Source organism: Pelmatolapia mariae, linkage group LG18 (assembly GCF_036321145.2).
Source record: "Pelmatolapia mariae isolate MD_Pm_ZW linkage group LG18, Pm_UMD_F_2, whole genome shotgun sequence".
NCBI classification, from domain to species: Eukaryota; Metazoa; Chordata; class Actinopteri; order Cichliformes; family Cichlidae; genus Pelmatolapia; species Pelmatolapia mariae.
Window position 1 is genome coordinate 33,577,928 of NC_086243.1, and position 144,179 is coordinate 33,722,106.

Consider the following 144,179-nt stretch of genomic DNA (forward strand, 5'->3'; position numbering starts at 1 on the left):
TAAGCTAAGCTAGCGAAACAGTACAGAGACAGTGAGTGAATACTTTGGCTATAAATTAGGTAGTGAGTACACAGAAAGGGTGCTTCAGATGAAGCACGTGAAGATTATACTATGAAAAAAGAATGTATTTAAAAGTTTTTAATTAAATTGTTAAGCAGATAAGCTACTCAGAAACACCACCGTGTTTGAGCAGGAACAGGAAGTGATACTCTACCACAGAGTGAGCGAACACCAGTACATTTGTCTCTCAGAAACAGTTCATAACTTCCCTTCAACTCATTCATGTCACCTAAAAGGTAAACCCGTTTCTCCATCACCTGTTGAGCTCTGATGATTTAGTAAGGACATCTCCTGGTTTCATCTCCATGGTTCCTTCTCACCAGATAACCAAACCGATATCATGACCAGCAGCGCTTACGGCTGTGGCTCCAACAAACATCAGCTGATACTAGAAATTAATTTTTGATAAATTCTAACAACAGCTGATCAAGCTTAAACGTGCTGCTGTTGTTTAGTGTGACATCTGCTGGTTTCCTCTTTCTGGCACAAAGTGGGGATAAACAAACAAGAGAGAAAAGCCGATCAGCTGATCATTGATCAGTTTCATGATTGAAGTAGCAAAAGGAGAGGGAGGGGGGGAGGATGAGAGAAGAAGAGGCAGCTGCAGCGTAAACACACAGAATAACTCCAGCTAGAGCTGGGTGATATAAGATTTTTTCATATCACAATATGTTTTTTTCATTTCTGGCAATAACGTATATATCACGATATAAGCCAAATAACTACATTTGTAAGATTTAAATGTGCAGTTGCTCACAAGTAAAATGTGAAATAATTAGCAGCTTGTTTTAATTTAAATATTTATTTCCCACAATAAGTTCAACAGGGTAGATGTACTTAAGGAACATGAGACTTCAGTTTCAGATAAATAAAGGCAAATATTGCAAACTACACAAAAGGCAGCCGCTAAAGCGTTTAAGTTTCAAAATAGAACAAACAAAACAGACTACTAAATTGTCAATTCCACTTAGAAACAAAATTTTAATTCTAAAAATAAATCTTGTTTATAAAGTTTGTTTTACAGAAGAACAGACAAAATTGACTAACTTTTGTCAATATCAAATAAACTGAGAACTAAAAGGAAATTCTCAATCTCTGCTTGTTGTAAAGCTTAGCTTTTCAAACAGTTTTAACAGTTACTTTAGTCTGACAAAAGCCGAATGACGAATTAGCGCTTTCAGCCAGAGATTGAGCATGCACCGGTTTATTGTATTTCCAGACTTGCTTTGGGCACAATTTACAGTGCGCGCTACTCTGTTTTTTGTCAAACTTGAAATAGCCGAGATACCTTCACACTACGGAGCTTCTATGGCCCTTCCATTCGACAATCTCTTCTGCATTGGAACCATCATCGGTTTTTTCTTCGGTAACCTTTGCTCACGCTCTCGGTTGATTTTTCTCTAGTCGGCAAACTCATTTCCTCCATTACCTGGGCAGCCCGGCTCGCTGCTTCCCAAACAAATACACATGTGCGCCTTGGCACTTGTGCTGCACGTGACAAGTCACGTGACGTGACGCTGCGGCTGTGATTGGTTTGGCTCTGCGCTACTTAATTTGGATTGGCTGTTCTTTTTTTTTAAGAGGACAAGAAAGATGCAGCCTATCGCAATAGTTTGATTTTTCTATCGAGAAAAAGTTATTTCGCAATACATATCGTTATCGTTCTATCGCCCAGCTCTAACTCCAGCTTTGTGTCTTTTTCATTGTAGCTCAAGTCCGGGACAAACTGTGTTCTTTCTCACCTCAATACGAAACGCGTAATATTTTCTCTGAATACGGGACCATTCCATTTTTTAAGGAGCAGTTGGCAACTCTACTAACTAACCTTATGAATAAAGTAAAGTTCACTATCAGTAACATCAAAGCACCCACCCAGCTGTATAGAAACCCCGTCATGCTAGCTAGTACGCAGTACGAGTTATTGTAACCGACTGTAAAAAGTCAGCACAACTAAAGTAAACTCCACCTAAACTTTGTTTTTTATCCCACCCAGATAGACTGCAGGTCATAACTTCTTACCTGAAGTTCAGTTCACCTGACATTTGGACCGGTGGCCGCCTCCGGTCTCTCCTCCTCCTGCCTCCCCTTCCCTCATCCACCTGCTGGCGAGTTATTTTTACACATCGGCCAGCATCTGACTAATCCGCCGAATCATTTTCGGGGTCAAAACAAAGCGCAAGTGAAAAAGGAACGAAGGCACACACAACAGCCATGGTTCGTTCTTGCTGTGTGGTCGGCTGCAATGTTCGATCGCACGACCTGCAAGAGAATAAGCTTAAAAAGGGTTTGTCTTTTCATTCTTTCCCAAGCTGGAAGCAACATGAGGCAGCTTGTGTATCGGATGTTACTAAACGAAGGCGCCTAGCCCGGATAGTAGCGGTGAGACGAGCTGATATCCAGTTCTCTACCATTCCCAGATATCTGTTGGTGTGCTCCAGACATTTTCATTCCGGTAAGTTCTAAATATGTTCATATCACTCTTTATAGCCTATTAGTTTTATTTTCGATGCACTCTGAGATCATAGCAAATTAGAACAAACACCCTACTGAGTGATTTTGTAGAACTACTTTCTATTTATAGAGTTGCTAATTATTTGGCATTATTGCAGGCAAACCAGCCTATGAAATGGATGAAACACATCGTGACTGGGTTCCAGCGCTACACAAGGGACCTGCTTCAAACATACCACCATGCCAATCAGACTACTTCTTCCATGTGAGGGTGAAGAGGTGACCCTTCTGGATAAGATGGTTAGGGTTAGGGTTTGGTGCGTTTTGGTGAGCAGTGTGGTAGTAAAACCAGGAAAAAATGAAACTCGCTCCTGTTAAATATTCTTAAGTCTTTTGCTGTTAGCACTATTTTTTCAAAAGATACAGTAAGTAAAGTAATGTTAGTAGTGGGTGAGATCATGTAAACCAGGGGTGTCCAAACTTTTTTCACTGAGGGCCACATACATAAAAATATAGGAGGGGCTTGGCCACTTACTAGAAATTAGGTATATAACCTTGACTTTAGTGTATTAAAGTTAGAAAAATCACTTAAAAGTGGTCAAATATGTTATATTGTTGAATATAATTAAACTGCCTTCATCACAGCTTTCCATAAATGGATCTTTATTGATTTATTCAGAAAAAGCTTTGATAGCTCATTCTCAGAACAGCAGCCTCAGATTTCATCTTGGACAGAAGATTTACAGCACAGAGAAAAAAACAATAAAGTGGAAAATAGGACGGGTAAATTTCAAGTTTGTTATTTAAGTTATTAGGCTTAGCAACACACCTATTAATGTTCATTTGAAACCGTTATCAACATTAACAGACTGAACTGGACTTAATAACAGGAGTGCGTATAATTTTAGTAAATTATTCTGGTGAGTATCAGCTGCGCTGGGTATGTAAATCGGGCCATCCAGCTGCGGTGCTGATCGTACGCCACTAGTGCCAAAAATCCGGACAAATGTCACTTGATCAAGGAGCAGATCTGCATCAGATGAGATCAGCTGACTTTACGTGTGCGTGTGCTGTGCACAGCGGTGTGTACTCTGTGTGTTAACAAGAAAAACGCATATAAGAAAGTGGTGCACAAAAGCAGGGTAGTGACAGAAGTGATGCACATTATTGATATTTTAAGCATGTGTACCTGCTCATTAACACACGGGTACTGTGGAATATATTTTTTACTCACTCATAGTGCTCTCGTCCACTCCCCGCAAAACAATTAGCAGCTGTGCGGCGTCTGTGGCATCGGTGCTCTCATCGCATGCAATGGAGTAAAAATCAAAAGCACAGCTTTATCAGACAGCTGCAGTTTAATGTTGGCTGACGAGTCTTCAATGCTGGTGTTAAAACTAAGAAGTGCAATACACTCAAGCAAAAGTTGAAGTGCGGGCCATATTCTATTCTATTTATAAAATTACTTGCGGGCCAATTAAAAATGGACCGCGGGCCGCAGTTGGCCCGCAGGCCGGAGTTTGGACACCCCTGATGTAAACACTGTCATGATTTGGTGTGAACATTTTGTCATTTGTAAACTATAAATGACATTGATTCTACATTTTAACTGATGTGATGTTCTATTTTTTTACTCAGTTGTATATAGCATTTGTATTCTATTTTTATCTTATTGTATATTTTATTCTATTTTATTCTACTGTATATAGTATTCTATTTTATTCTATTCTGTACAGTTGTGTACTGTATTTATTCTTATTTTTATTTTATTTTATTCTAATTTTTCCTTCATAACTTTTGCACTGTCCACTTCCTGCTGTGACAAAACAAATTTCCCACGTGTGGGACTAATAAAGGTTATCTTATCTTATCTTATCTTATCTTATAAAGTGGTTTTAATAAAAAAAAAAAAAAAAAGAGGCAAAAATTAGTTTGTTTCTTTATTCAATTTTTGAACAGTGGTACTCAGTCAGTACATATTCAGTAAACGCAAATTGTTTACATGGCAGTGCACTACAGGCATAAATCTAGACACCTAGATAAAACATTATGGGTCATTCCCACGACCCACAGCTTTACTGTGTTCCAGCAAAGTATCCAATAGCAGTGACAACTCCTCCACAGCAGCAGGTGGGATTTTTCTTTTTTGAGGACGGCTCCTTTTACCTTTCAATACGGATGGTCTGTTTATGTTTTGATCAAGAGCCTTTTTTTTGGGCAGCTGAAGAGGAGAAGTCCATCTTATGGCCAACCTCTGGCTGTATCTTGGTCATATTACCAGGCAAAACCCAGTATGCAGGTTCATGTGTAACAGTCCTTGTGCCACAGATCTGCACTGTTGCTTCTACATTAAACAGAAGAGCAGCGACATGGCTGCAGGTCTCCGCGACTCCGGCCATACAGGTGCAGTGGGCGCTTCAACCTTCCCTGTGATGCTCACAGTGACCCATGGCTGCAATGCTGGTTCATTCAGTCTTTGAGAGTGCAGTACCTGAAACACACACAGATAAAGTTAATTCAAAGACAAGAACTATGAGCCAAGGCCGAAATAAATGTGTTTTATCTACTTTATCATAAATGTAACAAAGTGTTTAGAAAGTTAGCACATACATGTAATTTTTTATCTTTTTATGTATCCATCTATAGAACGCTGCATTTTATATTCTAAATCTGCCTGTTCTCTGTCAGAAACACTGCAAACCACATTATTTGATTAAAAATACTCCAAAGACACGACTAAGGCTCACAATTGTTAGTCTAGCGATCGTGGCTCAAGAGTTGGGCGTTCGCCTTGTAATCGGAAGGTTGCCGGTTCGAGCCCCAGCTTGGACAGTCTCGGTCGTTGTGTCCTTGGGCAAGACACTTCACCCGTTGCCTACTGGTGGTGGTCAGAGGGCCCGGTGGCGCCAGTGTTCGGCAGCCTCGCCTCTGTCAGTGCGCCCCGGGGTGGCTGTGGCTACAATGTAGCTTGCCATTACCAGTGTGTGAATGTGTGTGTGAATGGGTGGATGACTGGATATGTAAAGTGCTTTGGGGTCCTTAGGGACCAGTAAAGCGCTATATAAATACAGGCCATTTACCATTTAATTTCCCCTCATGAATGAATTTATGCTGCACTAATCTGAATGTTCGGAGGGAAATCAAACGCATTTCACACGCAGTACTCGAGCTGACTTACCTTTGTTTGAATGACGAATGGAAGCGCAGGCTACGTCAATAGCGGTTGGTCTTCAGGGTTTCTACTCCACGGCCGTATTTCATACGGGTCCACATTTCCAATGCACGCAATTTTTTGAAGGTACCGCTGCTTCGCCTCTGAACGCAATCGGTCTCTATACAGTCAATTCTTTTTTAAGCATCTTTCTTGTAGTCGTCGTTCCAACACAGTGTGTTTGTTTTGATTCGTAGACCCCGAAAATGGTGCCGCGCTCCCACAATGCATTGTGGTGTGACGTCAACTCCAAAGCCCTATTACATAAGAAATTGAGGTGTTGGGTTATTTTTTAACCACAATACTCATATTGAATCCAAATCTTCTGCATGGATGTGACTTTTCTATACAAACATTCATGTACTGTATATTTATTTGGTATTTTAAAGTATTCAGATATGAATCCTGACAGGTACTTCTCACCTCTTTAAACGGACTTCCTGAAAATCCTCTGATTTGACATTATTAAAGCAGTAAATTCACCAGTAATTATAAAAACACAGAGAAAATTGTAAAAATGCAATTAATTTAAATCAGTTGTAATTTTCATGGGATGTCTTTTGTACTAGTTTTGCTTCTGCTTGTGTTCTTTTTTTCATTGCTTTCTCGTCTCTTTTGTTGCTGATTTTGCCTTTTGTGCTTCTTAAATGTGATTTTAATCATTTCGAAAATAAACGATCCAACAGAAAACAAAATGACATGCAGTTAAAGGTGCAATTTGTTTAAAATTGTATATTACTGTTTGAGTTAAATGATGCTTACAGCAGTGTTACATGTAGCTTCTCCGCCAGCTGGTTAATGAAGTCCTAATGTTGAAGCCAAACTTTGTGTTTATTAAAGCAGACATTGTTAATGAGGTTGCCTGTAATGAAGAAACTAATGGACACTAATAAGATGGCGGCTCTTAACCCAATAACATCCTGGAGTGCATTAAATTTGGACTTTGGATTGCATTGTGAAAGTTTTGCAGCTTCTCCTTCTGTTAAAGATCTCCACCATGACCATTCATATAGCCCGAAGTAATTAAGTCATAAATAAACAATTAAATGTCAGAAAAGTTCCTGTTTTTTATCATCGTCTGTATAAGTGTTTTTGTTTTTACCGTTGGTCTACACTAAAAAACAACAAGAATTTTTTCTCATATATAGACACATCCAAGGTGTTCCTGTTTTTATATTTACATTTGTAGATCCTGGAGGGTCTTCCAGATTAAACCTGTCGAGGTACCTGTCAGTACAAGAGGAGCCGTCATTAAACTGAGCTGCTAAAGTTTCCTTTGTGTTTTTGTTTTTACCGTTGGTCTACACTAAGAAACAACAAGAATTTTTTGTGAATTAACTTTTGTGAAACTTTCTCCTTTCCTGTAATTTTACACATTTTTACAGTTTAAATCATGCTCACACGTCTTTGATTCACTACAGCAGCATTTCTTTATCAGATAGAAAAACCGTACCTTCACCGCTACGGTGAAGCTTGTTATATCCAGCCCACATTTTACACTAGACAATGTTACGTCTTGATGCATGTTCAATCAGACTCAGATTATGTGTGTGTGTGTTTGTGCTTTTTTCTATTTCTGGTTGTATTGTGTCTTTTGATTATTTTGAGTTTCTCTGTGGCGCAGTTCCTTGTAGCAGTTTGAGACCTGACCCTTTGTGCCAGAGGCTTACATCATCAATATACCTGTAATTATTATATATAACTCACTGCATACATAAAGAAATATTTTGTCTGGAATAACTTCTAAAGTATTTCAAATCTGCATATGAACGCAAAATAAGTGTGTGTGTGTGTGTGTGTGTGTGTGTACGGGTTCGTACTATCCTGGTGGGGACCAAAATCTGACTTTTACTATCCTGGTGGGGACTTTCTGCACCGTGGGGACCAAAATCCAGGTCCCCTCGGGGTTGAAAGCAATTTTCACACTCAAAATGCGGTTTTACTGTCAGGGTTACAATTAGGTTATGGTTAGGTTTATGGTAAGGGTTAGGGTTAGGCATTCATTTTTAATGGTTAGGGTTAGGGTAAGGGGCTAGGGAAAGCATTATGTCAATGGGATGTCCCCACGAGGATAGCAAACCAGACATGTGTGTGTGTGTGTGTGTGTGTGTGTGTGTTCACAGGTCTATATATAGGCAGAGTGATGCTGCTGAGCTTTAATCCACTGTTCTGCCTGTCAGCAGGTAAACAGACAGGTGGATTACTGCAGCACTTTCATCATCATTATTACACCGGAGATTACAGCACACACACACAAACACACACACGCACACACACACACACACACACACACACACACACACACACACACACAGCCCCTATCAAAAGTCTGAACGTGTTTCCCTTTTTCTTTTAGTTTCACACTCAAAACCAAAGACTGTGAAATATAATAATTTGTCTCTGATGAAGGAGTGTAAAGTAAACCCAACCTAAAATGTAGCGAGACAGATTAAAAGATATCTATTTAGATTGTGTTACAAAAAGTGTTACAAAAGTGGAAGAATTTGATGAATTTGAACTGGAAAGCACTTTATACACATTAGTTTATTGATAAAGTAAATAAATGAATGGCCTATTTTAAAAAGCTTGTTCTGTTGTCCTTGTGTGAATGATATATACCATGTGTTAAACACAGATTTGAGTTTTTGCCTCATTTCTGTCCTCCATAAATCACATGGTTAAAGGAGCATTGGCTTTATTAAAATGTAAACGTTAACCACTATCTGCTTATTATATGTCTGATGTCAACACTCATTTCTGGCTCCGAACACTGAGAGTTAAAAAAGCTCCAATAATATGAAAATGTAGCTTTAAAAACTAGTGAACAAAATAAGATGCTGACCACCATGATGCTGAAACTGGAGCCACCTTGGCTGAGTCCATCTTTTAGATACAGTCTATGCCTTTATGCATGGCATTTTTTTTACTCAGAAAAAAATCAAGCAAAAAGTTTAAGTTTAAGTGAAATAAATATGTACAATTAAACTCCAAAGTAATCAATTAAAACTTATAATAAAGGATGTTTATAATAAATCTTATGATAAAGATTATTTTTTATTATCAGTCATTAACTTATTTTGTTAATGCTTATCCTTATTTTACATCACTTTCAATACCTTCCACTGCATGAACTGAACTGCATAAATACATTTGCCCTGACAGAAATAATTCAGCACCTTAAATGTGTAAACCTGATGAAAGCTGAATGGGTTAAAAGAGATAATGTGAGATAAAACACAGGCTGAAGCATGTTTTGTTCCCCACGCCCTCCTCACTCTCTGTCACGTCTGTCTGTCTAATCCAGCCTCGTTGTGCTGACTGAGGATAACCAGCTTCAATCCTCTCAGTCAGCTCATTCACTGAAGTCTGTCTCTGTCTGTCCATCTGTCTGCGCGTGGAGGTTTGTAGGTGAAGAAGGTGGGAAGGAGGCCCTGAAGGCTGGTCAAAGTTCACCGCTGGGTCACCTGATTGGCTGAGAGAAGGTGTGAAGGACAGCAGGCATTTACATATAGAGCCTCGGGGACAGACTCCTGTCTCCTCCTCTGATCCAGCCTCGGCACACCCTCTGCACACCTGCGCACCACAGGTGAGTCTCTCTGACACATCCAAGGTGTTCCTGTTTTTATATTTACATTTGTAGATACTGGAGGGTCTTTCAGATTAAACCTGTCGAGGTACCTGTCAGTACAAGAGGAGCCGTCATTAAACTGAGCTGCTAAAGTTTCCTCCAGGAACCATGAAAGGGAGCAAAAGCCTTCCAACAAAGACAGAGTGAGAGAGACAGAGAGAGCTCTGAAATGACCACAGAAACTTTAAAGACTAAACCAAAACAACAAAAAGTGACACTTTATTTAATATCCTCAAAAAAACAATTTTTTTTCTTCTGCCTCTGTTTTATTGTTCAGTTTCAAACTAAAATAGACACAATTATCTTCAAAGTTCAGGATCAAAGGTTTCATGTTCAAGCTTAGAAATAAATGTGAAAATATTAAAATACATAATTAAAACTCACTCACTTTATCTGATTATTTGGGTGAAGTTTGTCACTTGTTTTTTGGTCACTTAATTTAAGACAAATGTGATTTTCAGGACTCTAATTAAAAAAAGATTTGTCCCTGAGTTTAAAAAGTAAATGTTTATTGTTCATATTGTAGGATAAATATTGAATTCTGCCCTACAAAACTAACTGGGCTACACATGTGACATGTTTCATTTCTAAGCAAAAAATGATTTCTGGGACTTCAGACACATTTGTGACCGAGCTTAAGAAACTACAGATTTCTCACTTTGTGGATGTTTTTTTGTTTTTTGCTGATTAGTTTTGATGTCATGAGAAATTATTTTGCATTAAAAAAAAACATCTTATTTCAGTCAGACTTTGGAATACAAATGAGTAGCACTGGCACGTGGTCTTTATTCAGTTGTTGTTATTATTGGAAGTACGAGGTTTCTTTGTGGATGCAGACTTTCTCACGTCGTCCTGGAGAGATTTTGAAGATGTTAGCAGGTGTTGCTTTCACTGAGACGAGGTGACAGACATCTGAGAAGGTTTTAACAGGATTAACTGAGTTAAGTCTGATCAAACCTCTCGGTTATCTCAGGGTAATTAAATCAGCAAGGAGAAATCGTTTATCCATGTGAATGGACAAACAAACAAAGAAATAGAAAAATAACACATCATTAGTGAAAATGTGTCTTTTTGTACATAGAATTCCATCCACCCATCCAATCATCCACCCATCCATCCATCCATCCATCCATCCATCCATCCATCCATCCATCCAATCATCCATTCTCTTCCACTTTCCAGTTCAGAGTCACGGGGGGTCTGGAGCCTATCCCAGCTGGGCTATAGGTGGGGTACACCCTGTGTGTTGTATAAGAATAAATAAGCACCTGAATGAACTTACAGTCCACATGTACATCGTGACAAACTGACTCATATTTCTCCCTGATTAACTTCCTGTTTTCTTCATCTTTGGTGTCCAAATCTCTCTCCTGGCTACTTTGAATCATCAGCAAAACAAGTTTCTAGCAGTTTCACAGGAACTACTTTCTGTAGTAAAATTAGTGAAAATGTTTATCACTGGCGAGTTTTTTTGGAAACTGGCTTTTTTTAGTGAAAGATATAACTGAGGTGTGTTTGTAGCCCACACGTGGAGGACAAAGACAATATTTGGTTGGCAAGAAAAGGTTTTAATCCTCAGTCCATATTTTTAGTTCACCATCAACTTGAAATGTTATTTTGTTGAGTAAATCAAGAATTAGGCAGAATGGAGGTGAAATTATGGAATTTATTTTCAAACATTTTGAGTTTTTATAAGTTGCTGTGATGTTGCACGCTTTGTCAGTCAAGTTATTCCTTTCTTTCTGTCAGGCACCGCGGACCAGCCTCCTTCAGTCTGAACCAAGATGAGCCCCAAAAATGTGATTTTCAAGAAGGTTTGCAAGGACAAGTCGGTGAGCTGACAAATCCTGGTTGAGTTTTCTCAGTAAAATTAGAACCGTGAATGTTTTCCTGAAAGGTTTTTCCAGACTGAAAGGAGCTGACAGTCATGTTTATTCTTGACTGTCAGCTCTAATGTTGTCATAAAACTAAACTGCATTCTCTGATATTTATCAATGAAAAGCTTCATTTTCAAGGCTTCTTCTTTTCTTCTTTCTTTTGCTTCTTCCTCGTCCTTTTCTTTTCAACTCTGTACATCTACACTTTTGTTTTTGTTTTAGTCACATGACAAAGAGACACATTTACAGAAGCCAGAATCGTCTCATATGATTATTTTTTGCCATTATAGAATTTCTGTTAACAGATTTTTAATTTGGGAATTCCAAACAGGTGGAGGTGAACCTGAATAATTTAAAGCTTGCCTTGTTATTTCTGTGAGATCTATCATCAAAGGTTCTCTGAGCCTGTCTGAATGTGTCGTATTGTCAGTGTTAGGCTCGTCACTGGTGACGACCTCAGGGCATTAATCCAAACCACGATGTTGCAATAAGCCCAACCCTAATAGCTGAGATTCCTAAATCTAACAAAGCAAACAGTTAAAACGAAACTTCAAATGTATAAATAGTAACAAGTCTCAGCTTTGAGGTGAGTGATGGAAGTGGCGAGCAAAGAATTCTTTTTATTGGCTGAAGCCTGGAACCAATCATCAGCAACAAAAGACAAGTGATGTCATTTGTATGTAGTCACGGCTTTACGGTTAAATTGTGGTACAGCCCTAAATCTAACTGCCACAGTGACATTCTACCACCAGCAGTAATATCCTGTGTAATCACACTACACTGACCGGCACAATGATGATGTCCCAGTGAAGAAACAGGCTGTGGTTGGAGTGTAATTATAACTCTTAATGCTGCTGCTTCTGTATCAGAAGACATCATTTCCGACGCCCTTCTCTCTCTCCAGCGCTTCAATGAAAGTAACTTTAATTCTGTGAAGCAGCTCAGCTCACTGATCCTCTGAAGGTCGACACGACAACGTGAGCTGATTTATGATGGCTTTATTACAGCCGGCAGCTTCGCTCTGCTGCTGAGCGCTCTGTTTACAGCACATGTCTCACCTCAGTACAGTCTGTGCTGAGCTCTGTCAGTATAACACGAGGCCTTCTCCCACAGGTTGGGAACACCTGGATAATTTGAAGCAAAAAAAAAAATCATACCTGTAGGAAATGCTCAGGTGTGACACTGCTGGAGAGCGCTTTGTCTATTATGAATTATTAGAAAAGATATGAATCTGAATAATTAATAACAAAGAATGAATTATTCATTATATGTTAACTTCATGTTTACCAAAACGCTTCCATCGCTTAAGCTTTTGCAGTTTGTCTGTTTCACATCAGAGTCTAAATATTATTGAGTTTTTAATGTAAACATTTTTTTCTAAATTTCTTTCATTATTTTCATTTTTAAAACAATATTCTTGTTCAGTTATTCTAAATAAACAACAACAAAACAACAGAAACAATGAATATCTCATCAGCTGGTCAGTCTCATCACACAGTTTCTGCTGAAAGGCTGAATTCACTTTAGAATTATCAGGTGAAAATTTCTTGACTGATATTTTTCCTCTGACCTGACCTCTAACTTCTATAGAGTGTGTGGGAGTCCCTCCAACCAGCCCACGTGTACTTTCTGCATTAGTTTGTTCTTCAGGAGGATCAGATATCAGACCTGTTGTTTTGCCGACTCTGATTTATTAAGTGACCTATGTCCTACCTTCACCTGAGCTGCAGGTGTCTGGACTCAGACCTCGGTCATTAAAGAAATTAGAGCAGACAAACTGCACCTCCACAGCCGTAGGAACCAGCTGAGCTGCGTTGAGCGTCAGTGGGTGATGCCTCCTGGATGTGGTGTTTCAAGACTTTTTTTCCTCCTTCAGGTTGGAGTCTACATGGGGAAAAGAGACTTTGTGGACCGTGTTGATTCTGTGGACCCAGTGGGTGAGTCTGTTGTTTAAAGGGGGAAAAAACTTCAACATCACCATCAGGACAGAGCATCCTGTGATGGTGCAGAGCCTTTGGCTTGTTTGGGTTTTTTTTTGGTTCAGTTGAATTTTCTGTGTAATTTACTGAACTCAAAGTTGAGAACAGAAACATGACAGCTGGACTTCTGGTAAATCAAACTAATAATAAAACTAAATAACCAGTACAAATTAAAATAAATGGCATTTATAATGTCCAGCTATATTACCGTATGGATTTAAACTTTATTGCATCTATTTATGTCTTTACGTTGCTGTTTGAAATATTTTGATCATTCTTTTACATGAAAGTGTAAAATTTTTTTATTGAAAATCTCATTTTTACCACTTTTGACTGTTTTTATTGCCACTAGATGGCGTCATCCTCGTTGACCCGGAGGCCCTGCAGGGGAGGAAAGGTCAGTACAAAATACCAGAGCTCATTTTATTGGACATTTTCTTTTGCAAATATGTCCATGGCCACAGCCACACTGGATTAAAAGAGTTACATTTAGATTCATTATTTCAGCTGCAGTTTCCTAATACTCAGCCTGACGGGTCTTTGAAAAGTTGCTTCTCATTGTTTTTTGGTTAAATATGAAAATAACTAAATCGCTGCTTACCTGACTGTTTGAACTCATATTCAAAGAGCTTCCAGTTTATATAAATATAAAGAAGATTTTTGAACTGAGTTTTTCTCTTCTGCCCTCTAGTGTTTGTCACGCTGTCGTGCACCTTCCGCTACGGCAGAGATGACATGGATGTGATGGGAATCGCCTTCCGCAGGGAGCTGTACCTGTCCACCCGGCAGCTGTACCCACCCCTGCAGGACCGCGAGAAGGGTATCCACACCAGAGTCCAGGCCAAGCTCCTGCGCAAGCTAGGAAACAACTCATACCCGTTCTTCTTCGAGGTGACACTTCAGCGGCACTGCAGACAGGCAGAAACTTCAAATAGAAATAAACTGAAAACAGCCAAAGTCATGAGTTTAAATCTGCTGAAGTAAGCAGGGAAAAGTACTCAGAAATGGATGAGATGAAGAAAAAAAATCATTTTAAGCACACAGTGCAACACAGACAGGAAATACAGCCTCAGGAGAAAATCATATAGACATTCAGGTGTATGCATGTTGGGTTAAATTCATGTTTTTGCCAAATCTCAGGTGTGTGGTGAGATTTTGTGGCAGAAAGAATAAGAATAACTGAGACAGCTCGACGTTCTGCTACCTGAGCTGGTCTGAACGTTAAGGCCCAGTTTGGTGACATCATCACTGTAACCGTTAAGGACAAGTGACTGGTTCATGGATCACAGACAGACGTTCACATGCTGGCACATAGGAGGAAATGAATGGTTCTGTCTCAGTCTCCATACAGTCGTAACTTTTGTAGAACAAGCTGTTTGTGAAGGAGTTTCATTTCACTTTATTTGATCTGAGAACTGTCTGCATTCAGTGGATGACATTTGTTTTTCTTCTTTGCAGTTCCCCGATAACCTGCCGTGCTCAGTGGCCCTCCAGCCAGCACCCAGTGATGTCGGAAAGGTAAGATTCAAACTCATGAGTCAGCAGTGATGACACGAATGCCTCACAGGCTGGTGAAGCATTCTCGTCTCTCCTCTTCTGCAGCAATGTGCTGTGGAGTTTGAGATTAAGGCGTTCAGCGCTGAGAGCCAGGACGCCAAAGTACGCAAACGGTGAGTGTCAGCGGGTCTGATCGGACGGCAGGAGGCGGGAACACAGCTGGAAGTGAATGAAATTAGTCTAATGTGGATGCTTTTGTCCTCTTTGGTACAACAGGAGCACAGTGAAGCTGATGCTCAGGAAGGTGCAGTACGCTCCGGAGGGCGAGGGGATAGCGCCCTCTGTCGAGACCACCAGGGACTTTGTCATGTCGGACAAACCGCTGCACGTCAAGGCCAGTTTGAACAAAGAGGTGGGAGGAGTCACAGTTTCACAGATGTAGACAACAAAGGGGCAGCATCCAAAGTCTGAAGCTTCAGTTGATCAGATACCTCATAGCTCTGGCGTGTTACTTTATGCTTTATGACTATTTTATCTGCTACTCGAACATGAAGGATTTGGCAGGTTTTCATTGTTGGTTTCTGTGACTTTTTTTCCCTTTTCATCTAGTTTTTGATCAGTTTCAGGGAATAATCCTGACACATGCTCACTTCCTCCGACCCGTGTCCTGTTTTCAGGTTTACTATCATGGTGAGCCCATCAAAGTTCACGTTAGCGTCACAAACAACTCCAGCAAGAACATCAAGAACATCATCCTCTCCGGTAAACGCGACACTTAAGAGCTCATTTTATTTCGGAGAGGTTCACGTGGAAACGCATAAGACTTGATGTCTTAAATATCATGTTTTTTTGTGACTTGTCTTTCTCAGTTGACCAGATTGCCAACGTGGTTTTGTACTCCAATGACAGCTATGCCAAATGTGTGGATATCGAGGATTCTGGGTAAAAGTCAGGACACACTGAACTCATCATCTTATCTGTATCGTGCAGTTTATCTTTTTCGTTTCTCCCAAAAAGAAAAACTGACTTCCACACGAGCAGGTTAATCATTAGATACTGAAATATTACTTTTATCCTTTTATCCTTTTTAGGATCTATAAATTTGAACAGAGTAGACAGAAAATACAGACGCTTCCTTCAGTTGTTTGATCTGAACCATTCCAATCCACTTTTAATCAGAATCGATTAGAATCAACAAGGATCAAATTATTTATTGTGCTTTTCATCATTTCAATTCAATTCAATTGCTTTTCATCATATTGTTAGACACCTTCAGGTTCATTTATAGTTCTGATGTTTTAAAGTAAATTAACAGGACTTCTCAGAATTTTGTAAAAAAAAAAGTAACATTAAATTTTGCTGATATTTTACCTTTTTGACTATTTTGTGTGTTTCATTTGAAGCTTATCTGTTCTTTCTTGTCAGGGACTCGGTGTCTCCTGGAGCGACGCTGCAGAAAGTCTACACGATGCTGCCTCTGCTGGCCAACAACAGGGAGAGGAGGGGCATCGCTCTGGATGGCAAACTGAAGCATGAAGACACCAACCTGGCCTCCTCGAGCATGTGAGCAGACAGAGTTCCAAACGTTGCTGCTCAGTTAGAATTTTTAAAAAAGAAGCTTTAAATCATTTTTTCCGTTTCAGTATCAAAGATGGCGTGCTGAAGGAGGTTCTGGGGATCATGGTCTCGTACAGAGTCATGGTGAAGCTCATCGTTGGAGGGTCAGTCTCTCCTCTTTGTGTGTGTTCAAGTTCATCACATGTTTGAAATGTGGATTCATTTCTTTCATTATCCTGAAAACGTTTTTTGCATTTCTTTCTGAGGATGAGATAAAAAGCAGGCAGATGATGAGCGGGCAGAGCCAGTGTTGCTCTCATCGTGTCTTTGCTTTGATTTTCTTTGATTTGTTGTGGTGCTCACTGCTGCTTAAGAGCTCCAATTTTCTTCATGTTATTCTCATAAACCTGAGCCAACATGTGACCTGAGTATCCTAAAAACGTGCAGAGAGGAATGAAAAGCACTGAAACTGAATGTACTCGTGTTCACACATCCTTCAACAGTGATTGTTGTTACTGCATGTAAACATGTTTCTACTTGTTCTGATTCCCATCTTTGTCTCCAACACGCTCACAGGATGATGGGGTCGAGGTGAGTTCATGTGTCCTTGTTTTTACTGATAATTACTACGATGTTCGGTTTCTAGGATCAGCAGTATTGCTCAACATGAGCAGAAGAAACTCAGCAAACTGCTTCAGGATGAATCAGACATTAAATGATGGAATTGAGACAGAAATGTTTGTTCTGGTTTTACTCTGCAGCGAGGTCGGTCTGGAAGTTCCCTTCAAACTGATGCATCCCAAACCAGATGCAGGTAAAACTGCAAATGTCCTTATGTTTACAGCAGCTGTGCACATCTGTACCACTGCAGGTTCTTTACTTCAAAAGTCAAACCAGATTATTATATAGAGAATATTATATCAGTATAACACATATGCTTATATACAGTTTTATATATGTATTAAACGAAATTAAGTTGCTAAAAACCAGTTAAAGAAATGTAAAATTTTCCAGAGTAACTCTGCATGAAAATCAATCAGAAAAGATTTCCTGAATCCTCTCAGTGGTTCTCAAAGTGGGAGTTTACGCCCTCTGTTGGGTCTTAAAAGAACTGCAGTTTATTTTCATAGTAAACCGATTTTAAGTGAAAACAGATCAAATAAATTAGTCAAGTCTTAAATGTCAACATTAAAGGTTTGACTAAGGTGGCTATCAGATGACAAAGGGGTTTAAATTTAAGGTTTGGTTGGGCCAGAGAAGATCTGAAATTGGTATGAGGACAGTGTGAAGTTTAGGAGAGACGGCTCAGAGAAAACAAAACTGTGTTAATTTTGTAGAAATTTGTTCAAACTTTTTGTTTGTTTTTTCTTTATTGCTGCCATCAGTGAAGGAGAGGTAAATATGCAAAATAATTTCAGTTTATTTGGTCTTGTGTGACTTTAAAACATATTTTCCATCGACACAGCACTGGTGCACGATCCACAACATGTCGATAGCTCTGCTAGAAACACTTGCATGAGTACCTACTGCAAGAATATTAACAACTGAAAATAAAATTTTAAAAAAAAGAATATAAACAACGATTTTATCCCCGTGGAAGAGACCCTGAATTCTTCTAGTGATTATGCACAAAAGGTGTTGAGACAGAACAGCTCTGCAGCAGTGCTGTGTTGGTCGGAAGAGACTGAAGCAGTGAACATGATCGAGTCAGAGGCAGCAGATTAGCTGAGGATGAACATCGTTGTGTTTATTGTGCTCGATGTTGCTTTTGTTCCTTTTATCCAGGGACAGGATTGACTTTCAGGATCTTTTATCTCTTCATCAGCATTTTTAAGGGCTTCATTCCTCTCTGCCAGCTCCTGTCCTCATCAGCAGTATCAGCTTCCCTTTGTTTGTTCCTCAGTGTTCGGTGTCTTTGTGTCCTCTTTCCTCCGCAGTGTGAGGAATGGCCGAGAGGTCAATCCAGTCTTTTTATTTCCATTTTTTCCTTCACATCAATCGATCAGAGTACCAGAGCTACAGAGCAGATTAAAACCGAAGAAAAGTCCAGCTAAGAAAAGTTCATCAGATTAGAAACAAAAATGGAAAATAATGAGGACTCCTCTCGAAGACAGCTAACTAAACATCCTCTCTGAGAGCATCTTTTCGATAGCTTGAATCACATAATGAGGCAGTCACATCATTTAAGAGAAACGGGGCCTCGTTTATCTTCAGTCACGTGATGTTCTGAAGCACGACACGGGCCTCGACACAGGCTTCATTTGGACACGCACCTTTGCTTGACAACGGCCTCGGAGCTTCAGTGTCAGACGTAACATCACACTTGGAAACAAAAGGCTAACACAGCTGGTTGGAAGCTGTGTGTGCAGAGTTCATGTGGCCTCCCTGTGACAAGTTTTCTGGTTTATTTATAGCAGAAAATGTGAAGCAACTGAAAATACCACCTTAAAGCTCTGTCAGGATGGCAGCAATCTAATACTTTTTACAGTATGTGGTTGGAGATGGACAATAAACGCCAAAAAACACTAAAAAGTATTTTGTTTTACTGTTAATGTGAAAAAAAGATTTATGGTTTTTAAGTTTCCTCCATTGTCACAGCAAACCAGTGATAAAATGTGGACAAGTTTAAAACTGAAAACAAGACGAAAGTCAGAAAGTTGTACCTACCGAAAGTAACCAATCACACCCTTCACATTCAAGTTCCCCAAGCTTTTTAACTTTTTTCCTGAAATAATTTCTAATCCTTCTGATTCACTCAGTGCTGAAGAGCTGAAGAATCAGGAAAAAATGACATACTGCTAAAAAACATCTGTTTCTCCTTTTTAGGATGAATCTCAGCATGTTTCGTTATTGTGGATGAATGGGTCACATCGTAAAGTGGGAGAAAAATCTCCTTCACACTGTCCTAAATTTGTGACTTGATGGTAAAGACAGTGAAAGTTTCGTGCTGATGTGGTCTGAGGTCAGACACATCTGGGCTGCGTCAGTTCAGTTGCAGCACTAGCAGATGTTGTGTTGGCTGTTTGTGGGTCAGATGCCACCTCATACCTGACATCTGGCTATTGTGAGGTGGACCTGGGCTCCATCGGTTAACACAAGGCCAAATGTGACAAAGAAGAAACGTGAAATACGTCAAAGTGTTGCTCTGTGGATGCTCAGCTGAAGTCTTTGGCTGTTCACACTGCAGGCGAAAGCGCATCAAATCCGACTTTTTTGACCCTGTGCGACCCATATCCGATCATGCTATGACAGTGTGAACAGCACAAATCCAATGTTTTCAAATCCGATCTGGGTCACTTTCGTATGTGGTGCTGAATCCGATACATACCTGATGTTTTAGAAAGCAACTGCTGTTTGAACGGTCAGGTCGCATTAAATTCATCTTTTACATCACTGACACAAGACAGACGCCAATTATCAGCCCCGGAGTAGACAAACGAGAAAGCATGGCGGCGTGTTTGTCTTGAGATCCTGAAATTTTGGATGAACTCCGTGTCAGTGAAGCCTCTCACATCCCAATCCCACCACTCCTGGTTCCGACTCCATGTCCATATATACCTCTGCACTCTGCACGGAGGTAGCAGCCACTGCTCCAAACAAGGCCATTGTTAAAGCGCAAGCTCTCTTTTTTCTCAGTGTCCTTCTTTCTCTAATTACTTTGTCAAAATTCTGTCGGTTACGATTGTGCAGAAATTGATAGACTGCAACAACACCTACTAGCTCTGTAGCCGCCATTTTTACTTCTGTAAACAGAGCGCGTTGTGTGTGATGTCTTCTTTTGTGCATGCGGGCCGCTTTGAGGGCCACGAACCGTTCACACTAGAGCGCGTTTGCTGACACATTTTATTTGTAGTGTGAACAACCAGACAAAAAAATTGGATTTGATCAAAAAATCAGACTTGAGCATTAAGATCTGCAGTGTGAACAAAGTCTGTAGTTTGTGCTGTCTCGGCTTTCCCAGCTTTTCCCATCCTGCTCTGTGTCCCTGCATGTGATAACTGTAGGGCTGATGTGCTGCTTTAAACACTAACACTTTCTCTGAAACGCTGCTGCTGTCTGTAGTGAGCAGGAGGAGGAGATTGTGTTCGAGGAATTCAAGCGCTCCTACCTGAAGGGGATCATCGGCGATGATGAAGACGAGGAAGGGAACGTTTCGGGTGGTGACGACATGGCGCCCAAAGAGAAATAGAGGAGAGAGAGTGAAAGAGGGTGAAACAAAGAATGCTGGGAGTTTGAGTTTGTGCTAGAAAAAGATTTAATTAAAGGAGCATACCTGTGGTTGTGCATGTTTAACCTTCAGGTGTATTTTACATCACTGCAGGATGTTTTCATCCATGCCTATTTAATCTTCTGCTTGGTCACCTTCAGCTCCTGAGGAAACAAATATCTGTTTAGGTTCCAGATTTTGTACTTTTATTCATCATGGGCATTGCTGAAAAAATCAAATGGTGACCTAAAGCGAGATAAATGCTGCACAAACCTGCAGTGGTGCAGAATCACTTTGAGTTATTACCTTTGTAACTGCTTGTAAACACAACGTTTCAGTCAGATTCAGAAATAAATAAATCCAACTTCTAAACCAATAGTCAGACTTTTTCGACACCAGTGGACTTCTGATGTTAACATCAGATCTGAGAATGAAGACAGAGTAAAGACTTGGTGACAAATAATTTGAAGCTAGCATCCTGTTAAAATGCAAAACCACAGAAATGATCCTTAAATTGAAGTAAAAAAAAAATCCCTTTAACATTATTTAAAGATTTGTTGTGTAGTGCTTTTGTTTTTTGGCTCCACTCTTCATGTTCAGATTTAAAGTAATTTAATGTGTCTTTTGAAAACTGCTGCGAACAGTTTCTGTTTTAATGAGGCTGAAACTGATTATAAAGGTGTTTCTGACTTTGAGTGCTGATGAGTTCAGATTTACTGTAGAGACACTGATGTAGAAGGATCAATTTAATTTGGCCCTCAAATAAGACGTGTTTGTGCGACAGTGCACTTTTAAATCTGACAATAAAGCTGATTTATTAATTTCTTTGCTTCTTTGCTCATTTTCTGGTTTAAAGCAATTCCTTTCTGAATGACTGAACTGTGGGCGGAGCAGGAGCCAAGGACTGGATCCAGTTACACATGTTGTATTACTGAGTCTTTATCCTACAATATAAAGTGCTGTGAGGCGACTGTTGTTGTGATTTGGTGCTATAAATAATAAAACTAAACTGAATGAAATGTTAAATAGATGCAGGATGTGGGAAAACATGGATTCAGTCTCAGTCCTTCTCACAACTGTACAATAAATAACAAATATCAATCCTGTTTATTTGTTAGTGTATTTAATCAATGTGTATTTACCTTCATATTAATTTAGCTCAATTATTCAGCTTTTGGACTTTTACTTCCTGATTCTTATGTGTGATGGTCATGTGAGCTACAGAGGACTAATGTGGCATTTCTTTAAAAAGGTACTTTAATATTTTTATTCTGCAGTTTAATATAAATTGTTTTTTAAAGCCTTGGAGAAATCCTGTTTTGGACACAGACTCTTTGTTTATTGTGGCGTTCTCCAAGCCCCTCGATTCCTGCTGAAGACGTGTCTTTGCAGATGCATGTAACAACAAATCCTGGTCATCAAATTGAACTAGTGCAGCATTAATTATTACACAATAAAATTCAAAATGGACATTTCACACCCCTGCTGATCCAGTTACACAGGCTCCAAATTAACATTAAAATATTAGAAATTAAAACTCTTAATCTTTGCCCTCAGCGATTTCCTTCCAGCTCAGACTCTTCATCAGCAGATCTACATCAGCTCACACCATGCACTGGACTCTTAACAGCATTCAAAACAAAACTTTTGTTATTGTGTGAGGTGAGTTTGAGTGTCATGAAATGCACAGTTAAACAAAATGTTGTATTCTTTTTTTAACAATCCATATTTAACAATCACTTTAAGTGAAAAATTATCATCTTTAAGGATTTTTTATTAGCAGATGAATTTGCAGTAAGTGCTGAATCAGAATAAACTACAGTGTGTTAAAGTTTATAGTTTGTTGGGAACAGCCGGGCTCAGTGTCCGGTTTTGCTCTGCACACGAGATTTATTGGAATGATCTTCATGTCACAAGTTAATATTTGTTGGACTTTCATATGAACCAGGGGACCCAGAAAATGTGCTGCTGCTGAAAACAACTCAAACACAAAGTTTAGGTGAAAGTTTTTAATTTCAAACAAAACCCACGATGCACAGATCGCAACAACCTGAAGCACAAACAGGCGACACAGTGTGGTCGCTGAAAACACCTCAGAGAAGGTGGATGATGTTTTAACCTGTTACACATGCAACACACTCTGTTTACTGTCTGAATCCAAACACACGTCCAACATCACCTGATGGTGTCTCAGGTTTTACAGATTATACATTTTATAAAGTGAAAGTCTAACATTGCGAGACATCTGGCAGTGATAGTTTCATAGGTAGCTTCATTGTACAACCATATATTCGCTTTGTTTTAAATCATATAATAAAAAAATAAAACCTTAAAAATATCGAGAAAAGCCTTTAATCAGTTATCCTACATTCAAAATTAGATTTTCTTCAAAATTAAGAAAACATTAAGAAAATAATGGCACTTGTTCTCATTCTTTAGATCTTTTAACATATTTATGTGCCTGGTGTACTGTAGTGTAAAGTGCTTTGGGGTCCTTAGGGACTGAGTAAAGCGCTATACAAATGCAGGCCATTTACCATTTAGAGATCTGTGGAGATTATAATTCTTTTACTTGATGAACCTGAAGAGAATTTAACTGATTTTGTGGAGAATTTGCCGGCACATGTCTCATTGGCATGTCTTCAGCCTTCTTCATTTCTCAACTTCTTGTTTGCGTCACAGCTCTGTTCCCGCTCCTTCACTGTAAACTTTTTAAACCTCCGTCTCAACAGACCTGTGGTGATGTTATCCCATCACCTGCAGCTGATTCACGTATTTACATTTTCTATCAAAAATATTAAAAACCTCTGCTGCTAAATGAGCTTTCTGATAAAAGGGCGCTCTAACAGTTGATTAGTGCATGATCAAATGCTGGCATATACAAGCCCTTCATATGAGTGTTGAATCATAACAGTGTACTCATAGCCACATTTAAAAGGAGGGTATCACGGCTGTTCTATATAAATTTTCTTCCTCTCTTCCAGTTCCGTGTCAGCTTATCCCAGCGGTCACTGGGTGTGAGGGAGGGTACATCCTGGACAGGTCTCCAGTCTGTCACAGGGAATCCTGTCTTTAAACTGTTGCAAGAAGACAGATAACTGAGAGGTTCATCAAAGTCAGTAAGCACGAATCATTCAAATAGTGATTGAAGATATTTCAGTCGGAACCAGTACTTGAAGCCACTAGCATTACCAGTAAACCAGGACTTGATTTTAGGGGGAGTTTATTTTTGTCTCATCTAAGTGCGACATAAGAGACATGAGAGATTTTTGCAGTCATGTGAATGTTTGTTAGACATATGACTTCCAGGTGAAAAAGTTTTTAAATTAGTATTCTGCAACATTGTAACGCTTTTTTATTTCATTTGATTTGCCAGTTTTTATTGTCCCAGGAACAGTTGGAATTAAGGTTAATTTAGACAACGTTTGACAATAACTGCCTGAATATGCTAACATGCTAAGTGTTAACAAATACTTCAAGAAGGATTTTGGTGATGGCGTGTTTATTGTTTGGGGTTTTTTGCTGGCCTTTCCTTTTATGTGTTACCAACTTCAACAACCAAGCAGACTTAGATTTAACCCAAGAAATAAAACCTGATTTTTTTTAAAAAATTGAGTAGTAACTACAGTGTGGTACAATGGTCCTACAGTATAACTTGTATTCAGCATAACTCTGGTAGAAAAGCCTATTTTAACAATTGTCATTGCTTCATTGCTAGAATACCCCTCCTTTAAAACTTGCAGTTATAAAATCACTGAGAATTTGATTGGATGCTTGTTGTGCCTCATCTATAACTGTGCAACTGAAAAGAAACTAATTTGGTGGAGGGGTGGTGGGTTCGGGACCATCCCAGGTGTAGTGTCCATGATGTGGCTGTGGGAAATAGTGATTTCTGCCCAAAGGAAATTCGCAGGAGTCGGGGTGCAGCAGATACCCAGAGAATGTGCTGGTGCTTTCATTATCAGTGTACATGCCATTGGTGGTGGGGTCCTTCACCTGCAGCCAAACCTGGTCTCCCATGTAGAGGTGGAGGACCACCGTCTGGCTTGTGGTGGATGGGACAGTTCCTTCTGTTATTTTAGCTACAGGGTAGAAATTGCGGAACAGGCCGACTTTAAGCGGTTTCACAGCAACTGCCAGGTGAAAGGAGAAGACATAGGTGCCGTTGACGGGGGCTGTGTAGATGCCGTTTCGGTTAAGGTGGTTTTGCTGGTTGGTAAGGATGTGTGGGAAAGGAATGGGAAAATTGTGAGCTGGAAATGACTCGTTGATACAGGCGGAGAATGCTGACTGGATGGCTGGAGAGCAGGGCCCAGGTGGCCCCATGAGACCCATATCACCCTGGTTGCCTTTTAACCCCATGGTGCCCTGTATACCCTGGGAACCAGTATCACCCTTGTCCCCTTTATCTCCCTTTTGCCCTGGTTTGCCATCAGCACCATTTGTTCCATTTGTGCACTTACACACCCCCTGGTCACCTCGATCACCCTTCTCACCATCGCGGCCAGGGTTTCCAGGCAAACCCATGTCACCCCTATCACCTTTTATGCCCTTGGGTCCATCAGGACCCTGCACCCCTGGCAGGCCACGGGCTCCAGCTGGTCCAGGTGGTCCTTGGGTACCAGGCGCACCTGGCACACTCTCGCAGGTGGCAGGGCATATACCAGATTCCCCCTGAGGGCCTGGTGCACCAGGGGGTCCCATTGATCCTTGGTCCCCTTTGTCCCCTGGAAACAGCCACAGCATACATCAAGAATACGATCAAGTTTAACACTTTATTTTGCTGACCAATTTCCAACAGTATTTACTCAGGTGGGTTAAATCCTAAAGAATCCCCACATTTCTCTCCATTTTCTGTATGTAGACTGATGAAGCTGGCCAATTTGCCCAGACTCCATCTGGATCTTTCCAGGATGTACTTTGGAATTACAATCTTCCACTCAAATCATCTCATTTTTATGCCTGAACCCAAACCTTACCCACCCTGTACTAATGTTAAATCATTAAACCATGATAAAATTACATTCACACAAAGCACTGACAGGTATTATTTCCTGCTTTAATAATATCCATGTATTATCAATCACCCTTTAAATAGGGTGACCTTCTCCATAATGCCATCTAGACCCACCTTTAAATCCTCGATCTCCCTTTGTGCCAGTGAAACCTGCTACACCTTGCATTCCTTTTTCCCCCATTTCTCCCTTCTGGCCTGTAACCAGAGAAGACAACAGAAACAAAAATGGTGGGGAGGCGATATTATATTGAGTGAAAAACCAACAATTCTAAGTTTAAGCTTATTAGCTTTTTTGAAAGATACATTTAAAGATGACAACAGGTTAGAGTAACGAAAAAGGAAAAAATGAGAATCGGTTCGTGGTGTTTTAAGGTGGATTTCATTCAGTATCGATAGAAAAATACGTGAGGAGAAGAAGCATAAATTCAATTCACAGGAAGCCAGTGTCTCATTTTCTTCCTCCCTTAATTTCAGCGTTGCTTTGTGTTGCAACTCGATTTGATTAGTTCAGTTTGGAAAGTAAAAGAACCACTTTTATGTTAACAACCCTGACCCAAAATAAAGTTGATAACAATCAATTTTAGCAATAGCTATTGTCTCTGAATGGAAAGACCCTGACTATTGTAAATGTGCTTCTTCACACACCCCTCTGGTGTGTAACTCACCTTTTATCCCCTGAGAGCCTGTAAACCCTCTGGAACCTGGAAACCCCATCAATCCTCTTCTTCCAGCGCTCCCGGGAGGACCTGATCAAAAGTTAAAGACAGGTTACTTTCAATATAATCAGATATTTGAATTTGAATTAAATCACTAAAGAGGAATCATCCTCCAAACCTTGCTGTCTGCCTTGCTTCAAACTTTAAATCCTTGACATTTGTTCAGACATTAATGACTTTCAAGCTTTACATTTTAATCATTGTTTTTAGTTTGAGGTGCTTTAAGTGATCAAGTTACCTGGAAGACCTCGGTCTCCGCGGTCTCCTTTGGGTCCTACAGTTCCTTTGCAGTATTTACAGATGCAAAAAAATGGGATCTGGTCGGCGGGCGGGGGTACCGGTGCATTTAGCAGCATGTCACAGATTGTTGTGTCAGGCATGGGTGGAATAGGTGGGCTACTGACCCCAAACATCCTGGGCATGTTGGGACCTTCAGAGTTGTTGCCGTAGTGTGGAAATGGGGATCCTGTTGGAGGCATCATAAGAGGCCCACTGCGTGCCTCGGGTGGCCACGATGGGATTCCCTTTGGGTGATCAGTCTTCTCAGAAGTCTCATTAAACTGCCTGTCAACTGATTCAGGCCAGTGGTGGGTGTTGGGATCATATGTGGAGCCTTCCTCTTCACTAATGTATTGTCTGGTGTAGTTTTGCACCCACATGGCTGAGCAGAGGGAGGACAGGACAAGCAGTCCGAGCAACCTCGTCAGCATCTGGAGAAGGAAGAAGATGACAGAGCCCCGGAGGAAAGAAGTTAACTCAACTCCATCTGAATGTCTGTAACATTTGTAAAATGTCTTTTCTTTTTTACTCCCCAACTTGCATAAGATACTTCTTGAAATGATAATTGATGATAGTTACATTATAATATTCAAATGATGCAATACTCAAAGACACGTAGAAAAGTTCTGACTCAGCAAAGGTGATGCATGGGCAACTCTGCCCTGGAACATACAAAAGACCTCTGCCCAAAGAAATCCATGTCTGTGTGATGCATTTGGGACTTAGAGGTCAGAAATGTGAAATCTGTTGTCAAACATCCTGGAAGTGTAAAGATACTAAAACAGGACTGATGGGATCAGATCTCTCGAGTTCTGTACTGTGTTCAGTGGATTTCATGTTCAGTAGTAAACAGGCCGTTAAAGTAATTCAGACCCGATGAGATAAAAGTGCACAAAATAGTCTTGTTTTCAAAAAAATATTAAATAAGATTTGTTTCTGAAACTATTTAAACACGACTGCATTAGATTTGGGCTGTGCTGTTCAAAATGGAAGAAATAAATATTCAAGAAATGGAAAACTCTTTGGAAAAGACTTGATATGAAAGGAACCAGCTGATGGAATAACGTTTTCACAATCGATGACAGATTTCTGTTTTTTAGATTAACTAAAAAAATGATGCTGTTGTAAAAAGGCAGCTATTAAGAGAAGTCAGCATTCCAGTGTTGGAGTGTTTAGGTACATGCATGTGTCATCAGCACAGAAAAGCTAAGAGACGCTGTGTCCGTGACTTTTATACCCCGAGTGGAGACGAGAAGAGCATGAAATCGATCCCAGAGCTGGCCCCTGTGGCACATCACACAGATATAAAATCATTTACTAAATAAGCATCCTAACGCTAACAAAAAACTGTGGACACTCTACTGTTTCCTCAACACGATGCCCTCACGGACACATCCTGGTCTGTTTCATAAAATCAATTTTAAATAATCATTCAAGTCCGACAAAAGATTTGTGAGCTAAAAAAGTTACAATGTTTTAAAAACACAATTTTTACTCTCACTTGTATAAAAAGTTTTCAGTCTGGATGAAACATGCAGTTGGATTTTGAAACAGTTTTAGTCTTTTTTGATGCATGCATTTAAAAAATAACCTAAATTGCTCTCAGACTTGAAAATAAAATCCTCTGAGATGCTTTGGAGAAACTCACCGCCACATCCGAGCTGTGCTGCATCTTCTGGAGAAGCAGATTTGGGAAGATGAGCTAGCTGGAAGAGGCTTTGATGCATTTATAAGCCTCGGCCAAAACAAAACATCTTTCAGGTTCTGTCTCACCTGCAGACAAAGGCTGAGAACACGGGGAGGAGGGGAGCTACAGCAGGTATGTCTATTGTGAAGAAGAACTGGGCGTTCTGCCTGCGACATGATACAGAAAGAAGAGATGTTTCTCTGTTTATCGTGCCATCTTTCTCCACCCTCCTTTTTCTCTCATCCTTTAAAAAATACATGTAATATTTAATATTTCCTTTCCACACCTCTAGCTGAAGCCTAGCAATCACACCACTAGTGACATAGAAAAACTAAACAACATGAAAGATTAAAGAAAATGAGTATGTCACTGATTCTGTTTAGTTTCATTGATGTGTATCTGTGCAACTCATTTTTGACTAGATTAGTCGTTCATGCTTCAATGCAGCCACTGAATTGTTGCTGGGCAGGCACACACCTCCAGGTTCAGGTTTATGGAAGCAGGAGGTCTGGCCACTGTTGTTCCTTTGGATTTTATATAATTTTCTATTATATCCACTAAGGTTTTCTCATTTTTCTGATTTCTCAGAACACCCATTGTCTAGTTTTTGCCACTTCTTTAAAAAAGAATCCTGTAAAACATCCAACTTTGTTTGTGATTGTAAACCAAAAGCTGTGCGGCACAAATGAATTATGTATCTATTATTTCTAACTAACCTCTATTTTATCATTAGGTTCAAATGATTAAGTACAAACAAGTACTGCAGTCACCACATAATGATGAAGTAATAATTTATTCAGCATGATGTTTAACAATGCGGTAATCTAAGACTGATAAGGCAGCCAGGCTTCACAAAGGGCAGCCTACTTTTTATTAGCACATTTTACAGCACAACAATGATTTTATTCTATGAAAACATCTCATGAGACTGTCTCGATACACAATATAAAAAAAACTAATTATACGCCTGGGAAGAAAAACAACTTGTAGCTGAAATTTAAAACTGGCCTAATTTTAAGAGCAATGACACAATGAACATAAAGTTTAAGCTGCAGATATTTATTTAAGTATTGAGTCTGTACTTTTACTTGAATTGAACCCCAGATGCTCAGGTTTATTGCTGCACTGAAGTATTTGAGTACTCTCTGTCCCTCTCTGTCCTTTTTACCACGCTCTCATTGTTTCTTTCTTTTTTTGGCATCGAAGTTCAGATCGCCATGATTTTCTCAGACTTCTCAGTAAAATGCTTTTTATTCTATGGTATTAACACTCAGACAAGTCCATCAGGGCAATTTGAGGTTGAGTATTTTGACCACGGACACTTAGACATGTGGAAGACAACAGGTCAAATCACTCAATTTCCTGTTGGTGGAGAACCCTTACAACATGTGGCTTTTTATTTATTTTAGTAAAAACAAACTTTTATTTGATTTGGGTTTTTTTACAGGCAGACATTGGGCCAAGCTCTCTCTATCCCCAGTCATTTTGATGGCAGCTTCAAAAGGGCAATATAGCTGTCAAATGGGGTGCTGCGTCCCTGCAACTACTTATTTTGAAGTAATGTATAAATAAAATACTAAAATTTTGTATATTTAGTAAAGTATTACCTCCAGGCCTGGTGGGTATCCACCCCAAACATTACAGTTCAGCAGAACTGGATTAGTCGAGTTCGCTAAAAACTCGCCTACTTGGGTAAAATTAGCTATAGAGACCAAAACCATCTTCAGTAGTCTGTAAACATGTTTATTTCTGCTCTGAACTGGAGCTTTTTAACATGTGAGTTTACTGGGACTGAGTCACTTTGGAGCCAGCCTCAAGTGGCCACTATAGGAACTGCAGTTTCTGGTTGGCAGTTCTGTACTGGTTTTACTGGGGGTAGGTAAACCTCCAGGGTTAAACCAGTGTTGCTAAAATCAGAGTCTTTAGTCTTTTGCTAATCATTCTTTGCTTCTGACAATATATACTTAAAGTAATTAATAGATTTACCATCAATGATAAACTATGTGCACTCTGATCATAAAGTGAAGATAGCACAATGCAGCAGGGAGCAAGCCAGGTCTCTCACCAGCGCAGGAAGGCCACACCCACCCACATCACTTTCAAAATCACTTCATCACTAAAATCGCCTGTGGAACCAGAGATGGCTCCTTTATGTCCCGAGGGCAGCTTTTATTCAGAAAAAATAAAAACAGCTGAGGACACACGAGTAAACCAAGCTGAGGGAATGAGGCTGAGGCACAAAGGAGGACATGGAGATGAATGGTTAACCTTAATAAGTGTCCTGGTTTCCACAGCAGGTGGTGCTCAGAGACACTGTGGAGGCTGGCCTGGGTTCACGCCTGTAACTGCTCGCTCTCTGGGTGTTCCCGGCAGCTGACAACGAGACCGGCTCTTTACTTCGGAAGGTTTTATAGATTTCTCCTCTGAAAAACAAACACAAAAACTATTTTAACTCAGACATGTCATGTTTTTAGAGGGTCATGTGACGGCTTCTTTTCATGGAGTGTCTCATCCAATTATGGTCATTTCTGGCTTGAGAAAACAAAAATGAACAAAAACTAATGTCAAGGCTGAGGGTTCAGAAAAGTGCTCACAAAGTCATCTAATACCAAAATCTTAAAGCTTTCCTTTCAGGTACTCTGTCCTGATATATGTTCATTCTTGTGGTTTTAATTAAAACAGTGTCAAATACTTGAACTGTTTCCTGGGGGAAACATGAGCCCCTAAAACCTTTCGGTTTTGGCTCAGCTCATTACCTTCAGCTGATTCCTGTTAGGTGCTGGGTCTGCTTGGAAACCAGCATTTAGGGATAAGATTTAAGTTCTATGACCAGAATAAAGTTCGTCCTGGACACTGGATCTCCAGGAAATAACTGTCAGTCAGTGCTCTGTCCTCTTTCAGAGACAAAAAAAAAAGCTTTTCTTTTTTATTCTTTCTTGTTAGAAACTGTTCTCCTCCTTCTGTTTGGATTTTAATATCTTTCCAGTCAGAGGATTATTAGTTATATGATGCCACTCTCTTTATACTCTTTCTGTGCTTGTTACATAATTTTAATTGAAAAAGGTCTGCTAAAGTCCTGCTTTTCCTGCTAACCAAGCCAATGCGTCAGATTTATGTAAAACAGGACTCACATGCCTTCTTCCTTGTCTGGATTTTTCTTAACAATATTCTATGTTAAAAAATATTAAAGATCAATAAAATATTTTTCACAGACTATGTTTAAATGTCCAGCTACGCAGCAGAAACATGCTTACAGCGTCAGCCTCTGAATCTGATACTGAAGTGTAAAACTGCAGCCACAGTTCTGCTTGTGAGTCAGTGAGAAGGACCTCTCCACCATGTTTGTGCTGTTGGTGTCTGTTGGAGCATCCAGGAGGTCTGTGCTCCAACTTTTTGTGTGTGTGACTCAGTGATGTGGTGGTTAATGCTGCCTGTTGGACCTTCCTGTGTTCTCTCATCTCCAGAGTCCAAAGACACAAATGTTGGTTAATCAGTGATTGCAAATCGGCTCCAGGTGTGAGTGTGTCCTGCCGCTCACACTGTGGCAGCTGGGAAAGGCTCCAGCCTGGTTCCTCTGCAGGGACTTTACATTACCCATGCATGGTTTCTTCCTGTTAAAAGGGGAGTTTTTCCTTCCCACTTGTTGTGATTTGGCCTTGTATAAATAAAATTGAACTGAATTGAAAACCAGATGGTGAACTTTAAAGGAAAGGATACCAGGCTGAAAACGCTACGCCCAGGTGAACAGAATCAACTTTTTGGGATTTCCTTACCTGGATGATTGAGCATGCACCTAGGCATACTTGGCTGTGGTGTCTCCAGCTGTTTGTGCCCACAACCAAGTTTAATGAAGGTTATAACCAACATGTCTGTCTCTCAATGCATCTCTCTAACAGAGCTTGCTAGTGTTAGATGATAACTTAGCACTCCAAACAGCCAACATCATCTTTTGCTTTTAGTCATACCAAGGTCTAGTCTGGTTCACAGGCTTTGGGCTTTAGGCTTTGTTCAGTATCTTTACAGATATCTTGTAGGTTCATAGGTGTTCAAAGACAGTGATTTAAATGATAGAGACATGAAGACTTTATCCATGTCCATGTTTGTGGTGAATAAACACAGATCTATTGTGTGGTGGGCACACAGTGAAAAGTCCCACACTATCGTCGTCCTGCTAGTGTCTGAAGGTTTGTAACATTTTGTGAAAATGAGCTCTGATGTGTAGCAGAGTGGGTGGAGGTTAAAGGGGAGGTTTGTGTTGACAGTGTTGGTGGACAGCGATCAGCAGCAGACTGTGGACTCTCAGTAAACACTGGTAGTTAGTTATTAACGCAGCAGAAACAGCGAAGCATCGTCTCTGTCCACGGCTTCCATTCTTCACATGTAAGTACCAAAACTCTCCTGAAAGCCTCTCGTTTCTCCGTGACTCTGTTTCATGTCCTGTGAACGTTTTAGGATGTTGTCTCTGTGGCCCTGTTGTTAGCTCACAAGGTCAAAGGTCGTAGAGGTTCACATGGTGATCGTGTCCTGCTGTGCGCCTCTGACTGGAAGCCTCTGTGTTCCCTGCTGATCAATATTGTAGAAATATTCCACTGAGGGAGTTTTTTTAACTCACAGTGAGGACGTGATTTTGTCTCGTCTGCAGCTCCTCCAGAACTCAACTTTTCATCCCCGTAAATCTGTAAGTCTCATTATGCTGGATATTAATGCTAACTGGATAAACACAAGCAGTAAAGACATAACTGCTTCGTCTAATTTCCAGCAGGATTGATCGAGGTCATGTCCCGCCTCGCCCTCTGTCTGTGTGTCGTCGTTGCTCTGTGGTCGGCGTCAGTCATCAGTCTGTCAGGTGGGTGTGATCAAAGAGGAACGGGATAAGTAAACATTAATACGTCTGTAAAAGAAAGAAGAGACACGAAGGTTAGGTAGCCACAGATTTTATGTTACACGGGTGTCTTGGAGTCTCATTGAATTACATGAACCTGACAAACTTTTCCAGATTTGTGGGGAAATAATGTGAGAGCTTCTTCACTGTCAGCAGGTCAGCCGTGGAATACGTTTTAGCAACAAAGCATTCATCTGTCAAGAAAGTGAACCTATTGTGCCTTTACCTGTTCCTCTGCTGGGCACTCATATTAAACATGGACAAAGTTTCAGGTAATGAGGTCAGCGTGCACACCTACCTGATCCTCTCCTGTTTGCAAGGGGCAGCCAATCAGAAGAAAGCTGGCTCTAGTGGAGGGTGACCTTAAAGGGAGCCAAAACAGCTTCACACAAAACATGAAGTGAGGGGACCCAAAGCCAGTATAAGACAAAAATATAGTTTAGAAATATGAATCACACAAACTGGTGTAGAAAAGTCCAAGTCTTAAGAAAATCTAACTGGAAACGAGCAAAATAGAATCATTTTGAATTGATTACAGTTTCAGAATAAATGCCTGTTCAGTTCTTACAGTTTGCAGACTGTATAATATAATATAATATAATATAATATAATATAATATAATATAATATAATATAATATAATATAATATAATATAATATAATATAATACAATATAATATAATATAATATCAATGAAGTATGGTTTCTCCAAACAAAGAGAAACAGACTTTGTGATCCTGTGGGTCCTGTACTCTGCTCATAGTCGTGGGCTTCGATTGGCATTTGCCGTAGAATACCAGAACTGGCAGGTCCACTGCTGGTGCCCTGTGCTTACACAGATTTCAATTCAATTCATTTCAATTTATTTGTTTCACACCAAATCATAACAGCAGTCACATAAAGGCGCTTTGTGCTATATGATGGAGACCCTACAATAAATGAGATGAGCAGGTTTGGCTGCCTCTCACGCTCCTCTGAACAAAACCCAATAAAACACCTCTGGGAGATTATGCTCGAGTCTATCGAACACCTCAGACTGTCCAGATGCTCGGTGATGTCCTGGTCCAGATCTCTTCATTTGTCGTCTCATTAGGAGTATTCTCCAATGTTGTCAGGCATGCATACAACACACGGGAATCATATGAATTACTGAGCACTACTCTGCATTGCTGGAAAGAAATTTCAACAAAAAGGACTGGTTTGCCACATCACTCCTTCACTTAGATTTTTGACATGTCTTTACATTCTGCCCTCTCTAGATTGATGATTTCATTCCTAACACATTACCCAGTACATATCAGAGTTATTTTTTCTATTAAGATCAGATGAGTTTTTAAAGTGTTCCTTTAAAATTCTGAGTGGATTGAATGAGAGTGAATTCACAGAATCCCAAAGATTTAAGTCCAAATGACAACAAAGTGCTTTCCAAAAACGTGATGTTTGGGGAAAAAACAGTTAAAGAAGCCATTGTCTTAGCATTGGTCTGCATCACTGTTTCACTCTTTCTGTGTGTTCAGTATTCTCGGACCCACGACGGGCTCACATGCTGCTTCGCTCTCGTCGGGCGAACTCCTTCCTGGAGGAGCTGAAACCAGGAAACCTGGAGCGAGAATGTAATGAGGAGAAATGTAACTTTGAAGAGGCCAGAGAGATTTTCCAGACCAGAGAAGCTACGGTAAGATGTCTCTTTAACACACTGTAGTTCAAAATAAGCAAAAATATCTGGCTTTTTGATTTATGGCTGATGAAAACATGACACAGTAGACACTTGACAAATACCCACAGGAGGGGGGCTGTGTTGTTCTGCAGCGATGACCAGATGAGTGCGATTGGTGATGTTTGTTTCTTTGTCTTTACAGCTGGAGTTTTGGACAGTTTACTTAGGTAAGACAAGTTTGTTCAGTTTCACCATGAAAACATACTAAATATCAGCTTTAAAAATAGTACCATGTATAAATTATTTTAATATTTCTGATGATTGGAATGTGAATGATGTGTAGACTGAGGAGAATTCAGGACAAGGTTCTTCACAGGCTGCATCGTTTATTTTTTGGGATGGGGTGTGATATTCTTGCCTGATTACCCAAAAGCACAAGATTACAATACATTTACAACAATACGACATCAAATGAGATTTAGCCAGCTTCTGTCTTCCTCCCAAAGCGTCACGAAGGCGAGGCTTTTGACATCTTCTTTCTTTGCAGATAATCATGGGAAAAATACTCATGTTATCTGACTGTATTTCAGATGGGAACCAGTGTGAGTCCAACATGTGCAGTCATGGAGACTGTGTGGATATGTTCCAAGCCTACGCTTGCAGCTGTCACTCTGGATATGAGGGCAAATACTGCGAATATCGTGAGTCAGAGTGTCTTTGGTTACCTAGGAGCATTTCTAAAGTTATAATAAAAAAGAGTGTACAAAAGTTAAACAAGGTGTGTTCAATATAATGAAACCACATCAAGCAACAAACCAAATCTTCAATTAAACCTTGAGAATCAACAAAAAGAATACAAATTACCCACTGCGCACACAAACGAACCTAAGTCACAAAGTATTTACGAGGGTTATTTTTTTGCTAGAACTTGTTGGTAAGACTTTGTCTAGCAGCTGGATGTAGCTGCTGTTTGATTTCTTTTACCGGCTGAGTCACATCAATGTAACATTTACTAAAACTTAATGTGAAACCTGAAAAGTTCCCGTGTTCCTGTTTCCCATCTCCATCTAGCTATAACAGCCACTAACTGCTCCGTGGATAATGGCGGCTGTGACCACGATTGTACGGAGAGCAATGATGGCCTGTCGAGGATTTGCAGCTGTGTGAATGGATACAACCTGGCTAATGACTCCAGGAAATGTGTTCCCAAAAGTAAGAGCAGTTCTAGTCTGACTTCACTTGCTGGCTGTAGAGATTTTTTAAAATATATATTTGTTAAAAAACAAAATGTTTATTAGCAAGCAAAAACTAAATTCTCTTATCACTTTATATAGACTTGTTATTCAATAAATCTTTATGTATTATGATTTTCTGGATAATGAAGAGCTGACGAGTTGGACAGCACCATGCCCTGACATGATTCACACCTACTGGCTAAAGAAGCTAACTGCACTCCTTGAGTACCTGGAAGCATAAATGAACCACCAAATGATTCTTAAGGATTAATCCCATTCAACTACCGACCAATAATATGTCTCATCACCACATGGATGCTCCTGTCAGGCATCATAGGAGCTAGCATGGCTCGGTACATGAATGGAGCCCAGAAAGGAATTGGCAGAAACACTAGAGCAGCAAGACACAGCCCTACTAGTAGACAGAGCAGTTGCTCGAGACTATAAGATCAGATGGACCAATCTGTTGCCTGTTTTGCTACATGACAGCCATGTACTCAATGTCTCACACATGGATGCTAGAACTGTACAACATCAACAGGACCTTAAGAGCCTTCATCAACTTAATGGGGATGTGGCGACACCATTAGACACTTCAAGCCAGTTGCACAAGTCAAGTCATCAAGTGAAAGTCGCTGATGCTGGTTTACTTGCTAATGGTAGCTATGTTTCCATATGAACCACAGTTAGTAACTGATCTCAGAACAGTGAACGCAGACTAGCGGCAGTTTGTTTCACACACTGCTCACCCACAACAGGCATGCACAAACCACAGACGCAAGCTGCTGGCCTCTCAGCTTGAATGAGATGATAAGAGAGAGATTATTTTATGTTTCTCTTAATATTTTTCCATTGTAGCTTTAATACAGTGTTCTTACAGGTCGATCATCCTGTGGACAGCTGTTAGCCAGCACATCATACAGCCCACCACCGAAAGGCCTCCGTCCCTGGATGGTGGGGGGGCAGGTGGGCAAGAAAGGGGAGAGTCCATGGCAGGTACTACAAAAAAAAAAAAAAACCTCACCTACAATACACACTGGGTGTGTCATGCTGGCAACTTTAGCATGTTAGATTTGTATCCTTACAGCAGCCTGCAGTCTGAAATCAAAGTGCTGTAATGGTGATATGGTACTATAAGGTTATTAAGATCTTAAGACTCCAACATCAGATGTTGGCAACGCCCTCTTTTTGTTTTATATACATTTGAATTTGGTAAGAAATCTGCTAATTTGTGTTTAAATCTGTTCTGTTTTTCTTTTCTTTTTTTCAAAGATTGAACTAATATGTGAAACAAAGCTGTTTCACAATGTCAGGACGTTGTCTTGTCAGTAGAAACCATGTTGGAGCATTAATACCTGATAGTGTGTTTATCTGTAGGTCCTGGTAATGGATTACAGGAGTCGATTTCACTGTGGGGGTGTCCTCATCGATGAGAGCTGGGTTCTGACAGCTGCTCACTGTCTTGAAAACAGCCTAACGTTCAGTGTACGACTCGGTGAGTTTCCATTTCAGATGACAGACACTAATTATAATTAAATGAAAAATAATTATAAATGAATGACATTGAAGTGATTAGAAAGATCAACACGGTAACTAACTGATTAACAAACTGATTATACTAAAGTATAATTGAGAAAACTCAATGTACTTAAATTTTCTAGTTTTTACTTTTTTATTTTAATTATCTCGCTTGGCTCTCGGCGAATGCGGTCGCACTTTTTCTCCTCTCCTCTCCCTTATCTTCCCTGCTTAGCCTCTTATGTCCTTGTCTTGTCTCATGTTTTTACTTTTCCCTGGAACACTCTCTCACAGTCTGTTTCTAAAACCTAAAAGAGAATTATGGATTTGATCAACTGGTCTCTGAATGCAATTGACACGCTCTTCTCAATGAGAAGCCCCGGCTCGGGAGAGCCAGAGTGCTCTGGAGGTACTTTCCCTGCCGGATACACGATGGACGGGTGGCATAACTGGAGGGTCGTGTGCCTGGCGGGACTGTCGATCAAGGACGCTGAAGATATCCACCTATTCGGAACCATGATAACAGGGTTCTTGCTGATCGGAGCTGGCTTGGCCTTGGCTTATCGAAGAATAAAGAAAGCGGAACCAGCTGTTCAAACCCCCCCCCAAGGCTGCCCGCTGGGATTGAAACGATGGGACAAGGCGCAACTTCTCAGAATGGGCTCACTGAGTGCAGCATGGTTAAGATATTGGAGAAGCTTACGGCTGCCGTGAATACTCAGAATAAGACCTCTGAGCGAATATTGGATTACATCAAGGAGAAGTTCACTCAGAATAACACCTCTGAGCGAAAGTTGGATGACATCTTGGAGCAGCTCACTGCGGTCGTGAGGTCTCAGAATCTGCTCTCTGAGCACAAGAATGACAAGAGCACGGAGTGCAAGTTTGATAACATCATGGAGAAGCTCGCGGCTCTCCAACGGGAGATTGAGAGACCAGTGTCGGTGTCGGAGTGTTAAAGAACAGCTTTGAAATTCTCATGAGTTGTTCGCATAAAAGAAAAAACACCATCATAATGCGGCTATCCCTTCGGCGCCAGCTGTGGGCTCAAGGCTGGAGCCGAACAAAAACTCCTTGATAACGACTGTGTTTAGACTGTTCCTCCCATTCTATGCAAGGCCACCTGGGTTGGCTGGAAGACTGTTTACTTAGCCTGGCAGGGCGAAGGACACTGTCTCAGCTGAACTCTGGACACACACACATACATATACACTGATACGCACTCACTCATCCCCCCCTCCCTTTCCAAACGCCTTCAATGCTTGTTCCCTCCTGGGGAACACGGCGGGTCTGAGCCCGCGCTGGAATAATAGCACAGGGCAGGATGGCTGCTGTGTTTGCTTCGGATTATTCCTCACCCCCTACCCAACCCTGTTGCTTGTCACGTGCTCCATATTGTTGTACTGTGGACATTTATGTGCTTTTTGTGCAGAGGAGTTTTTTTGTTTCCTGTTCTCATGCTGTCCTCCCATAGGAGCCCAGCATGAGTAGAGGTCTCTTTTTTTCCTCTTGTACTTTCCCGTTGTAGTGTACATTTCAGTGTTTTTCTGTAACGCTACCAATCTCCGACTTGTATCCCCATGTGATGTCTGTGTTGTGTGTGTAAGGTCGGGGGGGGGTACCATTTCACTGCAGGGCAACCTGCATGTGGCGAATAAAGCCTTGATTGATTGATTGATTGATTGATTGATTGATTGATTGAATTATTTGAAGTAATTTGCTATTTTGCCATTATGAAGCACTAAAACTTTACAAAACCAAGGTTGCTGATAGGTCACATTGTAGTCCAGGGGTCTCGACATCCAGGCTCCGAGGGCCAGTGTCCTGCAGGTTTTAGATATCTCCCTGGGTCAACACCCCTGACTTAAATGATAAGTTAATTAGCAGGCCTCTGGAGAACTTCAAGACATGTTGAGGAGGTCATTTAGCCATTTAAATCAGCTGTGTTGGATCACAGACACATCTAAAACCTGCAAGACACCGGCCTTCGAGGCCTGGAGTTCGAGATCCCTGTTGTAGTCAGAGTGAAAACACACATCAGCTTTCATTAACCATGAGTCCACAACCTGTGTCTTTAGGTGACTATGAGCGTCTTAAACACGAAAGGACTGAGGTCACCCTGGATGTCGTCCAAAGTTTCAAACACCCAAACTACAACAGCAAGACCGTGGACAATGATATTGCCCTGCTGCGCCTACAGACCCCTGCTCCCATGAATGAGTACATCATCCCCATTTGTCTGCCAGGACGTGAGATGGCCGAGCGGGTGCTCCACCTGAACGGCACTAAGACTGTTGTCTCTGGCTGGGGCAAAGAGGACATGAACAGCACTAAGTACAGCTCAGCGCTCAACGTTATTGAAATCCCATTGGTCAGCCACAGCATCTGTACTCAGCAGATGTTCCCCCACACAATCTCCAACAACGTCCTCTGTGCCGGTGTCCTTGGAGAGAGGAAGGATGCCTGTGAGGGTGACAGTGGGGGACCGATGGTCACTCTGTACCGGGACACCTGGTTCCTGGTTGGCCTGGTTTCCTGGGGTGAGGGCTGCGGACAGCTGGACAAACTGGGAATCTACACAAAAGTGTCCAACTACAATAACTGGATCAATAGTGTGCGTGAAGAATGGGACAGAGGCCATCGCCCGGAAAGACGCCCACGTTTCTGAACCAATTTATCCACAACAGCTGTTTCAGGCTCTGTTCTGTTGAACACACATAAAAATGTAACACACTTTGTTAAATAAAATGATTTACCATCAAGACGCAGCTGTTCGCTTTTTTAAAACCAGTCATTTCCACTGTTACTACCCAAGGTGTAGGAGTTCAAGTATTTTAGCATCTTGCTCACGAGTGAGTGCCGAGTGGGACGCACGATTGACAGTTGGGCTGGCGGGACATTCACAGTCATGCGGCTGCTGTACCAATCTGTTGTGGTAAAGAGAGAGCCGAATGAGAAAGCCAATTTGTTATTTCACTGGTTCATCTCTGTATGTTTATTTCTGCGGTACAGCTCGATATTTTAACACGGGGATCTATAGGGATGACTTTTGGAGCTTGCCTCATTTGTGCCTTTTGCATGCTGCTTCTCTACACTCCTTGTAAACTCTCTCACCACCCTCATGTAATTATTTTGATTTTGTTTTATTTCAAATGTACAGAAAAGACAAAGAATAATAAACTGAGTTATAATTTGTACGATAGGGTGATTTCACATATAAGCAGCTACAGATACTATGATAATATTTACATGTTTATTTAATTTTTACCACAATAATTTATCTAATAATAATGGATTGAATTTATATAGCGCTTTTCAAGACCCTCAAAGCACTTCACAATTCCACTATTCATTCACTCTCACATTCACACACTGGTGGAGGGAAGCTACAGTTGTAGCCACAGCTGCCCTGGGGCAGACTGACAGAAGCGAGGCTGCCATATCGCACCATCGGCCCCTCTGGCCATCACCAGCAGGCAACAGGTGATGGTGTCTTGCCCAAGGACACAATGACTGAGACTATCCGAGCCGGGGCTCGAACCAGCAACCTTCCGATTACAAGACGAACTGCCAACTCTTGAGCCACGATCGCTAGACTAACAATTGTGAGCCTTAGTCGTGTCTTTGGAGTATTTTTAATCAAATAATGTGGTTTGCAGTGTTTTTTACTTCAGCTTCAGAAACAAACGCATCTCAGGACAGGAATAAAACATAAAGTTAAACCTCTTAGGCCAACATATTGTAGACAATGACCACAGAGCTGATTTTTGAATGATCAACATTTAACTTTATTTTTATTTTCTCACAAACGATTGTTTACAGCAGCCTGGTCTTAAAGAGACAGGGCAGGATTATTTCTTCAAGCGCCTGTTACGGTAACACCTTTTAACTAACACAGACATCTGTTTGCTTTTATAATTATAGACTCATTACAATAAAAACTGAGGTCACGGGTGGTTTAAATAATATCTGTGCAATTAAAATCATTGCTTTTAGATTCAAATGGCAGCATCAAAAGGAGGACACACCTGAGATCAACAGACACCAAAGATTTTCACAAGGTTTTTTGTTTTGTTTATTAAAAGATAATTATTAACCAGAAGCAGCATTAAAACTCACAGAACACATTTAACATCTAAAACTGCTAAATTTCACAGACTTTGTAAAATTGGGCTGAAAAACTATCCTAACAGGATATTTCCTTACATGTTTTACATGACGAGACATTTTATCTTTCAGGCTTAATAAGCTGCCAAAATGTTACAAATTCAGACCGTTTCCCACATATGTGCTTGAATATGTTTGTTTCTTTTCTACTATTTTAACCTGAGTATTTAATATGTTGTATATTTACAGAGCTTTAAGACATTTGATGGAGCATTAAAAAAACAGACTATTAATAATTCAGTGGCTCTTTAAGGCAAGACATTTTTGTTTGTTTGTGTTCTTTTGTTTTTATGCCCAGTTTTAAGATTTTGTGCTTTTTTACATTAATAATTAATCTTCTTTATTTCTTTCTTTCTTTCTTTTTTTGTTTTTTTTTTTGTTTAATTAAACATAAAAGACCAGGAACATGTTGCTTTCCTGTTCATGTCCAGGAAAATGTTTTTCTCGTGTATCATTCAGAGGCTGATTATTTTAGTTCTATAAACTGTTACTTGATCTCGACATTATTATCAGTTTTATAAGGTGATTTAAACAAAAAAAAGCTTTCAAATCTCTAACTTGTAACAACCTTTGACTTTAGTATGACAACATAAAAATTTTGAAGATTTCTTTTCTGGAAAATTACAACTTTTTACATATTTAAATGAACAATTCCACGTTAGCATATGTTAACCTAAGTTCAAATTAAATCTCAGGTAAAGTTAGATTGGAGCCTCCTGGGAAATAATTCTTTGACAAATAATAAATGTAAATGTGTTTGTGTGAATTTCTTTAACAAGTTTTAACAGGAGAGGCTTAAGTAACTGCAAAGCTCCATATTATCACATCTTAACTGAAACTCACAGTGTAACATCATCCATGCTCTACAGTGAAACTGACCTGGGATCAGTGAGATAGCCTCCTAAGGTTACATCCTGTCAGAATAAAATCCAGGTGAGTTCTCATTTAATCAGGTTCACAAGAGAGACGCTGATGAAGATCGAAATCTCACGTCACGGTTTATTATCATCCCTGAGCTTCTTTGTGGATTTTTTTAATGTTTCAGATCAAATTAAAGAGGAGCCTGACTCATCATGTGTTCACGGGTCTGCATTATTTTCTGTGTAAATGATTCCACCTAGAGGTAAAAGGTGGGACTGCAGCCACGTGCGCTCAGACTTGGGTTGGACAAGAAAAGAAAACTGAGCGTTTAGACAGAAAATAATCATTCTTTTATTATTTTCTTATGATTAGTGAACCACTGAGAGGGCAAGCATAAAAATAATCAGTTTTTATGCTATTTTGTTGCCAATTATGGTTTAAAGTATTTTTATTTTAATTTAAATAGAAGTATTGGCTGCAAAGTAATCAATAGTGAAACCAACGGTCAGTTGCAACCTGATAGATCAGTCCTTATAACTGATAACTGGATAATAAATATACTTCTTAGTTCATATTTTGAACTTTTAGATATAAACCACATTTTCGCTCTTTTTGATGTCTTCATCTTTTATTTTCCACAAACTTGGTACAAATATTGTCCTGTCTGTTTTTTCTTTAAGTGCTTTGTAACAAAGTAAAAGTTTATAAAAAAAATAATGTTATTGTGATTACATACAGTAAATGAGCCTCTTTTTCTGTAGATGAACATCATGTAGAGTGTATACTACATGTACATTTAGGAGGTAATACAGTTCCACCTTCACTTCAGCTTAGTTCAGATTTTATAGTTAATTTGTCTTCTTATGTTATTTGACTTGATTTCAAATTTCTTTTTTACATTTTTCTATACTTTTTCTCATCAGCTCCACTTGTTCAGTTTTTTAAGAAAAACTTTCCTTAAAGATTGTTTTTATCAGGTCACATTTTAAGACACTCAGATATCTTCAGTATCCTAACATTAAAATAAGTTCAATACATATTTGTTGGGACTTCTTTTTAAAAGCAGGCCGTAATCTAGAGGTTAATTCATTCATCTAAGCCTTAATTAAAGTGACAGCGTGTAAAATCCTGCAGAAGAGGAGGACGGAGGTGAAGAAGCTTCAGCACTGCTTCTGTTTTCGGCTGAGGACTCTGAGTTTTGTAAGAAGGATCAGGACTTTCCTCGTCTCCGCTTCAGCTCCTCTTCGTATCTCTGCAGCTGAGACATGAAGCCGGGGTTCGGGTCGATCACGTGACGAGCCGTCTTGACTTTCTGGAAAAAGGGAAATGAACAGTGACGAGCTCTGGTTGTTTCTAAGGATCTATGGTTGCTCTGCATGATTTGTATTTATGCACTTTATAATTTATTTTAATATTTTCTAAATATTTTTGTATTTCATAAATTTTTTCCTGTTTTCTGTTATTTGTTTTATGGACATATTTTTTTCCATTACCTGTCATAACGTTTACAAAACTTCAGTCCTTCATTTCTGTCAAATCATAAAACTGATTTAATGTTTGAAGTTATCGGAGAAACTGTGGGAAAATATTTTAGTGAACAATATAATATCTGATTTAAACTCTAAATCCAAATTAATAATAAAAAAGAAATTATGATTAATAAATAGATCATGCATAAATTCAGTTTCATCTCAACACAACAAGATGTGGAAGATTTTTTTAAGTATTTATGCTGTTTTTCAACAATTTTTTCCAAAAAATTGTAATTTTACTGTACAAAAAGCAAAAAAGACATTAAACAAAGATGTGTTTCTGTTGTTGGGGTTAAACAGATAATTAATGTTATGAATATAGGTCAGTAAATATATTTAATTAAAATAACATTTTTTCTTTTTCATTTGAGCCAAATCTGCAGCACAAAACAGGATCAGGAGTGTCAGCCTTCAGAGAATGGGCTGATTTGTTGTATTTGTCCCTTCTGAGCATGAATATAGCAACGCTCAGTGTGCAGCTCATCTTTCAGTGTTGTGTTCAAGGGCACTTTGGATAATAAAAGCTTCAGTGTCAGAAAACAAACCTCTCAGCTGCAGGTTGAGCTCAGTCCTCCACATTTTTGACCTTCATGCAGCAGGATTGGGCTGATTTAGACCGCTCAAAGCACAGTGAGACTTATAAATAGGATGATTGGTATTTTAAAATCAGAAGCCTCTGCAAAATAATACTTATTAATGATAAACAAAAACTGTATGTGTGAATAACTCTGAAGCAACCAAAAGTCCAGCACTTTTTCTGTGACTTGTGTTCACTCTATTACTCTTTCAGTCCTCAGACCTTCATTAGAAGACTTGATCATTATTTATCAACACGTTCTCACTCCTGTAACGCTAGGTGACAAATCGTCAACATATTACGTTTTCGGGCACCCAACACATTCCTAAATGACGAGATTGGAAAAATGAGGAAATATGACAACCGTTTGGACTCAGTCTACACATCTTCGTTCATTTTCTTCAAATCCCTTGGGAAAACACTATTTAACGTCATTAAAGTGCTGGTTAAGGTAAGGAATAAGGTTATGGTTAGGCTCAGGGAGAAGGTTAGGTTTAGGGCTGGAATACATGGCTGGAACGTCTATTACCGCGGGAGCGTCATTCCACTGGATTTCATCCATAACCTGGCGCGCACCATAAGAACGCGGAAGGTCACCTTTCGCGTTCTTATGGTGCGCTGCGGGACGTGAAAAAACGTCGAGAGGTTACATCTCGGGAGTGAGAACAGTATTTATGGAACCTAATAGCTCCTCTAAGAGTGAACAAACTCAGCAGTTTGTTTAATCAATGTCCAGTTTATTTTTCAATAAACAAAGTGTCACATTTATAATCTGCCTCACAGTCAGCAGGAGGAGTTCGGGGTCTGTGGAGGGTGGACAAAGTTCATCACTAACACCAGATGCCAAAGTTGTAACCTGTACAAAAAGTAAAGTAGAGCAGGGTGGGATAGATCCTCACCTGTAAGGCGTCTGTCAGGGATAGTTTGCGGTGCTTCATCAGGTAGGCGATGCAGATCGTGGCCGAGCGGCTGCGTCCGTTCTTACAGTAGACGACGCTCCGTCCGCCGCGGTTCGCCTCCTTCTGGATGGCGTCGGCACAGCGGTCAAAGTGGCTGTACAGGTCCTCATTGGGGTCGTCGTAGACAGGTATCTGGAGCTTGGTGATGCTGCTGGAGGGAAACGGCTGCTGCTTGGACACGTTGATGCAGAGCGTCACCGCCTCCTGCTGGATGAGCTCGTCGCTGCAGGCTGAGCGGGCGTTACTGATGAACAGAGCGTTGGTGACTTTACACAGCTGCAACATCCTGGTCAGGCTGTGGAAGAACTGACCCTCGTGGGCTTCCTTACACTATCACTGAGGCTCACAGGTCACTAGTGCCTGGAGAGAGAGCGGTATCAGGTTCAGCAGTCTATTTAACACTGAGAAAATGATTAGTCTCTGACAGAGTCTAATCATTGTGAGATTATATCTCACAGATAATCATCTGTGAGATTAGTCTCTCACAGAGTTCAAGGCTACACCCGTCCATCCACTCTGACTTCCTCCTAAAAGTAAAACTAAAAAGGAACGACATTTTCATTCTTTACTTTTAGTTATTATTTAAATGAATATATTTTCTGCTTGCTGAAGTGGAAGTGTGAAGGTAGAGCCTCGGGTAACTTCTGATGCGCGTTTGTCAGCTTCTTTTTTTAAATGTACAGTGTTTCACTTGCTACATACTGAGCTGAATGTTTTACAGATATTAGAGATTTTTTTTTAAAGAAAAAAATAACCTTCTCTTTACATACCAAGTCTTGAATAATCTGGTCCTCTCATATCTTAAAACTGTATCATGTTTTTCCATCAGTCATTAACTTTTGTCTTCTCTCTCCTACAGTTTCTTTTTTCTCATTGTTCTTCATGTGTTTCTCACAGAGGATTGTTTGATTACCTCTAATATTGTATTGTACAGCTTCTGTTGTTACCATATAAAGCGCTTTGAGATGACTGCTGTTGTCAAGTAGTGGTACAAATAATAACACATTAAATCTATTGATCAAAAATATATTTGCAAGATAAATCAGGACCTTATTCACTGGATCACATATGAGATTTTTTTGCTTTTCCTTGTCTCACATTTCTGTAAATAAAAGCTGGATAAAGTACACGTCAGGATATCAGCTCGCGCTACAGGATTTTTAATCACTTTGTTCAAATAAAATAAATGTAATCATTTAACCTATTGGTGATTCACAGAGAAAATAAATCTTAGTTAAAGCATTTTACTTGGCACATGTCATCTCAATAATGTAATAAAGGTACAGACATTAAATATTCTCTGTGGCCCCAGTGACAGAGATTTAAGATCTTCAGTTAACCTACAGAAACAGCAGTCAGTGAATGCCTCACACTCGCTGAACACAAGGACGCCGTGACTCACGTGCTGCTGATCTTCAGGCTCCTTCACGCTCAGTTTGTGCTTTAAAGACGCGCCATGTTCGCTTCGTGCTGACAGGAGAGCTCAGACTGCTCCGGTCTGTTCAGGCCTCCTCATGATGACCCGGAGCTGTTCTGACCTGCACACCGACACCACACACAGAACAGCACACACACCACAACACCGCTATATTTACCGCTTCTGACAGCTGCTCTGCTCTGGGTCTTAAAGCTGCTCAGATCCATGACTGTACTCTGAGACAAAAATAGATGAATATTTGATTTTCATTTTATTTTATTATTATTGTTTTTATTTGTTTTTGGAACTGGGTTTGTGTGTATAAAGATTGAAATGATAATTTCAATTGAATTCAATTTTAATTACAGATAAGTTACATATAAAACATAAGCATCTGTATTGTATAAATATTGCACGCGTTAATGCCATAAATAATTATGTAATGCGATTCTTTTTCTGTAATTCTTTTTTTTTTTTTTTTTTGGATTTGTACTTAAATTTATATTAACTTCTATCAGCCTTCATGCACTAGTACTTACTTTACTTAAAAACAACTTAAAATGAATGAAACAATGACTTCACCTCATCATATTTTTATTTATTTATCATCTTAATATACTACAATGCCAACAAAAAAATAAAAATAAATAATATTCAGTCAATTTCATCTGCTTACTTTGCTTTATTTTTTCCTTATTGTTTTTTTTTATCCTCTTTTCAGAAAATGATCCCAAAAACAAATTATGTGCATGGAAAGAGTCTGTAACCAAAATAAATACATTAAGCCATGCGAGCAGGTAGAGTCATCGTTTCATTGTTCTTAATTTTTTTTTTTTTTTTGGGGGGGGGGGGGGTGGAATTTATTAATTTATTAAAGAAATTAATGATTAAACTGTTATTGTTGTATATGTATTACTGACACTTTAAGAAGAGAGCAGGCAGAGTGGAGTGGGTGGATGATTTGTGACTGAAGGGATGCATCACGACTGAAGGAGAAGGTTTACACGATGGTAGTAAGAGCTGCTGTGATGGCTGCTCAGGTGACATGACACGTGACACATACATGATAAGCTGTAAATCTTATAAATGTTGCAGTGATGATTTTTAGTAAGTCTTTAAAAGACAAGTGATATGACACCGTGACAGCGACATCAAACAAAGTAAACACGCTGTCAGATTGTGGTATAAGATCATTCCAATATTGTACAGTGAAAATGGAAATGATGGCAGCCTACGATTACTTACTTTCAATAACTGTGCCAATACAAAAAAATTAAAAACAGTAACAAAATTAAAAAATAAACAAAAAAAAACTATTATTATTATTATTATTATTATTATTATTATGTAACAAATAAAGTTTGGCAGTAATTTACCGAGAGCGGAACTTTAAAAAAGGTCTCAGCTTCATTCAGAAACTTTAATGGTGCAGCACACAGCGGAAGAAGAATCCGGAACTGTAGAAGGTGCTGATCGTTTAATCGAAAGTAAAAATGTCCACAGTGGAGTTTCTGATAAACTTTGTCAACGAGCGGCTGTCTGCCGCCGTGGATGAAATTTTCACGGTGTTTGAAAACACGATCGTCAAATACGAGCAGGACATCGAGCGGCAGCGCAGGCTGCTGGAGAGCTTCTGGAAGCCGGAGATCAAGCTCCACAGGATCGGTAGGCTAACCGGGATGAATGAGTGTGAGCCTGCGGGAGCTCCGAGCTCTTTATGTCAGCCTCGAAGACCAAAGTAACAATAATAATAATAATAATAATGATATGAGAAATGCGGAGTTAAAAGCAGACACCTTCAGCTTTTAGAAAGATCAGACTGAGGTCAGAGCAGCAGAGACGCTGACGGCTCAGCATGCCCATAGGGAGGTAACATGGCTCCGGCTGGTTAGAGGTAGCGGGCTCCTCAGGTCTGTACACTTGTAGAAATCACCGTAACTCACTGAGTCTGTCACAGCTTCTAACGCCAGACTTGTAGTTATGATACAGCACAGCTGGGTGGTGTAGCTCAGCAGCTCACCTGCTAATCAGAAGGTTGGTTGTTCCCTCTGGCTGCTCCAGAGTGTCTGTGGACAGGATACTGAACCTGAGCTGCTGACTGTTGGATAAGCGCAGAAAAGTGTGTGTGACAGAATGGGTGAATGAGACATGTTGTAGAGTAGAAAAGTGCCATTAGCACTTTTGTATTTTTTTGTGTGTTTGGTTTGTGAAATTGGATCAGAAGGAAACTAGTACCTGCACTTAGCTGCGGAGCAGCTTACAGCTGATCTGTACTTGTACTCTGTGCTCTGTATTAAATCTACTCTGCAGGTACGTTATAACCAGATCTCTCTGAAACCCAAGTCACATCAGTTCCTCCTGTGCACTTCCAGCTACTTTTTCAACAAAGGTTTTGAATTAATCAGAAAATAATCACTATCATCTCAAAATAAAGATTCCCTGAAGCTCCTGGAGGGAGCTTGTCTGTTGGAATGGACGCAAGAGCATTTACAAAGATGTGGAAGAATATGTCAAATATGTTTGCCTCTTAAAATTTCCCCAGCAGAGTAGGGAGGCAACATAATGCCCTGGCATTTTATTTGCTTCTGACGGCTGGCACAGCTTATATGAAACACTGAGAGGCGACCACAAGGTCTCAAATACCAACACAGACGTTTAAATCACCTGTTAGGTCAAGATTGTACTCTGTGGTTATTTATGGACTGTTACTAACATTTATCTTGTCCCTGCAGACCACCCACAGCTCCACGTCACTGCAGCAGAGAAGGTTCTTCCTAACAAGCATCTCTGTAACCAGGAGAGGAACTGCAGCCTGAACCAGGAGGAACCAGGGCCTCCTCATGTTAAACAAAAACATAAGAAACTGTTGTCCAATCAGGAAGAACCAAAGCGTCCACAGATCAAAGAACAGCACAAACTCAGGAGGGAGGGAGTGCAGTCGGCACTGAAGCGTCACACCGAGAGCTTTATGGTGACTCCTGTTTATGAGGAACATAGAGAACAGGAACCAAACGATGGCCAGATTCTCTTTCACAACTCCCCAAACTGGAGTCTGATAGGAAGCAAGCATGTGAGGTCAGGATCAGCCGCAAACGTGGACGAGAAACAAAGAAGGAAGCGCAGAAGAAAGGGCAATGAAAGAAACTGTGTAGAAAACTCTCACACATCCAAGAGTCAGCATAAAAAAATCTGCAAAATGTGAAGTGGGTAAAAAAAAAACCACTTTATGAAAAAGTCCCAAATGCTGAAGCTTCCCAGGATCCGCACACGTGAAGCTGAACACGTGTGACACATAGTTGTAGGTTGTAAATTGTCACGCCACACAAGAAGTTGTGTTCAAGCAAGATTTGCACTAAATGTCACAGAAATACAGCAAATGTGTATTTCAGGCTGCAAGAAAGCTGCACGAATACAACACCTGCTGGGAAACAAGGCGAGCTGACAGCGTGAAACAAGCGTTTGGAAGCCCACAGAGATCACAGTGGGTTTAGCTGCATGCTGGAAAAGGCTCAGAGTGTCCACATTAGAACCCACAGGCTGTGCTTTCTCAGGCCTGTGAGAAATGATTTAAACGTGAGCTGCCTTACCCCGTCACACCTGTGGGGAAGGATTTATCATTATATAAATATCTTTGGGGAAAAATCTGTTTTGATGTCAGTCACAAGCATTTCATAAGTTTCAAAGAGTTTTATTTGCAAATAAACTGCTGAACGAGTCGGTGTTTACAGAGGCAACGTGTGCTGGATCTCAGCTTCTGGGTCAAATCCTGATTGTTGCTGATCCGTTCCTGCTTTATCACAGCTCCAGGATCAGTTTGTGAGCTTCTGCTCTTCCACCTGCTTTTTAAGGTTTGACCAAACTGTCACTACGATGACAATCTGAACGTTTTCCAGCATATCGTTATACAAGAAAGTGATAACCAAGTCGCTCGAAGGAGAATCAAATGAACATTTTGGATCTGTGGCCAGGAAACTCCTGTGATTTACATACATTTGATTTATTTGGCAATAAAATTCTTTTAAACATGTGAAATGTTCCCGATGGTTCTCGAATACATCATAAAATCATGTAAAACAGCAAATTTGTGCCAGTAAAAAAAAACTTTTGACCAAGTCTGTAAATGCAGATTAACAGCGTGCTGTGAGGCCATCTTTGAGTTTCTTTGAGATCCTGGAGGAAAAGCTTACACATTTACACCACGTGTGTAGTTCCTGATGTCAATGTTAGAAACAGATTAGAAACAGATTGTAAATATTCTGTTCTTTTTTTGTTTTGTTTTAATAAATGAGGTGAATTAAAGACAGAAGCTCTAAATTCTAAATAATGAGTTTGCTATTGAGTAATCGTGCATGTCCTTTCAGCTGTTTTTATTTTATTAATCATGTAAAAATGCATTAGTTGTACACAGATTGATACGTCTGATGTTTTGAAGATGTTTTATCATCTTTCCATTGTTCAGATTTTTTAAAGTGACACTCGAGTTCTGGATGTTTTCTTTAATAAATGATTCACAAACCAACAGTCGGCTCTCTGGGATCCTTCATCGCACTCGCGAGCGCTTAAGTCAAACATGGCGTCTCCTGCTGTTTCATCACTAAGCCCACGTTTAGAGACGTTTTGCTGTGCCCTCCATGTGAGAAACAGCTCATCGTTCGTTGGACACTCAGCAGCTTTATTCTTGTGAAGCTCAGATTGAAATGTTGTTTTGACTAATAGATAGCAGGGGGCGCCTCCTCACGTGCAAAAGGAAGCAAGAAAATGAACCTGCTATTCTCTTGACCTCTGACCTCAGTAAATAATTTCCTGATGAGTTTGTCACTTGGTAGTTTCAGCTTACACACACACAGGTGTTAGGTTCACAGTGGATTTGTTTCATAATACTGTGGCTGAGCTCCATTTGAGCTGTCAGGGCATTCGTGTAAATAGACGTACATTTACTGTCTGACTGTGTGGAGCTCATCTTACATGGTGACACACTGGGTTAGCTGTTATCTGCCTGTTTGCTCCGCTCTTCTCCTCGTCTGTCTCAGGTGTCCTGTAGGTCTCCTCTCTCCTGCTCTGCTCATAAAAAGGACGTAACAATATCACATTGAAATCCAACAAATCTGTGGTGATTCCTGGAGGTGCTGGAGTTTCTTCCTTTGGAAATTTTGCATCAGATTTTTAAGAGTCACTTTTCAACCTTCTTCATTACGTCATGGTTGAACTTCTTTGATTGTGATGTGTTGAGTCTACAAGTTATTCTATATTACTCTCAGTAAAATAACTGTTCATATGTAAGGTATTACTGTGAGTGAACAGATAAATAGACACCATTGGACCTATGCCTGCGCCACCTGTGGGACACCATTCTATCGAATTTACTTAATGAAACATCACCAAAGAACCAACACAGATGTGAAACTGTGCTCCTGTGAATGCTGTGGGAAGAGTTTCAGTCAGAACAGCGATTTAACTGCTCGCCTGAGGATCCACACCGGTGACAAGCTGTATACTTGGAAAACATGCGGGAAGTGTCTCCAAAATCACTCGAGCTTAGTGAGCCACATGAGAATCTACATGTGGGAGAAACTGTGCATCTGAAAAAAAAATCTGAAGAGGTTCAGCTTCATGATGCCGCTTGAGAGGATCGTGAGAGTCCACGCAGAGGAGAAGCTGTATTCTTGTTAACTGTGCGGGAAACGTTTCACTCAGAGTGGCGGCTTGAAGGTCAACATGAGGACTCGCATGGGCAGGAAGCCGTATTCCTGCGGGATGTGTGGGAAAAGTTTCTGAAGCAGCAGCAACCTGCCGGTCCACATGAGAACCACAGAGTGGAGAACGGGGAAGCTTCCAGGTGTGAAGCAGTGGAAGTCTGGACCACATGAGCAGCAACACAGGCAGGACGCCGCAGAGCTGAAACATCAAATCACAGATGATAGAGAAATCATCTGTGATTGAAATGGCCATCACCCAGAGTCAGAGCACTGTTAGAGGAGTTATGAATGCACCAACCCAGTATTTGAACTGGATATTAGTCTGATGACAGAAACCGGGTCAAGTGTCCTGACAACAGCTCAGTCTGTGGCCTGATCTAGTTTTTTCAGCTCTGAGCTGTTCTGTGTTTCACAAGACGAGTGCAAAGAAATAAAGTCCTGTTTTCATTTATTGTTTTACTTACTTTGAACATAAAAGAATGATTCAGTTTCTTCCTCATAATGATGAATAAATCATTTCATAGGTGCTGAAGTCAATACTGGAAAGTTCAGTCAGTGTATCTGTGTGAGCTACAGGCAAAATACTGTCTTCAGTTTTTAGAAAATATCTAAAATACATTTAAACATCATGCTGTTAACTTTTCTACTATTTAAAATGTCAGCAGCTCAAATTCTTGGTATAAAAATGAGACGTGACAACAAAATGAACCAGGAACTGAGACCGTCGCTTATTGAAAAAGAAGTCAGCGCCTTTTTTTAGATTCACGCACCCTGTTTGACACATGTGAAGAACTGGTGATATTCTTCCTGCCTTACAATGTGTAAGATTCATGAAACAAGGTTTGTGTGTGTGTGATTCAACCCACAACCTGCTGTTATCATTATATTTATGCTCATTATAAAAATGTCTTTTTGGTCACAGAGACCTTTCGTATTTCAGAACTGTCTCGTGCACAGAGACCAAGCTGAACTTGAACTTACACGGCCGACCTGAGGGCGCCTTGGTGTTCCCCCAGACGAGCTGGAGGAGGTGGTGGTGGAGAGCGAGGTCTGGGCTTCTCTGCTTAGGCTGAGCCGGCCCCGGATAAGCAGAAACGAATGGATGGATGGACATTTGACATGTTTTCTATGTTCTATTGTAATGTGACCCGTTTTTACATTTTACAGCTCAACCAAACTTTTAGGAATTGGTTTTAGTTTTATGACTCACATGATTTTCACTTACATTGACTCTTTTTGATTCGATTCTTCTGGCAGCAGAAAACCTTCGCACCAGTCAGACTTCATGTTTCTGTCATTAAAAATATTTACAGTCATGTCAGGGTAATAAAAGGACAGCTCTAAAGGTGTTTTCATATTTGTTTAATGCTGGTTTAAAATGCAGGCTGATGCTAATAATGCACAGCATCTTTCATTCTTTTTATTACTTTTAAATGTAATTTTGGGCTTTGACCAGCAGGGGGAACTAAACTGAACCCTGATAAAACAGAAACAGACAGGCTGACTAGAATGTGCAAATTTTAATCAGGTGCCTCAGATGGAAACATAATGTAAAACCAAACAACATCATTTATATTTCATATAAAATCTGGAAAATTTCACACTTGACTCATAATCAGATGTTTTTTCTGTACAATAGCTCAGTACGTTTAAATAAACCATGCCACACTCGTACTTTGAATATTTTCAGAGTTACAGGCCCTCTAAGTACACAGAGGTAAACTGTGGTCCTTATCAGTTCACCATGTTCTTCCAGCAGGTTCAGGAGAGAGAAACATTAACAGAGGTTTTCATTTTTCCTGAAAACTTCAAGACTGCAAGTGAAAGTCCTTTTCAGATGAAACATTAACACCTCACACATTTAACAAGATCTTCTTCATTTTGACCTCCTTCACTCCTGTTGTGTAGCGTCAGTTATCCTTGCAATACAACAAAGATATACAATTACTGCTATTATGACACCAGGTGATACTTGGAGTATAAATTACTGTTAGGTGAATGAACCTGAGTAACTGGTGCTAAAAGAATGATTGTTATCCAACGTCTACATCTAATATTGCCTCAGCAGCATGTCCCAAGCACAAACACTGCACACAGGAACAAGCTGAGACAACGTGCTCTGTACAGGCATAAAACTATTTGAAACAGGAGCGATGTAACACAGAATGCAGTCATCTGAAAATCATTTAACGTTATATTTGCCTGCAGAAAGCACACTGATAACATTTCAAATGTTGTACAGGCCTCGGAGTACAACTCACTGAATCCATGACATCATCAAACTCCCTTACAAACATCCACATGTTTCAATAACACCCATTCAATAAAAACTGAAATGCACTTATTACAGATTCACCACGTCTACTGGACAATTTGACAAAGATTGATTGTGCAGTCTGACACACTGATTCAGGCCCAGACAGCTACATCGAACACAGCCTGCTATACATTTCTGAAAAATCGCTTAAAAGCTGAAAGCTCTACTTAACAACTTCTGTTCCCAGACGTATTTTCCACTCAGACATTACAGGCCCGACTTTCCTCCTGAGAGTCTGTTGGCTGTAAAAGTAACACTCTGAGTGAAACTCTTCCCACATGTCTGGCAGGACTACTCCTTCTCCTGCACGTTTATATTCTCATGTGTGCAGACACGTTACGACGATTGATGAAGCTTTTCCCACACTTTGCAAGAGTACGGTCTCTATCTATTGTGAATCCTCATGTGGACGTTCAAACCGCCGCTTTGAGTGAAACTTTTGCTACATATTGTACAAGAGTAGTCCTTCTGGCCTGTGTGGATCTTCATGTGTCGCAGCAAATGGCCACTCTGCCTGAAGCTGTTTCCACACAGTTTACAGGAATACGGTTTCTCGCCCGTGTGGATCGCCGTGTGCCGTTTGAACGCTGAAGCGTCAGAGAACTTTCTCCCGCAGCTCTTACAGATGTGCGGTTTGTCACCCGTGTGGATTCTGCTGTGGACGGTCAAATCACTACTCTGACAGAAGGTTTTCCCACATATTTTGCAGGAATACGGCTTCTCTCCTGAGTGAATTAACGCATGCCGTTTTAACGCCGATGACTGAGAAAAGCTTTTCCCACAGGCATTACAAAGGTAGGGCTTCTCGCCTGTGTGGATTCTCATGTGAATCAACATTTTATCTCGAGCTCGGAATCCTCTCCCGCATGTTTCACAAGAAAACGGCTTTTCGTCTGCGACGCCGCTTTGGTGATACTTCATTATATAAAGCTGATAGAACTCTTTCTCGCAGGTGCTGCAAGCGTACGGCTTCTCTGAGGTTCTGTGGTGGTTCCCGTCATCCTGAAAGTCTTTCCCACAAACGTCACATTTACTGACAGAGTCTAAACTGCTGTCACTGTTTCTGTGATGGCTCTGCTTTGGTTTCAGCTCTGCATTTCTAGTTGATCCTGAGGCTACATCAAAGCTTCCTTCGTTCAAGCTCTCAGTTTCAGGAGAGCTGGGAGAGAGGAGCTGATCACAGTTTGATTCTGACTCGCTGAGGTCACTGTCCTCATAAGCAGGAGTCACCATAAAAGTATCGATCTCCTCCTTTAGTAGGAGCTGCTCTCCCTCCTGACTGATGAAGAGTTCTTCCTCTTCCTCTTTGATTTGTGGAGGTTCTGGATCCTCCTGGTCCGGACTGGAGTTTCTCTCCTGGTTACAGAGCTCCTCTTCCTCATTCTGACTGACACACAGAAGATCTGAGGGGACAAACGGACACATGAAAAGTTCCTAGTGTGACGATTACGTTCTGGGGAATGTAACCACATTTTTTTAAACCAGCAGGGACAGTGTTTTTACCTTAGAGAGTTTTGAAATGTGTTCTGCTGCTCTTAATTTGAATATTTCTTTTTAGTTCTACTCACTTCCTCACAAGGATTTGCCCTTTGCTCAGCCCGCAGTGTGAGTAAGATTGTTGTTAATAACTTACCTAGTTAAATAAGGGTTACCCTTAGTATAAATTGGCATTACATGAAAGCACTACATGTCCCCATTTTAAGTTCAGTTGGTCTCTCTTCCATACAAAACACAGATGTTTAGGATGTGAAGTCATAGCTTCTTTTTTTTTTTTTTTTTTAAATACACATCCAGCCTCATTTTGGTTTTTAACAACTTTTAAACACAGAAATTTACAAGAAAAAAAAAATCATGACGTGCTTTTAGTTTAAACAAATGATTTGTGTCGACAGACTTCAGGCCAAACATGCACTAAATGGGCAATGCTACAGGACCACACCTGCTAATCTTTAAACTCAGGTGTTTACAGTCCCGCTGCCACAGCGGTAGAAATATCAAGCATTTAGCCAAGCAGCCCTCAAACCAAACATTTATTACAGAATGTTTGGTTTGAAAGAGCTCACTGAATTTGAACGTGGTGTTGTAAGAGGATGCCATCATTGCAACACATCAGTTTGTGAAGTTTCTTCCTTCCTGGTTATTCAACAATCAACTGTTGATCAGGTTACAAAACACATATGTCACCGATACTTTTGCCTCAGTAAATGCAGAGCTCTAAACCAATTTCTTTATATTTAGATAGGAAATAGAAACTGGGTACTGTGATCAGTAGAAACATGTGCAAACATATGTGGAATTAAAGTAAATAAGGCAGAAACAGAGTTTGCACAACACACGACTAAAGCAAAGATTCTGCACTGCATTAAATCAGAGTGTAAAAAAAAAAAAAATTAATGCAGCATCTAATGATAATAGTAAGTACGTAAGTATAAAGTAGCTCTTTGGAGGGGCTCCTTTTTTTGCAACGCTACCTAAACCTTGTGCTATATTAATGTAATAATAAAATAATATCAATCAATGAGAATATAAACTTAAAATTTAAACTAAAGTTAACTTAATAAATGTGCTCTGCTTAAATCACTCAAGTAGAAAATGAGCAGAGAAAAAGAAGGAAAATTTCCTTTGGCTACATAGTAAGGGTGACAGGAAAATGAGTACAGTCAGAGGTTAAAGTGGATTTAGCAGGCTGTGAAACCCTAAAATTGGTTGTAGTTGCTCAGCACAGGGAAAAAGTCACCACTGCTGTTGACAGCTCCAGTAGAATTTCTTTGTGAACAGGCTGTGATCAGCTGATCCAAGGTTTACTGCTTTTTGTGGATTTAAACAACTGAATTTAACAAGCAGATGTTTCATGAGTTGTCCTGTTCCATCCTTTTGCTCGTCATGGTTGTTGGAATGACTGCAGCACAGTTTAGAATCAGCTTGCTAAATTCACAAGACCTTCCCAAAAACAGACGCCATCTGGATGAGAGCAAATTCACTCATCCATTTTCTGCTGCTCATCTGTATATACCTTTCAGCAGTGATGGATTCTTTCCAGATGTGGATGCTGCCAGTTTCACAAGCACTGATTCACCTCCATACATCAGAGAGACAAGCTTTTGAACTGAACACTGATGGTCATTCATCTTTAGTCTTGAGGACGATTGTGTTCAAATTAAATTACCATTCGACCAAAATGGTTTTCATTCTCCCTCAGTCCATTTTAAATGAGCTTTGGCAGCACTTCTGGATCACGGTACAGCAAACTGTTCACAGACATGATTTCTGGACGCTTTCCTGAGACCATGCTGTGATTTCCATGACAGCATCATTTCTGACCTGCTGCCAATTAAGCTAATTAGATACAAAATGTTCCTCCATCTGTTTCTGCTTAGTACCACCTCCATTTTCCAGCCTTTTCTTTCTCCCTTCCCAACTTTTCTTTGAGCTGTCAAAAATGATTTTGTCTTAAAATTGTCCATTTCTCAGTTTAAAGACTTGATGTGTTCTTTGTGAATAAAATATGGGTTTATGGGATTTGTAAACTATTGCATTCTGGTTTCATTTACAATTTTCACAGCAGCCAGCTGTTTGGGATTTGGGTTGTATGTAATTTGGCGTTTCTCTCTCTTTTTTTCTCTTTGGGAAATGCCTGCAGCTCTCTGCTAGCCCTAAAACCCTGCAACATGTCATCGTTTCTTACCGATTCTGTGTAACTTTATCTCAGGCTTCCAGCTGATGTCCAGCAGCTCCTCCTGACAGCGGACGAAGGTTCGCTCCACATCCGTCTGACAGAGTCCATGAGCAGGAGGAAAACACTGAGCTGAAGACATCCTGCCTCCAGCAGCTAACGCTGCTAGCGCCTGCGCCGCTGCTGTTTACGACCCGAGCGTCACACTGTGGAGTTCCGGCAGAAGAGAAGGGAGTGAACTGTAGTTCCGCCCGTGCCCGTGTTTTATTGGAGCTCCACGCTGACTGCCCACTTTTTAAAGGGATTCGGCCGTGAAAGTACATTTCATATTTCAGAAAATCAAGAAGTTTAAGATTTAGAAAGAGCCAGCCAGCTGCGCCCATAAGAAAACATTTAATTAAAAATAATAAATAAGTAACTAAATAAATAAACAAAAATAAAGGAAAGGAGAAACATTTGTGATCGTTTAACAGTGAGCTACTCATCCCATAATGCACTGCACATTAGTGTGCTGATGTTCCTCTTTTATAGAAAACTATATTTAAGAGCCTGCAGGTCTAAAAAGACTCCCGTGTGATATTATACAAAGTTTGTTTCAGTATTGAGGATGCACTGACTGTGCAGTATTCATTTATTTCTACAATGTTCCTAGATAACCTAAATGTGTTACTTTATCTCATCTTTGATCTTCTATCTTTTTAAATTTACAGTATTACCTTTTGTGCCAGTGAAAGAGTTGCACTATATTTTGTTGCATAGAATAACATAATAGGCGTACACATTGGTGTGGTGGTTAGCTCTGGTGGCTCACAAACTAACCACCACACTCCTGCACCTGGCCAAGTTCTTCCTGTTTGTGTGGATTGCCTCCCACACTCCAAAGACGTGGGGTTAGGTTAATTTAGGTTCATTGGTGATTTTAAATTACCCATAGGTGTGAATGTGAGTGCTAATGGTTATCTGTCTCCCACAACCCTGAAAAGGATAAATGATAACAGTAATAGAACGACAACAATGCCATTCTGTTGTAATGATTTCAGCCTCATGTCAACACTAATGATGGTGAGTCGTCTCCTGGAACTCTTCATTCTGTCATCTTACAAGTTTTCCACTTTCAGACTTTATTGAAACACCCAGATTAATCACCTGGGTAGACTTTCCCATCTGGCAAGAAACAGTCCACCAGCAGCCAAATCAAAGTTTCGACATGTTTATTTTTTAAATATAAAAGATTGCTGTTATATCAAATATGATACAATATATGAATTTAGTTGTTTATGATGCTTTGGAAAAACAAAGAAACACCTGAAACACAGCTCGTTAGTCGGCTCAGATATGATGTTACTGTACAATAAACCTTTATTTTAAACGTAGATAAAATAAATCACCACAATGCATAATGGATTTTTACAAGATGGACAGGATTACATAGAACTTCAAATGAATGACATTTTTCAAAATACTTCTGAGGAAAAAAAAGGATTACATTGATGTTAAAGGTTATTTGTCAGATTAACCCAAGCAAAACTCAAGCACAGAAGTTAAACCTCATAATTAGCAGACGTCTTCATTTGTTTGTGATTCTGTAAACAGTCGTTAAGGATAAAGTTCACTATTTGACACCTTAAAATTCACACTTTGTTCTGCCTGACACAGATTTACACTTCATTCAACCCGTCTCACACAGTGTGACACAACAAACTCTTAAACATCATCACTGTTAAGTCTGAAGGCACTGAAGGCTGTGAATCCTGCACACTCAGAAATATTTGATGAAAGGGATTTTTTTTGAAAATGTAACTAAAGAGACGCTCCTCTGACCTGACAGAATTACTCACAAGTTATTCCAGAAGATTATCCGACCCTGCTGAAACTCGGCCCGGGGTTTAGTGTTGGCTAACCCACCATACTAACAGGATGGTCCTGATTTTTTAAGATCCCAAAGTCATTAAATTTTAAAGAACTGAAGTGTTTATGTGGCTATTTTTGGTCTTAAACTACGCACCTGATAGGATGTATGTTTACTAGCAGACTGCTGTTTGCTGATCAACAGCAGGCGTGTTTCTAAGTCCCAGGTGTCAGACCGGTAAAGTATGTGTGGAGCTGTGAGATGAGATGCTGCAGTGCAAACCGCTGGGGAACAGCCAGAACATCACAAGTCTGTCATTAACTGCTCAGTCACTGCAGAGAAGTCTGTGTGGGAAAGGCTTCTGCTTGAAATCCAAATACTGACCGACTGAGTACAAAGTGTAGCTGCATTAGTCAGATAAACAGATTAGATAGCCTGGTCACAGCACAGTGGTACAGTGGTTAGCCTGGTCACCTCACAGAGAGAAAGTTTTGGGTTCAAACCATCATAAACAGTCTCATCTCTTCTCGTCTCAAAGGCTGGCTCCTCTAAATTGGATGGCACAGCACAGAAGAGCTGAGTGTAACAAAAGGCCTTCATGGGGGTAAAAACAGCAAAATTATAAATGTTATTAACTATTTATATTGGTACTGGGACATACACAAGGTCTAATTTCATAACTGGATGTGAATGTTTCAAATACTGTCGAGCAGCTTTAATCTCTGATATTACTGTCCACTATAAAACACTGAACAGTGTGCTGAGGAGGGGCTGATATTAACCATTCAGCCGGCATGATGCAAGGATACAATCAATAAGCCACAACGGGCTGACTTCAACACCGCAAATGTGAAAAAGTCACATCACATGCGGCATAACGTGCTGCCTTCAGGAGCAGCAAACGCAGAAGGAGGATAATGAAGAAAGTGCAGATGTGCACCTAGAGAGCAGCTGTTGGACCTTCACTGAGGGCCATCTGAAGCTCCGCCCACACACGATGGCATTGATTATTCAAGGCTAACGTGTGTTTTTACCTGGAGACACAAAACATTGTACCACAGAGTTCGAAAGTAGAAGTCTGAGAGGAGTTTGTCTCACAGCTGCACTTCATTAACACAAATGAGCCAGATGTTGACTGATTCAGAACAGCAGCATGAAAATATGACATCACAGCTAACCACAACATAACAAGCATGTTTAGGACTGATTCTGCATCCCTGTGCCGCACACATGATAGCAGAACATAAGAACAACTTATTCCAAGTGTTTTGTCTTTGTGTTTTCTCTTCTATGAGGATATTGAAATACTTTATATTTTACATCTTTCTGGCATAATCAGATGAATTATCTGGTGTTAAAATGTTAAAAACATGCTCTGGCATTTTAAAGTTGTTAATTCAACTTCCTGAAAGTCAAAAATATAGAAACTGAGCTAGTCTTTGACATTCTGCAGTAAAATAGATGGAACTGATGCCATGACTGAAATAATAAAGTATTTATAAGGAGTGACTACTACCTGCTTAAATAAAGGTTACGCTGACTTGTTGCACCATCTTGTGGTACAAAGTGGTATTGCATGAAAGCACAGCCCAGCCTTATTGTGCTCTAGTTGATATCTCTTCAGCACAACACAGATGTTGTGAACATAAAGTCACAGCAGTTTTTGTGACTTTAAATTACCACAAGCATATTCATAATATTTTTTTCCCGACAGGTGTTTCAGGACCCTGACATCTCACCTGTATGGGTTCCCGTAGCGACCAGATTGTTATCACTCCCCCTTGGTGCCTTTCCCACATTTTTTGCAAGCGTGCGACGTCTCCGCTGCGTGCGTTCCCATGTGGTTCTTTAGCGTTGCGGCGTATTTAAATCGTTCCCCACAGGTGTTGCAGTGGTAAGGCTTCTCACCTGTGTGCGTTCTCATGTGAACAGTTAAATTGCTACTTCGACTGAAACTTTTGCCACACGTTTCACAGGAGTACCATTTTTCACCTGTGTGCGTTCTCATGTGAACCGTCAGATTCCCGCTCTGAGTGAAACTTTTCCCACAGATTTTACAGGAATACGGTTTCTCACCTGTGTGGATTGCAGCGTGTTTTTTAAATGCGGATAAGTTGGTGAATCTTTTCCCACAGGTGTTGCAAGCGTACGGCTTCTCACCTGTGTGGGTTCTCATGTGAACCAACAGAGTCGCACTGTGCCTGAAACATTTCCCGCACGTTTCGCAGGAATAAGGCTTCTCGCCTGTGTGGATGGATGTATGCCTTTTAAGTGCCGATAGGTCAGTGAATCTTTTCCCACAGGTGATGCACAGGTGTGACTTCTCACCTGTATGATTTCTTTCATGATATTTCATGAAATAAATCTGATAGAATCTTTTTCCACAAGTGCTGCAGGCGTACGGCTTCTCGCCTGTGTGGATTCTGTAATGTTTCTTCATTTGGAAATTATACTTGAAGGCTTTTCCACAAACATCACATTTTACAGACTTTTTCCCCACGTCAGGTTTACGCTGACTCTGTGATGTGACAGCTTTCGTGGTGCTTCTGGTACGCTGATGTAGCTCCGCTGGCTGTGGCTCTGCATTTGTCGTAGATCCAGAGTCCACGTACTTGTGCTGAGGTTCACTGAGGTCACTTTCATCATAAGTAAGAGTCACCATAATTGTCTCGCTCTCCTCCTTCAGGATAAGCTGCTCTCCCTCCTGACTGGTGTAGAACTCCTCCTGTTCCTCTTTAATCTGTACCGGTTCTGGTTTCTCCTGGTCCACAGCAGAGGCCTCTTTCTGCTTACAGAGCTCCTGGGCGATGGAAACCTTCTCCTCCTCTTTGCAGTCATCTTGCTGTGGAAGGTCTGCAGAGATAAAAGGGAGAAAGAATTAGTTCATACTGTGATACAACAAGGTTTGTTCTGATGGACGATGACGTCTCGGATTGATGAGGGTCAAAGTGACTGATGATACCTCAACAATTAGCACGATTTTTATGCAATTTCCCCGATTGCTCATTATGAAAATATCATGTTTATTCTGATATTCATAATAAATGAAATCTGCCTTGGCTTCATGTCGCTCCTCCACATGTAACCAACAGCTGCAACACAAATGTTTCTGAACATGTTTGGGCACAAATTCACGCCCAGACCTCTGCTCAAGTTAAGCCGTGTGTGGAGTGGCAGGTGACGATCCATCATCATCAAATGAGAGATAACAGGAAGATATTTTTGACAGCTTGACCTTTTTTTATTGTTTTTTTCCCGAGCATCTTGTGACCACATTTACTCACCTCTTTAACTCTGAAAAACCTAAAATCTGAAAATCTACCTGTCTGATTGTGACCACTCACATCGGGGCTCTTGTCTTTGATCCCACTGAGTTCTAAAGTTGCAGAAACAGAGACAGACAGCTGCAGAGTCAACGGCCGAGTGCTCATTCCTGTTACACGTCTTTGAAGAAGAACTTCCTCTGGATGTCCCTGCCTGCAGCACATATGCAGCTGATGCACCATAAGGTTAATCCTCCACAGATGAGTTTGCACGGTGATGAAAAACAGGCATATAAAACCAACCAAGTGTTTTCTTCATTTATTCTATCCCAGATGTTTCTAGAGACTAAAGTTTTCTTTTGTTTCAAGAACAAATGAGAGGTTTGTGTTATTGTAGTTTAGTGACTGGGAGTCAGTCTCTGCGCTGATCTTCCTTCATCCTCGTGGGCTTTTAAAGCCTTACACTCGTGTACAGACGCAGCTGCCACCTCAGTGAAGGTTAAAGAGTTACCAACATAAATGAGTATCCTCACAGAGTGTGACCATCAACGATCTGCTGGCTCCTTAAACTGGTACTCACACATCAGCACTTTCAGGTCCTCTGCTCCAAGCAGTACTTTCATACTTTAGTTAAGTCAAAAGCCTAAATGCTTCTTTCACCACTATGTAAAACTGTTTGTTTGAAACACTAAACTCTTAAACTTGTGTGCAGCCACTGTTCATGCAACCCAAGAGTGTACAGGGCTGTGAGCCTGAAAATCATTAGTGTTTGTTCCTAGTCCAGTTTTATCCACAGCATCAAAGTCATGGGCAGATCTTCTATGGGCAGTTCAGACCATCCAGAAAAGTCTCTGTGCCCCCTCTGCTGAATTCTACTACATATTACTAATACTGCATATTCTACTGAAATACTTCTACAACTAGAAGTAAACTGAAGTGATAGTGTTTGGTGATGACAGAGTTAAACATCATCGTCAGAGTAAGATCAAGCTAAACCTCATTCGTCTGTAAATCTCTTAAAAACCCGAACAAAAGGAAACGAGCAGAGATGAGACACTTACACAGTCTCAGTGTAAGCGTCTCTGGCTCTGTCCACCATGCAGGGGAAGAAACCTTCAGTTTGCACTTGTGCAGTTTCTGGCTGTATTTCTCTCTCAGTGCACTGAGACAGTCAGAGAGCGCAGGGGCACGACATGTCCAGTGTTAATTAATTACCCAGGATTACCCGAGTGCAGTGACAGCATCAGCCGTTTGCCTCTCTGCCATAAAGGGCTCGGTGCCTTTCTATTAGAACAGATACTGTTACTCAGCAGTACTTTTATTGTTTTGGTACTTAGAGCAGGGCGATATGACCAAAAATATTTATCACAATATACATTTGAAAATTTGCGATAACTATATAACTGACAATATAATTGACACTAGACAAAATACTTTACAACTCCACAACTTTATTAGTGCAAAAAAACCAAAACATCAATGTATTTTCACTTAAACAAGCAGCTGTTTTTTATGTGCATTAAAGTTATATAAAAATTTGCAAATGCAAATTCCTCGCTGACAGTTTAACCAAAAGGCATTTCCAGTTGAAATTGGCCGACATATCCTCAGCATAACCATGTATAATATCCACAAAACTTAAAAAGAGGTTATACACACACAATACGGTAATATTATGTTGAAGCACAGTACGTATCACTCCGCGAGGCTCCTGCCTACGATAGCCGTAATGCTCCGACAATCCATCAAGCGGTGCGGCTCCGTAGCTTAGCAAAGTCGTACTACAACATTTGACAGATTTTCGAGCGCCGTGTACCACATAAAATCATTTCGAGGTCAGTAAACACAACCAGAGTTCATACATAAGGCACACGGGATTATAAGGGGCACTGTGGATTTTCAGAAAAATCAAAGGATTTATTTTAAGTGTGCCGCATTTTCCAAAAAACACGGTAATAACGACGGCCCGCTAGCATGCTCTACCAAAAATAGTGCTTTGTTGTGTATCTGACGGACGAAAGCTAAACCAGTTCCACACCACTGAAGTTGCAGCATTTTTACAAACCAGTTCTGGTTCATCGTTTCATTCAACGATCCGCTTTCTCCCTTCTCATTCGCCGTTGCCGCCATGTGCGTATGAAAACAAAGGCACTGCGCGTGCGTTGCCCAACATTATACCGGTATTACCGTGAACGGTATGATACGGCCCAGCCCTATTGGTACTTCGTCTAAAATAATAAAATGAAATTTGTGTTATTTGTAACATAAAATGAAGGAATCATCAATAACTGCACATAAAAAAAATGTTAGGGCAATATTTCTGTTTCATGTGTTTGAAAGAAAAAAAAATAAAAATTTAAAAAATTCTAATCAGACTTTGAAAAATCCAATAATATCAGTAATAATCTTGTTCTCGTGAGAACTCTGTAGTACTGACTGAGTGTCACATTAGGTGACAGTAATCTCTCCAGTAAAATCTGTTAAAGTTTGTCCAGCTCCGAGCAGCAGACCTTTGAAACTGTCTGGTTAGTTACACATGAGCAGTAACTGTGACTGGTTTCTGGTATTTTCCAATAAAACCAGAGTGAATTCATACTGGAATGATTCAGCACGGTCTCTGGTATTTTCCTGCGTCTGCTGGCTTGTTTTTACATGTGCACGGAAACAGAAATGTCAGATTTAAAATATATTTTCATTTTAAATTGGAGAAACTAGTCAAAGTTACCACATTCCCGCTTCAGCGGTTCCTCTGTCAGCGGCTCCTCCGCGCTCTCCGTCCCGGGCTGGACTCACTCTGTGACGGCTAAGCTAACAGCGTCCGCCCGGCCTGAGAGCGCACCGCTGGTCCTTCTCCTCCCAGGCCTGCTGCCCCACGTACCTGCAGAGTCTGCAGTCCAGCTCAGGGCCCTGTGCTGTTGGTGGAGCTGCTCCTCGTACTGCAGGACGGTTTTCTCAAACTCCCTGAAGATTTCCTCCGCTGCGGCGCTCAGACGCTCCTTCACGAACAGCCTCAGATGCTGAAGAGCGGACATGATTCCTCAGCGAGCCTCAGCGATACAAAACACCGTCAACCTCCAGCTCCCAGCTTCCGACGTCCACACAGCCGTGAAGTTTCAGTCCACTTCCGCCGGAAGCTGCTTTTCCTTTAAAAAATAAAACGCGCTCTACGGAAGCTTAATGCATTCACTGGCCAAAAAATACAAATTAAAATTATAAACATTTATAACAGTGTTTTTATGAAAGTGCTTTTGTCTTCTTCTGGCTGCTTCCTCATCGGGATTACAGCAGTGGATCCTCGCTCTATCTCACCCTATCCTTGGCATCCTCCTCTGAGGTCCTCATTTCCTCCTGCCTGTCAGCTCCATCTCCTGCCTGTCAGATCCTTTGGTCCTTCCAAACCATCTCAGCCTTGCCTCTCTAACTTCATCTTCAAACTGCTCCACCTGAGCTGCCCCTCTCATATACTCATTTCTGACTACAGGTATTTAAACTCATCCACCTTCACTGCCTCTGCTCCTCGGATCTTTAAAATAACACAATGTTTCTCAAGACTCAGGATAGAAACCAATCACTCAAGAGACAAGGACACCAACATCTGTCAATATTTCAGTCCTAAATCAAAATAAAGTTGTATTCACCTTAGTGAGGGCTCATTATTGCTTACTAAAATCCCCAGATGCTCTTTGGGATTTTAAGATATGTTATTAATTTGGAAAAAAGGGACACGATTCTTTTGAACGGATCACTTCTGTCTTGTGAAATCAGGAAACTTTCTAAAAAAAAATAAAATAAAACAACAAAAAAGTGCTTGAAAATGTTTCCTCTATTGTGACTTTAATAAGCACAGGCCTACAGTATGTGGTGGAGGCACTGACGCTTAAAAGTAGAAGAAAGCAGCAGTCACACATCCTGTGAATGGTTTGTAAAGTTGTCTCCGAAAGTTGATTCTGTTCATCTGGACGTAGCGTTTTGTGGGAGAAACGTTTCGTCACTCATCCAAGTGACTTCTTCAGTCTCAGCTGACTGCAGGTTTCCCAAATCTTATAAACAGTACATTTGCATAATGACTGAAACCAGCCCGCTGAAGGAACAATGGGCTGGGAGGTCAGTTCATCATGATTATGCAAATTCTCATGACCATTGATCAACAACCACTGATCAATGGTCATGAGTACCATTCACAGAGAGTTGGGGAATGGCTGCAATCACAGCATTGTAAGATGGCGAAAGATGTACCCTTAGGCCCCCTCCTCGATTCAGAGATGGTCTTTCCCTTTTCACGTAAATGGCCTCCTTTTCTCCCACTGAAAACGTTACGTCCAGATGAGCAGAATCAACTTTTGGAGATTTACTTACCTGGATGATTGAGCATGCATCAAGACGTTTGTGAAGTTGTGTTTGTCCTGTGGACCAAACCACTGAGAACTACATGAGGGGAGTTTATGTTTCTGAACTAAAAATGTATTTTTCCCCTCTATAATTAAATCAACAGTTTTCACTGCATGTACAGTGATGCACTGAGGAGGACGCCTTCCTTATCCCTCTTTAATTTCCACCATGTAATGACAGTTGCATTATTACATGCACATCATAGGTTACAGATGTTCTATAAAAACCTTCAAATGTGGAGCTTTTGGAACTAAACAACTTTAATTTATTCAGATCTAGAAATACTTTCACTCTTTGTACATGTTCCCTCCTGTTAGTGTCTCCTCAGCATTGGACTGGAGATATTAATGATGTCAGTCTGATTTTCCAACACTTTCCAAATTTATCCAGAGGTGTGATTGGACCGTTTGATTTGCTGATTCTGGCCATGTGTTTGACACCCCAGTGAACCGTCTTTGAGTGACTGAAAGAAATGTTAAAGGTGTTCTCATCATAATCATAAAAGTTAAATTTAAAAAAACACATACGATAAAAGAGATAACATGATCTTTGACATCTTTGAGGCTCTTGCCAGCTCTACTCTTGCTTTTCCCTACAAACTGTTTTATGTTGACTGGACAACAGAGAAAAATGATTTCTGTACCATAAACAAACACCTTTTTTTAAAACAGACAAACAGAAAAGTGTGTGAGTGACGACAAAATACGGAAACATGTGAAGGAAGTGATTTTATTGTCGGGGTTGGAAACTTATCACACATGCAAACAGCGATGTCGAAGCCGTGTATCATCAATATTTTATTAGCAAACCAGAGAGAAGTTAACAAAAGAAATCATTACTGCAGGAACTGAACAATCTGTGTTTCTGTACAGATCCAAATATACTACAATATATACTATTATACAGGTGGATTACAATTCATGTCATTAGTACAGCAGTCACAAAGAAAAACTTCAAGTCTGTTACAGCAGTGTCGTCTGATCTGAGCAAACTCTCCTTCCTCCTGATTCGTGCTGCCGACCTGCTTCCTCTCTGACTGATGATGATGATGATTCGGCTAATATGGGCATGCTATGCTAACATTCCCTGTTTTCCTCAAAGTGCTAAAGATTCATCTGAACGGCAAAAACAGAAGAACCGTGATTCTGAAACAGACTTTTTTTTTGCCAAACCAGAAAACAAAAAGGCCCCAAAAAATGAAAATATAAAGACTCCAGTTCAAATTAAAAACAGTCGAGATAAAAGAGACGCAGGTTGAAGCAGAACCTAAGTGTAAAACATTTTATGCACAGTTTAAGGCCTGATGATTCATTACAAAAGTATCATGGACAGGTGGAGAAACATCTGTGTTGGCAAAAAAGCATGAGCGGAAACTGCCTTCCATGTTTGTGATGGAGCAGAGATCGGTGCCACTCGCAGGTGTCGTGTTTTACATTTCACACGGATTTAAGAAACGCGATACAGCGTCAGTGAGATTTAGAGTTCAGAGCCATTTCCTTTGTTAATGCTAAACTAACCAGCTGCTCAGGCCTCCAGAACACAATGAAAAACATCTGCACATTTCTACAAAAGCATCGAATCAGAGGACTGTGAGCATAAATGACCCAGTTTGTTTCTGTAAAAATCAGATCGATGTTTGAGACCTCTGCTTTGATGAATCATGTAAAGAAACTGCTGTTTTTCTCAAGAAGTCCCTGAAAAATCAACATGCAAAATAAAAGTACACAAACACACACACCAAAACACTGTACATTGTACTTTTCCTGTTAGAAAACACAATATTTAAAAGAAAGGAGCCAAACATTGGCTCTGTGCTGCTGATGCATCAGTTTAGAGTTCATACTGAACGTAGACGTCCCCAAACAGTGAAGACGAACCTGGTGAAAACTGTGACATCAGAGAGGATTTCAGGCAGCAGCGCCTCTGAATAAAAGTCCTAATTTTTAAACAAATCTTCAGCCAATCATGTCATGTTTTTACAAATAATTCAGTACTACTACTAACCAAGAAAAGACTGAACCTCTGATGAAGATCAAAGCTGTACAAAGGTTATGAAAACACCTTGAGTGTGTGGCAGATGTTTGTTCATATCTAAGAGCCCAGAAATGATCTTGAACTTCTTGTTTTGGTGCCGAGCTGCACAAACCTTGCCACAGCTAACCTTGTTAGTTAGCTCTGTTAGCTAGCTGCATGACTAGGTTTGCTACTATAACGATGCCAGCAAAAAACAACAACAAAAAAGCAAAACCCACCTCTGAACATCAAGCACTGAAGAAACACATACATGTGAAGCCTCCCTTATAGAGCCTGTCCATATGTGACAGTGGCAGCATTTGCATTAATGTGCTCCTCTGTCTTCAGTCTGCCTGCCAGATGCTGAAGAGTGAGCTCTAACATCTGGATCTGTTTCACTGTTTCATGCTGAAAGAGGGAAAAGTTTCCTCTGCAGCAGGAAGAGCAGACACTGACTGAATGTAAAAACCAGAAGTCTGGAGGCCAACTTAAAGTTGTAAAACCCTTTCTGCAGTGTGTGAACGGCTCTGAACAAGTTCCTCATTAACTAAAACTAAGATGTGCATGTATAGTTGACAATAGCTGCTAGTCATTCACAACTAAGACACCCATCTTCAGTAAAACCAATCGCTCTGTGTGAACAATGAAAACATTTAAAAATGTCCAAAATTATCTTCATCAGAAACCTGTGACCCTGCTTCTGTGAGCTTATTCAACATTAAATCCAAGCAGCAGCTGCATAAAGAGCTTTATGTAATAATGATTTCATTTAGTGGTTTTCAAAGTGTGATGAGCGCTGGGCCTCATTAATGGAGTCACTGCAGGTGGAGCGTGGAGGTCCAGGATGAAAATAGGCTCAATGAGATTATGCTTTAATAGAAATCCAGCTTTATTCTTTTTGACACTAACTGATAAAAAATTGGCTTCTGAAGTGGGCGTGGCCAGAAAACAAGGAACAGGTCAGCGATGATGATACTTTTGGACACCTAGTGATGGGCTGAACGTCTCTGAGGATTTGTCTTCAAACACACATTTACTTTCAGGTAATTCTGACAAAAACAGCAGCTTCTTTATGATTCATATAGAACGAGCAGACATGTGGACAACAGTGTGAAAGACACATGAAAAATGAGAAGTCACATGCTGAGGGAACATGCTGCGACTCTAACCTGCCTGATGTTCCAGACGTAGCAAACACAATCCATAACATCTGATTTGACACATCTAAAGATGCTTTTTCTTCCTGCAGCGATACAGGAATAAAGGAGCGGTTAAAGCCTCGGGGAAATAAAAATAATAAACTCTTGTTCTCTAATCTGGTGTCGCCACACTGAGGGAAGATTTAATTAAATCTCTCAGTTCCCGTTTGTGATTTGGTTTTTACAGACGAGAGATGCACTGATTTACTGCATGAACATAAAAACTAGCTGATGATCAATTGATGGTCACTTTGTGTCCCATCGATCCTCAATTTGTACAAGTGAATTCTTTCTCATTCAGAGAGTGAAAAACTGTAATATATGATTCCCAAGTCTTTTATAATTTTTAAAAAAAAAAAAACCAAAACAATGATATTTTACTTTTTAAATGATTTCCACAATCAGTGCATCTCTATGAGACGCCTTCACTGACAGCAGGGCCACCTGGTGGTGAGTCTGGAAGGTTCAGCTGAAATGTGTAGGTGGTGTTTAGATCTGGAAGTTCAGTTAAGATGTTTGCATAGGACAGAAACACAGAGGCCCACCGAGGACTTCCTCCAACCAAAAATTAGATCAATCACGAGAATTTAAACTCCAGTGAAAACTTGAACCTGGTTTTTCTTTGGCTGTGTTCTGCTTTTGAAAAGAGAAAAACGAAGTGAGAACCAAACCTTAAAAGTTAAGAAGGAGCAGAAGGTTCATCTTCAGAACAAAGCAGAAGAAGAAAGCCTCCTGAGGCCACACCAAAGCACCACTGAGACATGAATCCCACCTAAATGGAGCTTTAGGTCTTTTTACTTTGATATTTGGGCCTTTTATGAAGTAACCTGATCAGCTGATGAGCACACGTTTAACCTTTGGGATGTGAAGATCAACTTGTTCACAAAGTATTTTCGGAGTATCTCCACAAGGAGGAGCCGTTTGCTTTAACCTGCACAAACCTTCGCAGCTCATTAAGCTCATTTTAGATTTTCTAAAAATTCTAGAAGCTAAACGCTTTTTGATTTCGCTGACATCGACTCCCATAATACTTTAACTGTGCTCCTGTGGCTAAGACTCATGGGAAAGGTAGTTGTTGAGCATAAGATAACAGTCCAGTGCAGAGTTATTTTACAGTGTTTTCAGGTAAACCGAGGAGAAGCTTCGACCTCCAGGAAGTTCATAACTGCTGCACATTCAACATGGCGCCACCTGCAGGCAATAAATACAATTTCTCTTCGTTGCACTGCACTCAAGTTCATATTCATGCTCACATCTCAAGGCATTTCATCTTTTGCTTCTAAAGCATCAGATATTTGCTTCATGTTTATGTCCCTCTAAACCTCACACAAAAGGTACTGATTTTAAGAGTTTTAATAACAAACACAAAATAGTCGGCATCCAGAGCAGAGTGGATCGTAACATTTATGTTCAAACACGTGTCGAGGGGGTCTTGGGAATTTTATAGTAAAAAATGACTAAATGTGCATCTCTAACACATCTTTGGCATTTTATTGCTACATTTACACAGATTCTCGTGAATCTGCAGTGTTTGGAGATCAGATGAAACTTAAATTTAGGTGTTAAAAATTTAAACGATTTAACCTGGGATACATAAGGTGAATAAAAATACAGCTGGAACAAATATGTGATAAATAAAGTAGTTCTTGTTTACCCACATTTACACACGAGGTATCCACTGGCGGTGAAGTGGGATACACAGGAACCCAAACTAAGATCTTTTAAGAACCAACCAACCAGAAACATCCAGGGCTTAATGAAGCTAATGGCCACTCGAGCTTAGCCTTTGCAGACCCGCAAGTAAAACTATTAAAAATTTGATGAACTGTAAACAATGTCAATCGTATTTAACTTATTCATTTGGATACCGATAAGGCTTAAAGTTTGCATTAATGGGGGCGTGGCCCTGACAGGTGGGTGGTGACACAGGCAGGTGTAGCTGTAGGCTTTACCTCAGCTAATCGGAGTCACTGAACTGGACCTCTCGACTGTGTTTGTGCTGTTGGAGCATTTTGGAGAATTTTTTAATGACGTTTAAAATTGTGACGAGCGACCCAAACCATCAGCTAAGAGACCGTTCCAGTATTTTATTCGTCTGTTGATTAGCATTAATTACCAGACATCTGTGCCTGTGTGCAGCTTATGGATGCAGCTTTCTGCTCAAACCATCTACTGTTAGGTGGTAACTGAGCAATAAAACTTCTCATTTAAATATGGTTACAGTCATCTGATGCTCAAAAAGCCATAAAAAGAGCACAAATACAACAAGGCCGTCTTTTCCATACAATCAACCTAAAAAGCAAATGAAACATCAAGTAAACAACAAACAAAACAGAAGAAAAAATTGAAAGTGCAAAACACAACGGTCCAAATGGGACGTGGACCACCAAACAACTTCTACTAAAAAACCTGCTTATGTGGACTTTGTGGGTCTCGCACAGTACATGTTCAATACTGCTACAGGCACAGATATCAACAGACGCCTTATTACTGATGTTGAGGCGCAGGTGGCATCACACAAAACTGCAATATGTCACACGTGGAGATGAGAGCGTGCTGTTAAATTTTAGATACAACAAATAGAAACTGCAGTTAGTTGTCTGCCTGGAGGTTGTGAGGGGCTTCATTCTGATTTTTCTAGAATATAAACCATTAAACTGGTGATGGTTAGAGGGGCAAAAAGGTAAAATAAAAATATGTCATCAAGGAGGAGTCAGACAATCAAGCAAACACAGATCAGAGTTCTCCCTGCGGATCTCAGACAAACGGATGGTGGAAAGCAGATTCTGAAGGCGTTGATGCGTACGGAGGCCGGTGCACTTTTCAGAGCGTGCACTTTGACGGAAGCATGTTTGCAGGACGCGACACTGGCGGCGGCCAGCAACTCTCCTTCCTGGTGGCAGATTAAGACTTCTTCTATCTACAGGAATGCGTCTCACCGGATTTTCCTCCTCGGAGATCCGTATGTGTTCACAGCGAGAGGATTAGACGTCTGCAGGTGGGAACCACAGGCCTAACGATAGAATCCCGTCACCTTATGGACGACTCTGCGATATACTGTGAGACAGTTGTTCACGATACATCATCAACTTAAGAGAAAAACTTATTTTGAATCAATGTGGGGATCACATTGTTGTATTTATTCATTAATTACTGTGTTAAATTTTCATAGAGTGGTGCTGACAGACGAGCTAAAGTGGATACAGTGTAAACACACACGGCAACGGCTTCTGCAACAGATCTGTGAAATGGGTGAATCGATGACATATCGTAGACAGCGCGTCACAATATATCGCTTCATCGACGGCTGTCCCACCTGGAGTTTGCAGCGGCGAGGACAGTCGGCCCGCTCTTAGTCATGCAGTAAAGACAACGCAACACGATGAAGACCAAAGCTTGAGGATCCGACCTGAGGTGTTATGACCCACAGATGCCGGTCAGGCGGGTTCGGGGGTGGGGCGATGCTGGGGCTCAGGCGTGATCAGGAGTGATCCATGGGTTCGGTGGCGTTACTCTGCCCGGCGTCCTGGCTGTCCATCTCCTCCGGTTCCTCCACCTTCTGGTCGGGTTTGATGGCTGCCGTCGTCGACACTGCAGCTGGCGGTTTGTGGTCGGCCGTAGACACCGACTGGTCCTCACCCACCTGGCTTCCGGCCGTTGGCTCCTGGGCGGCCCTACCCCCGGAGGCGGTGCTCTGCTGCTCTTTCAGGTGCCGCTCCATGGAGGCCTGGATGGAGGACACCATTTCCTGCAGCTTCCTTCGCTGCTGCTCCATCAGGCTGGGGTCGAGTCCACGGCCGTCCTTCATGGTGACGAAGCCCGGAGCCATGCGGACCAGCTCCCTGGTGGTGTCCTCGGGGATGTCCGACAGGTCTGGGGGTCCTCGGGACACGCTGGCACTCAGGTCCACGCCACTGCTGTGCTGTCGTGTGATAGGGCGGTGTTCTGGTGGTGAGGAGCCTCCGGCGCTGCCCAGAGAGTGGCCTTTTCCCTGAAAGGCTGTGACACTCTGCAGCTGCTCCTTTTTACGAACAACGCCGCCGCTGCCCAGCCGCAGCACGCCATGAGAGGGACTACCCTCTCTACTGCCCCTACTGGATGCCTCAGAGCGTAGCTGCACCAGGGCCTCCTTCACCAGTTCCTCTACATCAGGCCCAACAGGGAAGTGACCGGCAGCGTCCACGCAGAGCTCTAAACGCTCCTCTGCTGCATTATACACAAAGGTTTTCCCTGTGAGGTGAGGCAGCGTGCAGTGCTTCCCGTCCATCAGGCCTGAACGAGAGAGAGAGAGAGAGACATCATTCCCAGCTTTACTAGAGTAGCTTGACATGATTCACAGTCTAAAATAATCCTTATTAATCTCATCCTGGGCCTTGGTCTGAAACAAGCCTTCAGCTCTGCCAACTCTGATTGGCTGCCCCTCACTAGAAAAGGTTTTAATCAGTAGGCAAGAAACTTCTATTCTCACATTCAGACACAATTTATATAGAAAAAAAAATCTGAACAGCAATTTATGGGAGACTTCTCAAATACCACAGATGACCAGTGTCCTCTCCCTTCCCCCAAAGAGCAAATCAAGTGGAAACAGGAAACATATTAGTGTTATTGCATTGATGCATGTGTAAAGCTCACAAACATTTCAGCAGCTGTAATGTTGTGAAACTGTGTGCAGTGCAGTAGGAGTAGAGCATGTGAGGGTTGTCAAACATTGGAAGTATTGTTTTACATTTAACTTGTAAGTTTGTTTTTCTTTAAGCTCTCCTATTATCAAACTAAGCTCATGCTTTTAGTTACGTGCTCTGAAACACTTGCAAACATTCAAATGACCATATTAGCGATATCCCCTCTTAGCACCGTCACACAGATCCAAGAGTAGAAAAACAGTGTTTGGAGAACTCTGCAGTCGGAGCGTTTGGCTCACAGTGAGTTTGCGGCTGACTTGACCATCCACCATTGTAACACTACATCTATAACAGGTAAACAAATAAAAGCACAATAGGTCAACTTTAATAACACAGCTGTTCTCCCTCCCTCAGGTGGGATGTACCAAATATATTGACAAAGGTTCAAGGGTTTGCTTTCATTTATGCTCCGGTTAGCTCCAGAGCATCAGATAGAAACAGCAACAGTCTGACAATCTGATAACAGGAAATAAGAAGTCGCAATAAAGGATCCTGTGTTATTAGTTTTTGGGTTTGCAATAACTTACAAGAAAGAATATGATAGATAAAAACAAACTGATCCTTTAATCACACCAATCTGCTTTCAGACATGTCTGAAGAGTCATGTGCATGCGACAAGAATCGATATATTTCAATCCCATGAAAAGACAAAACAAACTGAATCTAAATTTAAATGTAATCAAACTTAATCTGACTGTAAAATCTGACATATATTCCTCTGTGCTGCAGAGGACCAGAGCTCAGCACACATCAGTGAGCCACTCCACGTTCCTTTATTTACCAAAAATCTGGACACTTTAATCTAATCAAAATCCTCTCCACATGTTTACAACAGACCTCGTTTTCTTCTCTGGGAAGGAGTTCCTGTAAGACGCGTGCTGGGAACCCGGAATATGGCACAAATGTGGACCACTGGGAGAGCGCATTGATCATCAGGTCTGGGAAGAAACATTTCATTTCCTGCAGCCTGGTGAATTTTATTCACTGAACTTTTCTGCTTCAGTTTACGGAGCAATGATGCTCTCAGGTGTCACCTGATCAGTCGCATGTGCTTCTGCTACATTTCTGCACATGTTTAAAATCTGTCTAATAATTAGTTAGCAAAGAAGCCTTTAAAAAAAGTAGCTCACGTATGATAAGCTCCGGTTCCCAGTGATGCAGACACACAAATGCCCATGTATAAATCCAAACAGCAGCCCCTGCTCTGTGACACAGAGCCTACTCACCCATGTCTTTCTTAACGATGTTGTAGAAGACGCCGCCCTGCTGGAATAAGTGTGGCAGCTTCTTTGCGTACGACCAAACATCCTCACCTGGAACAAAGACAAACATATAAAAAAGGATCCAACAAATGAGACGAGGTTCTAAACACAACACAAGGTTAAACTGTGTCTGTGTGAGCAGGACGCTACACAGGACAGCTCCTACAGGCCGTAGCAGCACAATGTAGGCCCACAGAAGTCCTCGGTGTCAGTGTTAAGTGCAGAGGCCACAGCTTTGGCAGGAACGTGAGCGGTCAGAGCAGCACAAAAATAAACAGAGAGACCGAAACCACAAATTTGAATGTAAGACACAAGAGTGGAAATACAGTTCATACTTCTTTGACCTCTCCATTGTTTGGCTTACAGTGAAGCCGCTGATATGTAAAAAATATATTTAAAACTGAAAGCAGTGGTGGACAAACCTACGAAATGTTTCTTGATAAAGGTGTGACGTCACATTTACTTCTACTGATAAATATGAAGCTACAAGCAGCAGCTATCGTCAGTCATTTATAGATACGAAACCTCTGTGGTTCCAGTATGTTTGGTTTTACACTCAGTGAAGCTCACACCAGATACAACTTTACAACATCTACAGCTTTAATGCTGATGGTAAAGCCAGGCTAGCGATTCCCCCTCGTTTTAACCTCGCACTGCGACTCATGCTGCTGCTACTTTGTAGGAACATTCACATTTTTATATTCTACATTTTATCTACATTTACTGTCTCTTTATTTTTAGAGGTCCTCTAATAAATGCCATTGTCCTTTAGCTGCTTCATATTCAGTCTGAACATATTCTGCTAAGAAAACCTAAAATGGTTAATTAATGATTCAGTTTCAGACAAAGTTATTATAATGAACCAAGAATAAGTTGGCTAAAGTAAAAATAAAAACTAGACTTTGCAATAAAGCTACTGTAAACAATATTTTTTACTTTATTTTTCAACACAACAAGCCTGAGGAACATTTGGTACATCTGTTTAATGAGTCTGGGACTTGAATGTGTATGAAGTGTGTTAACTTTTAAAATTTTGCACCTGACAAAACCTCCAAATATATAAGAACAAAACTAAAACTACCACCAAAACTCATGAAAACTAAACTGAAACTCATCATTTCCAGACAATGAAAAATGAAAGTGAAATGAGCAAACTCACTTCTGTGGGACTGAACTGCAAAGAAAACTTAAGCTTAAAATGAAATAAAATCTGGTTTAAGGTTAAATTTTATTTGGTCTACAAAACACACCACTGTCAATAAATAAAGGAGATAAAACCATATTCAGGTTTTTATTTAGCTTCAAATATCCTGTCAGTAAAACAGGGACTTCAACACTGCACTCCCTGATGCACTGAGTCCATTTTAAAGTGCGTGACGGTGCATTTCCTTTTGTTTGTGTGTTTATATGTACAGCACGTCGCACATATTCAGCTACAGGTCTGCTACACTCAGTGATGAGCACACACATTCAGCTGTGTGAACTCTGAGCTCTGGGTTGGAGACACTGTCTGGTGAGCGGATGCTTTGTTTCATCCTGGCCGGGGCCGGGCGGGGGGATTATTGAACACGAGCTCGGAGCTGACAGGAAGTGCAGCGTCAGGCCTGCGGAGCGCTCGGAGTGCAGCCGAAACCTTCCTGAATATCGACAGATGCTCTGTGTATGTCACACGGCCCGATCTGTTTATCCTAACGCAGTTGTGACCTTTGACCTGATTGGCAGGTGAGACGTGGAGGGTGCGAGATGCCCGAGTCAGCAGATTCTCACACGCACACACACAAAACAAGTCTTTTGTTTGCTCATGGCAGCTGATCAGAAACCTGGGAGCTCAATCAGCTGCCGAGAGCAAACGGCAGTTTTTTGATCACCTGCCTGCACCAGCCAATCAGAAACCAGCAGGCATGTGCGCTGCACACCTGGAGCTGTTCTCTATATTCACACACAGACACACACAAACACACTTCAGCTTACTGTGCAGTCTTAAGCAAGCAGCAGCATCATCGCAAGAAGACAATAAATTAAACACCACGATGATCCATCATCATCATCATCACATCACATTCAATAATATGAGTGAACACTGAAAACAAAGACATCCCCATGCTGGAGAAACTGGAACAGGAGACTTTAGATGTTTACTGTACAAATCGTTATCATTCTGACTGATTATTAATCAATAAAATAAAGTGCTGTATGATATTAACCTGACAGTACTCTCTATAAACACACCGTCAGCCCCAGCACAGTTGTTTTGTATCATCAGGAGTTCAACCTGTGAACAAACATTGAATATATAGATGCTAATTATAATGAAAATATAAACAAGAGGTCAAATTAATGAAAGGGCAGACAGCAGAATGAGTTCAATCATTATCTTTGAATGATTAATGATCAAAAGTTGAACTTTAAAGCAAACTGAAGCACCAGCACATCTGTCATGTTTGAGGAAATATTATTTTTTCCATACCAGGGTTTTCTCTGCATATACTAAAAAAACATTTGACACCAATCGAAGCTGGCTTTCTACCAAAGGAAAATCACTGAGACAGAAGACATTAACACATACGTCGGGTTTGATTTTACTCAAGGTTGAAGACATCTTTGCTAATAAAATGGCCAAAAAGACTTAAAGTCAGTTGACACATTCTCAGGAGAAAAATAGTTTTCTCCTGGCAGCTTTCAATCAGACCAACAAGCTTTTATATCTTAGATCAAATGTGACAAAATCAAAGCCTGAGGATCAAATCTGGCCCTTTGCAAAATTTAATCCAGCATGGATTTCATTTAATAAGGCAGACGATTTCAAGACAGGCTCACTATCTGCTGAAAACGGAGACGATCACTGATTTCAAAGAACATAATTAGTGTCTCGGCTGTGATATTCGAATCCACACATCAGCAAAGAATGGAGGATTCACAGCATCTTTAAACTGAAAAAAGCCGCAGCTACAGCACAATAACTTTCCTCTAGTGACATCTCAAAGTGACACAGCTTGTTTTTATGTGCAGCCAGTTTCGCTTCAGAAGGCCGTATGGTACAGGTAAGCTGTGCGATCAAAGATCTTTTGCTCTGCTTTATATCGGGATGGATCTTATTCTCTGAAATATCTTAAACTTACACTTTCTGTCACATTCAGTCTTGTGGCACAGGTTGCTGTGATAATACATTACTTTGCTTCACTCACTAATTTACTTGGTACCCTACATGTGACCTTACCCATCAACGTTGCTAGGAGACAGAGGGAGGACATCTCAAGGTCGATGCTGTCCTGGAGCTCCCGGCTGCTCATTCTTCCGGGCGTCACGGCGTCCTCGCTCTTCACTGAATGCAGGGCGGAGTGCGAGCTGGAGGCTCGGGGAATGGAGGCCGCAGGGCTCTTGTCCTCTGGGCCTTTCAGGATCTCCACAGTCACCCTGTCACCATGCTGCAGCGCCACTGGCTCGTTTTCCTCACCATCTTTTGGTGGGACCAACTCCTTAGGTGGGAAACCGTAGCGGATGCATTGCTGCGCCGGCGGCACACTGAACTGGTTGCTGATGCTCCTCTGCAGCTCAGAGAAGGTCGTGTGGGCCTGCAGAGTCAGCATGGCCTGTCTGCCGTCGCTCGTAGTCACACGAATCTTTTTCTCCTTACTGGACGAAGACGGGGAGGAGGACTTGGTGGGTGTGGCTGGAGCTGAAGAGGAGGAGGTTTCTGGAGAGCCTCCGGGTGAAGAAGTCCGGCCCTGGCCTTTCTGCTCCTGCTTCAGTTTGTCAGTCCGACGCTTCTGGGTGACGAAGGCCTGCTCGCTGATGCTCTGTTGGATGCTGCGCTCTGCTCTGCTCATCGTTAGCTCCTCCTTGTGCAACGTCTTTGCTTTCTGTCCCGTCAGGATGATCTTCGTGGGCGGCTGGGGGTCCGCCGGCTGCTGAGCCTCGGTGGCATCAGTGAGGCGCTGGACATGAGCCCCGTCGATGGACACGGGGTTGTATTCGTCCGGGTTCTTCTTGGCCGTGTGATGGAGGATAGTGTTGACCACTTTCTGCACCAGGATCTCACTGCCAAACTCGCCCGGGAAGTGCTTTGTGACGAGCTTCATGGCCACGTCGTACACGTTGCTGTTCAACGAAGGGTCAGTCTCATACTGGAACCAGTACACTGTCTCTCGCACCACCCGACCCCCCCACTCCAACGTGATGGGGAAGGCCTCGGGGAGGTTGTCATACTCCTTCCCCTCCCAGTAGTGTTTGAAGCCACACCCACACTTCCCTCCCTGGGAGCGGGTGTTGGTTCTGTCCCCATCCAGATAAACCACCGAGCCGTTTCCACGGATATGGCGGACTGACGTGCCGTGACACCAGTTGCAGGTGTTGAGGGAGCTCAGTTTGTAGTCTGGGAGGAGAACATCCCTTTGGGGGTCGTAAGAGCAGACCACGTTGTTGAGGGGGAAACTGTAGTTCTTATCCGGCCGCAGCTGGCCGTGTGTGGATTTGGCTAAGTTGTAGAGCTTACCGCCGGGAATCAGCCACTCCGGTGGGATGTGGAGCTCAGAAAGGGCGCCACAGATCAGGCAGCGATGCAGCCGATTTTCCATCACTGACTTCTTTGCCGCTTCTGTCACCTCCTCTGGATGGATGCCAATCACGCCAGTCCTCCTGTAGACGTACTGGTGCACGTCAGCCACAAGCGACGGGTGGATGCTGTGCTTCTCCATAAATACCTCCTCCATGGCGTTAACTAGCCTCATCAGATATTTATCCTGCAGGCTGCGATCTCCGCCAATCACGCAGCTCCCATCCGCTTCTAACTTGATGTACTTCTTGATGAGCTCCTGAGGGACGCCCCAGGCCTTTGGCAGCAGACGGGGTGGCAGCTTTGGCAGCACCGTGTTCTTGATTCCCACCAGAGGGATGTAGTGGTTCCTGCTGGAGCTGCTCCAGGCGATACAGATGGGTTTGTTCAGCTTTCCATCTTTCCCCTTGCACTGCTCCTCCGGCACCAGTCCAGGCAGGAAGGTGGCAGAATAGTCCCCAGAGCTCCTCATCCCACTCAGGGAGTCCAGGAGAATTATGGGTCGGTGGAGGACGTTGGCTAAGCCAAATATGTGGATGTTGCGTAGTCCGAGGGGTACGCCTTCCGGTGGGATGAAAAGAGGGTCGCACTCGTTGATGATGTCCTCCCACTCTGCAGCATCTATAAAGTCCTGAAAAAGTGCCTTGTAGCGTTCCAGATTCTGCTTGAAGTTCTGTTTGAGGTTTTCACGGAGGGCATGCCAGAACAGTTCTCTCCCCACCAGAGCTCTGGACACAGCGTGGACCAGGCAGTGCCCATCTCCATCCACATGCACCGGGATGAGACACTCTCTGTTGCCGTTGGCTTTCTTCACCTCCTCCAGAGTGTCGTGGAGGTATATAAGGCTCCCTGACCTATCTTTGCCATAGCCTATGGTGGAAACATGGTCCGGCTCAATGAGAAAAGCTCTGTCTCCCAGGATGGAACAGTCAAACATCTCCCCTTGGTTCATCTCCCTCAGAAGCTTGGCTTTGCCGGTTTGTTTGTCCATGCCATACCTGGTGAGCACGGGCGACAACAGCTTGCAGTGGTAATTAGAAAGCCCCATCACTTTCACCAGCTCGGTCCCCTTCTTCGGGGCCCCGGTGACGCCGAGCAGGGCGTTTCTGAGCAGATTGTGAAGCACGACATCGGGGTCGGTGACTTCCTCAACGTTCAGCAGGTTCTTCTGCTCGTGGCGCTGACCACACTCGGTACACTCGATGCTAACGGAGCCGTAAGCAGGAAAGAAAAGCCTCGCCTGACATTTCGGGTCTGGGCAGGTACCAGACAAAATACGCTTGTCTTTTTTCTTTGAGCTCTGCAGCAGCGACATTTTGGCTGAAAAAAGGCTGACGCTGTGTGTCAGCTTCACAAAACCATGATATTCACACTCCGGCGAGGCTGTCAGGCGAGCTTTGACTCCGCTAACGACAGTTATTTCACAAAATAACACAAGAACAACACGGAAGCGGCTGTTTTTTCCTTTAGCTGTTCGCCGTTGCTAGACGTACATACGTAATGACGTCAGTTACTGGGATTTGTAGTTTTTTTTCTCTTTAACTACGTTTAAACAATTACGCACCAGTATCAAAATGACTGCATTTTTATCTTTTCCCTGTTCGAACATTAGCTGGAAATGCGAGAAACTCAAACAGTAAAACGCGTATGTCTGGTTAAGTCATGTACATTTACAACCTTAAACCTGGGTTAACTGCATTTACCAGAATGCAACGCGTCACAGTGACGTGTGTTGTGTAAGGAAGTCAATTCGGCAGAATCTTGTCAATTTGGACTGACTGGGTTTGCTTTTCTTCTTGTAACGTATAGTTTTGGTCCCCCAAAATCCAGTGAAATACAGTTTTCACTTACGTTGTTTATAGACTTTTATTGTGCCCAGTGGTTTGCACGATCTGGGGTACAAAACCAACAGAGTTTGGATTAAAGACACTGACAACACGAGTTTACCGGTTAGCTTAGCCGTTAGCCATCTGGGATAATTAGCAGGGTGCAGAGCAGGGCTCGCATTGAATATTTATCATTCCATTTAAATGTCGTTGCTGTAACCAGCAGTAACTGGATCTGGGACGTTTAGAGAAACCTGCAGTCGCCGAACTCCATTTAGAAATATGTGGATTTAAGTTTCCTTGTGCGCCGGTCAATACACTGAATTCACAGAGCTACATTAAAAGCTTTGTACACATTTTAAGCTAGTTGTGATCAATGCGTCTTAAATGCGATGCATCAAAATGCACTTTATTTTGGGACTATTTTAGGGCGAACCAACACAGGCTTGATGCTGCCGCCTGGTGTGACTCCCTGGCAGGTGACTCGGGGAACAATGACATAATGGTTTTGGAGCAGTGACCAAGCAAAACAGGACCCTCTGAACACTGAAAGGACAGAAACACAGTTCATCTTCTGAATGCTAACTGTAATGTTTAATAATACTTAAATAAGATGTCTCAGTGTCACGTTAAGCACAAATGATTAAAATGATCGTAGATGTTTACAAAATCACCAGTAGAGATGATGCATTACAGTGTAGCCCTGCAAGGTAAGGAGCTTTGCATTGTAAATGAGTTGTAAAGTATGTTTAACTCAAGTATATCAGAGTCTAGCTCAACCCCCCTAAACAAAAAACATAATGTTGAGCTTTGGAGCTCTGAGATGCCTGTTTTCTAAATAAGGTTGCATGAACTCCTGCATTCCTCTAAATGAATCTATTAAACCAAAGAGTGACTGTGAGATTGGACCCAGGGGCATGGCTAGAAGGGACTGGGAACGGCTTTGCAGGTGAACCACAGTTGGACAAATTGCTGTCACTGAGGGGAAGCAAATACTAATATAGCGTACTAATAAAAATTTTTTACATGTCCCATTTGAAGGCACATCTCAAGGTGGCTTATGAAAAACCAGATCTGTGATCCTGTTTAAGCCAGTGTGACATATTTTTATTTGCCTTTCCTGTGTGTGTTTTGTTGTGCTGCCTTTTGGTCTTTTCCTTTCAACACAAAGCACCTTGAGACGACTGTTGGTGTCAGTTGGTGCTATATCAATAAAACTGAATTGAATTGAATTGTGCTGTCAATGTGACCTGCCCAGGGGCTTCTAATGTAAATAGCAGTTTACTTAATATTTTTTTATATTGAGGTCCAGTAGGTACTGTTCTTGTTAAATAAACAACCCGAACCAGTGTAAACACTCGTCCACCCTTTGTAAAGCAAATAAAACAGAAGCTTTGCAATTTGTTGTAGTACCTGCAATACTATATGTAGTATTACATTGTACTATATTCATATTACTACTCTCTCCCACAATCTTGTACAGTCTAATTTTTTCATTCTTCTTTAGCACAGAGTATGATGAAAGATCTCTTAGACGTAGCTGAGTGGGGTGCCGTGTACACATTCAGAGAAGTGGGCCAGTCTGAATGCTTTTGTGTGACATCAGGAGAAAATATCCAGTGTGAAACTTGCCTTGAACAGGTTCATCTGTTTTCAGTTCACAGTAGATTGTGGGCCATGTCAGAGCTTGAGTAGCTTCTGCAACAAAAAGTGAGAGAAAGGTCATTTTGACTTATGCTAATTTTATAAAGTGTGAGTTTGGTGCTAAAGAGAAGGCGTCTCTTTGTGATCATCAGCACACCAAAAAACCTCTGAAATAAAATTTTCACACCATCTTTTGGCAGTAAATTATTCTTTGCTTTAAAAATGCTGCAGAAACAGTTTTATTTTTGCGAATTCGCAGAGGCACTCCCCCTGGGACTGTATCAGGATGAGCGCCCAATTCTGTGGTGACCCCTTGTGGCAAGGGCTGAGAGTAGCTTCTATTTTTATTGCATGGTATGATTGAATACGGTTTTGTTTTTTTGCTTTTACTGTCAGACATAACAGAAACCTGACACCATTTTCTGTGTTGCTACTGCCCAGCCTGGCATTGGATCTGGATTTAAGACTGCTAAATGCATTTTTCTGAGAAACAGAATACTGACAAGTGTTTATTAATCTCATTCAGTAAAAAACAAACAAAAACACAAAGATATGTTTGAAATTCTGTGAGATCCTCTACATGCCAAATAACTTTGTCAAATGAGAAGTGTTCCTATTTATGTAAAACATTTGTACATGACAATAAATGTTATATATGAGTAAAGACAAATAAGTTCTCTACGTACAAAAAAACAGAACAAGACCAAATCTTTTTTCTTTGGTTTCAACAGTTTTGACCACAGATGACTGAAATTTTTTAAATGCTACAAATCCAAAGAAATGTCACCTTACTAATTACTGTAAACTACTTAAAAAAAAAAGACCAACACAGAGCACCATTATATGATTATATAATTCACCTTTCTTCTTCATAGGAATGCCCTTTGATTTTGAACTTCTTAGTTCTTTTGAATAACCACATGATGGCGGTCTTATCCTTTTCGTTTTTAATCTCAGCATGAGCAGCAAACTCAAATCCACAAAACTTGTGATCATATGTTTGTTTCAAACGAACCACAGAGACCTTATTGAAACTTTTATTTACTGTGGTAAGAAAGAAGGGAAACAAACTGCCAGACAAATGTGGAAATCCAGCATCAGCTTCAGAGACGTTACTTAAGTTTAAAGCAAAAAAGGAGACACTGAGGTTTTAAAATCTTTAGTTGTTAATATTTTCACAAGGTAAAAAGTCACAAAGACACAGTTTGCAAATGTAACATAATTCTGAAATTGACCAAACTATTAATTAAAACATTAAAATATGAACAAAGTTATCAGTAAGCTTTAAATGAGCCCATAACCTGCTGTATTTGTTTATGTTTTGAATTAACAAAACTAAAAGGGACCAATAAAAATATTGTTTTAGGTGATAAAAGCTTTTACCAAAGGAAATGAATAAACTTCAGCCCAAACATTCAGACTGCACAACAAGATTTTAAGATTTTTTTTATTAAAAATAAAATAGTTAGATCTGTTTAAGAGTAAATTTGCGTATAAACATAAGATAAACTGAATTATAATGAAAAACGGGCAATACACGATTATTAAAGGCCTTTATAAAAACATTATACACTGTTTTCACTGTTTGTTTGAAAACACAGAATAGAGCCTTTGTTAATTTTATTAGTACCAACAGTCAGGATTAACCTCCTAGGACCTGCCGTCCACATATGTGGACATCACATTTTTGGTTATTTTGACCAAAATACTCAATTTTGCTCTACATGGGCCTGATATCCACTTACGAGGACATTATACTGCTACTGTTCAATCAAAATTTTTAATGAATATCCTCATTTGTGGCTCTCATTTTTTCTTAAAAACAAAAATAAGGTAAAAAAAAAATCTGGAAATTCTTTGTTATTACATTCATTGGGCCCCAATATGCCCAAATATCAAAGAGAAATTAAAAATGCATGTCATGGAAGAGTTCGGGTCTTAGGAGGTTAATACAAGATGCATACACAGTATTTCCACTCACAGGTAAATATTTGTACGCAGACTGACTATTTTTTCCCAGAAGTACACACTGTGTGAGTGTTGCGCGTTTAAAAACACTCTGTCTCCTCACCTGTAGTCACACAGAAGCCTCTTCTGTGAAAGCCCATTTGAAATGGTGCTTATAATTAGCAAATACACTAAAGTGTGCTCAAGTGCACAATTACCTCTCTGGCTTTGCAACAAGCTCACTCATGGGCCTCTTTATAACTTTTATTTTATTTTGGAACCACAGTGTGGATGTCCAGAAAATCGGCTGCTTTGGCTTCAAAATAAAAGTAATAAATCAAATTGTATGTGGACTGTAAGGGCTGTTGGGAACTTTAAGGATATGTTAGAAATCACGAGGCCCTCAAAATATACAACACTGTCCAGTAATTTTTAGGATTTTCATGGGTTGCACATTGTACCTTTAAACGTGTTAACAGAAGAACTTTCAGATCAAACATTTAACAGAAAGACTGAAGTGTTTCAAAATAATCCATCCTATAGCTGGGTTTGAAAAAACAGACAACTGATCAAAATATTGCAGCAAAAACAACATAATAAATGAAATTGTACGAAAGGCTTTTTAAATGTGTCTAATGTGCCCACTGCAGGGGCTGATGGGAGCTTTGAGGACCTGTTAGAAACCACGTGGCCCTCGTCTGATCTCACAGCTCGTCCTTGTTTGGCCTCAGCTGCATCAGAGCGCCACTTCTCCCCAGGTTCACCAGAGGAAACACCACTGCACAAAATGCTTTTCCTCCCAGCTGCTGCTCTGTGCTGTCTGTGTTCAGGTGAGTGTTTCCAGCCAATCAGGAGCCAACAAACTCAACCTGTAACAAACACTGTCACACTAACCTTCATCTATCTGTCTGTGTCTCTACAGCACTGGTTACCATGGCAGCAGAACAGCTGATTCAGGAGCAGTTATCACAGACTGGGAGAGCTGGTGAAACAGTTGCCATAAGCTGTAAAAGCACTGACCAGTGTGACAAAAAACAGATTTACTGGTACCAGAACACAGAAAAAGATCCTCTTAAAGTGATTCTGCGCATCGATCTGGCTGATGGGGCAGTTAATTCACGCTACAATCATCCCCAGAAACAAGATTTCAATGCTTTAAGAAAACCAGGTGGCTGTGAACTGGTCATCAAAGATATTAAACTCCACCATACAGCCACTTACTACTGTGTTTGTTGGAAAGGTTCCCACAGTGAAAAATGATCCCTGCAGTCTGAACAAAAACCAACAGATGAACAGATGTCAAACAGTGTTTGTGACAGGAAGAGAGCAGTAAACCACAGCCAGAATCTGACTTTAAAGCCTCTATTTGATCAATAAAAAAGAAGAAATTAAAAGTTTCAGAGAAAATTCTTTTCAGGTACTCTGTTCTCCTTCTCTTACAAACAGCACAAAGTTGTGGTTAAATAGATTTTCTTTCCATCCTAATGTGATATTTTGTTTTGTTTATTTTGTTTCCACTAAAATCAAGTTAAATGAAGAGCAAAACACATACCAACATACTATATATACAAAGACCATAAGATAGTTTGGTCTTAGTATCTGTATCATTAGCTTGTAAATAAATCTAAAGATGGACTAGAAAGGACGTTGAGTTGTTGCTACATTTTAAACTAAACTAAATAGTTTATATGTTCATGTGAGAACGTCCTGTTTTGTTGAAAATGTAATATATATTTTTTTTCTTCTTTTTTTTTATTGATGGAGGACGTTAAAGTGATCTTATCTAAAAGTTTATAATAATAAAAATATTCTGCAACATTGCACCTGAATCCGTGTGCTGATCTGTGCTGATGACTGTTTTATATATACATGGAAAGACAGCAGGACAGCGTACTTGCCAGTATTGGGGCAGACTGCATGAAGTTCAACTGTAGAGGCAGGCAAAGACACAGAGGCACAATAGCTTCCTTTAAATGTGTCAAATCTGTCCACTGCAGGGGCTGATGGGAGCTTTGAGGACCTGTTAGAAACCACGTGGCCCTCGTCTGATCTCACAGCTCGTCCTTGTTTGGCCTCAGCTGCATCAGAGCGCCACTTCTCCCCAGGTTCACCAGAGGAAACACCACTGCACAAAATGCTTTTCCTCCCAGCTGCTGCTCTGTGCTGTCTGTGTTCAGGTGAGTGTTTCCAGCCAATCAGGAGCCAACAAACTCAACCTGTAACAAACACTGTCACACTAACCTTCATCTATCTGTCTGTGTCTCTACAGCACTGGTTACCATGGCAGCAGAACAGCTGATTCAAGACCAGAAATCAAAGACCAGGAGAGTTGATGAAACAGTGTCCTTAGCGTGTACAGGCATTAACCAGTGTGACACCAATTTTGTTTACTGGTACATGAGAAAAGATCAGGGAACATTAATAGCGATTCTACGTTTTGATCGTAGTGGTGAAAAAAAGCCCACAGCTTTCAGTCATCCTCTAAAAGACACATTTTCAGCTATGAGGAAAGAAAATAGTGGTGAGCTGGTGATCAGCAGATGTACGTTTGATCATTCAGCCACTTACTACTGTGCCTGTTATAAAGGAGGTGCCCACAGTGAGCAATGATCCCTGCAGCCTGAACAAAAACCATCAGAAGAACAGATGTCAAACAGTGTTTATAGCGGGAAGAGAGCAGTAAACCACAGCCCAGGCTTCACCTCCATCACAGACGGAGGAATAAAGATGAAGAAATAAGAAAGTCGAGGTTTACTCACAGAGCAAGTCAGACTAATATTATCACATAACTTATAATATTAATCATTTGTAATAATAATGGATTGCATTTATATAGCGCTTTTCTAGACACTCAAAGCACTTTACAATTCCACTATTCATTCACTCTCACACTGGTGGAGGCAGCTACGGTTGTAGCCACAGCTGCTCTGGGGCAGACTGACAGAAGCGAGGCTGCCATATCGCCACATCGGCCCCTCTGGCCATCACCAGCAGGCGGTAGGTGAAGTGTCTTGCCCAAGGACACAACGACCAAGAGTCAGAGTCTGAACCGCCAACCTTCTGGTTACAAGACGAGCTTCCTAAACCTCTGAACCACGGTGTAAGACTGCTGCTGCATAAATGTGATATTCTACGCTGGTTACAGATTTTTATATACATATAAAAATCAGCAGGGCATGTCACTCGAAAACCTAAAGCAAATCACAGAAAAAAAAGCAGTTTGAAATCCTGTTTACAGATGACATGCTGTGATAAGGTTTCATTAATTTTATTTTTACATTTTTGTATTCACATTATTTCATTTTATTGTACTGAAAAACAGAATATTGGCTGCATATTTACATTTATTCACTTAGCTATGTGGCAAATTTAATCACATGGAAGCTCAGCTGTTATTTGGAATCTAACCAAAAAATGATCATGAATGATTGAAGATTGTTCTAAAGTTTGAATGATAAGTTATTTTTTGGCTGGAGCAAACATCAAACGCTCCCATTACAAGTTCAATAAACTAAACGTGACTGTTGCACCGAGCATTAAAACATTGGGAACCGTGTAAGTACACAAGCCAATAGATAAATGACAATAAATAAGCTGTTTTTAGATTTGTTAACTGGACATGTCGTATATTATACTTTTAAAAGTATCTCCTGCGTTGGCAGGTGAAGGTTTTGGACAAAACTGATTCAGGGTTGATAATAATTTTGGTATCTTTTCGCAATTTTGCATTTTCCAGTTATCAGCCACGGACTCAGTTTCTGTACATCCACAGAAACTGCAAAATAAGATCATTTAAGAATAAAAATGAAAATAACTGCTCAAAGGACAAAAAGGAAATACAATAATAAAAACAGCAAATCTATAGCTTTAAAAAAAGTGACTCTCTTATTGAGTTTAAAACCACGTTATAACAAAAAGTGTCCATATTAGTGCAGACTGTATGAAGTTCAACTGTAGAAGCAGGCAAAGACACAAAGGCGCAATAGCTTCCTTTAAATGTGTCTAATGTGCCCACTGCAGGGGCTGATGGGAGCTTTGAGGACCTGTTAGAAACCACGTGGCCCTCGTCTGATCTCACAGCTCGTCCTTGTTTGGCCTCAGCTGCATCAGAGCGCCACTTCTCCCCAGGTTCACCAGAGGAAACACCACTGCACAAAATGCTTTTCCTCCCAGCTGCTGCTCTGTGCTGTCTGTGTTCAGGTGAGTGTTTCCAGCCAATCAGGAGCCAACAAAGTCAACCTGTAACAAACACTGTCACACTAACCTTCATCTATCTGTCTGTGTCTCTACAGCACTGGTTACCATGGCAGCACAGCTTATTCAGAACGATTTAACATCTACAAAGAAAGCTGGTGAAGCAGCATCCCTAAAGTGCACAGGGTTCGACCTGTGTGACAATAATTATATGTATTGGTACATGAAAAAAGATCAGGGAACATTTACAGTGATTGTGCGTTTTGACCGCATTGAAAAAAAAATTTCAAAGTTCACTCATCCTCTAAAAGAGTCATTTTCAGCTATGAGTGACAAGGATGATATTGTACTCTTGATCAACAAATGCAGTCTTGAACATTCAGCCACCTATTACTGTGTCTGTCACAAAGAAGTTCCCCACAGTGAGAAATGATCCCTGCAGCCTGAACAAAAACCAACAGATGAACAGATGTCAACGAGTCTGTGACAGGAAGAGAGCAGCAAACCACAGAAACATCCTAATCCATTCATACGTGCTGCAAATTTTATCTCTGTTATGCCTTTATTTCTTCATTGTGTTCTAAATTTTTGCAAAATACACTATGTAACAAACGGTTGTTTTTCTAATCAAAGATATTTAAGGTATTATTTTTCATCATCTTTTGCAATCATTCCCTGATGAGCCTGATATCAGTGCAAAATTACAAATAAAATAACAATCAGACATGAAATATGTAAGCCAGACATTTTTGCCTGTCATCTCAAAAAATCTGATTGGATTTTTACTACTTGTTTGAGATCTCTTACACTGTATGTGCAACTATACTTATTTATATATTAATTTATACAACACTAAAAATCTTCTCCTAATCATGTCAAGTTTCTTTGAGCTCTTTTGAAATATGAGTCTTGCACAAAGCTTTTAACCTTTGAAAAGTTTAAAGAAGGAAAAGAGATGATTCTCAATATTTTATGGAGGATTTAAAATGCAGATTTATTTAAAATCTAATATGACTGTGAGTCCCTGTTTAACCTGTACAGCAGAAAGTAACAGCAGTCAGCGGCCTCCACTTTACTTCATGACTTCAACCCCTCGCACAGTCAGTTTCACTTTCTTCCTTCTGTCTTTTAGTCCTAAAATGTAGAACAACACCAGATCAAAATATTTGTGTCCTTCACTCACATCTTCAAATGATACCTTCTATATCAGAGATGATACAAAGGCAACATTTGTCTTATTTCTCTTTCATGAATCAAAAAGTACTTTTGTACTGTTGTGTAAATGTGTATGTAAAGGTGGATGACTGCCTACTGCAAATGAAATCTAACCATGGGTACAAATAAATGAAGCTGAAGCTGACGTAAAACACAGCCCTGTTTTTATTACTGTTTATAGATATTATAATTGATGATCATCATTTTGAATGATTCTTAAAAAGGGTTTAATGAATCCTTCAGTCTGAAACCAACTTGGAACAAAACACATTAGAAGATGTGAGAAAGAACCACAGTGTGCACATATTTTAAACACAACTGAACCACATGTGTTTGTTTAAAATAAAATGTTGACTGTAAATAATGTTACATGTGATTTTTTTTTACAATTTATGAATTTTTAAATTATTTTTTCCACCATATTAATCATAATTTATATTTATTTATAGTTTCGTTATGTGTGTTTCTGCATCATGTGACCCAGATTTTTGGATCTGCTGTCAGATTGAAATGAAGACGATGAAACCACACAGCAGCTTCAGCTGAGCTGTCAATCAGCAGCAGCAGTCTTATCTGTGGGCCGCAGGGGCTGATGGGAGCTTTGAGGACCTGTCAGAAACCACGTGGCCCTCGTCTGATCTCACAGCTCGTCCTTGTTTGGCCTCAGCTGCATCAGAGCGCCACTTCTCCCCAGGTTCACCAGAGGAAACACCACTGCACAAAATGCTTTTCCTCCCAGCTGCTGCTCTGTGCTGTCTGTGTTCAGGTGAGTGTTTCCAGCCAATCAGGAGCCAACAAAGTCAACCTGTAACAAACACTGTCACACTAACCTTCATCTATCTGTCTGTGTCTCTGCAGCACTGGTTACCATGGCAGCAGAACAGCTGATTCAGGAGCAGTTATCGCAGACCAGGAGAGCTGGTGAATCAGTCTCCATCAGCTGTGCAGGAACTGAGTTGTGTAGCAAAAATACTGTGTACTGGTACCAGAAGAAAGATAGAGAAAAGCTCACAGTGATTCTGACTGTTAACAGGAATAATGGTTATGTTTATTCAGATTTCAACCATCCACAGAAAAATGATTTCTCAGCTGTAAGAAAACAGAATGGCTGTGAGTTGGTAGTTGCAAGAATTAGCTCTGCTCATTCAGCCACCTATTACTGCTCCTGTTTGAAGTCAGGTACCCACAGTGAATAATGATCTCTGCAGTCTGAACAAAAACCAACGGACTAGCAGAAATCAGACACCTGAGCACTTTTCTCATTTCTTTTTCCTTTAAGGTATTAGAAATTCATCTTTCATCTTTTCACTGTAAACAAATATAAGTTTGTGCCAGCTTAATCCTTTTTTTCCTTAATTATCCTTATTTTTTTATTTAAACATATCTTTTTTTATTATGTCATTAATAAATATTGTATACATGTATATTTGCTGTATATACATTTTGCTCTTTATTACCGTGTGGTCTTTCCCTTACCGCATGAAGTGCCTTGAGGTGAATGTTGTAGTGCTTCAGCAGTGTATAGACATAATTTAACTGAATAATATAAATGTTTTTGCATTTTTGTTGAAATTGCAAAATAAAACTAAACTTTATATAATCACCCTTTTCCAAGAAAAAACATTTATTAGTAATCCTATCTTATTATTAAAAATTTTGTTTAAATGTATTTAAGTGTAAATGCAAAAAGTCAGAGCACTGTTCAGCCAACCATTCCTTTAACATTAACTAGTAGTCTAAGGAGCCTGCAAAGAAAAGTGTCTGGACTTCTTTAAGTTGCTTGAAGACGTTTCACCTCTCATCCGAGAAGCTTCTTCAGTTCTAAGGTCAAATGGTGGAGAGTCCCAGATTTAAACCCTGTGGAAGTGTCGTCCCAAAGAGGGTCATGGACCCCCTAATGATCCTCTACCTAATCAGACGAGTCAAGGTGTGAAAACGGGTGTGGGTCACAATAAGCCAGGGTTTCAGGTGAGCTCATTGTGAAACCTGGCCCCACCCTATCATGTGATTTCCTGAGGTCAGATGGCCCAGTATGTGAGTGGGCGTTAAGGCGTCTGGGAAGGATCTCAAAACTGGATTATAGATGGCAGACAGTTGGTGTCATAAACCACCACCTCTGTCCAAAGATGGTCGCTCACAGTGGACATAAATGGCTTCTTTCACTCCTCTTTCAAACCATCTGTCCTCTCTGTCCAAAATGTGAACATTGGCATCCTCGAAAGAGTGACCTTTGTCCTTTAGATGCAGATGGACTGCTGAGTCTTGTCCTGTGGAGGTGGCTCTTCTATGTTGTGCCATGCGCTTGTGAAGTGGCTGTTTGGTCTCTCCAATGTAGAGGTCTGGGCATTCCTCGATACACTGTACAGCATACACCACATTGTTAAGTTTGTGTTTAGGAGTTTTGTCTTTGGGATGAACCAGTTTCTGTCAAAATGTGTTGCTGGGTCTGAAGTACACTGGGATGTCGTGCTTGGAGAAAACTCTCCTGAGTTTTTCTGATACACTGGATACATAGGGGATGTCAATATTGTTGCGTCTGTCTTTCTGATCCTCTCTCGCTGGTGTCTGATCTTCTTTTCTCCTCCTCCAATCTATCAATGTGTCTTTTAGATCCCGTTGCTAAAAGGCTGCTCAAGGTCCCACCATTACTTACTGCTTCAATCTTAAATATGGTCAGTATGTCTCTAATAATGTACCACAGGCCTTCAAGGTGACTGTAGTTAAACATTTACTCAAAAGACCATCTCTAGACCCAGCTGTCTTAGCTAATTATAGGCTAATCTCCAACCTTCCTTTCATTTCAAACATCCTTGAAAGAGTAGTTGTCAAACAGCTAACAGATCATCTGCAGAGGAATGGCTCATTTGAAGAGTTTCAGTCAGGTTTCAGAGCTCATCACAGCACAGAAACAGCTTTAGTGAAGGTTACAAATGATCTTCTTATGGCCTCTGACAGTGGACTCATCTCTGTGCTTGCTAGACCTCAGTGCAGCGTTCGATACAGTTGACCATCATGTTCTATTTGTCACGGCCGGCGGGCCATGTATAAATTATTGAAGGACCCAGGATGCAGGCACTACTGATGTGAGTGGGCTTTTATTGAGGAGGATGATGTACAACAAAAGGCAAAGGATGGCAAGAACAGAACTGACAAAACCTAACCGGACAAACTAAGAATAAAACAAACCTGAAACCTAGAGACACAAACGGAGATGCAGGGAGACGTAGACAGGTGCAGGGGAACCACACAGGATGACAGAGTAAGATAACGCAGACGAACCAGCAACAGAGAGGAGAACACACAGGGCTTAAATACTCACAGCAGTAATCAAGGGATGGGAGACAGGAGAGGAACACACCTGGGAGAAATCAGATCTGACGAGACACGAGAAACGTAAACTAAACACACTCACATGAGACAGAGACCTTCAGAATAAAACAGGAAACTCACAGACACAGAGAACCAGACAAGACACTGAACTTAAAAGACTCACGAGCAGACAGTGTGACACCATAGACAGACAGAGGAAACACAGAGAAGTGGTACCAGGCAGATGGCAAACAACTTAGATAGTTAGACAGTGTCAAAGGAGCTTGCAAAGAAAAGCGTGTGGACTTCTTTAAGTTGCTTGAAGACGTTTCACCTCTCATCCGAGAAGCTTCTTTAGAAAAGAAGATCAGACACCAGTGAGGGAGGATAAGAAAGACAGATGCAACAACATTGTCATCCCCTATGTAGCTGGTGTATCAGAAAAACTCAGGAGGGTTCTCTCCAAGCATGACATCCCAGTGTACTTCAGACCCAGCAACACACTCAGACAGAAACTGGTTCACCCGAAAGACGAAACTCCAAAACACAGACTTAACAACGTGGTGTATGCTGTACAGTGTATCGAGGAATGCCCAGACCTCTACATTGGAGAGACCAAACAGCCACTTCACAAGCGCATGGCACAACATAGAAGAGCCACCTCCACAGGACAAGACTCAGCAGTCCATCTGCATTTTAAGGATAAAGGTCACTCTTTCGAGGATGCCAATGTTCACATTTTGGACAGAGAGGACAGATGGTTTGAAAGAGGAGTGAAAGAGGCCATCTATGTCCACTGTGAGCGACCATCTTTGAACAGAGGCGGTGGTTTACGACACCAACTGTCTGCCATCTATAATCCAGTTCTGAGTTCCCTCCCCAGACGCCTTAACGCCCACTCACATCCTGGGCCATCTGACCTCAGGAATTCACATGATAGGGTGGGGCCAGGTTTCACAATGAGCTCACCCGAAACCCTGGCTGATTGGGACCCACACCCGTTTTCACACCTTGGCTCAGGTGATTAGAGGATCATCAGGGGGTCCCTTTGTCCCTCTTTGGGGGGATACTCCCACTGGGTTTAAATCTGGGACTCTCCGCCATTTGACCTTAGAACTGAAGAAGCTTCTCGGAGGAGAGGTGAAACGTCTTCAAGCAACTTAAAGAAGTCCAGACGCTTTTCTTTGCAGGCTCCTTTGACTACGATGACCTGGATGACTGAGAACCTTCACAGACAAGTTAGACAGTGTGTTTGTGTTTGTCACTCTGGCACAAACAGCATGCTGATGCCACAAGTGTTTAAAATCAGAACTGCAGACAGGCCATTTTATCTTCTCCACTCCACTGCCTACTGGTGATGGCCAGAGGGGCTGTTGGCGTGATATGGCAGCCTCGCTTCTGTCAGTCTGCCCCAGGGCAGCTGTGGCTACAACTGTAGCTTGCCTCCACCAGTGTGTCAATGTGAGAGTGAATAAATAGTGGAATTGTAAAGTGCTTTGAGGGTCCCGAAAAGCGCTATATAAATGCAAACCATTATTATTATTATTATTATTATCATTAGTGCTTCCACTTAAAGCTGCTAAGCTATCGGTGCAATCAGAATAGTGTTCCCCTCATCTTCTCCACACTTTAACCTTTCAATCCAACTGCCATAGGTAAAATCTGGACTCATCACTGAACTGAACATAACATTCCTTCAGATGTTCAGGTTCCAGTGAACATGCTGACACTCTGAATCTTTCCTGTTCTGATGCTCAAGTTCATCTTGTCTTGACCATACTCTGAGCTGTTGCCAAGTGATTGATTGACTGATTACATATTGTTGTTAATGAGCAGCTGACCAGTTATATGTAATAACATGGCAGATACACACACACACACACACACACACACACACACACACACACACACACACACACACACACACACACACACACACACACACACACACACACACACACACACATCAAGGACATATCTAAAACCTGCAGGTTACAGGCCCTCGAGACCTGGAGTTCGACACCTGTGCCCAAGCCCCTTAAAAATGATTGCCTAACCCTAAACCTACCAATAACCTGTTTGCAACCCTGACAATGAAACCACATTCTGAGCGTCAAAAATGCCTTCAAATTTGTGAGGACCGGTGTGTGTGTACTCACAAGTGACTGTTTGTCCTCACAAAGATAGGTAGACAGGAACACACACACACACACACAAACACACACATACACACACCTACACACAGGGATGACAAAGCACAATCACAGCTCTTTCCCATTCTCTCTGCTCTCCACTCTCGGCTCATTTTGTACCACTTTCATACACACTCACCACACTACTGCCAATTTAGATATACACACATAATCGGAAGATAGTTCGCTTGGTGTGGTGTGTGCCCCTAGTCTTATCTATCTTATGCAATTCTGTGTAATAGTGTGACCATTATGAAGCAACCGTGGTGACGGCTGTATGGGGTTAGTGGGAGCAAAACTGGCAGCAATCCCTAATGCCTCCATCGCTTTGGCTTGGCCTATTTATTTCCCCTTTGTACTCCTTGCTGTCTCACAATTCTTTAGGCAGTTGCTGTCATTAAAGTCAGAGGCACTTACATGTATATATGCTATTATTGAAGTCGGAGGCACTTATCGGTGAAAGGAGTTTTAGTTTGTTGCTCTCATTTAAATAAGAGGCACTTTATAAGCAGTGCTTTTGTAGACACTTGCTTATCAGCACTTATCTGCATAGAATTAGAGTGAGGGAAATTGTTGGATCAGAACTGTGTGGAATGTTGCTATCATTAAAAGTATACTTGTACAATTTTATGGAAAGCCAGCAAGGATGTAAAACCTTTTTTTAACCAACTTCAGCAGACACAGACAGACAAAAATACACATTCACACGAAAACTTCAGAAGCAATAAGAAGATAGTTCATAACACTTCCTGACCTGCTACCTCACTGTGTGCTTCCTGCTTTGGCTGTCAGATGTGGTTAATGAGAATCGGCGCTGGCACGGCTGGCAGCCTTAACCCAATTTCCCTCGGGATGAATAAAGTATAATCAATCAATCAATCAATTAATCAATCTCTGAGCTCCCATAGACTGGGGTTCCTATAGAGAACAGCCTGCTGGGATACACTCGTACACACAGGCATACATTGGTACTTGCCTAGGACACTGAGAGCCTTGTCATCAGACAGAGAGGGACCTGCTGGCCTATTGTAGATCCCCATGGCACAGGGATCACCTCTTATCCCCAGTAAACACACAGAACACAGTGGGTAACTCAAAGCCACAAACACACATAAACACATGCACTCTTCACATAGTCCTAAGCTATGTAAGCACACATTTTTGCTTATTTCTTATGTGCTTTCTCCTCAGCTCTCATTTTAATCACAGCACCCCCCACCCCCTTTATTTATTTTTTGCCATCTACCCCCTGTCTCTTTCATTTTCTCACTCTCTAATAATCCCCCTTACATCCATCTTGCTAATGCCCCCATGATCCAAACACCACCCCCCTCCCTTCGGAGACGACTTCTCCACGGCTTCTGCTCTCCCATTCAGCCTGGCTTGTCCCCATGTATTCATAGAGATCACTGATGGAGTGGAGAGTCTTTGTCAGTGGGTCAGCCTCCTATAACCCCCCTCTGACCCCACAGTTGATGCTTATACACACTCTGGAGCCTTCTCACTTGCCATTTGGTATGGGCAATGAACGGCCAACAAAAGAGAGCTAAAGAGGTGTCAGAGAGGTTTTGTGTGTGTGTATGTGTGTGTGTGTGAGCTGCATCAATAGAAGGCTAAGCAGCCAGTCATGAGACAGGGTCCAATAGATGAAATTAATTTCTGTTTTTTGGGCTGTGGATAGGAGAGGGAGGGGATTTTCCACCTTTTCTTCCACCGTCAAACTCATTGGCTCAATGAAGAGTAATGACAGCAGGTCCTGACTGGAGCACAATGAGGGCACACTTGATGGAGTGTTGAGCAATGCAGCTCTGTCTTCATCACCGGAGTGGATTTGCTTTAGCAATGTCAACTATAGCACTGCCATCATTTTGTGTCATCACAATGTCATCATCGTCATCATCAACATTTCATTTTTAAGTCCTTAATCCTACAGTTTGCTTTAACAATGGCTTGAAATCACCAACTTTTCTTAAAGTACTGACATTTTGCAGATTCTTTTAATGTCAGACGTTTTCTAAGGTGTACAGCTTCACTTCTATGAATAATAACAACATTGTATCAATTAAATTATTTACTGAGATATGTGAATAATATAGATGTACAAAAATGCAAATAACCCTTATAGAGAAATAAATATGAGTAGTCTGGCAGCTACAGTTTTACGCTGATTTTCAATTTTATTTCCCAATAAAAGATAATCTAGCTAAAACACTTCATGATTGTCCGATTGTTTTGTTTCAAATACTCCATCAAACTGTTTTTGTGTTGCCATGGTCCCAGATCTAAGCTATTACTTTGGTAAGTAAAATGTTGTTATGACCAATAACAATAATGGACCACAAATAAGACCAAGGTTGCAATCTGTCAGACTTGTTTCTAATGTCTGCGGACCTTAAAGTGGTTACCGTGAGATCATGAGGGGATTGCGGTCAGCCCAGGGTGCTGGTTCCATTTACTTAAGAGAATAATCCATAGACTTAGCATTCCCATATAACACTCACATTGGGCAATAAAAATATTACATGAACACTCCAAAACTAGATAGATTTTTGCTTTTATTGTGTACATTTGGTTTGTGCTTAAAAGTAAGACATGAAATAAAGGTTTTTAAGACAACGAAAACACACTACAACTGGTGTTTACAAGACATACCAGTGAGTTCATGGGGGGCATTTGACAAAATAATAGTATTCATTGTCGTTTTACTAGTTCTATGTCTTCTGTACATTCATTCTAAAGGCAGGGAAAAAGGGCTGGAGCGGAAGGGTTGGGTATAGGGGTTGGGAGTGGTGGCGGTGTGGTCAGTGTAATCGTTTCACCATGACATAAAAAGGTGATCCAAACACCAAAGAAAGAGTAAAATTCAAAGATTCAAGATTTACATTTCAGATAGCATTACAGAGGTTAGTAATTAGTTTATTTATATATACATTGGAAATAATGAGCTAACTGAACAGAGGTCTGGCAGAAAATTGGAAAGAAATAGAACAAAGGGATGATAGAATTGACAGTATGACAAGGTGAGTAATTTCAAAGTAAAACAGGAAATAAACAATAAACAATCAAAACTAAATCCAAATATAAGATTGAGAAACAACTTTCTTTCTTGTCTTTGTATTTGAGATATGCCGAAAGACTGGGGGACAATTAGTCACAGTAATGCAAACCTTCTCCAAAAGATGTTAACTCCCTTTAAAGCCTCTCAGTTTCCTTATCATGAATGCTTTCTGATAAGCTTCCTTACAGAGTCTACATTTTCTGGAAAAAAATTAATTAAAAATAAAAAAATCTGTTGTGAAATGTCCAGACTGATGACTCCATGTCAAGATTGTTGGTTGTAATAAGTATTTGCCAACTCAAGCATGTTTTTAAATCTTTCCATCACCGCATTAACGGCCGTTAAACTACTAATGGGAATAATGGCGGCTCAGAAAACTGCTGATAAAGCTCAACTCTCTACGGGAGTTTGGATTAAATTAGACTGTACTGTGGAAACAACTTGTCTTAGAGCTTTTTAAGGAAAATTAGTTTTTAGGGAAAGTTAGTTTTCCCACAGATGTGTGTGTTAAGTGGAGAAACACTCTTAAATGCAGAAATGGTGCTAAATAAGTTTTTAGATTGTTAGGGACACCTACCATTTTTAGTCTTTTTTTTTTTCTTAGAAAATATCTTAAATTCTTAAAGGAACTTAAGGTAAAACTGGATAAATGAAAAAAAGAATTAAGTCATGATATCGTAGGAGTGTTTTGTATTATCTGAGACATGAAATATAAGATAACTTTTCTTTTAAACTGGATAAAAATATGCAATAAATAAACATGCATATCTTATCTTTATACATTGTTTATATTCATTTATTTTAATCGGCTACATAGTTTTAAATTGCTGCCTGAATCATCAGAAAAGAAAACCGTGGTTTAAAAATTCTTGCAGCAACTGCTATTGGTTTTTTTTTTTTTTTTTTTCCCCTTAAACACTCAGTGCTTGTGTTTGTTGCTCAGAAGCAGACCTTCTTCCAAAACCACCTACAGGAAAAGAAAGTGTGTATATGTGTGTGTCCTCACACATTTGTGTGTCCACAGCAGGGTGAGCCTCATGCCCTATTTCAGTCAGGCCTGATATGATCAGACGTCAGATCATGAGCTCTTCGTCTCTCTCTGGCTCTTGGTGTTTCTGCTTGAAGGTGAGAAAAGGTCTAAACGCTGACACAGTCCAACATTGCCTTTGATGTTTTGTTACCACAAAGACACAGATCCACTGGAAACAAGCCTCAACAGATGTAGCAGCTGAAACTCAGGCATTGGGTAATATTAAACTGATACACATTGACGAAAGCTGAGGAGGGACAAAGTTCAAGTAGTCCCTGAAAATATTCTGAAAGGTACATAAATACAACAATGACTGATGGGTTTAGATTTTATTATTGTAATTTGTATTAAGAAATATTTAACCATATATGCTTAGAGGTGTATAATCGATTGTGTAGTGATAGGATGTGTGATCTTTAGTAGTCTGCAAAGACTTTGTGCATTCCAGAGTGCTCTGGCATTCACACCCACATCCTGGGAGCATGGGAGAGGTCGTACCTTCTCTTATTGTTTTATGGTAGGATAAACGTATCTATGTCAGTTTTAGTCTAAGTGCCTTTTGTTTAGATGAACTGCTGGACTTCCAGACCAGCAGGTTTAGGGAAGTCTTTATGGTCTTTATGGGGTCACACTCTGACCCCCCCCCCCCCCCCACACACACACACGCGCACACACACACACACACACACACACACGCACACACACGCACACACACACACACACACACACACACACACAGACATGGTATTCTTTGTTCACATGTATACCTATGTAAGCTGTTATATGTTAATGACCCTATGCATATTAATGTAACCTCAATAAAAGAGCAGTGTTACGAGGGAGCGGACGAGAGAAACTGGGGTCAAGCGAAGGAACGGCGTTTGTCCAGTTCTCTCCCGTGCACGAGTAACATAAAGAACTTTGCTTGCTTGGTGCTTCTTGCTGTGTAGTTGAATTGTCTTAAAGCGAATAGGTTTATGCTACAAACCTATCATTAATTGGTCCTTCTTGAGCTGGATCCCTGGAGTCGACATTCACCGAGGGGAGAAGAGACATGCTGAAAGACTGACGTCAGCCAGGAAGTTCCTGTAGTAAAGTCCCGAGACGTGAGAATTTGTCATCGGGCCGGTGGTCTGTCTTTTCTCCTCGATGAATGATGATCGGCGGTATTCGAGGCTATACTACACGCTAAGCAAAACCGAGTAAGTTTAAAGAGTCCGACTCTATAACCGGCCATCTTCGCCGGCTGCGTGGGGCGATGTCCGTGGCCGCTTAGTGGGGCTAAAATTCGCCGTCTTAGTGGGGCGATGTACAAAGCCGCTCAGTGGGGTTTTTTGTACAGAAGCATTAAGTCGCAGAGTTGCGCAGTTCGAACTTTTTTGGTTCTCCGCCGCTTTGTGGGGCGTTGAGAAGTTCCGCAGGGTCCAGATGTGCTGGACAATAGGCCTATTCTTTGTTGTTGTTTGTAGTGTTTGTGTGAGTGAGTGTGGAGTAGAACACGTGGTCTGTGACACCGGCTGTTATTGTTATCATGGGTTCCTAAGCAACCAAGGATGCGTCAGAGGGTGACAGACGTTTATGATGGAATTCGCTCCTGGCATCGCAAAGTATTTAGAATATTGGCACAAAAAAATATGATTTTGGGTGTAAACTGCTTCCTGGAAAATGTTAGAAGTTTTCAGAAAACACAGCAGCCTTGAAGAGCGTGTGGAGAAGGCCAGCCCACATCAGCGGCAGTTAAGATATGCTCTGGTGAATGGCTTTCCCCCACCCCTTGCTGAAACAAGATGTTTAGATGATTCTTTAGATTGCCCTGACCAACAACAGCCTGTGCTCCAGACCATTAATTTCACCTGTTATGAAAAGTAATCTGAATTAAGCTTAGGGTTGCTCAAATTCAGTACAATGACATATGAGCTGAAGTAAAATAGGTAAATATTTAAACTAATGAAGTGCATAGAGGCACTTGACCTGTTTGAAAAACTGTCGTCTTATTATGAGCCATCGTTGAGATATATGAAAGTGCAAGTCTTTGCCACTGTGGGCAAAGCACGCAACCACTGTGTGAGGATGCGTTGCGGTCTCTTCTGAGCTGATGAGCAAGCTACACGTTATCAGATCAAGAGCTGGCTGAGAACTCACCAAAGAGAGGGACACAGAACTATGATAACTCAGTGATTCTTGAGATAAGGGAGAAAACATGTCCGGCAGATAAAACCCAATTTTGTGGTTAAAAATATGCATACAAGTGTTAACCCAACTGCCTAAAAGACAAACCAAGGCAATTTTTATACAACAAAAGTATGATTTTGCATTTTTTATACGTATATATTTATTTTAAATGGTACAATACATTACCAGTACCTTAAAAATCCATTGTCCAGAAGCAAGTGTGATAATATTAAAATACAGAAAAAAAAAAAAAAGTTATGTAAAATTAAACATCATGGCTCTCGTCACTAAGTATTTAAGTCAATACCTTATATAATATCAAAATATGCAATTGAAAATGTATTTTTACATATTTTTTAAGTGATTAAAATCGTGTCCAGAGTTTTTGTCAACACCATCAGATTTTTTTAAAAGTACAAAAAAATCAGGAATTATTGTGGATAGCTTACACTCTGAGGACCCCTTTACCACTTCCTGTTTGATACACATGCCATGAGGTCACTGCTGTGATAATTTTTTTTAATTTTAATTTCATTTATTGCATACCTTTCTGATAAAAATCTGTGTCACAACCATAGTGCGTCAACACCAAAGTCGATGTAATCCAAGATTTAATTTATAAAAAAAATTTAATTTTTTTTTTTTGTAAAAAGAGCTTAATTTAGGTAGATTGTAGAAGCCATAAGCAACTGATGAAAAACAAGATGGCTTCTGTCAGAAAAACATGTGTTATGAGAGAAAGTAGGGTATTTCGTCAACACCATCAGATGTCAACACCATCAGGATTTTTGTCTGACGGTGTTGACCCTTTTTCTAATGGTGTTGACAAATGCCACAAAAGTGTGCTATTCACCATTTATATTAAGTTACTTTTTACTAATATTTCAGATATATTACTTCCTGTGCATTTTACTGATATTTCTGCTTTACAGATGTGTCAAATATTATCAAATGTGCCTTATCTTGAATCTCATTGTTTATGTATACATCATTAATCCTGTAGGAAAATGCTTAGTCCTCTGCATTTAACCCATTCACTCAGTGATGCAGTGGGCAGCTACCAATCCAGGATAGCCGCTGTTCATTGGATTTGAATGCCCAACCTTCCGATCATGTGGCATCTACTGAGCTAGCTGTGCCCCGAGAGCTAGTCTTTAAGTGATGATGTATGAATTCTGCTTCCGGGCCTAAACTACTCTGTGTTTATTAAGCCTGTTGTGCTGTTAAAATGTTTTAATGCTTTTTATCTTGTTCTATTACATCTAAACAAGCCCCTAAAAACAGTCAGTGATCACTGTCAGCCTAACTATCAGGAACCCTCACGTTAACTTTTATCAAGTGGAAAAAAGTTAGCGTTCATCCTCCAGCTTCACTGTGTTTATATTATGCTAACATAGCTGTGTCGCTAGCGATCATGTAGCACATCACTATATACCAGCTAGTCCAACTTCAGTAACCTGACAATAGTCACTGCTGTTTAGTTTCCTGTCTTCATTTATGTTGGAAGTGATAGCAGAGCTGGTGTATCATGTTCAGGTGGAAACAAGCAATCTAACTTCTAACTCTGTTAAATTTCATATATTCTGTTTTCATAGATGCCTGGATGTTACACCTGGTAGAGCAGCCACACTGATCTTATTTTTATTAAAGATGAAAGAATTTAGACAGTTTGTAACTCTCAGTGATGCCGCAGAGTTCCTTTGACTTTGGGATCTGCAGCGGAGTTTGGACCTGGAAACGGCTAATGACATCAGACTTAAAGACCGGATAGCATCTGTATTGCTTAATGCATAATTGTGTTGTGAATATTCATCCTTAATCTGTAAAAAAGCATCAGGTTCAGAAAAACTATAGTAATTACAAAATGGTACATTTCAGGCTAGAATAGCAAAAGCGGAACCTGTCAGTAGAGGAACGAAAGAGAAGGAACAGGGAGGATAAAAAGAAGGAGAGAAAAAATTAACAGCCAGCCCGAGTTGAAGAAAGAGTTTCTCATAAAGGAAAGGGAAAGATGGAGAAATAGAGTGAAAAAGAGAAAAATAAAGAACATCAGTGATCTGAAAGAAAGAGAAAAAAGGCAGAAGAGAAGGTTTTGGAAACAAGCACAGAGAGACAAAAGGAGAGAAAGTACAGCGGAGTCTAAACACACAACCACAGAGTACTTTAGGAATCAAGGAGTAGCAGGCAGCTACTTGCTGGTGAACTGTTAAGATGTAGAACTTGACGTGTGCAAAAACAGAATTGTTATGATGTGTCTTGTGATATTACAAAGGTTGTTAAGGTTTAATGGTCATTTTGAAAGAAATAATATCTTGTTTTCTACTAGTGTGTCAACACCGTCAGATTTGTGTCACCACCGTCAGCACCTTGTCAACTTCATAATATGGAGTTTTGGTTTATTTTTCTCTTTTGGAGAACCATATATTTTCCTCCCTCATGATCTTCCAATAAAAATACATAATTTTCTCAATAAATGTGTAATTTGCATTCTGCTTAATATGATTGATATGATTTCTTATACAGATTAAATACAAGCTTCTGAAAATATGTATGACTGTAACTCTAATAATAAAAAGCCAAAACAATCTTACTTTTAAATGTGGTATAATTACTTTGAAAACATATGTGCATAAACAATAGAATAGAGAAGCTGCTAATAGTCAAAATAGCTGAAACAACTTAATTTAAAATATATATTTTTGCATTTCTTTGTGTCTGATGGTGTAGACAAAAACCTTGCACTTCTCCAGCAAAAACATAAATTATTAAAAAATGTTACACTTGGGAGATTGTACCAAAACATGGTGAGACAGCCAAAACTGTCTCACCATGTGAGACAGGAATCACTGAACTATCTAATCTCAGGAATCACTGAACTATGATAACTGGAGTGTGCAGCGTTTCTGTGAGCAGTTTTCCTGCATCTTGACTCATCTGTGTAGAGTGTTCATAGCATCAGATTCATGTTTTTGTTTATTTTGACTCCCACATCAGTGGCAGTTAAGCTATGCTCTGGTGAATGGCTTTCCCCCACCCCTTGCTGAAACAAGATGTTTAGATGATTCTTTAGATTGCCCTGATCAACAACAGCCTGTGCTCCAGACCATTAATTTAACCAGTTGCTAAAAGTAATCTGAATGAAGCTTAGGGTTGCTCAAATTCAGTACAATGACATATGAGCTGAAGTAAAATAGGTAAATATTTAAACTAATGAAGTGCATAGAGGCACTTGACCTGTTTGAAAAACTGTCGTCTTATTATGAGCCATTGTTGAGATATATGAAAGTGCAAGTCTTTGCCACTGTGGGCAAAGCACGCAACCACTGTGTGAGGATGCGTTGCGGTCTCTTCTGAGCTGATGAGCAAGCTACACGTTATCAGATCGAGAGCTGGCTGAGAACTCACCAAAGAGAGGGACACAGAACTATGATAACTATGATAACTGGAGTGTGCAGCATTTCCGTGAGCAGTTTTCCTGCATCTTGACTCATGTGTGTAGAGTGTTCATAGCATCAGCATCATGTTTTTGTTTATTTGTTTTGTTGGGTTGAAAAATAATTAAATAAACTTGTGATCATACTTATGGATCACCATGGCACATGTCATCAGTCATATGATTTATTTACGCAGATGAAAAAAGTGAGTGTGAATGTGCCTGACGTCGCAGTGTGTGTGTGCGCTGTGCAAAAGTAATTGTCTCCAATTGTGAGAGCGGTGATTCTGCAGGTCACCAGCTATTGTAAAGGGAAAAACAAAAGAGTAAAAAAGAGACAAAATTGACATTGTAGATAAAAAATAATACTAGGGGAAAAGGTTTTGTGTTTATCAGCCAAGAACAACTACAATCTCATTTTCTGCCTTTAAGAAAGGAGAGTTCAAAAAACAGAGAGAGATGTGTGTTGTTTAAGCAGTGAAGAGACTAATGAAAATGTCCTAGTTTGTCACTTTCAGATGAAAAGCAGACCTGGATCAATTTTCCACATGCAGCGGTCGGAAGAAAGTTATAGGTTAACATGATTGGAAACGTTCAGGCCAAGTTTCTGGCTGACTTGTTTACAGCGCCATGTGTCCCTCAACCTCACAAGCGAGCTCTCACTCCTCCCTGAAGACAAGGAATGCAGCCCCAAGAGCAATAACATGGCAGATAAAGAGACAGCAGCAAAGTCCTGAGCAAAGGGACCCAGCAAGCAGCAGCAGTGTGGACAAACAGCATCGGAGAAGAAAAGCAAACCCATCATCTTGACTGATTGGATGAATGGCACTGTGTTTCCAACAAGCTGCAAATTCACTGTGCCTGTGACGAGAACTTTTGAGGAGACTGTTGGAGTTTGACATTTGCCACCTTTGGAGTAAAATGGCAAGAAGAGACAGTGGAACACAGGACAAAGCTGAAGGAGAACTGCCGGCTGTTGGACTGTTGAAGTGGGAGAGGACAACAGAGTGAGAGGAGGTAAGAACACAGAGGAATGCTGTTGTTTAATGCAGGAAATCAAAATAGATACACAACTCTGAATACATAAGAACAAACTTCTTTTGTGAAGTGCATGACAACATGTCACATGTTTTGTGATGACGGGGAAAAAGGAAAACTGAATAAAATGGGTTTGTGGCCTAAATGAGTGAAAACTCATATCTAATAAGTATTAGGGTTATGTTGTGTGTTGTGTGGCTGATGGATGGTTTGGAATTAATCTAGCTGATGATTTTTCTTTTGTTGTGAAGTTGAGCCTGCCAATTAGTATGATGGTTTGATAAATCATGCTAATGGTATGATTTACCCTCCTGAGATGAGGAGCGTGTGTCATGACTGAACGAGGCCTTTTTATTTTGATACTTTCGCAGTGCACTGAGAGTTTTGTTTGATGATCTCTGTTTGAGCAGATCTGCACGATTAGAACAGAAGCGCTGTACGACACGTCGTCGAGAAAACTGTTGCAAGTGGGTTTCTCCACATTAAAATGGGCTCAGGAGAAAGTCACTTATTTGGGACAATTAGAAAATAGGTCTCTGCCCAAAAAAGGATTCAGCGAGGTAATCCGATCTAAAGTTCTTCTTTTTCTTTTTGAAATGACGTCATTTTGCTGAGGGTGGAAACGGAATGCGACGATAGGTTCCACTATCAGCAAAGAAAGAAAGAATGAATGAATGAATGAATGAATGAATGAATGAATGGAAAATGAGTGAGAGAAAAAAACTGACTGGCTGGTAAAAGCTGACAAAAGCTCACAAGACTTGACTGACTTGACCACTACTCAAGGTTAACCTCCACCGAGACAGGACAAAAGGGTGGATGAATTTATGTGTGTTCCTTTTTTACAGGAGCAGAAAGATGACAGCAACATCCGAGGTTGCGTGATGATTTAACCTTTTAAATGCCACTTTCTATGTCTGTGAATCTACCAGGGGTGTTATTCACTACTTTGTGTTGCTCACAGAGGTAACTGTGACAAAGTGTGTATACACCTGCGCAGCGCTAACAGTTGCATTTTCTTTTCTACAGCATTACAGTTCTTCGTGTGATTTGATCATGTGATTTATACCAGGACAGCTGGTTGATGTTTTTCTACTACAGGATTTCTGGGTTTATGTGTGGAGAAAATTGTGTTTACAGGTTATGAGTTGGTGATGCTGTTACACTGTGTTGTTGGGGAAAATGTTAAAGGTTACTTTGACGATGTGAAGAACATGTGAAACATTCCCTGTGTTGAAACTAGTGTCACTTCTTTCCACAGCTATGGATGGCTAACCTTATGGTCTTTTTATAGCACCTCTGGACCCTGTCAATTTGTGCCTGACCTCCAGGATTGTCCATGTGTGTTGCTAATGTTTGTTTTTTCTAAGAGTGCATGTAGAGGATTCAGCAGAGGCAGACAAGTAACATGAGAAAACAAATAAGAGATGCAGTTTATGGAATAGTTTAATATGGGGCTCATTAGCTGGCCACTATTGAGCTCCTAGTGATAGATGAGTGGAGTGACTTTGCTTAAGGGGAGTCACCGATTACGTTAATGTTGACTGAGTACATGGGATGATCCATGTCTGAGGCAAATTATGGCAATAATTATAGTTTACTGATTTGAGAAAACCTGCACATGATACTTGTCTTGCTGATGCTGAATGCTTTATTACTCTTATGATACAGTTGTTTATAAGTGTGAAGTTTGATTCCACTTCCAGATCTTGTTTTCCAGGCCGTGATGGTGTGTGTGCAGGCTCCTGGCGGAGCCGGGTTTTAAGCAAACTTAATATGCAAAACACACTAACATCTTTTATTGCAGGGTTATAGGTCCGGGGTGGTACTGCTCCAGAGGAGGAGATGCCCTGATGTTGCCTGGGAAATGATCTAGCTAACTTTTTTCTTTAAGACAGGAATCTAGGTTTGATGAGTTGACTCATGGGAGTGTCCATGCGTCAAGAGGAGGGGCCCAGAATTAACATGAAACAATGTTTTTTATGATTTTTGCAGTGATTTGTGTGATTAACAGTTGATTTACGGATATTAACCCTATGCAAGTGGTGCATCCATGTTCAGATGAGGCTCTGATGGCCTCTAAGTGAAGTTCACTGAACTAAAGAATGTGGTTTGATGATGATTGACATGCTTTCCAAATAGAAGTTTTTTCTCCTAGCAAGGAAATACAGGTGCAGCAGTCAGAGTGTTGCTGAAAGGAATCTCCTGAGAAATCTTCAGAGGCCCAGTGAGAAGCGAGAACCATTCCAGGCATAGCTGATAGCCCAGGCAGTGGTTGAGGTCAAAGGTCGAGCTGTTTGAGGCCCATCATGAGATCAGATTTCGGAGCCACAGCAAGGACCATGAAGGAATGAGAGCTGTGCCAAGGGGGCTTTCCCGAGGCCAACAGAGGAGATTGTGCACAACAGACGGGCACCTGAAGGATGAGGGGAGCGTGCCACGCTCCATCGACAGCGCAGAGGGAGTCCAAGGATGACATCATGATTCTGTGAAAAGTACAGGAGAAGCTATGGTGGTGATGGCAGCAATTTCCTATGAACATCACCTAATGCTGTGTCACTGTACTATGCATACGATGACACTCTGAAGACTGCTGGGATCATAACAGCAGTAAGATAACTGGATCCAGCACCCTTTCCACAGAGGGGTTTTTCTGCAGAGGATGGACAATGGAGGACTCATAAGTATCCCCCACCGGGCAGAGGCCTGAAGTGAGGTGATGGGAGTTGGTAGAGGCCATAAAGCAGGAGTGCTGATGAGGCCTGCAGCTTTAAAGATAGCTGAGACCCATGTTGACAAACAACAAAATCAACTGGTATGTTTGAATGTCTATTCTACATACATTTGGACTCTTGTCCTATGGACAGTGATGGAAACACCTGGAAGACACATTTATGAGGCACTGCAGAACTTAACTGCTCTGCAGAAATATGTGGCGGACCACACATCAGGAGGAGACACGTCACAAGACTGGACAGCCTGGTTGACATCTGGACCATGGTGGAATGGTTGACACAGCTTGTTAGCTTGTTTGGTTGACACACACACACACACACACACACACACACACACACACACACACACACACACACACACACACACACACACACACACACACACAGACAAGGTATTCTTTGTTCACATGTATACCTATGTAAGATGTTATATGTTAATGACCCTATGCATATTCATGTAACCTCAATAAAAGAGCAGTGTTACGAGGGAGCGGACGAGAGAAACTGGGGTCAAGCGAAGGAACGGCGTTTGTCCAGTTCTCTCCCGTGCACGAGTAACATAAAGAACTTTGCCTGCTTGGTGCTTCTTGCTGTGTAGTTGAATTGTCTTAAACGTTCCAGCGAATAGGTTTATGCTACAAACCTATCAATGACACTATGGTTTGGTCATTTTTATGTGCTGTTTATTTTACAAAGTCAGCAGCATCACCTTTTGAAAATGCCTCTTGAAATAGTTTGTTAATAATATAAATTATATAATATTTTGTTACTTGTGTATAAAGTACAGCTAATGAGATTTGGACATTTAAATGAAGTAGCCTGTCTAACGTCATCTTTCACTATCTTATTAATTGTCCTTTCCATTTTTAGGCATTTAAAAATCTGACATGTTTGAAAAACGTGATAGTACAGATGTTCATTAAAAGTGAAAGTTTTTGTGATGATAACCAACAGCGCTGTCTTCAACTCTTCCAGCTGACACATAACTTCACACAACACCTGCAGACAGACAAGCACACAGCCCCTCCCCTTACTAGCAGTTGAACACGTGAAGAGTAGCTGATGTTCACAACACTGAGGAAGACTTCATGAGGAACTTCGAAAGGTCAGTAAAACTCCTGGTTCAACAACACTGGAGTATTAAATGGTTATCATAAGCATGTTAACTTTAACCCCTTGACTGTTAACAGTATCTGATAGCCACACTACCCTTCTTTTAAGTTATCAATAAGAAAATGACTAGTGGTCGTAGCTAATAATAAAATGGCAAAGGTCACTTTGAAGCTAAGCAGCAAACTTGTGAATTTAACAGAATAACACAATTATTTGTATACTGTGTGCTACGTTTTCCTCAAGTCCCAGGCTGAAGCTGAGGAAAAAAATCCACCAGCAACTAGTTAAAAACAGTGGCAGCCAACCTTACCAACTCTGTTTGATCAGCAATTAAATATGATGGCAAGTCACCAAAAGCACAACAGTCTCTCAGACAACCTTGGGTTTTTTTGGGTTTATTTTTATTTGGACAACCTAATAGAATCTTAAAATAGTTACCATATCTATACGTTACAGTTTCTATAATTGTATCTTTTTAAGCAAAGCTACTTTCAGCTGTTCCTTATTAACAAGAGGTTGCCACAGAAGGTAGCTCAACATGTTTTGGTTTGGCACATTTTTTTTTGCTGGATGTCCTTCCTGATGCAACACCCAAGGGATTTGTGTCTCCTCACTCATGAACCACTTGTTTTGCGAAGGTATAAGCCACTCAGACAACTTAAAAAAAAACATTATTGATGTTAATGTTTGTACTTTTCAAATCTTTATTAAAAAACAATGTTTTTTAATGTTTTCCTCCCTCTTTTCCACTCCACATTATTGAAAATGGTTTTGAGTATGGAGTATCAGTAGTGAGTTTGAAATTCTTGTATTGTGACAACCCTAGCTGTTCCCCCATTACCATGGTTCTCTGACCATGGTAATGGGGGAAGTACGATGGCAAGTCAGAAGTTGCAAATAAAGCACTTCACCAATTACCACATCCTCACCCTTACCGCAGTTGGAAAGTTTTGCATGCTCAGAAGTACACACACACACAACATACAATTATGGAATAAATGAATGATAAGGAAAGTCAGAAATTCAGATAAAACTGTGGTAACAAAATGGGCTTTGGTAGAAGTAGTGGAAGTGTAATTGTTATAGGGGTTATATAAAATATACTTTCCTAGCAGCTTGTTTGATTAACTGGTGGTGATGCAAGCAAAGGATTTGAAAAAGTATACAGACATAGTGTGAGGATTTTTTTTTCCAGCATCAGTGACACTTGGGGGGTGAAAAGAAGAAGGAAATCGGATTATTCAAGAGGAATGGCAGACTTCAGATCAGCTCCATCCGTGTAGAAACAGACTGCAGGGACTTTCTTCATTTCTTAAACACATTTCTTCCCACACATAATAGCACTTGACCTAAAAATTTATGTGAATCTTTTACAGTCTGTGATTAATTAATTAAGTCATTCAACTCCTACGCACGTTAGTTAACGTCAACGTACTCAGGTGAAAAGAATGAAAGCTAAAAGGAGAAGGAAACAGATATATTACATAACAGACTTACAACAAAAGTGTTCACATATTCTGTTTTAGCTTTCCTTCGCTGAGTCCTTTCCCCTCTTACTCAATTTAAACAATCAGCTCCTTCAAAGAAATACATATTTATTTTCAAAGTTGTGCAATAACTATCAGAAGCTCTGAATAATGGTTATCACTTTATATACTGAACCAGAGTTGGTGGGTGTTAAGTATTCTATCCCAGTGACTGTGACTTGTGTGCGCGTGCGCACACACACACACACACACACACACACACACACACACACACACACACACACACACACACACACACACACACACACACACACACACACAGTGTAAGGACAAGTGTGCACACATATATGTGCATGAGCACACACAAGCCCACAAATCACAGGTCTCATTTAGTTCCCTTTCTGTGTTTTAATTAGAGCCAAAGCAGGCTAATCACTTCCTTAGTAGACAGCATCACTAATGAGACAGAGGGAGGAGCTGAGAGGGAGGGAGGAGAGAGACAGACATAATTGTAGGGAGCGAAAAAGAAGGGTCATGAAGGAGAAGTGTCAGGGAATAAAGAAATAAGACATGAGAGGTTGTCATGAATAAATAGATTAAACTGAAGAGAGCACAAAAAGGAGGTAGAGGAGGATGGCTATATGATACAAAGAGAAAAAGAAAAAAAGAGGGAGAGATGAATGGGAGAAATAAACATGGACCAGGGAGAAAATTAAGCTTGAGTTGACAGCAAACACATTGACTCAAAAAGAGAGATGTGGCTGGAGTGACAGAGAGAGAGGGGGATGAACTTAAAGGACGGGAACACAAGAAAAGTAAAGGAAGCTTGGACACATATAGTGGGAGAGTGAGAGAGAAGGCTGAGAGAAATAATGAGAGTCCCTTACCTCCCACAAAGACAGCCATGTCTGCCCTAACCCCCCTTCCTTCCCCTCCCTTCCTCTCTGTTTCTCTGTGGCTGAGCCTTTCATGTTGTCAACCTCGGAGTGTCTGAATAGCCTTTTATTATTCAACAGTCTGGACAGGTCATGGGGTCATGACACAGACCACCATGCCACCATGCCACCAGCAAGCATCCAAACACACACACACACACACACACACACACACACACACACACACACACACACACACACACACACACACACACACACAATCATCATAATTCTCATACACCATGGAATAAATGGGGTAAGCTATTTGTGAATGCAAACACACACAAAAGTGAAACGGTAGCCAGAAAACACTACGCTAACTTCAGCTACTCCATGTTGACATGTTACAGTCCCCGATGCATTCACTATAACACTTGTCCACCCCTTGTTAACTTACTATAGCTATCTGTCCAATGCATCTGTAGCACTGGGAGCTGGTACCCTGATATTTTCTACGCGTCTGCTCATGTAGCTGCACGTACGCGTATGTGCGAAGGTACATGACTGTTTGTGTGTGACAGGGAGAAAACAGAGATAACAGTAGCTTGGTGGTATCGGCTCTATCTTATCTCCTACACAGCCAGAAGCAGGTATACAAGCTAATTGGAAAGTGCCAGACACACAGTAGACTGGTGAAACATGCGCTCACCTTTCCAGCAAGTGCAGCAGACTAGAGAATTGGCAGCTGGAAAGTGAGGGAGACTAAGAGAAAACCATTGATGGGAGAGAACAAAATGATAGGTCGAAAATGAGACAAAAGGAAAAAGAAGTAGAGGGAGGAGTGACAGAACAAGAGGAAGAGATAGAGATGGAGATAGAGACAGGAAAATTGTAGGGAAGACAGCAGAGCTCACAGATACAACATCAACAAGACAAATGGTAACTAAGGCACAGTACATTCTGAAATACCTCAGGTATTGTGCCTATTCTGTCTGTAACTGTATTGTCAGCGCTGAGTATTGGGAAAATAGGAAAACAAATAGCATCTCCTGCGTTACTCGTCAGTATGTGACGCTTTCCACTTCACTTAGTAAGGAGCAACTCTCTCCAACCTTTTTACAATCTTAAAACATCTCTGTATATTCTGTCTGCGATATTTGCAATAGAGGTCTCAGAACAGCCTGGGCCATAACCTGTATAAAGGCAAAAGTGGCCTGAGTCACTTCTCCCTCTTCTTCATTAGTGAAAGAGTCCCTCAGGACCAAACTAACAACTATACATTATCATAGTCATTTCAGAAATTTTTATTTTGTTGTGTATTTGCGTAACTAATACACAAACAAAGCCATTAAACAGCTCCAGCGGTCACAAAAAGAAAGCATAATTAAAAGAAGATTCAAATGTCAAATAGTGAAAGAAAGACAATGTGGACAACAGGATAGAAAAAAATGTCTGGTTTTCATCTCATCCTCTGTAATAGTGTTCTCTTTGCCCCACACAGCTCTGATGTTTTCATTTGAGACTATTTTTTATTCATTGAGCCTGCTTTCACTGTAACTTTCTTTTTTTTTACCTTGGCCAAATACAGAAGCTTCCTTTGCTGTTTTTCTAAATATTTTATGTTTCTGTTTAGGTTTTTATGTCCATATTGAAACCGCACATAAAGAATGTAGAAAAGGGGAAGAAACAGAAAGAACTTCCTGTGTCAGTAGAGGAAGCCAGATATTCTCAATACTGGTTTCAAAGCAGCATTTAGTTTAGTGGTAAATTACTGATATATATCCTTTACCTTCATATGTTTCTCAAGATCTTTAGTAAAGTAGCTTTGAATTAATGAGTAAACCATCCAATTTAATTTACATTTATATTCAATTGAGAGAGAAAAAAAGAAGAAAAAACAATATAAAGTGTCTTGGTAAAGTGTAAGGCAGTGATCTTCTCTCTGAAAGGATGAAATGACCCCCACTACATAACACACTACATGCAGGGGACAAGCGCTGCAGATTTTCTTTTAATTTGCTATGGATATGTGTATAACAACATTATCAGCAAGCATTAGAACAATATAGATGTTATATGGTGGAGAAGATGTATTTTATATTGAACTACTGCCTGTCCAAATGTCTGTGCACATCCTAGCCATATAGTATTTCACAACATTTTAATGGTTTTTACCAGCGTTGTATTTCTATTTCAGACTTTCACTCATATGACTCATAATGACATATCTTTTTAAATGCATCATCAAAAACAGAGGAGGCCTTGCACAAAGCTAGATGCAGGTGAGAAGTTGTGATAATGGTTATTTATTACAGAACTAGCACACTGTGTCCTGTCTTGTTTTTTTATTACAGATGAAAAGCCATCATCCCTGCGAGGCTACTTAGTGTGCTCAATGAAGAGGAATGTGTGGGAGAAAGATGTAAAATGCTGGATATGTATTGCTATATATAAAAGTAATCAAGTGTGAACAAAAGCTGGTGCTGATGATGATGTGGCGCATGTGGGAATTAATTTGGCTAATTATGACGGATGCTTGTTTGGCTCATATGGGGAAAAAAAGAAAATTTAGAGAGCATGCTAATCAACAAAATGTGTTTGTATATGTTTCCTTTTGGGGCAGATTCATTCAGTAAGACTGATTGTGTGTAATCTTACTTTGTATCAGCATGTGTTTGTTTTGAGCCTGCACTCTTGGAGATCTCTCCCTCCTTTCGTACCTTTGATGAGACCCCTGGGAGTGATGGTTTGCACTTCAGCAACATGTTTTTTTTCTCCCCCTTCTTGAGTCGGAGTTTGTCGTAACTAAAACCATGAGAGAGCCTGCTTGCCATTTGCTGTTTATTTGGCACAGGAAAATCTCTGATGTGAATTAATTGCTTGTTAACTAAGAGGAGCCAATAATAACAGCCTAGGAGTGATGCAGACTTGACAAGACTTGTTTAATGATTAGCGATGGTGATGAACACTTCATTACTATTCATGTACTGTGCAGATTTTTTTAAGCAGAATACAAATGAATTTTAATGACTCGAATTACATTTTTCTTAAGCATTTTTTTTTTTTAAAGTTTGTGAATAAATTAATGCTCACTTGATAGTTCACTAAGTACACCCCTAATCATTTTGCATACAAAATTACACATTTTTTGACACTTATTTCAGATCCTCTATTTTCCTTCTTTTTATGAAAACTATTATGGCATCAAATAGATTGAAAATAATTGATGTCCAGGTTAATAAGCAGGGAAGATCTAAAAGAGACGTTTGTAAATGAGGGATAATCCCTCAGCAGAGTCTTCCATGTCACTGCAAAAGTGAATGACAGTAGTCAAAGTGTAATGCATATACACATCAAGTAAGGCACTGAAACTATGCAGTTTAATTGTGTAAAATTGGCTGCAATATTGTGTCCATCATCGATCAGTTTTGTCATATTTTGTCCACTTTCCATTTCTTGTCTGCTTTTCCAGCCATCCGTTATGAGTGTTTCTTCCCTTCCCTCTCCCTCTGCCAATCACTGCCTGCTGAGCTGATTGAACATGTGCTATTCACTGTTTGGATTGTGCCCCAAATCCCCTGCAAAAACTTGAAACACCATGTTAAGCATTCTCCAATAGAGTCCAACAGCTTGTGAAATATGTGGTCAATTTGTTCATGTTTGTAACAATGCTGCATCCAGAAGAAATGACTGTCTAAATCCACTTTATCATCCAACTTTGCATAACCTTTTCCAAGGTCTTTTTTTTCTCCAAACCAAATCAACAAGAGCTCAGGTGCAGCTAGCCTGGTCTATAACTAATAGATACTTGCACACACTGAAGTCCTACCTAAACACGCATGCATGCACTCACACACACACACACACACACGCACAAACACACACACACACACACAAATTGAGCAAAGCATCCTGGCTCTGTCAAGGTTGTCACAAATCAATCCAGAGTTGTGTTTTCATTAAGTGAAGGTGAGAAGTGGAGTGTGCAAATGAGAGAGGAAAGAAGTTTTAATCATGAACATCTGAGGGACCAGAGGGTACACTGGAGAAGTCTTCGTTTCTTTTTTTGTCTTTACTGCGCTCCTACGCCTCTCCCTCCCACGTGTCTTTATTTTATTTATCCTGATGCTTTGAATTCTTTCTTTGTCCCCCGCCCCCCCACACACCTACTTCCACGGTCCCCTCTAACCTCCTCTCTCCCCTTCTACCTTTTAACTCCATCATCTCTTTGAGTAGAAACTTTCCACACTTATATAATCCTTGACCCTTCTTGCTTCTCCCTGTGTCTTAGTCTTTTCATCCAGGCTTTTATCAAGCCCCAGCACATTTCAACTTGTGCATCAACCTTTCCACGCTCCCATAGCTCCTCAATCCATTAGAGAATGCTCTACATTCAATTTGTTTAAGGCAAAGGTTAAAAACTGGTTATGGACAAATCAAATGTGTGATCATGTATAAGTTGTATAGTTTTAATGTTTTATTTGGGAACAGAATGGTGTGTATCCTAACTGGCAGACCACAGGCAGTAAGGATGGGCGGACATGTCTCAGCCTCCACCACTCTCAGCACTGGAGCCCCCCAGGGGTGTGTTCTGAGCCCCCTGCTGTACTCTTTGTACACATATGACTGTGTGGCCACTACCAGCTCCACCACCATCATCAAGTTTGCTGACGACACCGTCGTGGTGGGCCTGATCTCTGACAACGACGAGACGGCCTACTTGAAGGAGGTTAGGAATCTGGAGACCTGGTGCCAGAGGAACAACCTCCTTCTAAACGTCAGCAAAACAAAGGAGTTGATAGTGGACTTCAGTACTAAGCAGGAGAGGAACTACCAGACCCCCGTCATCAACGAGTGCCCAGTGGAGAGAGTGGACAGCTTCAGATACCTCGGAGTTCACATCACGCAGGACCTGTCATGGTCCTGTCACATCAACACCGTAGTGAAAAAGGCCCGACAGCGTCTCTACCACCTCAGACGCTTGAGAGACTTCCGACTGCCCTCCAAGGTGCTCAGGAACTTTTACTCATGCACCATAGAGAGCATCCTGATGGGAAACATCTTAACCTGGTTCGGGAACAGCACCATGCAGGACAGACGAGCTCTACAGAGGGTTGTGCGATCAGCTGAGCGCATCATCCGCTCCGAGCTCCCTGACCTGCACTCAATCTACAGCAGGCGGTGCTGGACCAAGGCCAGGAAGATCGTGAAGGACCTCAGCCATCCCAACAACGGACTGTTCTCTCTGTTGAGGTCAGGAAAGCGATTCCGCTCCCTGAAGACCAACACAGAGAGACTGAGGAGGAGCTTCTTCCCGCAGGCGATACGGTCTCTCAATCACACCACCACATAGAACGGACCCACACATATGGTTCTTACACACACACTGGACAGTCTGGACTTTGTTTACACTTAATCACTTTAAGCATATTTGCACTGCACAAGTCACCTACAATGTGGTTTGCACAACACTGGACATTATATTTCTTCATTTCCATTTAATACTTGTACAGCTGCTGTTATTGTATATATATTTATATTTCTTCATACATTCTTATATATTTCTATGCTGTGTATTGTGTATTTTGCTGTACAGTTATTTTATTTTATTTTAAACTTTAATTCATATATATTTATCTTATTCTTTCCCAGTTAAATTTACCCTTCATTCTAATTTGTGTTGTACAGTTATTTTATTTTCAACTAATTCATATATATTTTATTTTATTCCTTCCTAGTTAAATTTACCCTTTTTAATTTTCATATTTATTTCCTGTCTTATTCATAGCCTTTTCTTTTTTCTTTTTTTTTTTTTTTTAGGTCACAGGCAGTTGTGTAAGCATTTCACTGCATATCGTACTGTGTATGACTGTGTATGTGACAAATAAAATTTGAATTTGAATTTTTGAATTTGATTAGTCCGCAATTTTGGCGATCAACGTCAGAACCTTTGGATTGACTGTTCCACTCCACTTTGGATCCCTTGTCGGGGTTTATCTTAAGGCATCTGTGGAATGAAAAACAACAACTTCATTAAGAAACTGAGGACTGGACTGTATGTGTTTTGTTACATTTGCAATGAATCTAAGTGTAGATTGAGCTTGCTTTTGAGTGCGTGTTTGGACATACAGGTCATTGTGGAACAGAGGGGTGATGCAAAGATCTTTGGTTAACCTGTGAGTCTATTGCAAATGCTGTTTCAGGGTAGTGAAACATCTGTGAACATCTACTACTCAAAGGTCTCTTTCTATAACTTGACATGAGCATGAATCAAGGATATTTCAGAGACAGCCATCTGAAACGCAAATATTAGTTATTTGTTCATTTATCAATCTACAAATCATCTCAACACTCAAGCATAGCTCATTCTTATGTGTTTTAGCTGCAAATGAAAGGAGATCTGATGATTTGATTTGGATTGCATAACTTTAGATTTCACTGTCTCATCATTCTTATGTCTCAATGCATAAAATTGACTGGTGCCGCCTTACCGTTGCAAGAATTCCAAGGTTGCTGCCTGGGCTACTGGATAAGAAATGTTCGTGCAGTAGTAAGAGCCAAACATCAGGATAAGTGCGTCGCTGAAGATAGTGATATGGCCATTCACAATTGCCTGGTCCACAGATAAAATGAAGTGCTCGGCTGCCAAAGTAGAGTTTCCTGTTGTGTACATGAACAAGAGACAAGGGGACACAAAAACAAGTCCACACATGACTCAAACAACTAACTGCAATGTTACAGCTGATGTATATCAATTACATACACTGGCATGCAGTTTGGGCCCTACGGTCAACTACAAGGTGTCCAAACTTTTGCTGTGGGCCTTTTCCTTTTCTGTTTAACAAAATATGAAAATGATTTTATTTAAAATTAAATGTCATCTATAACTTTAAGCCATTTGGAGATTATTTCATCTTCTACTTGCTTAACTGTTCACATGAACTGAAATTTTGACCATGGGTGCCCAAACATTTACATTAAAGCACCACAACTGCGACAGGTGTAATCTTTTGACATCCGTAAATGCAGCACAATACTCACCTTTACAGCTTACTGAATAAATTTGAGAACTCGCGCTACTAATCTGCAGGGGAAGAAACAAAACCTTATGAATCATGAAACCTGCCAAAATCCAAATACATGTATGCAATGTACGTTTAAATGTAGTCAAATAATTCGCCTCAGCTGCTTTAGCCCTACTTCCTTTCCACAAAATAGAAGGAAATACTTGGCTTACATGTCCATTACATTTTACAGGGCAAAGCTAGCACAGTGGGCTACTTCTATTTCCTATTTCTCTCACTTCATCACGCACCACATCTTGGCACGCACGAGCGTGCCAAGATGTGCACAAGAGTGCAGGTGTGTTGCTAGAGTGCAGGTGTGTTGCTAGAGTGGAACAGGTCGCCTATTAGCTCTTAAGTTGCATACTTAATTTCACATTAAGACAAATGCATCAGTGGCAGCTGTCATCGTGGGCCCCCTAACAGGTATTAGCGGTGTAGAAACTATCCGCGTAGCAACTGCTGTGTTTACACGGTCACAGAAAGCTGGCAGCTAACAAATTAGCAAACAACAACTCTGTTAGCCAGCAAGATAGCGGCTGGTCTAGCTGTATACTAACTGCACCTTAAACTGACAGACGACGTCCTTTGCCTTCATAGCTAGGGATTCCATGCCTTTTACCGTCTCAGTAAACTACGAGCCATAGTGGTCAAGCAATTCCAAGTTAAATCCACTAAGCTGAGTTTGAGATACTTGCCTTGCAGCACTGCATGGATGATCTTTCACCAACCTCTCTCTCCAGCGCACTTTCTATTAGTGATGTGCGAATCATGAACGAATCGTTCAATACTCGAGAATCACTTTACTGACTCGTGAATCATGATTCACAAGCCCAACTGACTCACTGACTCATCCCTCTTGCTGTTAGCAAACGAATTTCAGTAGTAGAAATATATCTAGCTTATAATTAAAACTGTGAGGAAAAAAACAACAGCCAGTTTCTTAACAAAAACATTTCTGCTCTGAACTGGAAGAAAAAACCCTGAGTAGAAGCTCACATCAAGACAATAGCTCCTCGGTTCACAGTAGCATCGCTCTGCTAACATGCTAACAGCATATTTGAGCTACTCACCCCCTCCTTTCCTGTGCTGAATCGTAGTGTAAGCGAATCACTCAGGACTCACTGACCCCCTCCCTCCTGGCGCACAGCTTCTTCTTCTTCTTCTTCTTCTTGGTTGGCAACCAATGTTAAGGCGCATTACCGCCCCCTGGCTCACAGCTCAGTGGACATTTAGATGGGAAAATATATATTTGACACATTTGAGGAAAATACTACTAAAATAAAATAAAGATAAATAAAATAAATGTTCCCTTTAAAATTTTTTTGGTCTTTTTTACTCCATAAAAATAGTTATTTTTCTTTTTCAATCACTCATCTTAGCAGTAGGATATACATGACAGGAGAAACAAATTAAGTTTGAGTGAAAATGTACATTTGTTGCACTCTGGTCAACTGACTCAGTGAATCAAATGACTCAAAAAACCCGATTCACTTTGGTGAGTGACTCATTCAAACTCGATTCAGTAAAAAGAATCAAGTTTACCATCACTACTTTCCACAGCCATACCCGCGACCTTGTCTTTGTTAGTTCACATTCATTGGCTGATGCTTAGCGTCATGTTATTATGTGTCCCAACATCCAATGGCATGTCACATTGTTTTCATGGCCACACCCTCACCCCAGGTGCAGAGGCCTATTTCTGTTCAGGAATGTTGTGAATACTTTGAGATTTATATTAATTGCAATTCCTACCTCTACATTTATTTTTTAAAATATATAATTAGCACAGCGTGGCCATGCAATGTTTTATATTTTGTTTTTAGTTTTTATTCCTATTAATTATATTTTCACTTGTTACCTCTGAATTATTGAATCAGACCTAGATGACATGAAATTTTCAGCAAAATTATAATTCAAATACTCCTTTAATTATTGATTATTCTCATTAATTTTCGATCATTTTATATAGTTTTCCATAGTATTACATTTGAATTGTGTGTGTGGTGACAGCTGGTTATAGCTCGACTAAGTGGTGAAAGTGAACCCCCCCCCCCCACTTTATCCCTTTCCTCCCTCTTGCGCCTCCCCTTTCCTCTCTTTTCGGAGTTTGAGTGGCTACCAGCCAGCTTTTGATTTAAGGATCGTTTGCCTTTCCTGGGATGTGAAAAAAGGGTCGTGGCTGATCTACAACTAGTTCGTTTGAGGCGGTTATTTTGGGCAACTCTGTGTGCAGAGGCACCTCAAATAGAGAGAGGGAGCGAAAGAGAGTGCACGGCGCACAGACCAGAGGCAGGGAGGAGAGAGAGAAAGGCGCACAGATTTCAGTGGAACTCCGCTGGTTCCCCCGCACACTGGATGCCCGCAACAGATCTGTATGACAACGGAGAGCAGACAGAAACACATTCGGATGGTTTTATGGAAATTAGAGCAACTTAAGCAAGCTTACATTAAACAATCGGGTGTTTTTCCCCATGCCCAGTGGAGAAAGCAATGTAGCTACTGAATCAGCGAGCTCAGCATTTAATAAGTTGAAACTGGAACAGATCTCCACTGTATTTTGCAGTAATTTTTTTGGACTTATTTCGGAGTTCAGCAAAATACAAAGGAGACCAAAATGAAGGGGCTTCTTCTACCAAGAATGTGGAAAGTTCTGGCGGTTTTGGCACTGGCGACGCAGCACATCACTGGCAAGACACTGAAATATCAGATTTATGAGGAGCAGGAGGTTGGCACTGTCATTGCCCGCTTGAAAGAAGATGTCGCGGATGTCCTGGCTAAACTTCCAAGCTCGGTGCCGCTCCGCTTTAGAGTTATGCAACGAGGAAGCTCGTCTTTCTTCAATGTGCGCGAGCAGGACGGAGAAATCAGCATCAAGACCAAAATTGATCGCGAGAAACTCTGCGAAAAGAATCTGAATTGCTCCATTCAGTTCGATGTGCTACCACTCCCCACTGAGCACCTCCAACTGTTTCTCATCGAGGTGGAGGTGTTGGACATTAATGACAACGCACCTCAGTTCGCTCGCGCCGTCATCCCAATTGAGATTTCCGAAAGCGCGGCCGTGGGAGCGCGCATTCCCCTGGACAGCGCCACAGACCCCGATGTCGGGGAGAATTCACTGTACTCGTATGCCTTACAACCAAACAACTTCTTTAAGCTTGACATTCAGTCTAGGACTGATGGGGTTAAATATGCTGAGCTGGTGGTGCTAAGGGTGCTCGATCGGGAGACGCGCTCTGGTTACGAACTTCAATACACGGCCTCTGACAGGGGCGTTCCCCCGAGAACGGGTTCGACCCTCCTTAAAATCAGTGTTACTGACTCAAACGATAACCGTCCAGTTTTTGAAAAGTTGTTATATGTCATCAATCTGCCAGAAAATTCACCTGTTGGAACTCTGCTCGTTGACTTAAACGCAACGGACGCGGATGAGGGCACAAACGCCAAAATAGTCTACTCATTTAGCAGTCATGTCTCTCCGAAAATAATGGAGACATTCAAAATTAACCCCGACAGCGGTCAACTGACTCTCATCAGGCGCGTGGATTACGAGACTGGTAATTCTTATGATATCGATGTGCAAGCACAGGACATGGGTCCAAACTCCTTGTCCGCTTACTGCAACATCCTGGTCAAAGTGGTAGACGTCAACGACAACAAACCTAACATCAGCATCACTCTCATGTCTTCCCAGGGGAATGGAGATGCAGCTTATGTATCTGAAGCTTCGCCTTTGGACACATTTGTTGCTTTGGTCAGGGTAGAGGACTTGGACTCTGGACTGAATGGGGAGGTGGAGTGCAAGCTTCATGGTCAAGGCTACTTCAAATTGCAGAAAACATATGAGAACAACTACATGATTTTGACCAATGTGTCTCTAGACAGAGAGAAGAGGTCAGAGTTCAACCTGACTGTGGTGGCAGAGGATCGAGGAACTCCAAGTCTTTCTACTGTCAAACATTTCACTGTGCATGTAATTGATGAAAATGACAACCCACCATGTTTTGAGAAGGGGCAATATGAGATCTTTAAATCAGAGAACAATGCCCCTGGAGCATATCTGACGTCCATCTTGGCCACTGACCCTGACCTGGATTCTAATGGGCAGGTGAGCTACTCCATCTTGGAGAACTCTGTTCACGGCAGTTCTATCTCCACCTATGTCACCATTGACCCCTCTAATGGCGCTATCTATGCACTGCGCACATTTGATCGAGAGGATGTTAGCCGTATAGCCTTTATTGTGCAAGCACAGGATGCAGGAAAACCAGCACTGCTCAGCAATGCCACAGTTATTCTGAACATTCTGGATGAAAATGACAACCCTCCAGTCATTGTGGTCCCTCAGCTGTGGAACTTCACTGCAGATGTGCCTGCTTCAAAGTTTACAGAGGCTGGACACTTAATAACTGTGGTTAGGGCAACTGATAGAGATACAGGAGTCAATGCTGAGCTCATTTGCTCTATAGTCAGTGGCAACGAAGAAGGATTCTTCTTCATTGAGCCAAGAACATGTGAGATTCATGCCAACGCTAGTCTGGATAACTTCCCCCATGACCATGCAGAGCTGACTGTTGTGGTCAGAGATCAAGGAAGTGAGAGTCTCAGTGCTAAGGCCATTCTGAAAATCACTCTCCATGAGACCATTGAGAACCACGTGTCAGTAACGGACCAAGGAGAGCCTTCACTTGATGTATCTCTGATTATCATCAACTCCTTGAGAGCCATCTGCGTCGCACTCATGTTTATCATGGTGGTGTTTGTTTCTCGCTGGACACCAGGCACTCCTATAACTGCCGGGTAGCAGAATCCACCCACCAGCACCACCCAAAGAAGCCCTCACGCCAAATCCACAAAGGTGATATAACCTTGTCCCCACAGTGAACGGCACTCTCCTAATCAGAGCCCACCACCGCTCCCCTTCAGCCACACCTCTCATGGAACGAGCCCAGATAGGGAGCAGGCAGAACCACCACAGTCGCCAATCCCTGAACAGCCTAGTGACCATTTCGTCCAATCATATTCCAGAGAGCTTTGCCCTGGAACTGGCACACACAACTCCACCAGTTGAGGTAAGTGCACACACACACACACACACACGCACGCACGCACGCACGCACGCACGCACGCACGCACGCACACACACACACACACACACACACACACACACACATGTGCGGGTTTGCTATCCTCGTGGGGACATCCCATTGACATAATGCTTTCCCTAGCCGCTTACCATAACCCTAACCATCAAAAATGAATGCCTAACCCTGACCCTTACCCTAAACCTAACCATAACCTAATTGTAACCCTGACACTAAAACCGCATTTTGAGTGTGAAAATTGCTTTCAACCCCGTGGGGACCTGGACGGTGCAGAAAGTCCCCACCAGGATAGTAAATGTCAGGTTGTGGTCCCCACCAGGATAGTAGAAACCCGTACACACACACACACACACACACACACACACACACACACACACACACGCACGCACGCACACACACACACACACACACACACATACATTTAGTGATTCTCCTATATATGAAATCCCAGAGATCATCCATATTATTATTTTTCAGGATTTGAAGAAATTGGTGAAGATAAATAATAATAACCCACCAATCTGTAATTTTTAAAAAAATAAATTTCAGAAAAAGGTAAAGAAAAAAATATAAAAGTTACTTGTAGTTTATCCAAGACAAGCACAGTTTCAAGGCAGTTAGCAGCCAAAATTATAAACTCCATGTGACCTTTTGAGAAGCAAATCCTGGAAGTGAAATATGATACTTTACGCTCATTCACCTCAGCTGACATGCTCAACGGCAGAAAGGTTTTTGTATCAGTGTGTTTCAGTGTGGGAGGATCCGGTACTGACTCCAACAGCTATCTCATCTTTGGCTCTGGAACAAAGCTCTATGTAACAGGTAAGGCTTAAAATTATTTCACCTACTTGATTTTACTGTTTTTGTCTGATTTTTTTTTAAAGTTTATATTCTGTGCCTTTAAATGTTTTAAATTTTAGTAAAATTGTTTTAAAAAAGCGGTGCACTTAGTCTAACTTTAAAACTACAATCTAAAAGGTGTCAGAAATGTATTTAAGCTTTTTTATGTAGTGTGCTTTCCATCTTAAAATCCTACAGACATTTAGAGAAGTGTAAGAAATAATTTAGTAACTTGTTCTCTGGTCTCAAACAGCTCGGCTCTAATGAGACTTAAGACTCGGCTTTTTCTCTGTCTTTCTCTTGGCAAAAGAAAATTAGATTCATAAGGACTGTGGGAGATTTTCTTTCTCTCTTCTTTATCTTAGTTTTGCACAATGTCTAATGTTAATTATGTCAAATTTATGATATGATAGGAATTTTGGAAATTATGACAGATTAGAAGCATATCTGATCACAAATCTGTGTTTCTTAATTGTTATTTGTCTCTGTGTTGTGTATCTATCTATCTATCTATATATTTATCTATATATTATTGAGTAGTTGAATTGTTACATCTAAACTTGAAAGTTATGCAGTGCACCGCAAAATACAAATGTGCTTTTAAAAATGTTTCTATTGTTTATCATTTTGCATTTAAAGGTTTTGCTGATTGAACGATGAGCCATATTTAAGCAGCTTGTTTAAAAAAAATCAAACTGTGAAGAATCCTGTGATTAGAAGGTGGGGTAGTAAAATTTGTAAAATGATGTGGCACAAAAATATTCCACACATACACATAATTAAATTTTGGTTCATGGTGTTTGAATATATTTCTTTGATTTTATATGTTTAACATAACCAAATAAAATAAGGATGAAGGATGCGACAATTATGAAGAGACCTGCTGCCGGTACCATACCTCAGCCTTCTTTAGAGAAGGTTTAAATGATTTATTACTAAATATTAGACTTAACAGTTAAAGTGAGTTAAGTGCTAGAAAATATCTCTTGGTAGTTGTTGTGTATTGTTTCAATGATTTTTCATCAAAACAGAGCACAAATATGAAATTTGCTATTTAGAATGAGAGGAAGTTATCTTTGAATATATTTAATAAGTGATTGTGCAACTATGACAAACATGAAGCAAATCTCTTTCAAAGATAGCAGAGACAGCTGGTTTGCTGAACAGTTGTTTTAAAAAAGTAGATAAAGAAATAAAAATAATTAATTGTGAGCTGGTGAGCAGTAAAACATACACATGAGCAGAAATTACTTTGCACTTCTAAAGGTGCAGCAGAGCAAGTCAAACATTGTCTTGTGGATTTAAGAGAGACGTTTCCTTTATCTTTAACGACAAGACTTCATAACCTCACCTGTAGGGGATTCAGATAAAACCCACAAACTAGTCTAATCTGGAAAAAACAGGCCAGTGATTTCCCAAGATACACATATAAACTAATATGTATCTATATGTAACTGTAGACTAGTAATGCATTTGTATCATATACTTAGTATTGTAGATTCTTTAGCCATAATTCATAGTAATATTTCACTGTAGCTATTATACCAACATAATCTGTATATTTCCATTTATTCACAGGGAATTTTGGATAATAATGATTATCAATGATGTAATTTTAATTTTCTGTATACATAGATAAAAATTAAATTCTGTTATTAAGATGCACATATAAAACTGCAGAAAGTTTGTGATAAATCATGGTACATATGTGCAGTACACAAGTGGATGAACATACTGTGTATGTGTATATGAGTGGTTAATGTTCATGGTCCATGTAGTTTCCAGGATTGGACTGAAAGCCGTGCTGGAAGCTGCTGCTGACGGTGTGAATGTGTGTCTGTGCTGAATGTTGCTGTTAAACTTTAGATAAGCCAACAGTGAAGCCGGAGGTGACCGCTTACAAAGCAGCAAACAGTACCAGCCTCGGGGGGAGCAGTGCCCTGGTGTGTCAGGCCTCAGGAATGTTTCCTCCTCTGGTCCAGTTCTCCTGGAAAAGAGAGAAGAACGGCCGGCTGGAGGATCTGCCCCCTGCTGAGGTGGAGCAGCTGGAAATCAAAGAGCCAGGACGCATCACTGCCATCACGGTGCTCGGTCAGGGTGATATCTACTCATATAAATACCTCTGTGAAGTCAACCATGAGAAAGGCAAAGTGACGGGCCAAAACAAAATAGGTAATTAATACTTCATGACTGTTTTCAGACGTGATTCAACATTCAGAGAATATTCAGAGAGCAGAGGAGAAGGTCATTGACATGACTTTGTGAATTCTTTCCTTTTCTTTTACAGAGATTAGAGGACCTTCTCCTCCCCCACCGCCTCCCCCACGCTGGTTTAAAGAGAGGCTGCTGTGTCTGATGTACACAGTGCTGATAGCGAAGAGTCTGGCGTACTTCTGTGGACTCTCTCTGCTCGGGATCATGAGAAAGACGGGACGTTCAACCAACAGCACACCTGCTGACTGACTGTCTTTAAACAGCTTTTATGTCTCAATCACATCTGTTAAAATTATATATACATGATGAATTTATGCTACTGACAAACTTGAAATGTTCACTGTCAGCAATACTTTGCATTTGAGTGACATATTCCTTCAAAATGAATGTGATTTATTGTAGATAATTAGAGTTTTGTATACAGTTTTCCTCATGAGAAAACTCCCTGTCATCTATCGCACACATGAAACAGAAGCTGTTGTTAATTTTTTAAAAACAAAAATACTTTGCTTATGTTTGCAGTTCAACAGCTTGTTGTGTTTTATAGACAGCAACAAACTGCCAAGGAAAACACATTGGCACAAAAGCAGCTTTTAGTAATTTTATGTAATTCATATTTTAAATATTGTTTTATTAATAATACTTTTTTGTTACTGTAAGAAAAAACATCTTCTTTTTCATTCTTTACAGTTTTTAGCTGTTACAGATTTACTTCTATGAGTGTCCGTTTGACTTATTCTTTTATAGTGTCACATTTTAATAAATCAATTTCTGCACGAGACTTTCTTCAAGAAGAAATTATTTGAAATATCGTTTTTCATTTTTTTTATGTCTTCTGTAGCAAAGTAAGCTTACAAAAATAATTATTGTGAAGTAATTCCCTGTGAAAAATATATGAAAAGCTTTATAGTTTGTTGTAAACACCAGTAAAAATATTTCTTTAGAATCAGATTTTGATACTTTTGACTTAACCAAATATGATAACTGATTCATAGAGAAATAAAATGGCCAAAAATAAATAGGAAGCTCAAAAAATTTGAGTCTGTAATACTTGTTAATAAAGTTTTTCATATACAGTTTATTTTTGATTCCTATGCAGTTTCTCTGAGTTTGCTTTAATGTGGCAGAAACATTACAACACATTTAAAACATCAGTAACAGTGTACAGAAAATTATTAAACCACATCTAACAAAAATAGTTCTTTAAGTACAAAAATATTTTATTTACTGTAAAACAAAAGGAAATTGAGAACTCACTTAAGTTTTTTTAAGAAAGTTTTTGAGTCTTTTCAATTAGATTAACCTTTAGACCAAGGGGGTCAAACATGAGGCCCGGGGGCCAGAATTGGACTTATTTAGACTAACCAGAAAAATATTTTTAATTTCCCTCTAAAGTTTAAATTTACAGTTTTAAGTTAAGAAATAAACACACTTTCAAGTAGTGAAAATATTACACAGAAAATATAAAGTCCAAATCTGTAATCTGGTTTAAATAATAAATCTTCATTCGGGTCAATACAAGCATGAATTTATAAACAGATTTTACAGACTTAATCGGAACTGTTCAAATAATTCAAGTTTATTCATGCAACGCCGTTTCACAGCAGTGATCTCGAGACAAAAGGCTGCTGGAGGGAGAAGTCATGACAGAGCACAACACATCCTGAGTCAACAAACCATAAATATGACAGATATCTTAATTTATTTCATGATAATTTAACTTCTAGGTAATTCATATTCTCAGTATTAGACTATATTCAGATCATAGCCATCTAGTATGTACGGCGGGTTTGTTGGTTTCGTATCACTTGGTCAAAAACAACTGAAAGTGGGTCATTAATATTGTTTGTTTGAGTGTAACTCTGAGTGGGTGGAGGGGGCTCAGTGGAAAAAACAGCTCTTACATGTGAATCTGTTCTCAGTGCATCAGCACTTCCTTCCTCGTGCAGCAGATGGGCTGTGTGGGTTTCGGCGCTGCAGCCGCCACACCGTTAGCTGCGGTTTTTCACTTTAATGATATGTTGACAGTTACACGCGCTGGTTAAAGAACGATTCCAGGAACTCAGTCTGATTTCAGCTGCGTCTGCAATGATCAGTGTTTTTAATCTGTGAGAAAAACAACTCACAGATGAGTTCAAAACAACTGTGATGAAATAAAAGAAGAGGTGAAAAACCCACTCAAGAGTTCGTTGGTGACCATTTACAATGAAAAAAAGTGACACGTTAAAAAAAATCTTGCACAATAATAACCATTGTGCACATATACAGCTACGCATAACAATCAACACATGTCACAAGGTATGCAAGATATCACATTTGTCCGACCTTTGTTTTTTAAACTAGTCCAATCGTTTGTGTTCTTGTTTATTTATTTATTTTATTTATTTAATTAATACATTTTTGTGTTATTATCTTCATATGGGAGGGTTTACAAAAATGCCTCCTGTACATCTGTTCCTGTTATCAGATCAACAGAACATGAAACCACCGATACAGAAGCACAAAAGTCCCGTTGTTGCCTCATTCTTAGAAAAACAAAGACTTCTTAAAGCTGAAGAAAACCTTTGCGCTTATTCACCAACAGTCTCTTTGTTTCAGTTCATAAATATTTAAAAACATCTTTTGCACCTTATTTACTGAAACATATTTACTTCTTCTAACATGAAGTGTCATTAATATGACACATGCAGACAGATACAGGATATGTTTTATATCATTATTATTATTATTATTATTAGTAGTAGTAGTAGTGTTAAGGACATTGTGTTTTTGGTAGCACTAGTGTGTGTGTGTGTGTGTGTGCCATTCTGTCCATACACAAAAAAGCTTAAAAATTTTTGAATAAAATCTGATAAAACTTATTTTTCAGCTTTGTAGAGTAAAGTCATGTTCAAGGTCAGCTTAATGATTTAGAAAATACATAAATAAATAAATAAATAAATAAATAAATAAAAAAAAATATTTACATAAAGCCTCATAACCTACAAGAAATACAAGTGCCATGTCAGCTTAGAGAAAGTAAAATATAAAGGTTTAAAATATCATGTCATATTTGACCTCTGACCTTCAAAGTCAATAGATTGATGTGAAGGTCAAAGTTATGATAATGGTATGCAAAGTTTTAAAATATTTTCAAAATTGTATTTTGAAAAAAGTATTACTGAAAAAAGTATGACTAAGTGTTAATGAAGCACAGGTCTGGTGTTCTCTGACATACAAGACAACTCCAGATGTCGCTGTTGACTAACTTTTCATCCACAGAAGGTAAAAACCTATTCAGTCACAGTTCAGATGATTTAGGTTAAAAGTTGTGTTTAAATATTTTACATGTTTTAGTACATTTGGATCATTCATTTGACTTTTGTCTTCTTCTGATGCAGGAGTTTTATTTGGAAATGGATATAATTTAAAATTAAAGATGTAAATGTGACAAACAAGTGTTAACATGGTTTCATAAATTACAGATTTTTTGTTATGAAGTCAAAATTACACACAGAAAATGCGGTTTTATTAGTCTGCTAATTAAGTTTTTTGAATGCATGAAAAAACTCACTCTGGACAATAACGTAACTATAAAAATGATAAAATATGAAGCTTTATTTTTTTTGTTTTAGAATACATGACCAAATTAAAAATCAAAATAAACTAGACAATAAAAATCTGATTTATTTTGATCAGTGATCAGTTTATTATATGAATTTCCATTTGATCCATAACTGTCCATATATATACTACTTTAGAATAGAGTGTGCATAAAAAATGCATTATAGAAACAGAATAGAAGAGGAATGAACTACATCATAAAGACAATACTGATGAAAGTGGTGAATGAGATGAATTGATGAGATTTGATGGTGAGAAAAGGCGAGCAGAAAACAGTCAGTCAGCATGTGTGCAGTTGGTGGACGGTCCCTTGTTTGTGAGGATCATCAGCAGAGAGAGTCCACAGCAGTACACCAGACTCTTCACTATCAGCACTGTGTACAGCAAGTAGATCGACTTCACCTCGAACATAGATGGCACATAATCTGCAATGAAAAGAACAAAAAAATAAATGTTTGGAGCTGCAGTGAGAAATGTCAGTCCTCTGCTCCTCTGCTCTCTTTGACAGCATCTCCACATGAAGCTGAATCACTGCTGAACACAGTCACCAAGCCTTCATTACCTTGTTGTGTTTGGAGCTTCCCCCTGTGCTTTATGTAGCAGTCACATTCATAGGTGCTGCTTTCATGGGTCATTAAGATGGGAGAGTAGGGCCCCGACTCTCTGAGCTCTGGCCTCTGTCCGTCAGCAGGGGGCAGCTCTTTCAGTTGGCCGTTCCTTGTCTGGTTTCTACATGACAGCTGGACCAGAAAAGGAAACATGCCTGGGGGCACACACAGCAGGGAGCTGTTCCCGTCCACGTGGACTCTGGGTCCTGTTGGGTAAAAATAGAAGTTTGAAGCAGCAACAAGCAGCACAGACACACATTCACACAGTCAGCAGTAGCTTCCAGCACTGCACTGCATTCAGTCTGATCCTGGAAACTACATGGACTCTGATCACTAAACTACTCATCAATACAGCACAAAGTTCACTACATACACTGGATTCAGCTTCATATCAAACACAGTCATCACCTCATGTCATCACGGCTCACATGTGGAAAACAAAATACTTTTGAAATGTTAAATAAAATGACATGTCAGTTTGGACCATTTTTTTCTGTTATTAATTTTTAATAAAATAACTGAAAAGATGAATGATGATATTTTGGTGTGGTGGTTAGCACATGAAGTAAGAAAGTTCTGGGTTCAAACCTGATGGTGGTCGCTGTGTGGTCACATGTATACTTGGTGCTTGTGTCGTCCTTTTCTGTCCACTCAGGTTTGCTTCTACATTCAAAAGACAAGTATGTTAGACTGACTTCTAAACTGTAGGTGTGGGCTTACAGCCTTATCCTAACATACACCACACTTCTCCTTGTCCATTACCAGCCTGGAGCTTCATCCTTCTAATATATACAATTTACTTTATTTAATACTTTATTAAGTCGTGTTGTTGAGAGAACAGATGATTGTAAAAAAAAAAACCCAAAACAAAAAACAAAACTCAGCAGTGAAAATAAACATCTTACATTTTGTGTTTGGATTTTGTTTTACATTTTTTTAAACTTGTAAGTAACAGTTATTCTAAGAAATACCTATGCTATATATGTTTAAAAAGAATGCAAAATGAGCATTAAGATCTGTGTCTTAGAATTTGTAATGTTATGACTTAAGTTTAAATTTATGTAAAAGTTGTGTTTAATATAATTTCACATTCAGTTTTCATATTCATGAAATTTGCTTCAATACATTTTTAAGTATTCTTCAAAATTCAACATTATACATATCAGTTTTCTTTTATTGCAATTTCATTATCACTATCTGTTTTATCATGCATTAAATTGTTAAAATATGATCAAATTTGATCATTTCCAAATTATTTTCAAATGGTCAGTGTTAAGATTTCTTCAATTACAAATCAATATTAAATTACTTTTAACATCAAATATGATCTTGTGTTCAAAAACCAGCAGATGGTGCAGAATTACTGAGATGATCAAATCCTAAATATCTGTAACATCACTAATATTTGCAGAAATAAAGAATAACTTTAGTTGTTCCGTGAGATTTAAACATGTTCTCAGAGATTATTGAGCTTTTCTTAAGTAACAATGGCTGCAGATGAATTCTCTACTAATGATGAAAAAACTAACATGTAAAGCCTGAAGCAGCAGAAACTGACTTTAAACACATTTTCAGCTTCTACAATAAAACAACTGAAGGAAGATAAATGTTTGTTCTTACCTGTTACAGACAGTTTAGTTCCAGAGCCAAAGATGACGTAGCTGTTTCTCACAGTGAGACAGACTAATACAAAAACCTGTCTGCTGCTGAAAGTGTCATCTGAGGTGAATGTGTTCAAAAGATTAACAGGGATCATCTCTCAGCTCCATGATTTCAGCTGCTTAACATTCATATCAACATGACTGAAATATATTTATATATATATTTATATTTATATATATATATATATATATATATGTATATATATGTATATATATATATATATATATATATGTATATATAGCCTTAGGTCCTAGCCTTAGGACCCTCTTAGGGTCCTAAGGCTAGACCCCCTATGCTAAGCAAGCCTACCGCAGACATGGGCGAGACAGATAAATATGAAGGCATGCCGGCTCGGACGTCATCCGGATCAACAAGGTCCGCGTCAGGTGTTGAGGAACCAGGGCAACCTGACGACAAGTGGGCTACTGGAACAAGAAGGCATCGGTGGGCAAGAGACGAAAACAGGGCGTTGTTGGAATGCTACTACGCAAGTAACCCTGGCGGAAGGGGTTACATGAATAGGATGAGGGACCTATGGATTCGGCGAAACAACTAGTAGCTCAGTGTTCCAACATTCGAAAGAAGGGACTGCTCTCACAGCTAGAGATTGACGAGGTACAACATAAATGCTACGGCAAGGAGAAGTCAGGACGCCAGGTCAGGGGGGAGATATCATCACCCCACCCGAGATTGGGTACATAGCCCCAAGTGTGATAGGAGAAGGATCGTTGAGTGCGAGAGGAACTGACCTGAAAGATAGGATCATGGCCAAGCTTGAAACCTGGATCCCCCCGTAGCAGGTTACCAAGATTACGTGGAGTACCCTCAGAAGGTCTGCTAGATGATGTTAATGCAGCACTACGGACAATACCTACGACCACGATTACCGACACTAACAAGCTGATCTACACTACAGCAGCAGTGATCAGTGAGATGCTTGGCTACAAGTTGAACAGCCACAAGGGGCAGTACCCTCCATGGAGAAGGAGGCTAGAGGGCAAGATCAAAGTAGCACGGAGGGAGGTTAGCCAACTAATGGAGTTGCAGAAAGGCGCGACAAAGAAGGTGCATAAGAAATACAGCAAGCTGTCCATATCTGAGGCCTTGGAAACTGCCAAACAACGACTCACAGCCTTGGCCAGCCGCTTGAGGAGGTACACCAGAGAGATAGAAGGCAGGAGAATAAACCAGCTGTTCTCCACAGAACCAGCAAAGGTGTACTCTCAGTGGCAAGGGAACAATAACAGAACAGCACCACCAAGGCTGGAGACGGAGCAATACTGGAAGAGCATATGGGAGAAGGACCCAACCCATAACGGCAATGCTCAGTGGCTAGTGGATCTGAGGGCAGACCATAGCGACCTCCCTGAACAGGGTCCAGTAACCATCACAGTGGCAGACATCCAAGAAAGGGTCTCCAGTATGAAGAGTTGGACAGCACCAGGGCCCGACATGGTTCACGCCTACTGGCTGAAGAAGCTGACTGCACTCCACGAGCGTCTGGCAGCACAAATGAACCAGCTGCTAGTTAACGAGAGACACCCGGAATGGCTAACCGAAGGTCGGACGGTCCTGATCCCCAAGGACCCCAAGAAGGGACCGGTCCCATCCAACTACCGACCAATAACCTGCCTCAGTACTACATGGAAGCTCCTGTCAGGCATCATATCGGCTAAGATGAACAGGCACATGGGTCAATACATGAGCGGGGCACAGAAAGGGATTGGCAAGAATACCAGAGGCGCAAAACACCAGCTACTGGTAGACAGAACAGTCAGCCGAGACTGCAAGACCAGACTGACCAACCTGTGCACAGCCTGGATTGATTACAAGAAGGCCTATGACTCAGTGCCCCACAGCTGGATACTGGAATGCCTAGAATTGTACAAGATCAACAGGACCCTAAGAGCCTTCATCGGGAACTCAATGGGGATGTGGCGTACAACACTAGAGGCCAACTCCAAGCCCATAGCACAAGTCACCATCAAGTGCGGGATCTACCAAGGAGATGCTCTGTCCCCACTGCTGTTCTGCATAGGCCTGAACCCCCTCAGTGAGATCATTAACAAGACTGGCTACGGATACCGACTACGAAACGGAGCGGTTGTCAGCCACCTCCTGTACATGGATGACATCAAGCTGTATGCCAAGAGTGAACGAGACATCGATTCACTGATCCACACTACCAGGCTATACAGCAATGACATTGGGATGTCATTCGGGCTGGAGAAGTGTAGTCGGATGGTAACAAAGAGAGGGAAGGTAGTCAGAACTGAGGGGATTGAACTACCAGAAGGCAACATTGCAGACATAGAGGACAGTTACAAGTACCTGGGGATCCCGCAGGCAAATGGGAACCATGAAGAGGCCGCTAGGAAAGCTGCAACCACCAAGTACCTGCAGAGGGTCAGGCAAGTCCTGAGGAGTCAGCTGAACGGTAAGAACAAGATCCGGGCCTTCAACACCTACGCCCTGCCCGTGATCAGGTACCCTGCTGGGGTAATAGGCTGGCCAAAGGAGGAGATAGAAGCCACTGACATAAAGACAAGAAAGCTCCTGACCATGCATGGAGGGTTTCACCCCAAGTCCAGCACCCTGAGGCTGTACGCTAAGCAGAAGGAAGGAGGCCGGGGACTGGTGAGTGTCAGCACCACAGTCCAGGATGAGACAAGAAACATCCACGAATACATCACGAAGATGGCCCCAACTGACAGCGTGCTCAGTGAATACCTCAGGCAGCAGAAACCCAAGAAAGAGGAGGAAGGCGAGCAACCATCATGGAAGGACAGGCCCCTGCACGGTATGTACCACCGGCAGATAGAGGAGGTGGCTGATATCCAGAAATCCTACCAGTGGCTGGACAAAGCTGGACTGAAAGACAGCACAGAGGCACTAATCATGGCAGCACAAGAACAAGCTCTGAGTACAAGATCCATAGAGGCTGGAGTCTATCACACCAGGCAAGACCCCAGGTGCAGGCTGTGTAAAGATGGCCCAGAGACAATCCAGCACATAACAGCAGGGTGCAAGATGCTAGCAGGCAGGGCATCCATGGAACGCCATAACCAAGTGGCCGGCATAGTGTACAGGAACATCTGTGCCGAGTATAACCTGGAAGTCCCGAGGTCAAAATGGGAGATGCCCCCAAGGGTGATGGAGAATGACCGAGCTAAGATCCTGTGGGACTTCCAGATACAGACGGACAAAATGGTGGTGGCTAACCAACCGGACATAGTGGTGGTAGACAAACAGAAGAAGACGGCTGTAGTGATCGATGTAGCGGTTCCGAATGACAGCAATATCAGGAAGAAGGAACACGAGAAGCTGGAGAAATACCAAGGGCTCAGAGAAGAGCTCGAGAGGATGTGGAGGGTGAAGGTAACGGTGGTCCCCGTGGTAATCGGAGCACTAGGTGCGGTGACTCCCAAGCTAGGCGAGTGGCTCCAGCAGATCCCGGGAACAACATCGGAGATCTCTGTCCAGAAGAGCGCAGTCCTGGGAACAGCTAAGATACTGCGCAGGACCCTCAAGCTCCCAGGCCTCTGGTAGAGGACCCGAGCTTGAAGGATAAACCGCCTGCAGGGGCGAGATGGGTGAAGATATATATATATATATATATATATATATATATATATATATATATATATATATATATATATATATATATATATATATATATATATATATATATATATATGTATATATAAAACATGACTATCTCCTCCTTTTTTAGCAACACTCGCAGCAAAATAATAATGAAAGCAAATAACTACATAAAAATTTCAGTTAAACTAACATATTTGCATTGCTGTTTGAGCCTTTATGCTTTAAAATCTTAGATTGAACTTGACTGTTCTAATAAAAGTCTTATATCAAACTCAACTTGTACTACAGGAGCAGGAGGACTGACCCACAGGAAGAGACAGGACAAACAATCAACAAGGGGTGATGTACTGAACTAACATAATGTAGATGATTGAAGGAAGATTGTAACGTTGCATGACCCAGTTTGGGCCAAGCTTTAGCTGTTGGACAGATGGTCTCACGTCTGTCTCTAGGATACTTTTATACTGAGGAGTTCATTGTCAACTCAGGGACAGCAAGGTGCTCAGGTCCTATACCTGCAAAACAACCTCAAATCATCACCCATCCACCACCATCCTTTCAAATTGGTATAAGGTGTTTGTGGTGATGTGCTGTGTTCGGTTTTGTCCAAATGTCAAAATGTGTCAGAATGACAAAATACAGTAAAGTATAATTCTAATCGATAATATCAATGATAAAGGTAGTTTGAGTAATGAAAATGATTGTAATGTCTGGATTTGTGTGTGTTGGTATGATTCACCTTTGACCTTAGGAGATTAGTCTCTGTGTGTGAGACTGGCTGCAGGAATGTGGAAAATAAGAGTGTGGAGGTCTCCGGCCCATCACCATGCACAATTTAAAAAAACAGAAATGATAATAAGTAGGTTATGATTGATAAACACAGAGGCATAATTTACTTTTGCTGATAGTCATCCATGCTTAATGCTAATCAGAAGCTCTGAATCAAAGTCTGCTATGTGTGTACCCGAGACTGAAAAAGACAGAGAGATGTGAGAATCCCTGATTTTAACATGCATGATTGAAAAGAAAGAAAGAAAATATTTTTAGCATACTTTGATTGAAACACAGCGTCATGAAGAGAAAAAGTTATTCTATGTAATTGAGTTGGAAATAAATCATGTTAGAAAATAAAAATGTGTATAAAAGAGGACTCCAAGGAACAGTTAGGGTTCTTCCTTTAGTTCCTTGCAATGAGTAAAAAATCATTATCTGAGGATTTGGTCCTGGGAATTTGCAGTCGAAAACTATAGCAAGAACTGCCAGAGGAGTAACCACCACCCGAACATCATGGACCCAGAAAGTGAATTTAGATTTTTGTCCTCAGTTTTTCCGCTGCTTTTTTTTGTTTTGGGGTTACAAAAAGTGATTATGTCATTATTATTTTTTATTACTTATTATCAGTTGGTGTGGATTTTGCTTTGCTCCTGCTAAATTGAATGTTTTTTTTTAATAGCAATTAGCCAAAACCCAACAGGAGTTATTTAATGTATAACCCAAATTCCAACAAAGTTGTGAAGCTGTGTAAAACATAAATGAAAACAGGGTGCAATGATTTCCAAATCTGATAAAATGAAGATATTTTATTCACCACAGAACATAGAGTTTACATTGAAAAAATGTAAAATTTCATGAAAAATATTGACCTGAATTTGATGGCAGCAACATGTGTGAACAAAACTGGGAAAAGGCAATAAAGAGGGAAAAGAAAGTGGTTAAAAATGTAGAAGAATATTTTGCAATTAATGAAATTAACTGGCAAAAGGTCAATAACCAGGGGAGATTTTAGCCCATTTTTGAATCAAATGAAATGAATCAAAGCACCCCCAAAGATTTCTTACTTTTTTGACAATATTTGTTGTTTGTGTGACACACTACTAAAAATATAAAAAGCATACAGTACTTAATTGAGATGGAACATTTTAACAACAAAAGTATAGATAACCCCTCCCCCCTCCCAAAATGGTTTGTTCCAGCTTGCCTCTCCCCTACTCTGGCTCTAGGGTCGTTGCTGCCAGAGCGATAGTGGCTGAGACGCAGCGGAGTGGAGGTGGAAGTGCCTGGCTTAAACCAGGACATATTAGCTGCATTTAACCTTCAGTTACTCTTTATATAGTTAGGTAGGAGTCAGGCCATGTTTCTTTTTAACTGAAAAACATTACACCCAGGTAACCTGGTGTGTTGAAATCGTGTTTCCCGACTATGTTTGCTGCCCTACAATCCGTCCTGCTCTGTAGTAACATCAGCGACATTTGACCGTCCTGTTGCTCCCATTGAAATTTATATAGCCTATTTAAAATCTGAAACTTAACATTATCTGTAGCCTGCTGTTGTTACCACTGTGCTGTTTGAAATGTAATGAGAGAAACTGGTTATTTTGTCATATGTGCCGATATTGAACCCAAGGTACTAACTAACTAACTGACTGGATGTCCATTAACCTTATGCTCCTGTTGTGTGTGTGTGTGTGTGTGTGTGTGTGTGTGTGTGTGTGTGTGTGTGTGTGTGTACAGAGAGACAGCCAGGTTCATAATGGATATGAGGAAGTTTTTTCAAAAAAAGGAGCCACATTCAGGTAAAAGTGTAAGATCAAATGATCCGTCAATAAATGATAATGTTGGATCAGTGTTTCAATATTTACATCCTTTATTAGATGTACATGTGGTTTGGTTATTTGCCTTTTGGTTGAAAGTACACTGAGAGAGGACTTTTTTATTAGTGATCTTAATAGTATTTTTTTTTTTATCTAATTGAATACAATCTATTTGTGTATGATTGTCAGTCCAAAGAGGGAGAGAAGAAAGAGGGGAACATGAGGAGAAAGTACAAGGTCAGGAAGAACCAGGTAAGAAAACAGACAGGGAATACTAACAGGCAAAACAGAAACTGTTAAACTGGCAAAGAAAAAAACAACAACTAATTTTACTCATACAATCTGGAAGTTGTGTTCTCCCTATATTAAAGCTGCTATACAGAATCTGCAAAACAAACTGGGTTGTCAGCCCTGGCACTGCATTACCATATTGAGCTTCAGTCAGAGGAAGTCACGGTTGCCAAAAACTTTTTGAAGCTCAAGAGTGAGGCTGGTGCCACTCCAGATATGTTAACATTGTACAATCTTCTGGATAATCGGATCTTCCCCACACTGAAAACTGTTATTCAGGTTGCCCTAACAAACCCAGTTAGCAGCTGTAGCTGTGAAAGGTCTTTTAGTGTCTTGAGTCAGCTCCATACCTGGCTGAGAAGGACCATGGGTCAAAGCAGACTCCAGCACCTGGCTGTGATGTCAGTTGAGAAAGAGATGCTTGAGAGAGTTGACCACCAAAATGTGATAGACAGATTTGCCAACCTCAAGGTGAGGCGACATAGGTTAAAAGAAAAGCAAAAATCTGCAGAGCCATAGTAGTATCTGCAGTAAACATCTTTTCATACATTGTATACATTGTACCATAGGCCAAGGTGTCTCAATTTTTCTAATTTTTTAATAATATTTTGTACATTTCAAGGACTCTTCTATTTTTGGAGTGTTTTTTATGTATCTGTATTATATTATACATACACATTAAAAGTGAATCTCTGTCCAAAAAATGCACAGTTTACTTTTTACTCACTGTGAGCATCATTCATTATTCTCCCGCAGTAATTAATGTTAGGATATGTATTTTTTATTCCAATCCATTCTTATTTTACAGCATTTAAATAACCTTTATCAGATTTGATGGTTTTGTTACAGACGTTTCAAAAAAGTGTTTTGCTTTTCTTTCACAAATGTGGGGATTAAATTGTGTTAAAATGTACAAAACAGTGATGTCATGTTTTGTGACGAGGACCCAGGCACAGAGAGACTTGATGAATTTAAGAATCTTATGATTTAATAAAGAAATTTGCAGACTTGCACAGAGATGGTAAAATTATAATGACTGATAATGGAGATGAAGACAACAGACGATGAGGACAGGGAGGTACAGGGGTTTAAATGCACCAAGGAGACAGTCAGAGGGAACTCGGGACAACTGGAGACATTTAAGGATGCAGGGACTGACAGAGACAGGGAAGACGTCTCATTGTGACGAGTAAAGTTTACCTTGCCTGGATGGGCAGCTCTCTGGGTGCTCAGCACCCCCAAAGCTCTGATCCTAGAATCACCCCTGTCAATAACACAACTAAATAAAACATCTTAGATATGTTTTTGCTGTTCTATTATGAATAAAATATGCGCTCATTAGTTGCAAATCATTGATTTTTCATTGCCATCTGAACTGAGCATGTTAACTTTGATTTTAATGGCGCAGGAAATTATCCAGTTTTGCTAAATCAGAAAGACTTATCATGAGAAAATGTTGT

General features: G+C 40.6%; 8 protein-coding genes, 1 long non-coding RNA gene and 1 pseudogene across 10 annotated transcripts; 4 read left to right on the forward strand and 6 right to left on the reverse strand.

Moving 5' to 3' along the window:
- Positions 1-9,071: 9,071 nt before the first annotated feature.
- On the forward strand, positions 9,072-21,292 carry saga (S-antigen; retina and pineal gland (arrestin) a). Its single transcript, XM_063462968.1, has 16 exons — positions 9,072-9,308; positions 11,100-11,182; positions 13,104-13,164; positions 13,559-13,603; positions 13,898-14,097; positions 14,665-14,724; positions 14,809-14,876; positions 14,980-15,115; positions 15,381-15,465; positions 15,573-15,645; positions 16,129-16,266; positions 16,347-16,424; positions 16,837-16,851; positions 17,022-17,074; positions 17,646-17,655; positions 20,323-21,292. Exons 2-16 carry the CDS (start codon positions 11,135-11,137, stop codon positions 20,447-20,449), a joined length of 1,197 nt encoding a protein of 398 aa, XP_063319038.1. The 5' UTR covers positions 9,072-9,308; positions 11,100-11,134; the 3' UTR covers positions 20,450-21,292.
- A 2,988-nt stretch (positions 21,293-24,280) lies between these two features.
- On the reverse strand, positions 24,281-26,859 carry LOC134616201 (inner ear-specific collagen-like). The gene is made up of 4 exons (XM_063460931.1): positions 26,439-26,859; positions 26,150-26,230; positions 25,599-25,679; positions 24,281-25,194 (listed from the first exon to the last, which is right to left on the reverse strand). Exons 1-4 carry the CDS (start codon positions 26,857-26,859, stop codon positions 24,281-24,283), a joined length of 1,497 nt encoding a protein of 498 aa, XP_063317001.1.
- Positions 26,860-32,942: 6,083 nt separating this feature from the next.
- proca (protein C (inactivator of coagulation factors Va and VIIIa), a) lies at positions 32,943-40,125 on the forward strand. The gene is made up of 8 exons (XM_063460932.1): positions 32,943-33,012; positions 34,565-34,722; positions 34,907-34,931; positions 35,295-35,405; positions 35,776-35,916; positions 36,820-36,935; positions 37,317-37,434; positions 39,536-40,125. The coding sequence occupies exons 1-8, from the start codon at positions 32,943-32,945 to the stop codon at positions 40,123-40,125; spliced, it is 1,329 nt and encodes a 442-aa protein (XP_063317002.1).
- A 2,833-nt stretch (positions 40,126-42,958) lies between these two features.
- Positions 42,959-47,099, reverse strand: dusp28 (dual specificity phosphatase 28). The gene is made up of 3 exons (XM_063462601.1): positions 46,956-47,099; positions 45,494-45,913; positions 42,959-43,797 (listed from the first exon to the last, which is right to left on the reverse strand). Exons 2-3 carry the CDS (start codon positions 45,836-45,838, stop codon positions 43,696-43,698), a joined length of 447 nt encoding a protein of 148 aa, XP_063318671.1. The 5' UTR covers positions 45,839-45,913; positions 46,956-47,099; the 3' UTR covers positions 42,959-43,695.
- A 1,313-nt stretch (positions 47,100-48,412) lies between these two features.
- Positions 48,413-52,206, forward strand: LOC134616481 (uncharacterized). The gene is made up of 2 exons (XM_063461303.1): positions 48,413-48,635; positions 49,703-52,206. The coding sequence occupies exons 1-2, from the start codon at positions 48,464-48,466 to the stop codon at positions 50,170-50,172; spliced, it is 642 nt and encodes a 213-aa protein (XP_063317373.1). The 5' UTR covers positions 48,413-48,463; the 3' UTR covers positions 50,173-52,206.
- A 1,957-nt stretch (positions 52,207-54,163) lies between these two features.
- On the reverse strand, positions 54,164-58,849 carry LOC135932185 (zinc finger protein 239-like). Its single transcript, XM_065469549.1, has 2 exons — positions 58,669-58,849; positions 54,164-56,386 (listed from the first exon to the last, which is right to left on the reverse strand). Exons 1-2 carry the CDS (start codon positions 58,796-58,798, stop codon positions 55,368-55,370), a joined length of 1,149 nt encoding a protein of 382 aa, XP_065325621.1. The 5' UTR covers positions 58,799-58,849; the 3' UTR covers positions 54,164-55,367.
- A 1,001-nt stretch (positions 58,850-59,850) lies between these two features.
- LOC134616204 (zinc finger protein 37-like) lies at positions 59,851-66,877 on the reverse strand. Of its 2 annotated transcripts, XM_065469548.1 has the most exons (3): positions 66,647-66,877; positions 62,245-63,358; positions 59,851-61,539 (listed from the first exon to the last, which is right to left on the reverse strand). In XM_065469548.1, the coding sequence occupies exons 1-2, from the start codon at positions 66,798-66,800 to the stop codon at positions 62,277-62,279; spliced, it is 1,236 nt and encodes a 411-aa protein (XP_065325620.1). In that variant the 5' UTR covers positions 66,801-66,877; the 3' UTR covers positions 59,851-61,539; positions 62,245-62,276. The 2 variants fall into 2 exon arrangements, with proteins under 2 accessions (XP_065325620.1, XP_065325619.1); XM_065469547.1 differs by having other exon boundaries at positions 59,851-63,358.
- Positions 66,878-68,870: 1,993 nt separating this feature from the next.
- On the reverse strand, positions 68,871-83,208 carry vcpip1 (valosin containing protein (p97)/p47 complex interacting protein 1). Its single transcript, XM_063461051.2, has 3 exons — positions 80,531-83,208; positions 77,278-77,364; positions 68,871-75,641 (listed from the first exon to the last, which is right to left on the reverse strand). The coding sequence occupies exons 1-3, from the start codon at positions 83,178-83,180 to the stop codon at positions 74,851-74,853; spliced, it is 3,528 nt and encodes a 1,175-aa protein (XP_063317121.1). The 5' UTR covers positions 83,181-83,208; the 3' UTR covers positions 68,871-74,850.
- A 37,844-nt stretch (positions 83,209-121,052) lies between these two features.
- LOC134616301 (uncharacterized) lies at positions 121,053-122,230 on the reverse strand. Its single transcript, XR_010091434.1, has 3 exons — positions 122,175-122,230; positions 121,625-121,793; positions 121,053-121,140 (listed from the first exon to the last, which is right to left on the reverse strand). It is a non-coding gene; the product is annotated as an uncharacterized LOC134616301 (long non-coding RNA).
- Positions 122,231-124,814: 2,584 nt separating this feature from the next.
- LOC134616300 (protocadherin-18-like) lies at positions 124,815-130,115 on the forward strand (annotated as a pseudogene).
- The last annotated feature ends 14,064 nt before the right edge of the window (positions 130,116-144,179 follow it).

Bases quoted from the DNA above. Each gene is read 5' to 3' on its own strand.
- saga (XM_063462968.1), top strand. From the start codon at position 11,135: ATGAGCCCCAAAAATGTGATTTTCAAGAAGGTTTGCAAGGACAAGTCG. The intron at 13,165-13,558 runs GTGAGTCTGTTG...TATTGCCACTAG, and splicing joins TGATTCTGTGGACCCAGTGG to ATGGCGTCATCCTCGTTGAC. The intron at 14,725-14,808 runs GTAAGATTCAAA...CCTCTTCTGCAG, and splicing joins CACCCAGTGATGTCGGAAAG to CAATGTGCTGTGGAGTTTGA.
- LOC134616201 (XM_063460931.1), bottom strand. From the start codon at position 26,859: ATGTGGGTGCAAAACTACACCAGACAATACATTAGTGAAGAGGAAGGC. The intron at 25,680-26,149 runs GTGAGTTACACA...CTCTGGTTACAG, and splicing joins AGGCTCTCAGGGGATAAAAG to GCCAGAAGGGAGAAATGGGG. The intron at 25,195-25,598 runs GTGGGTCTAGAT...GGCTGTTTCCAG, and splicing joins GGGAGATCGAGGATTTAAAG to GGGACAAAGGGGACCAAGGA.
- proca (XM_063460932.1), top strand. From the start codon at position 32,943: ATGTCCCGCCTCGCCCTCTGTCTGTGTGTCGTCGTTGCTCTGTGGTCG. The intron at 35,917-36,819 runs GTAAGAGCAGTT...GTGTTCTTACAG, and splicing joins CAGGAAATGTGTTCCCAAAA to GTCGATCATCCTGTGGACAG. The intron at 37,435-39,535 runs GTGAGTTTCCAT...CTGTGTCTTTAG, and splicing joins AACGTTCAGTGTACGACTCG to GTGACTATGAGCGTCTTAAA.
- dusp28 (XM_063462601.1), bottom strand. From the start codon at position 45,838: ATGTTGCAGCTGTGTAAAGTCACCAACGCTCTGTTCATCAGTAACGCC. The intron at 43,798-45,493 runs GTGAGGATCTAT...CCCTTTTTCCAG, and splicing joins CCCTGACAGACGCCTTACAG to AAAGTCAAGACGGCTCGTCA.
- LOC134616481 (XM_063461303.1), top strand. From the start codon at position 48,464: ATGTCCACAGTGGAGTTTCTGATAAACTTTGTCAACGAGCGGCTGTCT. The intron at 48,636-49,702 runs GTAGGCTAACCG...TTGTCCCTGCAG, and splicing joins GATCAAGCTCCACAGGATCG to ACCACCCACAGCTCCACGTC.
- LOC135932185 (XM_065469549.1), bottom strand. From the start codon at position 58,798: ATGTCTTCAGCTCAGTGTTTTCCTCCTGCTCATGGACTCTGTCAGACG. The intron at 56,387-58,668 runs GTAAGAAACGAT...TTGTCCCCTCAG, and splicing joins GATAAAGTTACACAGAATCG to ATCTTCTGTGTGTCAGTCAG.
- LOC134616204 (XM_065469548.1), bottom strand. From the start codon at position 66,800: ATGTCCGCTCTTCAGCATCTGAGGCTGTTCGTGAAGGAGCGTCTGAGC. The intron at 63,359-66,646 runs GTACGTGGGGCA...TTATCTCTGCAG, and splicing joins CTGGACTGCAGACTCTGCAG to ACCTTCCACAGCAAGATGAC.
- vcpip1 (XM_063461051.2), bottom strand. From the start codon at position 83,180: ATGTCGCTGCTGCAGAGCTCAAAGAAAAAAGACAAGCGTATTTTGTCT. The intron at 77,365-80,530 runs GTAAGGTCACAT...TCTTTGTTCCAG, and splicing joins TCTCCTAGCAACGTTGATGG to GTGAGGATGTTTGGTCGTAC. The intron at 75,642-77,277 runs GTGAGTAGGCTC...TCTCTCGTTCAG, and splicing joins CATCGTTAAGAAAGACATGG to GCCTGATGGACGGGAAGCAC.